Source organism: Nyctibius grandis, chromosome 4, assembly GCF_013368605.1.
Source record: "Nyctibius grandis isolate bNycGra1 chromosome 4, bNycGra1.pri, whole genome shotgun sequence".
Classification (NCBI taxonomy): domain Eukaryota; kingdom Metazoa; phylum Chordata; class Aves; order Nyctibiiformes; family Nyctibiidae; genus Nyctibius; species Nyctibius grandis.
This window is the reverse complement of record NC_090661.1, coordinates 87,915,527-88,059,705: the sequence shown is the minus strand read 5'-3', so window position 1 is coordinate 88,059,705 and position 144,179 is coordinate 87,915,527. Positions and strand designations below refer to the sequence as shown.

The 144,179-nt window shown below is 36.7% G+C and overlaps 1 protein-coding gene across 1 annotated transcript; it reads right to left on the bottom strand.

Annotated features, from left to right (window-relative positions):
- Positions 1-33,830: 33,830 nt before the first annotated feature.
- On the bottom strand, positions 33,831-120,392 carry DNTT (DNA nucleotidylexotransferase). Its single transcript, XM_068399705.1, has 11 exons — positions 120,190-120,392; positions 116,606-116,780; positions 109,534-109,659; positions 99,373-99,543; positions 98,038-98,109; positions 94,943-95,066; positions 93,452-93,584; positions 68,234-68,336; positions 59,201-59,464; positions 58,578-58,661; positions 33,831-33,917 (listed from the first exon to the last, which is right to left on the bottom strand). Exons 1-11 carry the CDS (start codon positions 120,390-120,392, stop codon positions 33,831-33,833), a joined length of 1,542 nt encoding a protein of 513 aa, XP_068255806.1.
- Between the last annotated feature and the right edge of the window lie 23,787 nt (positions 120,393-144,179).

Below are 144,179 nucleotides of genomic sequence, written 5' to 3'. Positions count from 1 at the left end.
ATGTCGTTCTGATAAATGTTTGATCCCTCTGTGTAATTGAAAAACACACAAGATTCTGCCTCTAAAGTTCCTAGGATGTCAAGTTCTTGGGGCTCTAAGGGACTGACAGGCAAGCTATCGTCCCATAAATCCCAATGTTCGCCACATTTCATTGCATTCTCACAGAGGCTCTGTTTCAGCACATTCAACCCTGCCACTATCTCCTTACTTTCAGATCTGTTTAAGGGGACCCCCACTAGAAATGTATGAAAGGGTTGTTCAGGCTGAGCTAAGGGGGCACAAAACTGCGTCTGGTTCAAGCTCCGCATCAGAGTCACCCAAACGTTGTGACTCCCCTTCCATGGTGTAGGTGTAAGGACTATCGGTTGATGACCTTTTGTCAGGTCCAGGATCCAAAGCAGGCTTAACACAGAAAAAACAACCCCTTGCTTCATCATGACTGCGCCTTTTGCTCCCTTTTCTATACCTCCCACGCAAACCTTTTTTCACACTTCCCGCAGTCAGGGCACTGGATCTCTCGAGAGGTCAGTGTTCCGAGGCAGATCCTGAGTTGGCTCCTGTAGTTCAGGTTGTTTTTGTAGCCACGGCTTCACCCACTTAGCTGGTACCCATTTGGCTCCTGTATCTGTAACGACACATGCATACCCTCGACCCAACGTTATTAATTTCATTGGACCTTCCCACACACCAGTCACCCCAATTTTTAACCATCACTTTGGCTTGTTCCTGTTCTTTCTGAAAAGCCTCCATACCTCCCTTTAACCCTGCACCATGTTTTACTGCTGGAGGTACAGAGTAGTCCTGTGGCAAGCGTAAAAAGTTTAGTACATAAAGCGCTTTACACAACCTGTCAGGAGGAGATAGCCCTGGCTCTCCCCCTTTTTGTTTTTGTAAAAGGTGTTTCAGAGTTTGATTCATGCGCTCCACAATAGCTTGTCCCGTTGGTGAATGTGGGACACCTGTTATATGTGTTATACCCCACAGTTGGAAAAAGCCCTGTGTGGCACGTGCCACATAGCCTGGGCCATTGTCCGTTTTAATCGTCTGTGGAATGCCCAGGGCCGCAATAGCAGAACGCATGTGTCGTTGAACGTGTTTGCTGGATTCGCCTGTTTGTGCTGTAGCCCAGGTAGCAAGGGAGAAACAGTCAACACTCACGTGGACATATTTCAGCCGTCCAAATTCGGGGATGTGTGTTACATCCATTTGCCATATCTCCAACGGTCCAGTACCGCGGGGGTTGACACCAGGTGCTAAACCACCCCCAAGATGTTGACAGTCTGGACAGGACTGGACTATCCCACGTGCATCTGCACTGCGTAGCCCAAACTGACGCCGCAGTACCTTAGCAGATTGATGGAAAAAGGCATGAGATCGTTGTGCTTGAGCGAAGCGATCAATTGAAGGCGCAGCCCAGGCAGGTGCGACAAGTTTGTCTGCCCGAGCATTGCCTTCAGCTAAGCCTTCCAGGAGTCCTGTGTGACTACGGATATGTGTGATGAAATATGGATGCAGTCGCTCTGTCAGCAAAAGCCATAATTCATGAAAAAGTTGGTATAGTTGTTCATTAGCTATCTCTTTGAGCAGAGCACGCTCCATCCTCTGGACAATCCCTACGACATATAAAGAGTCACATACCACATTAACAGGTGCTGTGTTCCATCGCCTGAAGACCTCCACCACAGCTCGCAATTCTAATTGTTGTGTAGACCCTTGAATGTCAGATAAAATTACATCATGCCACTTCCCATTGTCTAACCATGTTAGTGCTGCTTTTTGAGCTTTGCCTCCAGCATCTGTAAAAACGGTGACACCACTGACCGGACGTTCTGACCTTTTTGGTAATTCTTCCCATTGACCCAATTGCAGCACGGAGAAGTATTTGTGAGGGGGTAGATGTACCTTCAACTCGCCCCTATAATCCAATAACGCAACTTGTAATGGTATGGAATTTTGTAATGCCCATTGTAGATACTCTGCAACCAGTGGAATAACCAAAAAAGCAGGTTCGACGCCTGCTATCTCTACAACCCTCTGCCTTCCTTTCATTACAAGTTGTGCTATGGCCTCTACTTTCGTAGTGATGGTACGTTTTGGTTGCATAGGCAAAAAGATCCGTTCCAGCACATGTAGAGGATCCTTGTCAGTCACCCACTGCATAATTAATGCCAGGGGGTGGCGATCGTGATTGATAACCAATACTCCAATACTGTAATCTGGGTCCCAACGGTGAGTGTATGCCATAGCTATTTTGGTACTCAGGTGTTTCAATGCCTGCTCAGCTTCCTGTGTCAATGTGCGGGGGGCATCTGCACCGCCTCCTCCCTTTAGCAATTGCATCAAAGGTGCCAGTTCAGCATTGGTGAGACCACACAGGGTTCGCACCCAATTGAGGTCTCCCAACAGTTTTTGTACATCATTTAAAGTACTGATATTCACACGAATTTCTAGTTTTTGGGGTCTAACAGTTGTTTTGGTAATTTCCCACCCAAGGTACTTCCAGTTTTCCTCCTGTTGTACCTTTTCTGGAGCTATTTGCAATCCACCTTTTGCTAGTTCAGTCTGCAGTGTATGAATCAATTGTTTTTTATCCAATTGTTTCCCTGCTATTAGAATGTCATCCATATAATGGTATATAATCAAATTTGGAAAATTCCTTCGCACAGGAGCAAGTGCCCAGGCCACATACATTTGACACATTGTCGGTGAATTTTTCATTCCCTGTGGTAACACAACCCAATGATAGCGTTTCATAGGTGCAGCTTTGTTCACTGATGGCACCGAAAAAGCAAATTTCTGATAGTCATCAGGGTGCAAAGGGATGGTGAAGAAACAATCTTTTAAGTCAATGATTAAAATGTCCCAGTCTTTAGGGATCATATTGGGGGATGGGAGCCCTGGTTGTAGGGTTCCCATATCATCCATGACCTCATTGATTTTTCGAAGGTCATGTAACAAACGCCATTTGCCACTTTTTTTCGGAATAGTAAATATTGGGGTGTTCCACGGGCTTGTTATGGGCTCAATATGACCTTTTTCCAGTTGCTCCTGTACCAAGCTTTCGAGGTGGGCGATTTTTTTCTGCAGACAGCGGCCATTGATCAACCCAAACTGGGGTTTCTGTTTTCCAGGTTAGTTTTAGGATTGGTCGCCCTTCATCAATGGCCGCCTCTAAAAACCCTCACTGTTAGTTACCAAGCGTGCCCCTAATTGACTTAATGCATCTCTCCCCAGTAAACAAATGGGGACAGGCATCACATATGGTCTTACTGTACAGGTACTCCCATCCTGCAATTTGCAACAAATCACATTTGTACTGATTTTAGTGGTCTGTATTCCCCCGACCCCCAAAATGGGCGTAGGGGGGATCTCCAATGGCCACGAATGAGGCCACGCTGCTTGACTGATTATTGTAACGTCTGCTCCAGTATCAATCAGCATAATTACCACGCAAGTTTTCCCACCAGGTTCTTTTAGTGTTACCCGTTCTGTTGGTTTTGCCTTGCTGATATCCATTGCCAGATAAATGTCAGCCTGGCCTGTTGATCCAAAACCCCCAGCCCCTCTTATCTGATTCCCAGCTGTGGGCACAGCTGATTTAAAGGGGACCAGTTGTCCAATTTTTTCTCCTTTGGGTATATGAATTGGTGGCAGGGGGGTCCATACCATAATAGATATGACCCCTGTAAAATCGGCATCGATTATACCGGGTAAAACGAAAAGACCTTTTCGGGTCGTAGAGGATCGCCCGATAAGTAAGGCACTCAACCCGTGACCCAGTGGGCCTTTCATATCGGTGGGTATACATTGTACTTGCGGGTCTATCAGAGTCACCTCTACTGCTGTGGCAATGTCGACCCCAGCACTCCCTCTTGTGGCGGCGGCGACGCCATCCAGGCAGCCCGGGTGGAAGACCTGTTTTGTGTCATCGCGCTGGGTCTCCTCGCGCTCGCCCCCCCGTTTCCCAGCCGAGTTCCCTGCTTAGTGAATCTAGATCGGCATTCATCTGCACGGTGACCGTATTTCCGGCAGCGATTGCAGGTCCCTGCAAACTCGTGACTTTTTACTTGGCATTGAGCCTTAAGGTGTCCCGGTTTGCCACAGTTGTAACATTTTGGTCCCTGATCGCCTCTCCCTGATCGTACTAGAGGTTTCACCGCAGCCGCAAAGGCTGACGCCATGTATCCTGCTGTTTCTTCCGTTGTTCCTACGCGCTCACACGCATCCATCATTTCTGCCAGGCTAGAATTTTTGGGTAATGTCTGTAAAATGCGCTTACAAGTAGGATTAGCATTGTCGACAGCCAACGACATTAGCAACGCCTCTCGAGCTACATCGGTCAGCGATGCCCTTTCCAATGCTTCACGCAATCTTTCTAAAAATGTCATATAAGGCTCAGATGGACCTTGCCTTATTTTTGTATAGGCAGGAATTACTTTCCCATCTTCTGGGAGGGTTTTAAAAGCCTCTCGGGCTAAGGTGGCAGTAAGTGCCAAGGCTTCTGGTCTAAGTCGTGCCTGTCGTTGTGGATCACTAAACTGCCCTTCTCCCACCAGTTGGTCAAATGTTATCCCTAAAAGAGGATCATTATCTCCCCTCCCCAGGTTTTCCACCGCTGCAGCCTGTGCTGCGTCATGCCACCTCGTCCGCCACAAGAGTTCCTGCATCGGGGTTAAAATCATCGCCATCAATTGCTTAAAATCAAAAGGTGTTAAAAGCATAGACATAAAGATACTATTTATAAATGCTTGGGTATAAGGTGCATGCAACCCATTTTGTTGTACCGCTTTCCGTGCCTCCTTAACAATCTCCCACTGTAATCCTACCCAGTGCGGTGGTTCTCTCCGATTTCCCAAAATAACTGGGAAAGCTGTGGGCAGAATCTCCCCCTCCACTAGCGCATTCCGTATAACTCCTCGCCACCGTAATCGTGGATCGTCTCCTCCCCCGTCCCCCATGACAGAGTGCATACCAACATTCCCATCCATATTTCTCATGCGGCTAGTCCCAGCCGCCTCAGCACCCCCCCCGGCCCCCCTGGCCCCCCCGCGTAGGCGTTCCCTTTCTTCTTCTCTCCTCTGCTCCTCCTTATGCTGTCGCTCAGTTAAGGTCGTCTGTCTTTCCAGGTCTTGTAATTTTGCTAACAATTTTTCCGCCCAAGCCACCGGATCCTTAAATTTCCCTGGACCGCCGGCAGGCGATGGGGGAGACGACGGGGGCAGAGGGGGATATTCGTATTCGGCGCGATTTGCGAGATTGGCGGCTCGCGGAGGCTTGAAGGGTGGGGGGGTGGGCTCGGGCTGATGCTCATCAACCTCCATTTCCTCCAGTTTAGGGGGCTCCCCTGTTGGTTTAGGGGGTATTTCAATTTTCTCCTGCTCTTCTGGTGGTGCGGAGGGGTTTGAAAAAACCGGTATTGGCGGCTGACCAAAAACACGAAGACCTCTCGCCCCAGGGTTAACCTCTGTTGGACGCAGAGCCGTAAAAGCCCCTGCTGCAACAGCCCTCTCTGCTTTCATTTCTTGAAGAGCAGTAAGAACAGCCCTCCATGCAGTTGCCAGTTCTATTGCCTCCTTTTCCCCACTGCTTATTGCTTCCCATAAACCCTTTCCAATATCTTCCCAAGTGTCCACCTTAAAAGCGCTCTGGGGGTCCGAAGGGAACCCATGCTCTCGACACCAAACTAACAGTCTCCGGAGCAAATGCTCATCATGTTTCACTCCTCTCTTAGAGAGGATATGTAGGAGAAGCCTTACTATCGCACTTTCTTCTTTAGAAATATTTTGGCCCATCTCCTTTTTCCCCCGGCTGCTCACCTCACTAAGTGTCCCGTTGCAACGTTCTTTTCTTTTCTTGCGAGTCGTCCTCCGTCTCGCCCCGGTCTTCAGACCTGCTGAGCCGTACTCCAGCCGGTGTACCTCCTTCTGGGCTATTCCCCGAACTTGCCGTCGATCAGCGTCTCATCAGGGTCACCATCTGAGGAGAAGGAACACGCCTCCACAAAATCCAATGTGAATCAAAGTGAAGACCTTTATTAAGCATAAGCTGTCCCTTTTATACATTTTGTACTTTCCCTAGCTGTAAGCATGTGCATTGCTATTCGTTAATATTACTAAACATACTCTTCTTTGATGTGTTGATTGGTCACTGCTCTGCCACTGGTCCTTCCTTAATTGGCTCCATCAGTTCTTGTTTCTTCTCCTCCGTGTTCGGCTCCCACCGGCTACTCCCTCAATTCTTGTTTGCTCAGCTGCTGTTTTTCCTCATCTCTCGAAGGTCGGCTTGTTGACACTAGCTACATGAATCTTCTCACGCAGCTAGGCCTTCACTCCATACTCTCATACTTCTGGCTCATTACATGACCATTCTGCTCCAAAAACCCCTCTACACCCATCTGGTTCAGCCAACAGTAGAAGTATTTACAGGTTTGTAATACAAACAACTTACGAAGAATATAGAACTTGTCCTCTCTCGAGAAACACAGTATCCTCCACTGTACCCCAAACCAACCTATTTCTAATCATATATCTAACTGTGAAGAAGATTGGTTAAAACTAATCTTCACATACAATATTTCCAGAGAGGAAAATATCTAGAAAGGAAATAAGTGCAAGTATATTTTAAGTACCTGCTGATACCATTTTGGGGTGCTTTTACATTTAGAACAAAATTTCTGTTTATGAATCAAGCATTAAGTTTGAATATTCAAAGGCAGACATAAATACATTGTCATATGTATCATTGCCCAACCATTTCAGAAGCACGCATACGTAAATCATGTCATACAACTTCCAACAACCAACAAGTCTCTCCTACCTGGTCTTGATAGGCAAAAATGGAGTGTGTATGCCATGCATTGCTATTAAATATTCTCTTTACTACAACAATGGATTTCTCTTTCTCCATAAAATAGTACTTTTTACTAATACCAGGACATTCAAGTGGTAACAATGCACACATTCAATAATTCATCCAGCCTCTGTATAATCCAACTTAATCTCCAAACATGAAAGACAGTTAGGCTTCAACATTTGCAAGAAAATGGTTGAACATTTCTGTCAGAAGTTAACCAACTCTGTCACTAAAGGTACATGTTTTGTTCAAAACTTGCCTATCTCATTGTCTTCAAGCTGATAAACCAACTTTATAATTCTTCCAAATATAGGTAGTGTTCTAATGCCTAATTTTAATTCTGATAGAATGTTAGTTACAGGGTTGAGATGTCACAATCCTAGTTCTTTTTGATAGTAACTTAAAACCTTGTAAAATTCTCCAGCATCCTGAAATGATCAAGGCCTACTTATGTTACTGCCTTTCTATCACTTACTGGATTTCAAAGGCAGGCCTAGTGTATCTTCTACTTGCTTCAGATACAAATAATCCTTTTCATACACTTAAAAGTAATTACCTATGGATAAACATCTATTTTTTTCCCCTCACCTCCTAGTCTTACGAGCAGAAATCTTGCATGGAAAATTAGATTATCTTTTAAAGAAATCTTACTTTTAAAAGAGAGAAATAAAACTGATTTGGTGGAAAAGTAGAACCAGGGCTACTGATTTGCAGTACAAGTGATTTCTGTAACAAAAGAAGAATATCACATTTATAGTTGATTAGAGAAAGCAACTAAAGAAATTTATCCATTAGACCACAAAATTTTGTTGAAATCTGTGATTTTCTATATAAACACCTACAGAACTATTTCCTCAAATATTTTTTAGATTGCTTGAAGATAGCAGAACATTTTAGGCCACTGAATAGGATTGGCTGAGTGAACTGATGAGGGGTTAGTTATTATCCTTACTACACGAAGCAGCACTGAACAAAATTCACAAAGAGCTGTAATTAGAAAGTTCATCTCCTTGTCCAGCTGAAGTGCTCACAGCTCTGTTATGTTTGGAAGCTTCCAATGGAGTTACTCTTTCAGCCAAATAGTTGCAGTTTGTCACTGTTATCACGTCCTTTTCCCTCATCTCTTAGGTCATCCCTTGCTGACATACTTGCAGAGTGTCAGCTCTTTGAAAAGGATTCAGTGGTGTACTGAACCTGTTTATCTCAACACACAGGTACACCTGGATAATGTTCCTTTTCTTTCCCCTTATTCTGTCCTTAGTAGAATTGCTTCAGCCTAACACAGAATACCATAGCATTAATAACAACGACCTCTCAGTCAGGTTGTCCAGATATTTTCAAACATGAATACAAATATCATTGTCATATCAATATAAACCACTTTAAAAATTACTATTGTTTTTAAGCCTTCAAACTCACCAGACTTGCATAATATTTGTGGTCTTCCTTGGTTAAGTAACAATAAGAACATAATGCACTGCTGTGTGGCTCAGCTGCACTCATGATTGTAACAATGAAACATAAGCTGGTTTGTTAAGTGGAAAACCTGAATATCCCACCTTCTGGTTGTTAAGCAAAACACAGATTAAAGAATGAATACTGTTCAGAATAAAGAGAAGTATATTCTAAAATAAACAGAATTTCCAAATTATCTCTGGTAAAGTGACTCATCAATCCCTAAACCAAAAAGATTCTGTAAATATTTCTAGAGTCTTAAACTGAGGAACATATGAAAACAGAGCCTCTGCCGTTCTTAAGCTGCAAAAGCTAATGTGGAATGGATCTTAATGCAAGTATATTTTTACAAAATCCCCTTCTTTATTTCAATAGTCTTAAGAAAATAAAAAAGAAGCAGTGTTCCTAATAACCCAGCATATCTAAAAAAGCAGAATACACCAAAATATAGAATTACTAGATTAAAATAATCTTGCAGTAATACTTACTAAGTCTAAAAGAAAAATTTTGTTAAAAGCAGATAAATCAAATACAATCAAGAATGTTATTATGTCCTCTTTGTTATTCTTTATGACATTTTTATTCTTTTAAAAATAAGGTTTACCACTCTTTTAAAAGGTATTATTTGTCTAATAGGTATATATTGTCATGTTAATAAATAGTTATTACTTCTTTGTTATAGAAGTATTACAATTCATGGCTCATTAGCATTATAATTGTCCTTAAAAAGGGACTATACAATGGAAATTAACATTGGAAAATATGGAAACAGAAAAGCTTCAAGACTACATATTTATAAAGATTTCTCTAAGTTTTTCTTGGAAAAAAGTAACAATGGCAAGATGCAAAAGTTCATGATTCTAAATTCTGAATGCTTATTCCATTCTCAGCATGTTGAAACTTCACTAAGAAAAGACTGACAACATTGGAAAAATATGCTTTAGATATGTAATGAATTTTAAAAAATTATGAAAGATATGACAGAATACAGAGCCCCTTCTAGCAGTTGCAAAGAGGCTTGATATCGTTGTAATAGCTCATTTTTATGTCTGGATGAGAAAAAAGGCTGGAGCTATAGAAGGCCTCCAAAATGTGTTGTAATACGGAGTCAGAACAAGGAAGGTTTTGTGAAATACTGTCACAAAGGAAGGTAGGTGGTATTAAAGAAGGCACTTCATGCATTTTTATTTCTATTCCCCAGTAGCAGCAAAAGAAGGAGCATTTCTAGGGCAGTGGAGTATAACAGTTTATCCTTCTATATAGTAAACAAATACCTGATTGTGACTAGATATAAATTATCAAAATTGTGGGAAGCTTGAAAGTTTCCAGACTTGTTTCTATTAGACCAAATGAATATGTGTTGTACTAGAATTAGATTTAAATAAAATAAAAATAATCAAGAACAAAACAGTATCTAACTAGGTGCAAAAAAATTGCCCTCTCTGAGTATCCTAGCAACCCAAACCAACACATTTTTTAAGAGACAATAGATTTTTGAGCTTCACGTTTCTGGCCTATTTGGAGTTTTGTGAGCTAAATATGAAGCAAAGCACTGAAAGCTTTAATATGTCAGCAATTCATCAACAAGAAAAATAAAAAATCTAAATGAAACAGGTGTTCTTATTGTATTTGTTTAATCCTTTGGAGTAGCAATAGCTGGATACTGTGATTCCTTATCTTCACTTTATTATTCCTTGATTTCTGCTGAAATTATCTTTGCTGTATAAGTTGCCACATATCCAGGTTCGCAGATTTCTATAGGCCTTGTTCCTTTAGAGTGTTTATGTGAATCTTCTTCCTTTTCTTCAATTATAACCACTACCAAACTGTGCATATTTGCATGCCAAAAATCAAAATGCTGTATCATCAAATAGTTTGTATTCTACTCTAAAGCTTAGTATTTTTCACACACCAAATTTCAAACAGCAGTATGTGAACCAATGTAGTGCTTCCTCAGTCAGACCTGTCCACAGAAGACAGGAAAACAACTGTTTGACTGATACCATTTGCCAAAAAGGCCAGGTGTTGTCAGTTTGCCAAATTCATTGTTTTTGTGTAACCTGAATGCTTCAACAGAAGGCTATGCGAAAATCTACAGCACGACTCCACAGACCCCAATTGCAAAAGACTCCAACCTTCACCTCTGGTGAATTGCTAGATATCATTTCCAGTTTCTTCTGTTAGAATTCTAAATATTCAGTGGTGATATTCAGATCATTCCTCATTCCTAAGAAGATTATGCTTTCCCATATGATCAGAAACAAGTTTCAGAACCTCTAGTAATCGAACCTTCATTTACTGAGCTTCATAGAGAAGAAAAAAACATCAGTAAGCTAAAGGTGTAAAACTTCTTTCAGACTAGTGCTTGTACAGGTTACAGCCGGAAAATCAGCCAGCCCATTCTGGATCCTAAAGGCTCTCTCCATTTGATTCTCCCAAATTATCTTAAATCAGTTTTTCAAATGAATCTTTATCCAGAAACTAATACCTTTGTCAGTTCAGACTGGTATGACATGACTCCTTATCAAATTTTCAGTAAAAATCTTTGTTTTTACAGCTGCTCTCTGCTGCCTCTAGTTATCAATAATTCATTTTTCCTTTCCAAACAAGGAAAAACTGTTTAAAAGTTCTGTGTGAAAAAAAACTTTTTAAAAAAATATAATACATTGCTCTATACTTAATTTCCTTTATCTGTACACCAGAAATAATATCTACTGAAACATTACTCACATATTAAAAAGCTTTAGAGGCAACAGAAGTTCTGCTAGTTGTTGATGTTGCTGACTCTACTGCTGCTGGTAAGGGGAGGAACTGCTGGCCTATCCTACAAGGAAATGTCATGTCTGCCAATTTAGAGAATCTGCAGCAGCTGGAAATGGTAATTGTGAAGACAGCAAGAGAAGTTTTCCATTATAAACTGTTTCCTTCTCATGGTTGATCAGCATTAGTGAAGAAGGAAGTATATATAAGCATGAAGTCTGGCCCTTCTTTAAAGCAATGAGAAAACACCCACTGAATTCAATGAAGTTGACATTTCATCCAGGACATGATTATACACTGATGACCAAGAAAGGAAAGTAGTGTTAATTTATACATGATAAAGGCACACTGCACCTTAAATGCCACTCAGGGCCCAGGTTTTAACCTACCCAATCGTTTCAGCTATGCAAAATGAGATCATCAGAAAAACTTCTAGCACCAAAAGCACAGGTTTTTACTTCTACCTTACTGCCACCATCAGGTTTCCCACATGCTAACTTTTTAGCTTTTTGTTTTATTTCCCTACCCGTTTTCCAAAATATTTTTTTTTCTGCTCTTTATTATACTTCACAGCTTTCAGACAGAGGTTTGCAAAATGTTAGCTATTTTTACAAAACAGTATGTGTGAGTACACAGAAGAAACAAAAAACCACAATGTTCTACAATTCTGGATTGCAAAAACCTGCCTTATTGCCCCACATGTGAGTTTTTTGCACACATTAAGACTCATCAAAGCTGACTGATCTCAGCTTTGCTTACACAATCAGCTCTAGAAGACCAAGCAGAGGAGGAAGTATAAGCCAAAATAGTAGCATGAGGGAGAAGGAAACAACTGTTCCCTGAACAGAAGGAAAGCATCTTGGGTGAAGGATGAAGAAATAATTTCCTGACAATGTCACATTATTTCTTTACTTTTAAAAGTTTTTTTACACAATTTTTGAAACAACTTTCATTTTATTTTCAGCATTCTTCAGCCAATATCTCTGTAGATGAGTTTCTTCATAAGGAAGTCAGAAAGAAACAAGAGAGATTATATGTCTTAAAAAAATAAATGAAGATGTTTTTATAAACTCTGCATTATAAATCAGCTCTAAATAAGCTCTAAAAAACTACATCATTGTATGGCATCACATCCAGTTTCTTATGTTATTTGTTGGGTGCAACTAGCAATTCACAACTTTTCTGGTAATGATATGCCACATAAATATTTCATGCCACAAAAATTATGCAATCCTTACTTGTCTGATAGTGGTTGCCATGTACGTAAGTACAATTTTCCTGCACTCTGTAGGCTAATTTGAACAACCCAGCATGCCTTGATCAGCGTAGGAAATACATGTGTTTTATATATATCTATGATATAATTCCTCTCAAAACAGACAAGCTTAGATTATCACATCTGTTGCTAGCCACGTTTCTAAACAAAGCAGAAATCCATGCCATTATTTTATATAAATGTGCACTTTGTTTTTGTCAAACACTGTTCTTGAAAATATATATTTGAATATCATAGAAGTTTCGCAGTCGCTACTGCACACATGAATTAGATTAATTCCCCCAGAAAGACTTCATTATTTTCTTAATTTCTACTGGGAGTCACAGAGGTGCCCTTTTCTTTGTCTTTCACAAACAATTAACCTTTTGCCATGTATGCAATTGGCTGAGAGCAATCCTAAGTGGCTCAGAAAATAATTTACAGCAGAAACTGTACAAAGTTAATTAGTATTACTCTAAGAAGGTGATTCATGTATTATCGAACTGAGAAAATAGTCAGCATGACCCTCATGGAACTTTAAGCCACAGCTGAGTTTTGTTGTCATCAGCTGCAGAGTATAAATGCTAATTGGGCTGAAGTACAGATACAGGTCTTGTAGCCATGGTCATTTTAAGTTTGAATGTTAGAACTTCTGAAAGTATGGGTAAGTACAAGTATGCAAAGTAAATAACATAATTGTATAAGTTGCTGACTAATTAAAGTCAACTCAGAAATCCTAAAATCCAGCTCCAATGACCCACTGCCTTCCTGGGCTCCATCCAGACCACGTCCCCAAGTAGAGGACCTTGTTTAAGGGTAGTCCTGTTTTGGCGTTATGTGGAGCCACTTGGGTCCCATATATGGGCACAATTTTGCTGGAAGGACTGAGACAGCAGCTGGTGTCCCAAGAAGGGCCAGGCCAGGCCAGCCCCTGACAGAAATTCAGACATGGCCGTGGCACCTCCATCCACAGGGCCACACTGCTAAATGCTGTAAAGGCACCAATCCTGCCCCTGCCCTGCAGTGCAGAAAGTCTGATACTAAAATTGTTGTTTTTGAGGGTGGGGAAAAAAAGAAGAAGAAAAGTACCTTCTGCATAGGCTGCTCCCATCCTGGCACACGGGCATGGCGGCAGACTGTGAGGTAGCCACCAGAGCCCAGGGAGCCATTTCTTCACAGTGGAAAACACAGGAGGCCAGGGCAGGCCTCACACCCCTCACCCGCGGCCGGCAAAGCCCACCAGCTGGGCCCCGAAACAGACCACCAAGGGCCAAGCCTCACTACGAGCCTCCCCAGGGGCAGAGCAGGGAGGCAGCCCTGGGGGCAGGCCGTTGAGGGAGAGCAGGAGCCTCTCCAGGCCCCTGACAGCAACGAGCTCAGGTCTTGATTTAGCTGGTATAAAGCTCCAGGTAAGGAAGATATTTGAACAAAGGTAGTTAGGAAACACTGGGTCAATAGTACTAAGGGTTACATCTCATCACCAGAGTTTTTACAACAAAAGTGGATACCTGACTGAAAAGACTTTTGTTCTTGGAATGGGGAATGGCCTCTCAGCAAAGGCCTCTGGCCCGTGCTGCAAAGGAGGTCAGTGTGGATGATCCCAGTAGTGCCTTTGGGCTTTATAATCCCTCAGTCTACAAACTCTAATTAAACTTAAGCATGTGATGAAGTGAATTTGGGCAGCTGGCCAAAACAGCTCTGCTCTGCAAATCGCCACATGAATTACAGTTATCTAGTGAACAATTTCTCATCACTGAGCAGAAAGCCTCTTAGACTCATTCTGCAACTGACTTCACATCTCAAAATCATTTATATTATAGTTTAAATAACGTCTACTGTAAACATTGTGAAGCTGAGTCAGTATCTCTGTGATTGTCCATACTGGAAAGCAAAAAAAGACTGATCCCTGGTTACAGAAAAGCTCAAAAGATCTGCCATATAAAATCCTTGCTTTAGAGAAAGAATTAATCTCTTTTTAAAAATACTGAACCCTTGGACACTTCTTTTCTGGCTCTGCTGAGGTTTTTAACGATTGAGTATAAGGATTTCTTTTTTCCTTTTCCTAGTTTCAAACTTAAGAAGAAAATGTGTTAAACTCTTATTCTAGTATAAGAATTGCATTCCACTAAAGTTTAAAAAACAAATGAACAAAAAGACAATATAAAGGAAGGAAAATCTAACATAAAATAAATCCTTAAAAAAATTGAGAGAAGCATAGTAGAACAACAGAATACAGAATATGTGAAAGGAGAAAGCTGGTTTGGAAAGTAGGAAAAAGAAGATAAAATTAGGTCTTGCATACTCAGACCACATAGCAGTAGATTGGAGGTATTTTTCTGCATCTGGAATGGTATAATTTCTTTTTCTGCTACAAAACTCCTTACTTGCTGTTGACTTCTAGAAGAGTATGACATTTTAGCAACAAAAGTAAATGGTTCATCAACTTGAGCTAGTTTAACAAACCCCCAAAATAACAACCTGCTCTGAACTTGGTATAATTAGGTATTTTTCTGGTTTCAGACAGTAGTTTCTTTTGTGAAGCCAATTTTGACACAATGTGCCAGTATGTCAATGGCAGAGGACTGGCTACTTGCAAAAATTACATTCACAAACAACAGATTGGATGGATTAAGGAATATCTGTTCAGATTTCAGAATAAATAACTCAGGGGTCAATTAACAGTCCGATGTAAGTGAGCATAAGAAGTCTCACTGATTCGAGTGGCTTTGGCTCCAGTCCTAAGGCTCTAATCCTACCATTTACAATCTGTGCTTGGACCTCCCATCCACTTGCATGTGCCCAGACTCAGCCCTATGAAGTAAATGAGACTTTGCATATGTTCATACATTTTAAGATGAAGTATCACTGCCTAATTTATGGGTTTTATTGATTTATATAGGTGCTGCATTTGACAGCTGCCTGTTTTGTCTGCTCTTCTGAGCAATACATCATAGCAGATTATGGCTGTGTTATGTAATCATCTAGGGATTTAGCAGGGGTTTTAAGCTTCCCTACATTTCATGTCTGCTTTTTAACACTCCATCATACATTTATTTTACCTCCAAGCAAACATATGTGAAGCATAAATTTCTTTTTCACATAGTAGCACAAGAAGAAAATATTATTTATTGATGTTTTTAAAAATCTCTTCAGGAAATAACCACCTGTTATTTCCTGGCAAAATTATGGTAGCGCTCTGTCCGGACTGCATAGCTAATAATTAGGAAATCCTTGTGAAGTCAATACAAATAATTTAAAATATTTATTAAAATACTCAAACATGCTACAGATTGTTTTGTTCCACTACATTCCATCTTTCAATCCATTCACATCCAGTGGAATCAGATGCAAGGAAGATATGTGGCAGGCTTTCTAAATTACCTGTCAGAATGAGGGAAGGAGACATTAGAGAAAGAGCAAAAGACATGACAGGACATGACTGGGGTGTGTACTTTAGTCCTTGGAAGAAGACTGAGGCCAAACTACCAAAGTAATGATCTGGATTAAATATACATTAATGCCACAACTTTCTCTCCTTATCTGCTCAAATCAGGGGACAAAAGTAACAATAGAGAAGAGCTTTTGGGAGGAAGTTGACTAAAACCTGTTGAGAATCACAGAAACTACAGCATAAATGGATAGACTGCTAAATGGATAGAATGCTAAAAATTTATATTTTCTTCTGCTTAATTTTAAGCATGTTTCAAAACGGATTTCATAATGAGTATTTTCTTTCATCCATTCAGACAAATGCATTCTTGTGCAATGTGTTTTATGTACACACTTAATACACACCATGTGTAACAAAATGTACATATAGTATATTACTGTAGAAAAGTTACTGCACAAACACTGAAAATTAAACGGAAGTGCAGTTAGTACTAAGTACATCTTCAAGCAGATTAATCTGAAGGGAAGCTACAGTTTTACTAGAGCTTTGCAGAAGACACTTCAAATTTCTACTTCATCTTGCTTAAGCAAGCTCTTATCAAAACAGACCTTGAGCTGTGGTGTCAGTTCCCAGCCAGAGTTTTCTATGGATTCAATAAAATCTGCTGGTTTTAAGGAAATTAAGTATTCTAAAGGCTACACTGTTCTGCAGGTTTTACTATTTGAAATCTGTGAACTCGGTTAATTTCCTATTTGTGGTAACAAATTACAAATATTTTTTTCTTTCCACTTATTGTGGCTCTTCCTTTTTACCTGGCTGTTTTAACCTACAGGCTTTTTTTTGCTCCCTAAGGCCCTAGACAAGTTGAACTTAATCTTAGCATGTAGTAGTAATGGAATTCATTGTAGTATTTTTGAAAGTAATATAAGCACCTGGATGACTTAGCAAAACAAATCTCTAAGATTTCCATTCATAACAATGCACAGATATTGGAATGTCATGCAAAAGGTTATAAGCATACTGTCAGATGCCATTTAAGCAAGCAATTTCTTCCTCGCTCTTTATTTAATAATGTAAGACCGTTGCCAAGTAGGTCCTCATGTTCAGAAGTACTGCAAGAGAGCAGGTTGGTCCAACTCCTTCAAAGAAATGGAGCGTGCATACTTGATGTTTGACAGTATTTGTACCTCTCTGGTATTCTCTTTCCATCTGTCATTATCACCAGTTCATTGCTTCCCCTCAAATGTGAGAGAGTACCTCTCTTGTCTGTTTACCAAGAAAAAGTCACAGTACAATGTATTCAGAGTGATTTATGAGCTAAAAAGCAAAACAGAGGCACTGAATAACCAAACACACATACACGCAGCAATATCATTTAATCAATTACATTATTGACTTTTATGATACAGTTGTGAATTATGTTCTTTTTGCATGTATAATGAGAAGGTAGAACAGATGGTGAAAGCTTAGTTTAAAGGCCTGAGATAAAGTTTTAAAATAACCATTGCTGCCAAGTGATCATTCACTGTAACAGGATATATTTTCCATTAAGCTAGGTTTTTGCCACGGTCTAATAAACTAGATAGTAATGAGACTGCAAAAATATTACTCTCCAGGGTCTTAATCTACCAGAGTTCGTTGTAATGGAATCCCAAAATATATTCTTAAAGCAAAACAATATTCTGTCACTTCTTTATGTGGGCTTTTTTTTCTGCTTTATAACTTTTTTTTGTAAAACAGAAGTATCAAATTGAATCATTTAGTTTATTTCCTCTTATCAGCAGTTCGTCACTAGTTTATAATGCATTCATGCTCCCTGGAAGCTTTAGTTTCACTACTTGTTTTATCAGAAATAATTTGTAAAACAAGTTTGGTGGTAGTTTAAAGTATAACAGCTCTTTCTCACTGGCTTCATTTGAAAGCAAACCTGTGCTTTTGTATGTTTGTCTTTTTGCATTTGAGTGTAATCCACTTCCAAAGCAGGTTAAAGAAAGATACCATCTTTATAGGGAATAAATGGGTCCAACAATGAACCCATGTAAAATAGCTGTATAGGATATTTCTTCACATAAAGAATACCTAGGACAACTCCTGGCTGTTTGGCACAGTCTAGCAGCATTACGGAGGAGGCACAGCCTCTGCACAACTTTTCCATTCCCATAGCCGTGCAACATTGATGGACACACGTCATATCTTGCTGGAGCAGAAAAAACAAGTAAACAGTGATTTAGTCATCGCTGCTAGGTCAGCATGGTGGTATATGTAAGTCAGCATGGCAAAGATGCAACCTCACCCTTGCAAAGTTCAGTCATCATTGCAGATGCTGACTATTGGCAGCTGTTCTGTATTGTATAATCTAAATATTATGCAAAGAAAGCTGTACACTAATGGATGAAAAATAATTCCCTATCTCATTACTAGAAATCTAGCTAGTTAATTTTGCAAAACAAATTATTAAAACCCTTTTGAAATTGCTGAACTAAATTATCTCCAGCAATAGGAATATTTGCTTCAGGAAGCCCAAACAGCAATTGCAGGATGAGATAACGTTCCTTCTGGAGCAAGTATGCAGATGATGAACACATGCTGCAGGAAATTACCGGATTATTCAAGAACTCTTGAAACTTGATAGGATCCTTTCTGTTCCTTTTATCCTTACTGCATTCATCACCTTATTTGTATCCTTTGCATTCCTGATTCAAGTAAGAATTAAAGATCAGTGGATCATCTACATGCCAAGAAATGAACTAAAAATATGATTTTTCAATATTATGTGGGAACCTCCAAATTTGTGGAACTTCAAATTGATAGAATTTGTGATAGAAGTAATAAGCATAACAATATGCCTCTGGAGCAAAAAGTTATACAACTGCAAAATGAGAAACATAAATCTGGAATAATCAAACTTGGGCATTTATTTGAATAAACTGTTCTTAGAACTGTTGCACAAAGTTTTGAAAACTATTTTTTAAACCATTGTTCAAAGGCACATTCCATTTTTTTTTTCCATCCCTTCATCTGCAAAAGCTATGTTCTGTTTGTTCTGTAAGTCTGAACATAGAGGCCTCATAAATAAAAATGCTAAATAATATGTTAAAGATCACAAAATCCTTTAATCTATCTGAGACCATTTTCATGTTTTATTCAAAATCTTGCTGTGGATCAGACAGAGAAACAAAAGCTCATTACCACTCATAATGGGAGATTCCCAGGAGTGTTGCAGTCATCCATTCCTAACTCTGATAGTACACAAGCTTTTAGCCTTCAAAGATGTCTCAGACTTTAAAACTAACTCAGGTCTGAATAGTCACTGTTCCTTCAGTGAACAAGCATGATTTTCTGTAGGAGAAGGAAGTAAGGGAGGAAGGTTGTAATGGAATGTTTTAAAGGACATTGTATCAATCGTTTGAAGCTTCTCAGATTTTGTGTACATCAGTATTCATCCCAGCAGATACAGATTCATGAGCCGAGAACACACAACATGGTTGAAGTTCTCTTCACTGCTTGGGTATCTTCCTTGTCTGGGTGTCGAAAGTATTTCTGAGAGGGAAAACTAGAATATTTGTCTCACACAAAACTTCAGTGTAGGTTTTAATTCGTGGTAATTGAGGTGTCTGAGACATGAGGCTCTGAGACCTCTCAGGATTCTAGAATAATTTGTTAGCATTCTCCATATGCAATGGTCACACGAAATCCCAGGTGGAGTTCCATGCTGCCTTCCATAAGTGGAGGCTAGTTACCTCTCAGGAGGCCTTTCTGCAGGAAGAAAACAGATACTCCAGGACTGAGGCAGGGGGGGTGGGGGGAGCGGGTGGAGGGGAAGCTAGTTCTTGCTCATAACTTTGATCTTTTAACCCAACAAAAATGTTAGAGAACAAATCCCTTAACCTTACAGTAAAAGGAACAGTGAATTCAGAACTTTTTACAAGGGCAATCCTTGGCTTTTTGTTCCTGCAACAGTTGTTATGGAGCACCGATAGAAAATTCCTCTGAAACAGTTCTCCCTGCATTAGACCCACTCTAGGACCATCGGTGTGTATGGAACCAGAAAAGTTTGCAAATTACCAAGATACTTTGGGGCACTATAACCAGCATCTAATCCACGAGCTGGCTGCCACTGAGTTCTAGCAATAAGAAAACAAAACAGATGTTTTGTATTACACATTATATATTCATATTGCATTCATATTTAATTGCTTCTTTGAAAATGACAATGTTTAAAAAAAATTCAATGAGAGTGACCTGAAAACGTCTATAATTGACAGATAAGTAGAAAGAAGCAGAACATAAGCAGAGAGAAAACAAGACCAGACATAGCAGTTATAGGAGGGCTAAAACTGTATCTTGTGGACACCAACTGAACATGATAGTTTACCACACTGCAAGATCTCTCTTTATTACAAATACAATCCACATAACTGTTAAAGCCAGAAACCATGTTATTGCCCATGCCAAACAGAATGCCAAGTAGCACACCATAATAATTTAAATTTAACTACTGGGTGTAATAAATGCACAGTTTGAATATGTATGTAATATTCTGAACACAGTAGCACAGTTTCTCCAAAATATCTTTGTAAACAGGAATTGGTGTTCTGAGGTAATGGCTGTTCTGTTTCTTCACCAGTTGAAAATAACATGGTGTATTATTTATGTTACATTCTTAGCTTTAAAAGTTGTACAAACAAAAACTAATCAACCTGTCATCTTTCACATTTTAAATATCCAACCGTCTATTAGAACCATGATCCTCTGAAAAAAAAATTAATGTAAATTTTAAATATACTCTTGATACAAATCAAGGGAAGTAGCAGCACTCATGACTTCAGTGTTTGCTGTTGGTGGGATATCAAAAAACAGAACATGCTGCCACTTCTTTTTAATAAAAAAGCCCTTCGCAGACCTTAGAGAATCAAGTTTTATGCATACAATAAATAATGCAACAATTTCAAGAGAAGAATATAACTAACATGAAAGCTACAGAAAATCCTCCTCCATAACTAGAAGTAAATTGCATGTTTATTAATTTCTTTGATCCCATTTCAACTGCTGAATCTGGTATTTGCAATAGAGGGTTACCAAGAGCCTTAGATCTACTTTGACTTTACAATGTGTCATTTTTATCTTAAAACAGATTGAGAAAAGATAAGGATTTTTGTGATCACATAGGAGGAGACATGGCAATCTGCGCTATACCTAACTCTCATCCTGTACTGGAAGAGAAGTCCCCCACTGTCCTGTCTCTTGCAGAAAGATGGGCTGACTGCTTGGTGAACTGAGGTCTGGAGAATCACAGCCATTGCTTTGATTCCTTATGAGTTTTAATTTACTTCACACATTTATTTATATTTAGTTTTAAAGCAACCTGGTCTCTTCCGGCCTTATTTACTACAGCATTATTTTTAAAACTTTTGTTCCTCCAACTCTTCTATGTCCATTTTCCACTGTTGTCAGACACGTAAGACAGCCCTTCATCTTGGCCTGTCAACTGTCAGCACCTCCGCTCTCTCCCAGGAGAGAGCAGCTTCTTGTGAATTCTGTTACTGCCTCACTTTCCACATGCCCTTTGCTTCTTGAATTTCACTCCCTTATCTGTTTTCTCAGACTTTCCTCCTTCATTTTAAAGACTGTCAAACAAGATTTCTGACATATTCTACAGATTCACAATGATAGAGTTGTTTTGCGTCTCCACAGCAGTCACCAACACCTGCTACTGAACACACACTTCCATGTTTCATGCCAAGTGTAAACACCTGTTTAAGAAGGTCCTCAGATTCAGAGTGCAACTGACATTAAGTAGTATAAAAAACACTAATCATATAGCTACAGTTCTATTTTTGTTTCCTCAAGATGAAATATTGCAGTAATTTATAAATTTTATTGCTGATAATTTTTTTTTATACCTTCTAAATTTTTGTCAAATGTTTTTGACTGCCATTTTTCTTTGATTTGCTGTTAGGACAATCACTCAGCTAAGAAATCTCCTATACTGTGGAAGCTTTCAATTGGTTGTCTTTTGCATCCAAAGGCCCTATTTCCTTTGAATCTGTTATGAATTATTTCAGAATTATATGACTGAGCAAATATAAAAAATTTAAAATACTTTCATTTTTTTATGCAATTCTTTGGGTTCTTTCAGTCATCATCACACCATAGGACTGTAATGAGGAGATTTAAAGTACTACTTTTTTCCTACATTGCCTATATTAGTCTTGTCCTGCTGCAATTTGCAGACCTGTGGTCAGTTTCTGACCTTGGCTGTTGTGGGAATTTTTAATTTCCTACAGAGCATAAGCTCAGCTCTGATGTCCCTCAGAGCATTCCATTCTTGGCCTAGCACTGTTCCTAATCTATATGCTGGCACTAGAGGCCAAATTCTTTGGCAATATTTGTGTGCCGCTGCATGGATGCTGATACTCAACTATATCTTTCTTCAACACCTTCTGTCCCTCAGGCATCTTTATTGTTCATACATCATTTTTCTGATGTTCACTACTGGAGGTGTTGTAACATTTTCCATCTAAATTCAGAAAAAAAAAAAAAAGTAGGTTATTCTTACTGGCAAAGGTTGTTTAGCTGTTATTTTTCTCTTTAGTACATAGCCATTCCTACATCTAACATTCAGTCCAAATATGAAAAAGAAAAGAGAGCTGCTAGTCTGGTGATTGATATTTAAGGCTTATGTCCATTCTATTAACTTACCTTTATTTCAACTAAGAAAGATAGACTGCTCTTTTATTATCTGGATATTGATATCTTGGGCTGTGCTTTTATTTCTTACAGCAAGATAGCTGTGAACCTGTCCATATTTCCAAATCTATTTTTGAGAAGTTGGAGTTTATCAAAAAGAGTTACCTGTGTCTTCTCTGGAATTTTCTAAATCATTTACATTCAACAGTAGAGTTTATCTCTGTTTGTACAGAGGAGACCTGAAAAACATATATCTACGCCAATTTTTTAAAGGGAGTACAGAATAAACCACAAGTCCCAGGAAAGACTGACAGAAGCAAAACTTGAAGCTAGTCTACTAAGAGATGTGTGGCTCAGTTATGTCACAGATAATGGGTTAAAAGTAGGTACTCTTGCTAGTGCACTGGTAGTACAGCTGGGGAAACAATATGTAGCAAAGTTTAGTCCACACATTGATCCCTTTCAGCACTTTTAATATCAATCTATAGACTATATGCATTACAATGTAGCAATATTTGGAAACAATTTAACATACAGCTTTTAAGATCTGCTACATCTACTCTCTTTTTTAGTGTTCATTTTTGCATAGATTTTACATCATGTGTTTGGTCAGTCAGTTCTGTTGCAGGTGACTAAACATGCTAACACCAATACAAAGATTTGTGAGACTTGCTTCAGCTGACACATTTAAGGATAAAAAACTCTCACAGATAACGGATACATGGAGTCAAGAGTACCACAGATATTAGTACCATGAAGAACAGTAGACTGGTGAGTTTGATCCAAACAAATAGTTTAAAAACATTTTGTCTACAGCATTCTTCCATTGCTGTCTGTGGCCTGAAAATGAATGTGAACATGTTGGGAAACGGAAGAAAAGAAACAGTGACATGCAAGGACAACACTGGAGTAAAAGCTTAAGAGCTGTTCGAAAGCAATGTGGAGACTGACTATGAAAGTGTCATAGGGGTTCTTGTAGAGAAGAATTACAGAAGCCCAAATCTCCTTCTTGAGCAAGGGTTCCCAATCTTTTGGGTTACTCCGCAATGGAGTGTAATGACTTGTTTAACAGCAGATTATGAGAAATTGCTTCTCACAATGTGGAGGGAAAAGAAAAAAAGATGACAATGTCAAAAATACTTGCAGCTGAGCTCTTCCTCTTTTCAACATAAGAAAGTAGTTGAATGCTTCTAACACGATAGATTGTCAATGTCCAATTTATTTATTCCATACAGTATCTGAACATATTGCATATCACATAAGCTCCACAGTTTACATTTACCAACAGATGTTTTTCTTTCTGGAGCAGATGGTATACTGAGTGTACCATGACATAATTCACATTTGCATTATCAGTCATGAATGCTAATGCATTCCATAAACTGAGTTTTGTGTTTGGATAAGGTACTTTTAATAGCATAGCATCTTTGTAAAAATCAATTAGTTGATAATACAATCAGGGAACCAAATTTTTTTTCTCAGTTGCAGAGAAAGGTAAGATTTATCAAAAAACAAGAATGAAAAAAAGGGGCAAGAGAGATAACACTTTGTTATTACCTTTGTTTTTGATCTGTGCATACTTATTCTGTTTGTGATTCTTAAATATTCAACTTCAAGGATGGAATTACTATTGTAAGAATTCCCAGTTTTCTAGACTATGATCTAATTTTGAGTAATACATTCTCAGAAAGAAATCTTGATACGCTTACTTCATGAAATCCTCACAGGCATAAATAAAGTGAAATAATTGAAAGTGGAAGAGTATGTTGCCAGATAAAGTTAGTAACTTCTCTATTCTTGGGCATGGTGATAGTCCTGCTAAATAAAAAAAAAATCCAAATTGTTTTTTATTTTATTCTCAACTTACAATATTTTTCCATTATTTTGGGATCCTGGAATTGAGAATGCTGCTAAGTGTCTGGAATACCCTGCTAACTAAGTTCCTAAAAGGGATAGATCAAATAATATATGCAAGTCCCAACAATATTCTGTTTTTACAGTATCCAAGGTATATTTTCACATAAATTAACTCTCTGCTTACTTTCTGACTATGATTACAGATTTTCCTTGATTCAAACGAACTTCTTATTGTCAGATTGCTTTTTTCTTCCATGAGTTTCATCCTGCACAGACACCGCAAGTGTAATCCAGTTCTTTTGCTGGCATAAATGAGCCCTACCTTCTTTAAAGACAATAGCCTTTCATCAGTTTAAAATCAGCACAATGTAAGCTGAAACAGGGGTCTTGATTCAGAAGCCTAGAGTCGGGTTTGTGCTGGGTGAGAGCAAACATCTCCTCATACATGTAAGTCAATCATTGCCCAAAACTGTGCTGCTGTTAGGCGTCTTAATGCTTGTTTGTTTTTACACAGTTTGCTTAGTTTTGCACAGAAATGACTGGCATGTTTAATTAAGCACTAAGGAGTTAAGGAAGTGTTACACAAATTGTGAAGCAACCCAGATCAAAGAAAGGACACAGCAGCGGAAAGAACACTGGTCTGATGCGGCCCTGCAATTCTTAATATTACTTTCTTGATCAGCTTTGTATGAAGACCAAAAGCTAAAAACATTACTTTTGCATTTTACAATAAGAACTCCATACAACAGCAAGAATATGCATAACAAATATAGAAGGCTAAGAATTTTCAGCTTAAACTTCTGTTCCCTTAGAGAACCAGGTGGCATCCTATGATTGCTATATCAGCGTAATCATTTGAGATTGTTATCTCTTCTCTGTCTGCTTTTAGATAAACTATTTGCAGTGAAATTCAACTAGTACTCAATATTATAGGGCTGTTTGTGTGATCCCTGTGAAGAGATAAAATGCAAAAATGAGCAGTTTTCCCCGTCTACACAAGCAAAAAGTCTGGAGGAAAAAAAGGAGAACAATTTTGGAGAAAAAAAAAAAGATGTCATGGATGCATTACTTAAAATGATGATGCGGTTTTATTCTTCATCAGTCTGAATCATATTTAACATGGCCTTGCATACAAACTATTGAACACATTTCTCTGTTGATAAAGATCCAGTGTCTTCTAAAGTAAACTTACAATTTTCTTGCTCTGTTATTTCAATCAGCATCTCCCTGGACCTAATAGTTTTCAACAATTCCTACCTCTTGCCAATACTGTAATTTAGTTTTTAGTATCAATATACTAGTTAGTCTGGGAGGATTCTAGTGGAGAATAGAATGTCTTGTTACAAGAGTTACCTATGACAGTATCTCTTTTCATATGGAAAAGCTCTGCCTATAGAAAATTATTTTCTCTGCTCATTTCATATAAAATTAATCTGTCTTTTTAACATAGTTTACTTCTTAAAATAAACACTCTTCCATCAAGTTTTACTGTTGCAATAAGAATAACTGTCAATGCTATTTGCTTCTTTTATAAGGAATTGCTGAGATTATAGAATGTGGAAGCTGAATACTTTTGAAGAGATTATTTCCCTTTCCCACCAGTAAAATAAGTTCCCATAATATGGCTTGTCACAACTAGCCCATTGAGATAGACGTTTATCACACTATGAGGTTTTATGTCATTTGTTTTTCTTGAACTCTATTAATTTAATGTAATTTACTTAAACTGTCCAGTGGGCTTCCATTATTGTTTTACAAACATTACAACCTTATCTTAAAATTTGTAACTCATAATAGCTCATCATTACTCATTTTCACTATTCTTGCCTATTTGTCTGTGGCTAATTTGTCCTACCTTATACATCAAAGTTTGGTTTTGCAGGATTTAGTCTGTACCCACATTATTGGGCATGAGAAGTACTTGCTTCTAGAGGGATTTACCACATCTCATTGAGGTTCTTCTTTTGATTTCTCAGGGACTGAAATAATTGTAATATGAAGTTCATCACTGATAGCTCTGATTAGTCTTCATACTTGTCCATCCTTCCCTTACATTAAAAGAATGTTTATTCATGTTCTGCCTTTCTTCTTTTTAACAGCTTGTAATTATTGATTTGCTAGTAATTTTGTACCATCATTAAACTTCAGTTCAAATGTTTCTTGGAGGTATTTTTTGTGTTTATTTGTGGTTTGTAGGCTTTAATGTATAGTCATTTATCATCTAGTGCAGGTTGTCTTAGCAGCCATCTGTCACTAAAACTCACAGTAGAGTGGCTCACTCATCTACAATTTCTTTCTCACTTGGGTGCTTTTGAAAATCTTTCCCTGTATACACACATGTACCAGAGTGGCTTGCAGCATTGTTTTTTAAATATATGTTTCATTAGGCCCCATTTATTTGCATCTGATAGAAATTTGCTTAAGGATGTTCAATATCCTACTTTCTGGTCATATGCAGTCAAAGCGAACCTCTGGGTTCTTCAGCCAAGTAGGTAAAGAAAGGAGTTGCAAGCCCCTTCAACAAGGAGTAGGAGAAGATGAGCACTTGTTCTGTAGTTGACAGTGGAGTTCCTCAGATACATGCTCTCTTCCCCTAATGAAGTCAGATCTAACTAGGGGCAAGGGGCGAGACAGAAAGGGAGATAAATATCCATATTCACTCTGTAATTCTGATGTCTTGTTCAAACAGTTACATACTGATATTTGTGGTATTTGGATACTTTTTTAGTGTTGAAAGATTCAAATTGTATCATCCATCATTTGTCAAATGCCCTGCAACAGCTACAGCAGTGCAACTAGTCTGGAAGGGTTTCCAGAACAACCACTTCCCACTCATGTAACCACCAACACAAAAAATACTTTCTAGCAGCCTTTAACACACTTGAAAGCAGAGTGCAAAAGGCCAAAAGGCACCAAATTCTATCTCTGATACCATAGTTCAGTTTAAAACATAGAAAACCAATTAATGTATCATAATATAGTTTCAACCAGAACACAAGGATTTCAGAATCATTGGAAGCAGTAGATCCTAGCCATCCTGCTCAACATTGTCTCTTAGATCTTTTGTGTTTCAAAGGAGTGCAAAAAAAAAATTTCCAAGCCATTGCTTATTGAAGTGTGGGATTCATAGAATACAGTTATGGAATCCACAGGACCATATGGTCATTCAACCCATCCTTAGGGTACCAAAAATTGAACACTTTCAGACTTGTATCATCAGCAACAGGTTTCCAACTACAGAAACACTCCTACCTAGTCACACAATTACATAACCTTGTCAAGCACCATTTTTGAAGCTATATAAACTCCTCAGCCTCTCTACCCACCTGTGAAGACAATTCCAAATCATCTCTCTCTTAGCAGTTAGAAATAAACAAAGATTACTATTTTATCTTCTAAGTGCTGGGATAAGGTTTTTATTATTTGCTCTTTTTTCCCCAATGTTGCAACCACCAATTTCTGGAATACAATCTACTCTTTCCCTCACAGAGAAATCACCTAGTCTTTAAAAACTGAGACCTTTCTTGCTATTTTCTGTTATATCTTAATGCATAGCTTCCTGAAGAGAAAAAGACACTGCAGCTGACAGAAAACTTAGGATAATTTGGATCTAGTGAGTGTATATATAGCAACAAATACATGAAATAATGCTACTACTGCTAGAAAGGCTTTCTTTATTTAATAGAAATGCTTCTGAGTTGGTTTCATATAAACACTTTTCCCTTATAACTTCAAAAAGAATGGCAAAGGAATCGGGAAGCTTCACCATTTCCATAAATCCCTTTGAATCAACATGTTGATTTTGGAGAGAATGCAACACAAAAGGCAATATACCGTGTAGCAGTATTTTTTGCTGCACAGTCACAAAGGAACTAGAATCAAACGCCTACAACAATAAAAAAAAAAAAGTAGCTTGTTTTTCAAATAAGTGTGTTTACTTACTAAAACACAGCAAACTGGGAGCCTTCATACTTACCCAACACATGATCTCTCTCCCCATAGTCAGTAACCAGCTGTAGGTATGATTGATCCTGATCAACCAAGCGATATAACATTTACCCAAGGCACTTGGGATTCTGGGATATGTAGTTCAGTAGCCCCAAAAATGCAATTCATATGGATTTTCTGTATTTCCAGTAGTATTTCAGAATACTATTTGTTTGGAGGCATTAGGTGAAAAATAGCGTTAGATTTTATGGGTTGCCTATAATACACATTTATTGAGGAAGTCATTAAATCTATTCTTAAATTAAGTATTCTGAAGGGGTTTGAACAGCATTCATGGAGGAAAGCCTTTCCTAGTTAGGATTTGACATTGTATGAGGTGATACCAGAACAGAGAATATTTGGCTTCAGCAAAGCACCTTAGGCCAGGGTGGCACAAAGTACATTTTCGCTGTATTCCACACAACCTTCAAACAAGGAAACGACCATGCAAACTGGAAGAAGCAAAGACCAGGGAGAAGATGGGGGACAAACAGAAGCTGATCAATACTATTTGTGAGTTTTGTGGGTTTAATGTTCAGCACATAAGCTGACGTTTATTTTGGCCACCACAGAATCACATTCTAGCTATAAATCACTGTAACATCGAATACAGGAAAGAGGAACTGAAATGGAAATGTGGAACAAATGATCCATGTAGACAGATTTGGGATTCTAAGAATGAAGAGGAGGTGCTTCTAGAGCACCCCACTTTGTAGACACCTGAGCAAGATGTGAGACCACACATGCAGAACAGAATTATGGCAGAGATGTAGGACACCTGAAGACACTTCATTTCCACATTCAAAGATCCAAATTTTTAGTTAAAAATAAATAGACCCAATCCAGACTTAGAATTTGACAGACCTAATGTATAATACTAAAAATCCTGCAAAAGAAGCTATAAACAGGCACAAGACAATTCATCCTAAGTAAATCAGATCCCAAAGGGGGAATATATAGAGAGATCAGCTATTTAGCTGAATTTAGAAGTGGAAAGCTCTGAGTCTCTGACTCACCTATAGTTATACACATGACATTTTTATGGATATGGCTCCTACTGGGCCCTTAAAGGCAAAGCCAGCAGCATTGTCTCCTAGCTAGATTGACAGCCATGTCAGCAGAAGCTTAACCTCTATGGAAGGTTTTCAGAGCTCCCTGACTCCATTTGTTTATGTGACTTCTTCAATTAACCTTTTAGAACCAGGACTTGATTAATTGAAATGCAGTTCCTGAAGGAAACTGTATCATAGTAAGAAATAGTTGTTCAACAAGTGAAAGAATACATTTCATACTTAGGCATCAGATGACCTCACCTGAGAAATCCAAACAATTCTGGCCATAAGCTATAGAAAACACATTTCATTTGGGGATTATAAGGTATGCAGTTCTTTGGGTTTGTTTTTTTTTGAAGTTCTGGAGTTAGTTATGTAAAATAGCAGCAGTTCTCAGATTTCGAGTGATTTCCAGAAAGTCTGTGTGGCTTCAAGTTTATAATGACAGCTGTATGAATATTTAGGTTGCCTGGATTTGCAATTTTGTAGAGTTGTGTAGATACAATAAGCTCTTCCTTTAGTATATTATACCACCTAGATTCACTGATGATATTAACTACATTATTATCCACCAATCTAAACGTATCTTACTGCTTTTGCCTTAAGAGATTTGTAGCAAAGCATTTGTATGGTTGTGCATTTGGATTTGTTTGTTTGTATGGGTTTTTTTAATGATTACATTATGTTGCCTATACAATGTATGTTAGACCATGCTTGTCACATTATCTGGGGTATTCAACAAATCACAAATTACCACAAGCCATGAAAGAAATACAGTGGTTTTCTTTTTAACTTTTACCTGTTTTTTCCAGAGAGAGTGTCACTGATCAATTTTTAGAGAGTTAGTATGTAGATGCTTACAAAACCAGTGATCCTTCTCCTCTTACTACTTGCCAAATTGCCTTGGAGTAGAAGCAGGGGAGGAGGGACAGACATTTTAAAAATCAGCCTCCAGGGACTTTGCAACTGAATTAGTCTGATGTGATTTGTTTCTGATGAACAAGTTACCAATAACTTATCACTTTATTTTCCTCTAGGTGCTTTAAAAAGAAATTCTATTAATTATTCTAGCAATTTAGGAGATACTAAGTGCACTAATCTGAACTTCTCTCTTCCCTTCCTCCTATTATAAACATCAGTCTGTTTTTTGTACAAGTGTTTTCCCTTTCCCAGGCCCCCAGGCAACACCTGTCTTTCATGAGTTCAGAAGCATCATTACCATTGACTCCAACAGTTCCACCACACTGTAGGAAGTTTTCAGTACTCTCATGGATCCAGACATGCTCAACTGATAAAGGTTTTCTTTCCTTTAACCTATTCCATCCCAGTTCTCCTGCATGTTTTCTATCTTGTCTAATTATAGTCTCAGTTGACTAGCACCATCAAGAACAACTGAAATCATTACAGGGCTGAGACTGTTCAGAACTGTAGGACTAGATTTAGTTGATGCAAGAAGCATCATGTTATGATTCAGAGTTTGTTTACTAAAAAGTCTATGCTTTTCTGTCTCTGCCATTGCATGCACAATGAGTTTGGCTAGTGCCATCAGGGATGATCCTGCATACAGTAGCTATGATAGTGACTGGGGTACCAGCTTCTTCAGTGGAGGTGTTCATAACAGAAGCTGTCTTCTTCATAGTCAAACCATCCTGGTCATCTAATCTGACCTTCTGTTTAATCTAACCCTTCATTTAACAATTCTGTAATTTTTTTGTAATACTTGATCCAGTGAGTAATCTTGTTTTTCATTCTCTCTAAAACATATTCTAAAAAAAGTTCAGAAAATTTGAGGGAAAGAATAAAGTGATAGGCTGTTTTCTTCCAGTCTTGAAGGAGCTGACAGAACTTGTGTTTGGTATATTCTCCCTGACAGGTGGTATAATTATAAGTGATGCATAGGCAGAAAAGATGGGAGCTATGAATATCAAACATTTCTTTATGTGGAAATCAGGATATTTCATATTTTCTTCTGTGGCTTGAAGTACGCAGAAGAAGCACAACTGGAATGTATAATTTCTGATAAATGTTGGCCAAGTAGTAAGTGTATTTAGATAAGGTACTGTAACTTTTGTTCGCTTCCACTAGGACTGAAAAATGTCATTTGTACTCAAGTGTCAGCATCCTGACACAAAACACAGAGAAGGTGCTTCATACATCAGCACAATAGAGCAGGAAGCAATGCCAGTGCTTTCTAGTTAGAGCAATTTGGAAAGTAGCATTATATTTTCAGCTCAGTTAGCAAAACTGCACTTAAAAAGGATGGTTTTATCGGCACAGGCAAGAATAAAACTCTATGCTATTATGACATTTTTCTACATCTCTGACTGAGGTTTCAGAATAGTTTGCGATAAAGTCCTCTTAAATGGAACGAGTAAACAAAATCAGCATACTTTTGCTTAGTATCAAAACTGTAATGTGACTATATCTGTAAAAAAAAAATCTTGCCTACATTTCTACTAATGGCATCGAATTAGGTTTAAATTACAGAATTTAAATTGATGTACCATAAAATTAAGATTATCACAAATTATAGAACGGATTCATAGCATAGCATGCATTTCTTGCAGTAAGTCTGACAAAGCCATTCCTGTTTAGCTTTTGTTTCGTTGTTTGCTAAAGTGTAGGAAATCTCCCTACCACCTGTGAGTAAACACAATGGGTGTGTTTATTGAATGAGGTCCTTGTAGCAAAAGCCTTTGTTCAGAAATAGGCTTCATTTTCCAACAACCACTTTTGGGCCTGATCTTGTAATATTTTACCAAATAAATGCATATAAATGAATGAGAGCATTTTTCATGAATACAGTAGAGGAGATAGAAAGTGGGATGCATAAACTGTACCCTAAAAGATCTGGGCAACAAATAAATATAACTTCATGTGAACTGATATTTTCAAAGCGTTTTTATAGTACTGAGTCTAACCACAGTAACGAATTAATACATTTCACAAAAATACAGTTACTAACTATTTTAACAACCAGAAAGAGGCAGTTGCATATAACACTGTACATTGGAAGTTTTCTTAATACTTGTACTACCCTGTCTACTGTACTAACAAAATCATCCTTTGCGGAAGCAGTTTCTCAGAAGTTCCTATTGAATTTTCTCTTACCAGCAATAGCTTTGGCACTTGCACCTTAAGTCATTCATCCTGTAGTATTTTATGCATGTGTAGAAATTTCAAGTCTATGTTGCCATGAAATATTGCCATTGTTTGAATATGGGAAGCCATTACTGACATTACTGTCAGTAATAATTGTTGCGCACGGCCCTGTCACTGACATTTTCCCCCTGTCATGCCAAGAGGTGAAATCAGCCTTAACAGGGAAAAAATGTTCAGGCTTTTAAGAAAGAAAATTATTTGACCAGTCTTGGTGTTCTTAATCACCTTTGTTCTACAAATGAATGGTCAGTAAGTAACTCCGTGTATTAAAGCACTAAATGCCCTTGTTCTTTAAAGGATAAATGCATTACAAGTTCTTCGTTATCATTACAGGCAGAAGAGCTACCTGAAAATTTTCTGAAACCAAAATATCTCATAGGATTACTTTTATCAGAAAGTCTTTCCTGTCTAAGATTAATTTCTGACCAAAAAGAGGGAATACTGTTCTAGAGCAGCCACTAGCCAAACAGCTCAGGTAAATGTCCATTCCAATGCATATGTATCTACTAATAAATAAATTTCCAGCTATCTTAATTGAACACAGACAATTAAAAGCTCTCATCGCGGAGCAGCCACCATCCTGACAGTTAAAGCTGTTGTTTTCACACAGGTTATAATTTAAATTCCTGATTGAGGACTATCACATCACCACTTGAATCTTCTTTAGTCCAAATCAGTACTCCAAATTTATGGTATTTTTTCCTCACAATTGAAGACTGCTACTGAGTTATTCCACTTTTACATTCCAAAATCCCTTCCCGTGAAATGTTTTTAACTCTCACTGACTTCTCAACTTGTTTATGGTTTTTGTAGAGTGGCACCCCATCTGGAAAAATATTACAGCTGAAGCCTCAACTTAGTGAAACTGGCAGACTAATTACTGCCTAGGTTGTTAAGCCTTATATACAGCAGCAATTTTATATATGGATTTAGCAAAATACTTAAGAAATTCAGTTAAAGATAAGCATGCATTTCAGTAATTTTTGGACTCAGATCCAATATTTTGTATTATTTAGGTATTGTCATAGCTAAGTATTTTAACAAGCAAGTATTATTCAAAGGAACACTAAATTCCTATCATAAGCAAAAATCTCACCAGTTTCAAGTTTTCCCCCAAAAACCAGCTGAATCTTGTCACTTCCATGTAGAAACTTCAAAGATTAAACCAGAAAACACTGGAAAGGATTTGGAAGAACTTAAACTCTTCTTTTTCTAGGAACATCAGCATGTATAATGGCTTCTAACTAATATATTTTTAAAATTTTTTAGTTGTCATAGAGACGCATATTATGTATGTATCTAAATCAGAATGTGAGATAGGCAGAAAGACCATTGCTGTCAACTGATGAACGTACACTGGCAAATTGTTTTAAGCATTCCTTTCCCATGGTTCGACATAATCCAAGCCAAGATGTGCAAAGATTTCTTCCTCACTTCTAGCTTTGAGAAAGATCCTCTGTGAAAGAATTAAAAAAAAAGGAAGTCAATAAGGGTGTTAGAGGAAAATTTCAATAGATGTTTTTTGCTTTTTAAAAGGAGTTAATTTTTGACAGTTCTACACATTGTATCCTTTACAGAATACACTGTCTCAATCAGTGTGCTGACCCTGAAATGTGAAAGCAAGTTTAAAAATAATTCTAATGCTGCTTGATGCTTTCAGTTCTAATGATTTATTTTTTCAAGACTCTGTGCACTAGAACTCAAATAAAACCTACCTTTCCCTTCCATAAGGGTCAATAGCTTGACTTCTTAATAAAATCATCAGTGTTTTTTTTCAATTAATATAGTAATGTTCTCTATAAATGCATTCAAACTGATTCAATGGTTACACTAATTATGTATAGCCAAGCATTAAAACCATCAGTGCTTTCGAAATTTCTAATATTTACAGAAGGCTTATCTGAAAAGACAAAATATTCCATCTGGAAAAGCAAGCTGAAAATGAGGCAACAACAATTGCAATTTTTTTTTTTTTTTTTTTTTTTTTTACACGCACACTCCTAATGAATGTTTTACGGTAAAAACCCATTGTGTTTTTCATATCTGCACTTCTGATAATAAAGGATAGTATTGCACAGGAACCACCCACAAGCCTACCTCCCCTAAGATGACTGATATAGCAAAGTACGTAGCCTTATGCATTCCTTTCATCATTGAAATAGAATATTAATTTAAAAAGCTGCTAAAGTAGATGAATATTAGAACAGTGAAACCTCACTGTTTAGAGGAGTTTGGAAGCAAGAAAGAACTCATTTATAGTGAAAAAGAGTACTTAATATTTCAGCAATTCCTGAATCATTCGAAGTTAAGTCTCAATTGGTGTTCAGGTGTGAATAATCTCAAAATCCAGTGTCATGAAAACTTCAGGGTTAAGGTTTCACAATCTTCTAGCTTTACCTTCTACTGTGAAAGAGGAGATGCTGTCTAAAGAATTACCCACTGATGAATTCCACTTAGTTGGGAAAATCTCTGTCTACTGTAAAGTTTAGGAACATTTGTGCCAGCACCTCTGCTTTCTCAGCAGCCAAGCGCAGCCCCCAAGAGAGCTATGCTGTCCAGCACACCCATGGGAGTGGGCCAGAAAGAGGAGTCCATAACTAGATCAGAGCAGGCCCATGGTATGCTGGAACAACTTCTGGCACCAGAGATTCACAACTTTTCCTTCTTTTTCCTCTATGTTCTCTCCTTCTTGCTCTCCTTCGCTCCCTGATCTGGATGGTGCTTCCCTGTCTCTCAGTCCCATTGAGATCATATAACTCAAGGGACTTAGAAAGCAGCAGGCAGGCAGATTACTGGAACAAGTAGATCCTGCTTTTATTGTTATTCTCCATTAGTCCCATTCCTTCCAGTGCCTGATCCATATCTCAGTCCTGTCAGGAGCCGCAGTTTTGCCAAGGTATAATAAAGAAACCCTGAAGTGAAATGTAACATTAATTGTCAGCTGGACTCAAACTTTATCAGGGATTCAACCAAATCAGAAACCTGTTCCTATTTCATTGTAGGGATATTTGAGATTTGAAGTTCTAAGTCCAACTCTACAGAAAAAGCCCACCTGTCATTGACATTGCTCAGCTCCAACAGCCAGTCAGGCTGGCAGCTTTCCTAACAGCTATTTTTCAATGCCACAAAGTCGAATGAAAGCCAGTTTAACTGTGCTAGAAAGGCTATGAAGACTAAATTGAACGGTAGAGGTTAGATGCTCCTGAGTGAACAGAGCCAGAGGCCATCAGTGTTCCCTTAGGCTTGGGAGGATAGAAAGGACAGAATACGAAGTTCTGATTCTGATCTTCCAGAGTTCCCAACCAACAAAGTAGGTATTTAAGAGCAGTTCTGGCTGATATCCTCTTGAGCCCACCCAAAGTTATGAAGTCATTTATGTTTCTTAGCAAGTTATTGCTATACAGTGAAGTAACATGGAATATTTTCACTATTTTATTTGGAGACGGTTCATCTTTAATTAGACAAACACAGTCTTAATAGACAAATAGTTAGAGTCAATGGTAATTATGGCAACATGAAGTAATGTGTTCTGTGTTATTAATAAAAATATACTACAAAATCAAAAAGTAACTTTTAAAATGGTTTCTGTTTCTGTAATGTCCTGTATCAATATGTACAGCGCAGTCTTCACAAATAGTGCCTTGCCATGCTCAGAAGCTACTTGCTTATCCCATTAACTCTTTGACATTCATATTCCCCAGATTTGCATTTGCAGAACTGTTGTGTATCAATGGCACTTTACCCAAACCAAACCCACTGAAATACTCTTTCGTACTGAGGTCAGTAGACATTGTATCAAGCTCTACTATAAAGGCATTGATTTCAGGCAGTGAATACATTCCATACAGATCAGAGATTTCTTATTAGAGTGCACAGTAAAAGTGCTTAACAAGGTATATGAAGTTATTTTCACTTTTCCATAATGAATTCCACTTACATAAGATAATTTTTGTATTCAAACACACCATATCAAAAATTTGAGAGAATAATTTGGCCCATCACTTCAGGGACTTTTTTTTTTTTTCAATAAAAGCAGGACAAACATGGCATGCCTTTTTGCTTTGACACCTGTAGTGTAAAAACAGTCTCCAGTTTTCTAAGGTATTTTATCCTCCCCCATGAAGTTCTCAGCATATGAATATTTAGACTCTGGGACAGTGACCCAGGCAACTACAGAGTATTGCTGGAGCATGAAAAGCTGAAAACAATCACATATCCATAACGAACTGGCAGTTCAAAGTTGTGTCTGCAATAGCAAAGACTTCTTATAAAGCAGTGACAAATAATGTTGCTTCTTCCTAGGAAGTTCTAATGTCAGATTCTGGAATAAAAGGAAACTACAGAAAACACTGACCAAGGGAAAACTGATCCTTTTTCATATAGACAGGACTAGAAAAAATGGTAGAAAAGAAGATATTGAACAGAATAAAAGAAAAAGAAAGAAGGCATTGATAACTGCCCATCGGGTAACAATACTGGGGATATTTTGTTCCTAGAGTATGTCCTGGGAGGACAGAATTTTAGGGATTTTTTTTTTTTTTTTACTTTTCTATTACTAAGAACAAGAGAGGGCAATCCATACAAGTACATTACTGCAACAAAGTAAAACAAGAAAAACAGATCTTACACTTGTAGACAGATGTTATAGATACTCTTTAACTCTTCATATCTCTGGGTCCCCAAATTGCATCTCATTTCTTCTGTCACTTTATGTTTTTCTGCAAGCAAAACTCATTTCATTTGCTTGATAGGGAAAATTTCTAATACGAAGTATCTGATGTTGAATACCATTCTCAGTAGCTACAAGCCATGTTTCTAAATGAATCTCTAGCTGATATCTGCCAACTGCTTTAGCAATGTGTTATTAATGTTGATCATAATCTATGATTTTGCTTCTTTGTCAATCTATGCAGAGCTTATACAGTGATGCAAATTTGATTATTGCATTCACTGCTGTTCTTTCCTCCTTCTTTCCTTCGTTTTTGCTCAAGAGAATTAATGAACTGCTTGCCCAGTCGTGAATTTTTTTCAGCTTCTTACTGATATTCCGCAGATCCAAGACATGCCCAATCAACATCAGTCAAACTTATGAAAAACAATGCTCTGGAGCAGCTGGCGTCACTTTGCTCTTATCCCATTTAATCAATTCTGTCATTTCAATGGATGTAAATATTACAATTGTGGTTGCAAACATGACCATTAACTACACCTAATATAGAACAGCTGCCATCCAAATGTTTTCTTATGTGACCTGCTACCTCTTATTTTTCATTTTGGCATTAATGATCAATAATACTTTTGATGAAAGAGAAGCAGAGAGTGAAGGCACAGAGCTAGCACTGCTTGATGATATCCTAACTAGCACTGCCGAAGTTCAAAGAGATGTTATACTACTCTTGTCACTTGGTTTCATCTCACATTTTAATATGACAAAGCCAGCAACGCAAAACCATTACTCAAGAAAGTAGAATTCTAGTGTTAGTTACATAAATCAGCATTGGCCAACAGCCCATGTTTCTTTTGGGGAGCAAATACTGATGTTACTGATTTTGTATATACATCACAAGTAATTAGAAAAAATGGAATGCACTGGAAAGTACTTCAGATCCCTTTTTCTCTTCCGTTTTTGGAGTACCTCCATGTGTCTCTAACCTGCTTCTTGAGTAGTTCAACATAAGTAGGTTGATCCTACGCATCAAGATAGTAAACCTTAAAATATGGTTAGCAATTTGTCTGGTAAAGACATAGAAGGAAAGATCCCAAGAAATAAGAGATTACTGGAAATTACCGTGCACAACTTCTTGATTTTCATAACACATTTACTATTATATGAAAATTTAGGCCACTGGATATGCACTGTTCATTTATTAAGCAACCTGTACTTTCAGTGAGCCTAGATAAACTCTTTAGGCTGTTGAAATTAAACTATACTGCTTAGACACCCAGCCCACAGTTGCCTCTACTGTGGCCACCCATATTCCTTTCCACTGTTTGGTCAGGAAGGAAAAATACTGCAGTGATAGCAACATCCTGACACTGCACTGAGCAAAACAATACTTTGCTGAGGTTGCTCGCTCAGGAGACATAGAAGCTGTTGCTCTGCCTGCAACTGCTCTGATAGCTTTGTGTACACAAAGTTCCTGAAACCAAGTCTACTCATGCTCTCCATCAATATTAACTCAGCCTTCTTGAAAGGCACACATTTAATCAAATTCTGAGTAGACTGATATCCTACTGTTTATTACCAAATAGCTTGGTAATAAGAGTGTGTTGGAAAATACCAAATCGAGCAGTCTATTATAATTGAGTAATACTATAAATAACTCAGCTTGGCACCGTGGCATTTCACTACTATTTTACCCATCTGAGGATGAACTTAGGAAGTTAGTTTGAATACAAAACCTCAAAATAAAAGCCAGTAGGGCCACATAGTCAGTATCATTGATGAAATGGGATTTAATGGTTCTGAACCAGCAGAATCTGCTGGAAAGAAAAGTACTCCAGGTTTGTATGTACAACATATGTACAGTACGCATGTGTGCAACCCACTGTTCTGAAGATGAGACACATGGTGGAAATTTGATTCGTTTCTTTATTTAAAGCCTTATCATGCTTGGTATTATCCGAGAAACTAGAACTATGACGTTTCCTAGTTGATTACTGGCCCAACTCTACTTTATACATTATTTGAGAATTATTCTTAAGTAAGTCATAGCAAAATCATGCCCTTTCAAAGACCAAACAATTTCCATTCATATCCCACTTTTCCCACTCTTTTCCTAGTGCTGACTTTTATTTGCTGTACAGCTGTAATTCAGAAAGAATACAGTCGTACTCCAGTGGATTTCATTACCCTTTGCAAAACTATGACATTGTGTAGGAGGCACTCCCCCTCCTTTTGCAAAAGACCCTGAAGGGCCATAATCATTAAGGTCTGTCTGGACTCCTTCTGACATACTGTTTTGTCAAATTAATTGATGGGGAGGGCAGGGGAGAACACAGAATATTGCCAACAGTATCTTGTTAACAAATTGCAGAACTGTTTGATACAACTTTGCTTCTAGACAAGTATCTGGGAATGTCACTAACATACACATTTATTCAAACCTTTTATTTTTGTCCTGATAATGTTGCATGCTTTAAAATGGCAAACTCTTGAATAGGGTAGGTAGGGATATTCTCATTTAATTTTGGTTTCCTCTCACTAATTTTTATATGGTGTTTCACATGTGACATGTATTCACATCAGTTTAATTACCTTAATATTTGCTTTCCTTTTTTTAAATTGTTAAAATGGAGATATAATAGCAATATAATAATATCTAACTTTGCAGTATTTCCAGTATACTGAATGATAAATTCCAAACAGTCTAAATCCCCACCACTTTACATGTCCGGAACTATTACAGTGACAGTAAGTATGACAATGACAAATGAACAACAGCAAAGAAGAGGACAGACTGTCATTTGCAAACTTGGAACTTAACTGTTCATTGTGCTTGGACATAGTCCGTTCTAAAAACAAGTTTTGTGGGTAGAGTCAATTGTAGATGAATGATGGTAGCAACAGGACTTGCTTAATCAACCATAGTAAAAGATTCTATAACGTACCTTAAATTTATCTTACATGTGTATTTGTCACTTTAGTGACATCTTCACATGTCATCACTTATGACAAGTCAATTAAAGATTTTTAATTAAAGATACTTGGGACTAATGCAGAGATGATGCTACTTACATTGCTTGCAATATCTTCCAATATGTGAAAACACTTCTCTAGTCTACTGCATTCAGTGAAGCAGTGCACGGTAACACCGAAGACCTATGATTTACAGATATACTAAGCTTATTAGATTAAAGGTGCAATGCTATTAAACTGCTCATACTCCCTTTTCTCTGATCCCATTTCCTCAAATAATATTTATACTCTGTAAAAAAACATAAATAGCTGTTAATTAAATGAATAAAATGAGCTTACAGAAAGAATCGTGAAGGCACAAACATGAGTAATCCATCAAATAGCAAATACTTTCCACATGCTTAACAGTGGGAATGTTCACATGAGTTTACCTGACCTGAGCGTTACCCTATCTGTTCTCTGCCACTGGGCCATTCTTTCTAGAACAAGTGTTGATGCACCAACACTGGACACAGGTCACACCAGTTCTGCAGAAACTTTTAGGAAGATGCTACTTTTAATAAATCAGCCTTTTATAATGTATACCTTACAATATAGGTATATATTTCATTATTTTATGACTTTTACCTTATATTGACCTAAACTCCTGCATACCGTGCTGAAGGTATTCAGCTAATGAGGGAGTCTGATCATTGCATCAAAAATGTCTGCATAATCATGTGTCCACAAAACAATACATTGAAATCTTTTTGTTGTAACATTTCCTGCAATTCTTAGATCGATTGCAGCTATCCTCTGTACCCAATGTTCATATTTTATTGAGTTCAGAGCAAGACTCTGACAATAAATGGGTATAGCATTAAATTATTTATCATCTGTGAAAATGTTAGAAATAACAATAATTAGAAATAAAACAAAAAGTTAGAATAGGTGCAAACAATGGTCACTTTTACGGCAGAATTTCTATAAATTCTAAAACAACCATTGGTGAAATTTTTCTAAAAAGGTAGCAGTAGTACATAAAATTGTTTCTTGATATATGATTATTAATTGTAATATGTGACAATAGCCTCAAGCAGCTTCATCGAATCCGCAAAAGACTGAGGAGAAAAGAAATAAACGACATTTGAAAGCTTGAACTAGTCATATTTTCATTTATTGTATGATCAGAATTGCAAAGAAAAGAGTTTTGGGGTTTGCACTAAAAAATTCTTTAAAAACAGCAATGAGATCTGCCTGAAAGGTATGAAAAAAAGAATGAAGAGGCCAGAAAGCAAACAACATGTTGTTATCTTAGCTGTTAAAATTTTGCAAAACAATTATTACATTAGAAAAACATGCATCTTTCTACCTCAATTTTGTATGAAGAAGTTCATATGATTCAATAATTGAATTCTGCTGCATGGATTTTGTCAACTGGAAGTTAAAATTTCTTAGGCACACACCTAATGATTTATATGAATATAATTCCAGTTCATTCCTATTTTCGAGAGTCAAATGTTCCTGTGACTGACAGTACACAAATTCAGTAAGAGAAGAAAAGTTCTCAGTGCAAAAATAAAGACAGTCCAATGTTACAGGCTTTTTCATTTGACTGCAGTGAGCTGCACGGATTTCTGGTGAACCTTAGCAAACAAGCCTTATGAAATCATGCAAGCTCACTGCTGCTTTTCACCTGAGAAGGCTGCTCTGCCTCACTAGCCTGAATATCTCCATTAGCTCACAACCAAAAGAAAACCTGAAAACACTGGGATCACTGAAAAGTCAACCTTTGGCAAGGGAAGTGTATTTTTGAAACAAAAAGTCGATTTCCAAGGCCAGCTACTGAATGTGCTGAATACAGATGCCTAGGAATTCTTGGATGTGACAAGTACAAGGACCACTGTCAAATAAACTGAGTCAGAAATGCCCAAGAGAAGACAAGACAGATGTAAGAAGCTACACACTTACATCTTCTCTCAGAAAGGTCACTCGGAAGAGAGGCAATCATATTATATAGACTGATTGATGAAAAATTATCCAAACTCACTCCATGGCACAACTAGTTGGACATTTTACTTATTGACAATTAACTTATTGCAAGTCCCAAAATAAGCACTTTGAGTTGATTATATTCTTGATCTCCATCAACTTTAATTAGGTATATCCTGGAATCATAAGTATGGAGAAGCTAGTAACATTTCCTAAAAAGAAGTAAAAAATAAAAGAGGAGAGAAGGACAAAAGGGAGGATGTCAGTAACAGACTAGCAAAAGACAAAAAAAAACAGAATGGAGGAGAGTGTTACTGAATGATTGACTTGACATGACCTCCTAATGGTGCCTTATGTGCTAACACTTCTTACAATACTGAACATGCTGATGAGCCTCTGCAGTTCGGCACTTTCATAAGGAGAGTGTGTGCAACACATGTAACAAGTCAGGGAGGTAAAACTAAGAAAATAGTGAAAGAAATTTTCAGTGGAATTTTAGTTCTGACATTTCTGAATTGTTTTTGCAGGTAGATGTTAACTCAGACTAAAATCTCTAATAAATGACTCAGAACATTTTACTCCAGAACTTCCATATTTACAGAACACCAGAATAAATTTACTTCAACCACCAGCCAGCCAAAAAGCAAGAACAAGCGGACACCTAGAATAGAAAGTAATGGAAAGAGAAGGTGGGGGAAAGGCAATAGTCTAGATGAACTTCTTAGGGTCTTAATAAAGCCCTGCAGCAGATTGAATAAAAAACTGTTAGCTTGTTTTTGGTTTACCTTAATGGATTTCTGAGAGGAAGGTGCATGTAGCACCTGCAAAGTTACTCAGCAAAAATAGCAGCTGCAAGGGAGGGTGAGGAAGGATGTTGCAAACTTTAAGTGTTTCAAGCACTTCCTGTTCAAAACTTGTTTACTCACAAAAAGATATTCCCACCTTCTCCATTATCAAAAGCAATCACCTTCTGGAGTGATTTCTTGCAGACAGAGCTTGCACACTAACTGGGCCAGCTAACAGGTCTGAAAGGTATAAGCCACAAGGTTTGAAGAAACCTATGAGAAAATGGATGAATACCCTATAGCAGCAGAAAGGAGCAGATTTCAAGTAAAAGAAGCCTTTTGCTGAGGTTATTACCATGTGCTTGTGTCTATATTCGAATTTACTAACCTAAAGACAAGCAACAGTACTTGATTAGTATGATTTATAATAATACAAGAGGTGTGAGCAAAAGCTAGCCTCTCTCAAGCGTATTTCTTTAAAATCTTCCCTGAATGTCTAGCTCCACACTATTTTCTACCCTTACCATGTAGAATTTGAATCATTGAGCATCACCCTAACCAAGACAGTGGGCTATGATTTTATTTTATATGCTATATAACAAAAAGGAATACACTTGGTAGTATATAGAGATTTTTACTAAAATAACTAACAGGAGCCCAGTGCTGCCATCAACACTTAAAAATTATTGACTTCACTAGCAGAATGTAGCGATACCAATGTTTACCCACACGTACTATGATTCTATTTTCTTTCAACAGCTGGATGTGCGCCTCCTCAATCCATGTATTTATGGCCATTGATAAATAGGTGCAGCCCCTGCACCAGGATTTCCATCTGTCATTCAGGTCTGTCATGTTCTGCTATGCAGCCCACCTTCAGCACTGCAACCAGCTCCACTCCCTTTATTGATTGTAATGACCAAGCTGAAAGCATACTTTGCAAACACTGATCAGGAAGCCAACTATTTTCTCTTCCTTCTCTATGCTACTGTTAACTTTACAAGAATGTTGTACATCCTTGGTGGAAAACATAAATCTGCTCAGAGCTTCAGTGTAGCAAATAGCTTTGCAATTTTACACCAGTTATAGACCCAGAATTGTGTAAGGCAAGTGTAGAGAAAGTCTTACAGAAGATCTATAAATTCCTGCAGTACACTGAGTGATACGAGGTTGAATGCCTTCAGTCTACAATGAAAGTATGGGAATACAATGTAACATCAATCCATAAAATAGTGGCTACTTCTCTGAAATCATTAGCTAACTCATTAGGGTAGACAAAGTGCTAAAAAGAATCACTGTAATCAGTAACTTTCACAGCAAGCTAAATGATTTTATGGAGAGGGAAAAGAAGAAGAAAAAAGCAATTCAAGCAATTTCCAGATGAAAATGCATACAATACTGTCATTATATAAGAGGTTTCAAATAATTGTATTCAATTATTATCTTTTGTACTACGAATGCTGTCAGAAAGTAATACAGAAAAAGGAAACTTCTCCATGGTCCTGATATTCATACTGCTAGCCAGCCTCAGACGGACAGCATCTTATTCCGTAACTAGTCACTGAGACAACATTCTCAGAATAAGACACTGCTTGATGAAAAAACATGACAGAATCAAGCCCTAAGGAACTGTGTAGTAACTACCCATTAGCATATCTCATTCTAAGTAGTATTTATCTTCACTTTTTACATTTTGTGGATTGCTATAATATCTGAGCATCTATCTTCTAGTACTTTCTTAAACAATATGACTAACAACTTTCAGGTATTCTTCCTTCCTTGGTTTTCCCCAGTCTTTTCTTGTTCGTCTTTTTTGGAGACTTTTTGTTTTAGGACAGGGTGTTGGTGATTTTTGCTTTGCTTGTAGTTCGACATTTTGCTAAATATTTATGCTATATGTTTATGAATGAAACTATCAACAGTACAAACAATTTCATTATAATTCTAGAACATAAATGAAGTACTAATTGTCCTAGAAATGTGAAATATTTCATCAAGTTCAATAAAAATACTCCACAGCACTGTGTAGACACTGTGCATTTTCCCTTTGATGGTATCATAACGTTTTTCAGTAGGAAACAACCTGAAGTGCCTCTGACATTATATTATCTCCAAATGTAATTTTCATGTTTAGTTGGTATTTTCTGTAGTAATATTCACATCACCCTGCCTGCTTTAAAATAAAAACTAATCTGCTCCTAATCCAGCTACAAATAAGATGATAAATAAATCAGAGAGAAAAAAATGACTCTCTGAAATGACATTATAACAAACCATGATTGAAAAAGCATTACTACAAGCATGACCCATTGACTCAATACCCTCAGGCAAAATCATGTGTAATGGTACTGATGCAAAAACGTGAAGTGGAATTTATTCTAATAATTCTGGGCATTAATAATTTTTGAAGGTAATAGAAGCTGGAATCATAAATTCTCATTTCATTTTACAACTGGACATGTCCTGTGCTTTTAATTGGAAATACCACACTTGAATGTTTCTCTTACAACTATTCTCTAATTCTAATTATAGGTTTATTCGTATTAAACTTCTGAAAAATAAAAAGTAAATTCACTGAGTAAAATAGAACAATCAGGCAGTTAGTATACTAATAATAGGATTATTAACGGTTTCATAACATGGAGTAACAAAATATCTCAGGCTTTCTACATGCAACATACTTAATCCAAGTAGCTTCGATAAAGGAGAAAGAAAAAGACCAGTGCTGAAGAGCTGACACTTTGAAAAATAAAATATAATAATATTATCTGTTGACTTAACTGAACAAGCATTTTTTTATTTGCTAAAACATAGTTTGTAAACAAGACCATGCTGTGCATGAAATGGAATTATTCTTTGTTTAAAATGACAGATGTGTGGTTACTTTCTGGCAAAACACTACATAGTTATGCATCCAATCTTCCATTACAATTTTAATAATTAAAAACATTCCACAATAAATAACAAGTATAATACATTACCATCCAGACTACAAGAATATGTTTTCAGTTTTGGGCACACAAAGTGAAGAGAAACTTGGAACTTCCAATCTGACAACCCAGGCAAAAATTTTAACATGTTAAATAGCACATTGTTTTAAACAGAAAGAGAACAAAAACTGAATGCCCCCTGTAGTTCTCTGACAATCTGTGTCCTATCACAAAGTCCTTAAAAATATTAACAGGGATTACTTCCTTTTCCACTTTAGCTACACTTCTGTTTTGCTTTAAGTCTATGTTATTTACAGCAGCTTTAGCTTCTCAAATACTGTTAAGTTGGCTTATTGTATTTTTCTTTATAAAGCTTCGTAGCAATGAATGAAACAAGAAAAATGTAGAATCCTGGATTTCATGCAACACAGTTGAGTGTAATTCATATGAGATTATTATAAACAAATCACTTCAAAAGAACATTATTGAGATTGCAAAATCGAAGACCTGCAATTTAAGAAATCCCAGACTGTGGTTGATTGTATTTTAACTTTAATTCAGTTTTCCTATGTATATGCATAGAGACATCAGTTTCTTCAAAGAAATACTGCTTCCTTCAATTCCTATAACATACTTAGGCTTCTTTCACTAGGTGGGAAATATACTGTGCCACAGGGCTAACAAATATTTGCTGACAGCACTGACTATAGGGTTGCAGGCCAACGTGGGATAAACCAGTCTTAGCAAGTTGAGCTTTTATAATCTGTTCTAGCTCCCTCTCTTCCCTGCTTCCCCTATATTAAGTTGTAGCCTTGATCTCTCCCCTCAGATTTCTAATGTAACTTCAGGCTCCACTCATGCCATATCCAGAGTAAAATGAGATAAATACAGTTTACTCAGCTATTGGGGGCAATTGAAAGTTTACCCATTTTTTGTTGCCAGCTTAGAGCATTAGCCCGATTAATTTAATTTATTTTTAGTCCATCAAACTTCCACTCATATCTCTCCCCAGTCATTCTCTTTCATGCCCCTTTTCAGCTCAGTCTCTTCAACAAACCCAGACTCTTTTTCCACAATGCAGCTGCTACACTAATACACCCTTTCCATTCCCCATCGCTTTGTCCAGCCACTCTGCACTTCCTTATCAAATCTGTACATCCACCACAGACTTCCCATTCTCACTTCCACTCCATACCCCATTTTCCTCTCTGGCCCTTGGCTCTTTCCTTTCCCAGCTTTCTCTCTACCTAGCTTCTTCTCAATCAATTTCTTTTTTTCTTTTAACAGAAAATCTGAGACTATGTTACCTGTCCCACATGCAATAACTCACCCAAGCATATTGATTGAATAATTGAATTAAAACACTTGAAAATAGTTGGCTCTGTACTGTCCTAGAAATTAAAATGAATAAAAAAGTATAGTCAAAATATTCTGGATCTGCATCCACTTATGCATTTTGAGAGTTCTCTCTTTTCATTAGCAACACAGGTTTCACTGAACTGTTCAGAAAACACACTGAGTAAAGGAAACAACAATTAGGTATATTCATCTTTGTATTCAATGTACAGCTTGCTCTTACAAAGGGACTAAATTTGGCTAAATATATACATGAATTACATGCAGAATTTGTAAAAATGAGCAATCATATGCTATATGTGAAACACTTAAACTGCTAAGAGAACACTGGGGAGAAGCACACTTTGGAACAAAATGTATAATCATTGTTTAATTTACCAAGAGGTAAGAAAAGTAGATTATTTTAATTCTTAATTTTAAAAAATAGACCAGGTGCAAAAAGAACAAATCCCCCAAAACACATATGTAATTTTCACTTTCCTGAGAGAGACTGAGAAGAATTGGAACATAAATGAAAGTAGGTGCATCTGTTTACAATGACTCAGTGTTCAATTGTAGTAATGATTGTGTGAACAACTGATCACATTGGAAATCAATATCATAAACTTTGGATCTTTATGTTTACTTTAGCTTTAATCCAGTCATTATTGTAGACATCTAAAGCCAACTCTGCAGCTGCAGCATCTTTAATTCATCAAGACATTCTCAAGGCTGACTGTCTCGCTGTTATAATTTGATAAGTTCAAAGCAACATCTGCCAAAATAAGGCTATAACATCCAGTTTTTAAAGAATCATTAAAACTATCTCTTTGTGAAAGTCATCTTCTGCAGGCATCTTTTTTCAGTGAAGGGTACTGTGGAGTAAATGTTCTCAGATGACACAAGAAAACTGATTTTGCGACTATAACTATTGAATACACAGTTAACACGTGAATATTACACATCTTTATGTAATAAAATGAGGGTATAGAATCATAGCCAGCTCTTCTTCCCAGTGATACATGTTTTTGAGAAATAACATATTGGGTAGAGACAGAAAAGAATCAATGCTTGGAAAATAAAGCTGGCTTTTTATTAGGAGACTTGTTTACAAAGTTCTGGGAAGTGCAGGTAACAACCCAGCCATTTGCAATCAGTCTGGCTTCCTCCATGCTGTTTCCATCCTCTAAGCCAAGCCACCACATGAATATAACTTTTCCCACCATCGTGGTCAGTTAGGTAAGACTTATTTCAAAATAAAAGTTACTGGCTAAATGGCATGCCAGCAACGTAGGCTTAGACTCAGACAGAGAAAAATTTGAATGTCATGGGGCAGGCTAGAAGTTCAGGTATGTTGCCAGGCATGACTGGATGCTTCAAACGCTGTAGTTGTCTGTGAAGCAACTACTGGAGCAAAAGATGGGCAGTAGCAGAACTCAGCAAAGTTACAGACATACTCGAGGCATCTCATTAGAGCACTATAGTCATATAATAGTCATTTACCTGGGCTGCAATTACAGCTTCATTTGGCTTTACAGATATACACAAACAGGGCAAGCCCTGCCTGAAGAGTCAGTTAAGGTTTTTCCTAAATAAGAATGCATTCTGCAGGCAAGTGATTAAAGACTGTACAATACTGATGATGACTGCTGCATGCATGTGATCTTCATAGTGTGGAAGAAATCCCAGGATAAATTTCCCCTTTCATGCTTTTACTGGTTTCCCAAGGAAGACTAAATATTCTCTTAAAAAAAAGTTGTGAGCATAGGGTTTTCACTATTTTCATTGTAACTGTACAGCACTTAATGTTTTGCAAAGCCTGAATCCATTATGAAGTTTTCAGAGCATCTTGTGAGTTTACTATTCAGAGCAGTTATATAAACCGCCTCTGTTGCTATTCAACAACTAAATAACATTCAATGCCATTCAAATTCACACAATGGTTTTTAAATACAAAATTGCCATCAATCATATGCAGTCTTCTGCATAAAGTGTCATATTTTTTTCCAATATTTCTTTAACAATAGAAAACATTAAGGCAGCTATTTCCCGTCTTAAATTTTCATAGGACATGAAACTAATAACTGCTTTCTGCTCCAATGACTCTTCAAAATAACATTGAGCTTCTGACCCTCCTCTTACAAAACCCCAACAACTTACAACGCTAGTGCAAGAACATTCATATGCTAATAATTTAATCCTAGGAACCTCAGATACTTTTTACAAAAAAAGCAATCCTAATTATTTACATCACTTCATTTTGCTGCCACAAACTGCATATAGTAATAATTGGACTTAAAAGAGATTTTCTGAATATTACTGTGAAAACATATGGGTTTACAGAAGATAAAAATCTAAATCTGCAAGACAAACCCAACCCTTGGATCCCACAACTAGCTTGAGGATCTTCGCTGGGTAGTGGTGTGATAAAGGTGCAGGAAAGAGACACTTTCTACATGGCCATGATCCGGCCATGATCCAGCCATGAAGCTGTTCCACATGCCATCCCTAGAAATCTCCTGCCATGAAAACAGGAATAGAGAAAAGTACCTGCAGCAGCTTAATGCATCTAGCCCATCCCACCTCTCATTCAGCCTAAATCCCACACGCTTGCTTATGTACTCAAAAGACAACAACTTGAGTTGTTGTCTCATTCAGAACTTCTGGCATGGAGCAGCTGAAACTAGTTCCTGTTTTATTCAGAGTCTTCTTCTATGAAATGGGAAATGGTTACAGCTCAGACGCTGAATACAGCAGACTTCTGCCAGGCTTTCTGGCTCTGAATAGCTGCTGAACGGGAAACGGCATCGAGAACAGTGAATATACCTTGAATGAAAGGAAAGAGCAATAGGGAATCCCACCACAGCTGAAACTGTGTGAAGTACAGTGGGGGAGTTTTAAACATCCTTCTTTACTGCAGCTACAAGGATTAGTTTCCAAATAGTTACCAAAATGTAAAAACAACAAAGTAGCAGTTTATTTTCTGACAATATGGGTTCTGAAGTATTTGGTAATGGTACTAGTTTTCAATTAATTCAGATAAAGGAGTTTAGTTAGGAAGTCATAGTAGAAAAGGTTGATAAATCCTGCATTTTAAAAACTCAGTTTTATCCATGGTATAAGTGGTAGGGCTGGGCTTTGCATAGCACAGTAGATCTTTTAGAAGCCTCTTAAATTTGGGGCATCCTCACAGCAAGCTCTACAGAGAAACACAATATATGGATGCTGCTGGCTGAGAATTCAACTTCCTAGGATTCCCAGAGAAAAGAAAGTTCTAGGGAGCAATATTTCTACTTAACACATGTATAGTCACACAAACATAATATCCCACTGCCTTGTGAACAGATCTCTTCAGCAAAACACTAATGAATTTTGTTTTGTTGGAATTTTCCTACTCACTTAAACCTGTGTGTTCCATAAAAATGACATAATTATCAAAATATTGCTCAGAAAAAAAAAATAATCCAGTAGAATCTAGTTTACCAGGCACTTTTAAAAATCTAAGCCTATTTGAGCTCCTGCCAGCTTGCCCATCTTCTCAACAACTTGCTTGACAGGCTACCGGGAGCCTGAGTTCGAATAAGTCATTTTAATTACATCAGAGCCCGGGTCCCCAGAGCTTATTGGTTCCACAAGCCTGAAGCAGCCACCCAAGCCAAGTGCCTCAGAGCTTGCAGCCCCAAGAGCTTTCGAGGTTTGGAACAGTCTGATCTGTGGATTGTTTCCAAAGCTGAGATTCAAAAAGCATTTCCCTTTGCAGAAAGTGTCAACATTTTGACTTTCCCTTTGATTAAGAGAAAGAGCAAATTTTGAATGATCAAAATTCTTCATTAAACATTTGTTCTTTCTCTCAGTTACAGGGAAAGGCAAAACGCTGAGTGATCAAAATCCTTCATTAAACTGAACTAGTTTTTGCCACAGTGGCTAACTACTTATCCTTACTGTACGTTTGCATTGCAGGAATTAGGTTTTACTGTTGGGAAGTGAGATCAAGGAAGGTTAAACGACTTGCTTAAAACTACAGAGGAAATTTGGCTACAGTGGGACCCAAGTTGCAAGCTAATAGTCAAACCACTGGACCATTCTCCTTCCTCAGGCCATATTACAACAATGTATGTGATCTCTTCAGCTCACACAGTCATCACTTCATTCCAAATGTCGAAATGCTTTCTTCCTTCTCATCATGTTGCCTTTTCACAAGCCAAATCAAGATTAAAAGAGGGATGAGAAAACATTCAGAGAACTTAAAAATCTAAAAGTTGTTTGAATATGCCCTCCGATGTCACATGTCTGAATAGGTACATTACTTTGGCTGACTGTAATCACATCAGTCTACCAGCCTGACATGATGCCCTGTTATAAAGTGATACAAGAAAATACATATGTACTAGGCAAGAACGGATCTACTGCAGAGTAAGAAAAGGCACAAATAGAGTAGGTCATCTCCAGACATTATTTCCAGTCTGCATATGAATGCCTTCCACACATGTTAGCAGCTGTTCTTGTTTTCTCTTGAGCCAGAATACCAGAATTATGTGCAAAATTTCACACATAAATTTCAAAGTGATTTGACTGCACACTTAAGATGTTTCCAAGTTCAGAGCTAGGACAGTGCACAACCCTGAAAAGTCAAACTGATAAAACATCAGATTATTTTCAGCCTGCTCATTCAACGTTTCCTTTAAACGCTAATGGTTATCTAGGCTGTATTTCCTTAAAGGGAATGGAAATTTCTGGGACAGCTCTCTTCACAATCATCAATGTAAACACTTCAGATACCAGTGACAGGCATAGTGTCTTAACAACCATGTATGTCAGGTTTTTTGGAAGCTGAAGAAGGACCTTCTATATGCAGTGACTATACACAGAGAACCAGAGAGAGCAGAGAGAACTTCAACCAGCCAGACTGCAGCAAATCTACAGCTGTTTATAACAAAGATTGTATATCTGAACTGGATCTTCAAATGGATGAGCCATGAGGAAGAACAGGATCACAACAGCCTGGTATTTAAGAACTGCAAGCTGCAACCTCAGATAACATCCAGAGTCAGGAAAAACAAAAGGAATCCAACATATTTATGTTCCTGTGGAATTTTAAGAGTAACAAGCAACAAAAAGGTTTTGCAGCAATGCCAAAGAGCAGCTAACAGCAAATGTCAGAATAACAGAAGCTCAAACAAAATCAGCTAAAATTAAAACCACAGCTTTTCTTGATGATGAAATTTTTGGAACTTGAATTTCATTTTACTGCTTACAGTCTGGAATCTAAGCTATATTTAAAATTGGTTAATTTTAATTTCAGCAGAAAGACATAGCTTATGTCTTCCAGAGCTACAGCAGCTCTCCTAGGTAACTCACAAGGGCTTATGGGATCCTTTTGATACTGGGGTAAGGAAAGTAATTTCTCAAACTGACATTTTACACCACTAAGTTGTAGCCACCCTTTTTATAGTCATTCCCTGGATTTTGAAGTGGTATTAATAGTACCCAAGAGAAAGTAGGCATCAACACTGGAGTCTACAGAACTATTGGAGTCTACAACACTGAATGAAAGTATGTCTAATTAAGAAGAAATGGAGACTGGTATGAGATCAATCATGGAGACAAAGGCATGAAGAGTACAGACATAATAAGACATTATATTTATGGTGGAGCAAACTTCAAAGTTAAGGATGATGCTGAGTTTATAAGCTGACTGGACCATAGCATTTCATATTGTGGAGAACAAGGAAGTTTTTCCTTAAATAATATCTTACTGAAGAAAAGCACATGCTTAAGTCTGAAAGCCATTTCATGGGAAAGCAGTCATTCCACATTAAGTCTTACCCACCCTCCTGGTGAAGAGTGCAAAAATCCAGTATCATAGAGTCCAGCTTCAGACACTCTCTGCAGTGCCCTTCCGCATGGCAAGGATACTCTACTCTACCTAACAGCACCAGAGTTTGGTGAAGAAGCAACCAACAACCTTTGTGATTCCTGAATCTTATTCCAGGTTGCTGACACTGTAAAAGGGGAGAAGAACTCATACTTCAAGCACAGCTACTCCTTTAAGAATAGAAAGCCTGTGGTTTGCCAGCCACTTTAAAAAAAACTTTAAAAATAATAAAACATTAAAGTGAAAGTAAATCACACATTTATTGCATTCTCATGCAAGCAGATGGTAGTTATTCAGTTTAAAGACAGATGTTTAAAAATAAAACAGGTTTTAGAGCTGTATCTTCTTTAGTTAGATCCACTAGATCTCTTTCTGTTTCACCCAGTTAAAAAGCTGCCATGATGTTGTCAAAACTTGCTAATGACTGCCCTAGTACATCAAAAACTTTAAATCATTGCAAAGAAAGTGCCCTTCAAATCTCACTATGTGGCCAACTGTATACATAGATGCAGACTAAAAACTGCAGTTCAGACAGTGAACTGATGACCACGTTATACAAACACATAGCAGAGGCCAGTGCTTAGACTCTTATTAGCTCCTGATTAAGTCTAGACACAATGCATGTTGCAACCAAAAATTCTTCATATTGGGTTAAGGGATAAATGACTCCCAATCCAACTTGGAGAGGTATAAAAACAACCAGGGATGCCACAGTTTCCAGCTTAAAGACCTTAATTTTTCTGAGGAACAGACTCTTGTTCAGCTGACCTGACTTATGGTTCACACAGAAAAATGATATTCTTTTTTTGCAAAAGCACTTCTACTTAGAGAGCATATTATTCGTTCATGAATCAGTAAAGTTTCACAGTGAGAATTTTATTGGCCTGGTTCATAAATGTACTGTGCCACGTGTAATCAGTGCAACAAGCAATAATAATATTATAAGACACGGGGAATATATAATTTCTCTTTCTTCCTGATGGCTGATCAACGAACTCCTTCATTCATAAGTGTGGGAATCATTGTAAGGTTTGATATCTAGCTAATGTAAATCACAGAAACTTCATACTTCAAGTTGGTGTAAACAAGTGCTGATTTCCATAGCTTTAGGACAGTTCTAATTAGGCACAGATTTGGACATCCACTCACCTTTTTATGAAAAACCGTCTAACAGATAATTGGTAGTAAATTTTCAATTTTTTTTGTCACAATTTTCCTACCAAAGGAAGATCTACAAAATGGCCTTTTTATTGCAGAACTGAAAAAATCATTAGTTTGATAGTTGCACACTGTCTTCCAAAACCTACAAATATACGAAAAAGATTCACACTAGGTAAAAAAAAATCAAGGCTGAGGAATAATTTCACAGTGTGATTGTGTAACGAGTCCCTGGAGGAAATATTTGTTCCTTTTGTTCTCCTCTGCAAAGCTATGTAATTGATTCCTAACTACGCTGTTAATGCTCCCTATTCCTGTTAGAATCCCTTTGGAAATACGTTAAAGTAATCAGGACTCTCTCCTGATGCAAGCCCTTGAATGCTGGAATCTGGGATTCTCTGACACACATCACATTTCAGGCAGTGGGCCACAGTGGAAGCTTCAGTGCCAAAGGGCTGATAAATATTATTATAGAAGAATAAAGCATACCAAATTATATATTGCAATGTAGAGCAAACCAGGAAACTGTTGTCTTTTATAATGAAAGACACTCTTACAGACACTGTTACGTTCCATCAAAAAAAAAAAGTATATTTGCTATAGCATGGCTTATTAACTTCTTATACCAGCTTGCAAAATTTTAAATGATGACAGAAAAGTGTTTTCAAAGAAAGGATTTGGTCTTCATCAAGATAGAGAATTAGTTTGACTATCCCTGACCTTTCTATCCCTTTTGCTGTACACACAGAGTAATAAAAGAAGAAGAATAAAGCAGAAAAGATTTGTCCCGGCTCCTGAATTATACCCCAGTGACTGTTAGAGAGTTATGTATGAAAGTTTGTCTGCCTGGACAGAGCCAGTGATGTCAGGTAACCTCTCTTCAGCAAACAAGGAGAGAAATATGGAAAAGATATGATTCAGTTTTTACCTATAGTGCCTAATTAACCTTAATTAAGGTTGTGTTGAGGGCAGAGGAGGGCCACGAAGAATATCAGAGGGCTGGAGCACCTCTCCTATGAAGACAGGCTGAGAGAGTTGGGGCTCTTCAGCCTGGAAAAGAGAAGGCTCCAGGAAGACCTCATAGCAGCCTTCCAGTATCTGAAGGGGGCCTACAGGAAAGCGGGAGAGGGGCTTTTTACAAGGGCAAGTAGTGACAGGACAAAGGGGAATGGTTTTAAACTGAAAGAGGGTAGATTTAGATTAGATATTAGGAAGAAATTCTTTACTGTGAGGGTGGTGAGACACTGGAACAGGTTGCCCAGAGAAGTTGTGGCTGCCCCCTCCCTGGCAGTGTTTATGGCCAGGTTGGATGAGGCTTTGAGCAACCTGGTCTAGAGGAAAGGTGTCCCTGCCTGTGGCAGGGGGGTTGGAACTAGATGATCTTTAAGGTCCCTTCCAACCCAAACTATTCTATGATTCTATCTTGAGCAGCTTCCACCAGGATAACTGCTTCCTGATTGTTTTTAGCTTTGAGAAAGCTTTCCTTTGAGAAAGGAAGAGTTCCAACCACAAAGAAAAATGTCCTTATGAAATAGATGTTCATGTTCCAATCTAAATTTAAGAAACGGTACAGATAAAACATCCATGTTTTCAGTGTTCCTCCCTAGTCAAATGTTTTTTAAATAAAAGCACTAGAATTACAGTAAAGAAGATTCTCTAGTCTTCATAATTAAATTAAGAAGAAAAAACCTAAACATTTCACAATTTGAGTACATGTTCCCCAAAACAGCATAAAGCTACTAATTATTTTCATTACCAATTTTAAACTTACTAACCTGATGACCCTAAAAATTAATCAACCTTGGCAGCCACACAACTTACTGTAAACTTCTTCTCTTCCACTATTGGTCATCATCTCAAGTTTCAGTTATAGACACCATTGCTGTATTATGCACATTCTTGACTTTATTACACAATGGGTGGCAGTGTGGAAAGCTTTTTGTTCAAAATATCCTTTATGGGAATAACTTAATACAAAATTGCAAACTTAAAAATAAGAAAAAATTATTTTAATTTAACACATTAGATTATAAATAGTAGAATACTTAGAAGTGAGTGTGGGGTGGGGGTGTCTCCCTGCTTCTTCTTAGAAGGGCACTACTTGATAAAAGACCCTGTTTTAAGTAGATTATAACTTCAGTGCTGCCTGGGCTGAAATCTTTCATATTGCATATCTGCCTTAGAATTTTCTTTCTTTGTGGAAAATTTCAGCTAATGTAATTTAGCTATTTCTGAGAATGCAGCAGAGACAAGAGCAGTATTCTGTTGTGCCAACAGACTGTCATGACTTCTTGTTTTGAAATCTGTAGTATGTCTGTGTTTTGCAGCAGAAAATAAAATCTGGAAGTAAACTGGCTGTGTCTGGAATTAAATGCAGGGGGGACATTTGAAAGCAAACAGAGCCCCCAGAGGAAAGGGACATTTGATCCATTCATGTCATTCATTTGATATATGGAAGTCCTAGATTAAGGACTTCATGGTCAAGACAGTTGAAATTTGCCCTGAAGGCTTGGATTTTTTTTTCCTTGCCTTTGTCATAAAACTCCTGCATCATAATAAGTAATAAGGAAAAAATTTTAAATCTTGCTTCCTCAGTCCTCCCACTAATTCTTTTGCTTTATTATTGGGCAGTGCAGTCACAAAACGTAAGTTGACATGTAGAAGAACTGGAAATGCAGTTACAGCTGATGACTTTAGGAAACATGTCATGGATATACACAATTCTATGTATTTTTCGAAGTCCTGAGGCAGATACTCAACAGGAAAAAATTCAGTCCAAACTGTAACGGATTTTTAGGGTCTTAAATCTTGCTCTGCCTCAGTTCTTTACTCGAAAATTTGGGAAGACAAGAGCATTCTTCTTCCCAGAGGACACTGTGAAGATAAACTCATCATTTATCTGTGAAACATCCTGGCTAGTCCAGTGAAATGGATTCACACGGAAACTCACATTTTCTTTCCCAGACGTAATTGAATAGTACTTCAGATATAAAGCCTAAACACAATAAAGAAAAAATAATACTGATTGATGCTGTTCATGAATGAACAGTGTCCATTTTGCATCACGGAATGCATCAGCGTTCTGGGTAAAAGAATCAGATTTAATGATATATACTGGTACACCAGGCAGGCAAATTTTGCTGCACACAAAAAATAACACTGGCATTTCTTAAATTCTTTTTATTTCCCTAGTGCAGTTACCTCTTACACCCAAAAAGCTATTTAACAGAGCACATATTAACTTGCAGATAATAACATTTGCTATCTTATATTGAGGCAAAGAGTTTATATTTTGAATGCTTTCAAAATATAAAAGACAGCCAGAAAGACACTGACATCATCCCTGAGTTTGTGAAGAAACATCCCTCCCTTAGACATTTGATAACATATTTGTCTACTATCTGATTTTATATTTTCTTCCGAAGCATCTAGTATTGACAATTGTTGGAGACAGAATATTTGACTAAATGGATCATTAGTCTGATCATTTTCCCAGGTTTCTATGTGAACTGAGGATGCTATAGCATCTGAGCCTAACAAGCACGTATGGAGACAGCTGAAATGGAGTGAGGGCTTAGATCACTGCTGCGTCTCACAAACAATGAGACAATGCTGCATGTAAGCAGAGACGCTAAAAGCAGTCTCCATTCTATGAGGATAAATAGGAAAGATTAATGTAAAATCTTGACATGGTACTTTTGCCTTCCCCTATAATGACATCAATAAACATCTTCAATATTGATTTTTGCTTATTATTAAAATGGCCTAATACAAATACAGACATTAAGCCAGATAAATGCAGAGATCAGTATAACTGCAGCCAAGAGCATTTAGACCAGAAATACTACCAGTTACTACAAAGACTAGCAAGCCTGACTAAACAGAATGCCATATCGACTTCGGAATGCAGGTCTTTAAGAGTAGGATGATCCCTGATCTCCACTTGGTATCACACCCTGCAAAAACTTCCTCAGGCCTTCTAGTTGAGCCTGTACCACTCAATATCCCTTCTTCCTTTGAAATGTCAGCACAATCCCTGTTGAAATTGTGCCTGTGACACAGAAATGACCTTTCATTCTGAAATAGGACAGTAAAATATTTTTTTCAAATACTTACAGATGAGTTATTCTCAGTTTTGTGAAGGCTGCACAATTCCTTCCAAACACCATTGTCTAACGTATGTTTCTTGTTAAATTTCAGAAATTACCTCAGCAATGACAAAAAAGATTTCTGGATTTAGTTGTTCAGATTTAATCAGGCTCTGTCAGTGAAACTAAATCTTGTGAAGGTGGGTATTATTTTACCACATAATAGATAGAGAATCAAGCTAAAATATTCTATATACTTGAATATAAAAAATAAACTGAAAAGGCATATTCAGAAATAAAAACACAATAGTTTCATTTCTAAGAATAAACAGTACCTTTCTCCTGTCATATAAGGCATGGTTATCCAACATCATCTTCCTTTCATGAGTAGCATACCTCCGCAAATCACGTCCAAATTGCTGTAAAGGGGATAGTAAATATGAGCAATTCTGACAAATTAAAATTGTTATCATTTGTGTAAGAGCTCCAACACCAAACCAAATAATAAATGAACATGTAAAAATTGCATCTATTAAAAGACAATAGGCTGAAAGAACTGTTCATCTGAAAGGACAATGTTTCGATAGGCAATAGTCCATCATTTCAAGTTGGTTAGTCTGAGAGTAGTTGGGTACTGCACAAGAAAGCAAGCATATGTACAGCCTATGATGGGCTCCCACAGTCTGTAGGTGAATCATCTCAACAGGGAGTAGAAGCTGAGTGAGGCAGAGAAAGACGGACTCATTGCCTACTCAACCAAAGGGCCTCACAAAGTGCATTTTTAGTGTAGACACCCACCTACAGAGTTAAGAAAAGGGCTTTTAAGTAGCCAAACACATAAAATGTGATGTGTGGAGAGAAGGAACATTTTTTAAAAGTCCATGAACTCTGAATGGTCCTGCAACAGTGAAAATAGGTTAGCAATGCTAAGAAAACATAGACTGTTGTGGTTACTTACCCTGGAGCCTGTCCAGCCCAAGAGAGCGTATGCATATTGTTCAAAGGGGGTTATGACCAAATCTACACGGATTGCCTTCCAGTCTTTGACTTCTGCCATATCTAAGTTTTTTGATGCGTTGTAACTGCTGTTGTCTACTCTTGGCTGATATAATTTTAAAATTGCAAAACACTTCTGAAAATTATCCATGGCATCAACTTTTCTGCTTGGTAGCTGCTCTTTTACAAATGTTGATTCAATGATATCACAATATAGGAGTAAGCCCTAAAGAGAAGACATTGCTCACATTAAATTGCTGGACTGGTTTTACTGCAATTCCAGAGTTTCTAGACAGTTATTTTAAGAAATTCATGTAAAATGCAGTTTCAGTAAACACAGAACTGTGCAGGGCCAGATCTGGGCTAAGCAGAGAGAAGAAACAGCTGCAACTTTTCAAAAAATATTAGCAGATCCTTTGAGGGAAATCTTCAGTGGTACTCATCTAATAGTGACGATGTCCTGCCCTGTACTGAGACAATATTTGCAATTCTTCTCCACCCTTTCCTCCTAAGCCTTTTATAGTCGATGTCAACAGAAATTTCTGAGTGGGGGTTGATGCTTTCCCACGTGGAAGACATCTAGAAAAACAGAGTAGTTCGGAGCTGACAGATTCCAAGCAGAGCATTTGGACTGTGTCTGTTGTATGAGATTTCTTTGTGACAAGGTCTGGAGTCTCCAGGGATGTGGAACAGCCCTGCCAATGCTTTTTGTTTGAAGGGAGTGCACCAAAAAACTATTGATCCTCAAGAGCCAGATTTTATTAAAGCATAAACAAGATTTTCTTTTTATAATAAAGAACATTCAGAGTGAGAAAAATGGAAGTAATAGAGTGTTGTAAATTAATTCCTTCTAATCCAGCACTGTAGGAAGGGCTGGGTGGAAAGAGGTAGTGCTTTCTTCCAGCTTTGCTCTGTAGCCAGCAACCTTTCAATGGCTCCTGGGATTGCAGTAAACTCTGCACTATCCCCTCTAGGTCCTTAAGAAAAGCATCTTTCTGTCATTGCTCAGGCTTGTCTTTGTGCGTGTTCTTTGTATTTCTAGGCAGCTTCCAAGGCTACTGATTTTCTGGACATCTCTGGCTTACCCTGCACTCCCAAAGCTTCTTAGAGCTCTGCATTTTCAGCTGCCTTCAGGTAAAGTGCAATCTCCCCTCACTAGCCAGAAAACCTCTCGTCACCCAAAGCACAGGACCTGGGACAAGACAAGGAGCACCATCCCTCTCTGCTGCCCAGCACATCCTTTTTAAAGAATACATAATGTCAAATACACAGTAACAAAGAAATAAAGCCGATACGGTCCATCACACCACTTCCTTCAGTCATCCTTGAGTCGACAGAATAGAAATGGAGGTTGATACATAATAATATAACAATGCTCAGTGTCACTGAAGCCGTCTCTAGTAAGAGGGCTCAAGTAGCAAAAAGATTCTGCTTTCTGAGAGTGGTTCCACATGATGAAAACACTTATATGTGTGCCTAAGTCCTGGTACACTCACCCTTAATTTAGGTTTTATAGATTCATAAAATACAGGAGACCACTATGACTGACTCCTCTGAGCTCCTGATTTCACAGAAAGTGGAGACTTCTGAGATTTGCCTTTGCAAAAGAAATCTAACTTGGTTATAAAAGTTAGCAACAATAGTGCATAAACTGCTTTCTTCATAGTCTATCAGGTGTTTAATTGTTATTACTAGAAGGAAAACTACTAAGCTGGACTTCCTAACTTCAGATTCTGACTAGATAAGGTCATTAGTTTTCGTCTTCAAGATCAACAAGACTACAACTGTCACATGTTTTTCATATCTCCTATTACATTTCTTTAAACCTATATATTGATTAAACCCACCTCTCAGATTTCTCACTGATGAGATGAATAGACTCTTAAAATTTCCATCATCAGGATTTCTTAAGGTCCTTGGATCAATTTTTTGTTTCTCCTTTGAAGTTCCTCAAATGTTTACACATTCTCCTTCCTCTGGACTAGGAATTCTTATACTAGTCTCACCATAAAAAAGCATGGTCAGGAATGCCTCCTGACTTTTAATTAACATATGCCTTAATATATGGTAAAGAATCATATTACTTTTGTGTTGGTGTTTTTTTTAAATTGCAATATTGAACTGAGAGTGTATAGAAGTGGTTTTATTTGATGGCTGTCAATGGTTAACTACAATGGTCTTCAGGTCAGACCTCTTATGAACACAGGTAATAATTACTGATTTTTGGAAGAATATCTCCATATTAAACACCAGGTTTTGATTATTTCTTTTATATAGTGCAAGTGTGGTAACTTTACATGATAATATGTTAAATGCCTCAGAGAATACTTTACAGCAATAAAATTACTTTTATCACTCAGAGTTTCGATTCTGACAAAAAAGGCATAACAAAGATATTATTTCCATGAAGAGACACTGATAGGTATTATTATATTTTCATCCTCCAGGTTTTTGTTGATGATAGTTTCAAATTAACGATCTCATTTTTTACCGGGAATCAGTCACAGGCTGTTTTATGGGTCACTGGGCCAACCTTTTCAATGGTAACTATTTGACTTGCATTGACATTCTTTCACTATTTTGGAATTTTTCCTGATTTTGAAGATTTATTACAAACTAATATGAGAAAACTCCTTATGTAGCTCATTCTCTTGGATTACTATTTGCCAAGTCCGCTGATTTGAAAATGCTTAATTTTAGAAGGTGCTCTCTCACATCCATCTTTAAAACAGATAGTAATTTTTTCTTAACTTTACCCCAACATCACAAGGCACTGATGCTTGCTATTTCCAAATATAGTGTCAAAACAGCTGTTGAATGTTAATGCATAACTGCTTATTATCTCACTCTTCTTGATGAAACTATGCCGTCAAGTTAATTTTGTTGTTTTTAATGCTAAAAAATGCTTTTAATCTCATCAATCATTGACCATTAATTGATGACTTCAAGCCTTTATTAAGCACTGACATTCTTCCCATTCTCTATAAAAATCTTCTAGCTACTACTTCAGTGTTTTCTCATCTTTTGCTTCATTTTCCTTTTTGCTTTTTGAGATTTGGGGCATTAAATAGCATATCACAGAAGGAATCTAAATTATTTTCCTAGGCACAATCCTAACTAGATTAAGTTTTGGTAAAGTCTTATTTTATAGTTCCAAATACCTACATTTCCATTACCACTGTTTGTAGACAGTGTGCTCAGGTCACCAGTTTTGCACATTTGCCACAGTCTATTATCAGTCTTTGTGTCCTTTTTGTTCAAATGAAGTTGAAATCTCCCCAGTTTTAGTGCAAAAAATTAGGAATTAAAGCCCATCTTTAGATGGATAACAAAAGGAATGGAATTCCTACTGTAGGTGGGAAGTATTAGTAGGATTTTTGTTTCTGACTGCTTGAGAAATACAGCAAGATATCACAGCCTGCAGTGGTTTCTCTCTTCATGGGCAAGCAGATGAGCACCTAGCGAACGTTTTGTCTCAGTGAAATCTGGGGACAGCCACACATGGCCACCAGTATCCCATACTTGGATTTTTAGCCTGTAAGCTCTTGAGGAGATATGATTATGTATTATCTGTGTGTCTGTAATAGATAAAATGGCCTTGACATAAAATGCTCAGGCCTTTTAGGCCATTCATTTTAAACTTTTATTCATACACTGTATCCTCTGCTTCATCAATATTTTCATTCTAACACTGAGCTGTGTTATCATCTTATAAATGATCTGCATCAGCTTTGCTTAGTTTTCAGAGTAATTTTTTTCAGCTTGCTACTCATTTCCAGCTTGCTATTCATTTCATAGGTGCAAATGAAAACATGGTAAACTTGACAGGTCAGTCTTTGCTGTGTTTCCCACACTGAAAATAAAGAAATTCCCTTTACCTAAAGTCATCCTGGATACCTACTAAAGGTCCTCCCTTCGAGATCTCTCAGCTGCTTGAAGAGTACAAATTCTGCCTGTTAAACCACAGTGTTTAAAGATGGGTCTCTTCTCTCTTTTTTTTTTTTTTCCCTCTTTCTATTTTCATATTTAGGAACTTCAAGGGAACACTCCCTGGGGTCCCTGAGATGTAACATCAAGCAATCATGAAGTTACAACAAATTATAATTGGAGCCTTCCTACTGCTGTTTTCCCTTGCTGACTAGTCCGTGTCTTCTACTTGAATACACTTTAAGTATTGAAGTTGCTCATGGTTAGCAAGTGTGACTAGAGAGATATTTTAGGACTACCTCTCTCTGGGTCATTCTGCAGTGTTTTTTCATAGTTTGTTGGCTGGGCAATTTCTAAAGCTAATAGGAAGAGCCTGAGATGATGTAGACCACTGTAAATATCTACTTCCCTTAAAAAAAAAATGCAATTAGGCAACAATTACACAAGTGCTGAGTTCAACAAGCAGGTGAAACCTGATTCAAAGCCAGGATATCACCTTTAAATAGGAGCCAAAGCCTAGGTCATATCCATTGGGATAATGTTTCTAATTAACCTAATCTGAGTAGGCACTGGACATCACCATCACCCCATAAAGCAAAGCTGACATGGCACTTCTGTATATTTTGAAAAAGTATTGCCTGAAGGGGCAGTCAGCTATGAAGATTGTGTGAAGTTTTGGCTACCACTAGCTGCAAAAGAGCAGCAAAACAGCAGCCATCTCATTACTCTATGTCAGGGAACCTGCAGTTCTTAGCAAATTTCAGCTTGCTCTATATATCATGAAGTGCTGTAGACCTTGTTTACACAATCAAGTTTTAAAATGTGGGCATTTTCATTTCTCAAATTTACACCACCATCAAAACCAAATGCACTTTTTAAGGCAGTTATGTTAATGCCCACAACAATTTTCCCTTTTTAGAATGATTATGCACTTTTACTTAAATAGACTGAGTGCTGGCACATCCATAGCATTGATATTGGAGTAAATCCATTATCAAACTGAGGAAAAGTGTGAATTTTAAAAAAAATATGTAATCAATTGCTGAAAAATCAATCCAAATATGGTCAATAGCATTCTTTGACATTTTTAATTAAATGAAATCCTATCCTATTTTTAATGTTACAAGCTGTCATTATTCATAATTGTTGGTAGCTGGATTAATTCTGTTAAACCTAAGTAGGACTATTTTACACCACCTGAAAATGTAACCCAGTATGTTCTTCTGAAATGTATATACGTTGTTGCTCTTAATTTCCTTCTAAGGTGGTTTAATAAAGTGAAACTGGATTTTTTTCAGTGAAATACCTACAGCTAATCCAAAATTGGATGTAGGCATGTTAGTTCAGAAAAATCTTTACCTAGGTGAGACAGATGGAAAAGTGGAACAGCTCAAAGAACTGATGCCTGGGAGCAGTCAGGCCTGTTAGGGTGAGGAATCATTAGGCAAATGGCATCAAAGGCTTGATCAGCAATACAAAACTTAGCAGCTGCTGCATAAACGTACAGCTGCCTTGGTCCCTTTTTCATCTTGAAGTTCCCTGTAGATTGGAATGGTCTAATTCTGGGCATGTCCTGAACAGCCTGGTTTTGACAGCAATAAACAGACCAGCACCAGAGTCCAGGAATGAAGATGTTTCGCTCTATCTATGCCATGAGCATTTCCACTGGTGAGCAAGATAAATTGATAGAGAGATAGATAGGGACATATACATACACAGTTACCCACATACAGATATACAATACACACCAGAAAGATCAGATGTCATAAGAAATGCCACTGCTGCCTGGAGCTTCACTTAAAACATAGCAGGAAATGGAACACTTCTGCCTACTTTATCCAATAACCTCACAAGCAGAACAATCAGATTCAGCCCCATCCTCTGCCTAACGCAATTTAAGCTAAGCTCTCTCATGTCCAGTGCTCTAACCACCATGCAATAGTCTATTTTAGGTAAGAATGTCCTCAGCTCCTGCTGAAGCTGAGGCAGAACGCAACAAAAAATTCATAATGCATTGAGTCAAAAGGTGAGACAATATGTGTTCACAAAGGAGCTCTGCATCCTTATGGGCAGAGCATTCATCAGAAAAAAATAAGCTCTTTGTTCCAGCCTCTTAACCATGTCTGTATCTTGTCTTAGAAACAGGTTTTGTTGCTGCTAAAATCCAGCTGTCACTCAATAATGAATACACTGATGTTCTGTGAACCCTGTTTACAAAAAAACTGTTTCCAGCAATGAAAAACTGAGACCAGTTACTTGCCCCTCACTATACACCTTAATGGGACGCCAAGCCTTTCCCTTCCTGTCCTGTTCACCTCAGCAAGGGTGAATAATAGAGTCTAAACCAGACCACTAATATACTAAAATAAGTAAGCACAAGCAGGCATCTACATTCCTCATTTTCCTAAAAGCCAAAAGAAAAATGCAACACTATACTTAAATGAATACAAGTGGAAAAAATGAAGAGTGCAGGAATGCCTGCAGTAATCTCTTCCTTTGTTGAAAGTACATACGTGACAACAGGAACAGCGCTTAATATCGCTATATAGGTTTTTAGCAAAAAATGAAAATGTCTTTACACAGTACGTGAATGAAGCTGCATTGACACAGATGGCTCAGCCTGTTTGCCCACAGACTTCCAAGCTCTAACTCACAGAAGTAATGTCTGTCTTTCTTTATGAAGCTTTTTGGAACCATTAAAACCATAACCTGTGTACTGCATTGCAGCTTTTCTGTTTTGCCACTCTGAAGCTCAATGGAGACTTTGTGTTCTCTGTTCCTCGGCCCATTTATCCTTGGTGATGCTGCATCAAAGAGCACGATGGTGTTGATTTAACCACTTAGTTTTCAACAGCTTTCAATGGAAGGATCTTGTTACATTAAACTTTTCAGCTAAGAAAAAGGCCCTTTTAAACTATTTAAATAAGGCTAGGGTCCATGGTTTAGAAGTTAAACATTGCAGAATCCTTCGCTAAGAGCTGTCGAAAGGAAGTCAACATCGTGACCTCAGTGATGTTCTTTGATGAATTTAGGCTTTGAAGCAGTAGCACAAAAGTGGAAAGCTGTGAAGCAGACGACAGGTGTACTGTCAAAATGTATAAAAGTGCTTCAGGTATAGGAGTTTTTTGTGTCCCCCTCTCCCCCTTAGAAATCAAAGGTAATAAAAAGGCAAGATGAGTATAATTCCTCTCTTTCTTTTTTGCATTTTGATTTTGCTGGCAGCGTCTTTTTCAGTAGTCCCAGTAAAAGCCTGTATAGTAACAACAGCCACAGTAGAGAGGCAGTGTAGCTAGTAGTATAAGCCATAAAAATTCTGGAGGACAAACAGAACACAGAAAATATTTGTCCATAGTTTTAAACAATCCCCAGCTTGTTCGAGTTTGGTTTCTACGGCCATTGCGCATCTCCCCTTCTGACATTTTCTCCATGTTGAGATTCCTAGAGGAATCCTAATCTTTTCATCAAACCCTTGGCCACCCTTGACCTCCCATACTCTCTCTGCACTCCCTTCTGCCAAATTTTACCCTTAAAAAAAAATCAGCAAGAACAATTTATTTTCTATTTCTTTCCTTTCAATTCCATTTAATGAAAGCAGCTCACAGTGACCTGAAAAGCTTCAGCAGTTGCCAGACTTCTCAGATCACAGCCATTGTTCTCATTAATGTAAGTGGAGTGTGATGGAATGGGAGAAGGAATGAAAGGCTGCACTTGGGGCAGGATCTAGCCTCAGCCTGTCGTCACTTTTCCTTTCTGCTATGTGATAACAAACAGGATTTTCGAGGACCACACACGGGTTCCTAGAGGTTCAAGTCTGCTTAACCTTGAGGATCTAGCCTCAGCCTGTCGTCACTTTTCCTTTCTGCTATGTGATAACAAACAGGATTTTCGAGGACCACACACGGGTTCCTAGAGGTTCAAGTCTGCTTAACCTTAAAAGGACAGCTTCCAGGGAGAAATGCAATTTTTCTCAGAGTAAAGGGAGCAGAATGACTGAGAAAGAAACTTTACATAAATAATAAAAAGATAAAAATAGATTAGCTCTTCAGCACTCATTAATTGCCACAGCTTCATTGCTTTTCATCAGAGTATGATAAATTATACCTGCTAGCAATCTACTTCAATATAGACACTTTCCATACAGAATTATGATGGAAGTCACAGAAATCTAAGAAATTAATAATAATCTGTTAACATTTCAAAGACCAAAAGTCAACCAAAGGAAAAGGAATTCAGCTAAGTTGTATTTTACCAGGAAAAAACAACTTTGAAGCCCTTCCATTGAAGCCAATTGAAAGATTTTCACCAGGTAGAAAAAGAAACAAAAGCTTATTATTCCCAACATACTACATTTCTGACCCAGGAATATCTTGAAGTACCTGCACCTGTTATAATTCAGAATCTTCCAACTTTAAAGCTGCTTGAAACTGAAGAAATCTGAACAGGAAAAAAACAAAAACCCTTAGATGAACAATTCCTCTGTGAAATGTGTGCATTCTTCCAAAGCCAGACATCATGGAAGACTATGTCAATTTTGACAATATTGCAATGGAAGCCAGGAAAAAAGCTAATCTGTGGGCTGAAAGGAAGCCAGAGTTCCAGGGCTTTGGTACCTAAGCTTTCAGACTTGCTCACCTCACACCACAAGGTCACTCAAATCCACTACACTTAAAGCTGGAGCTCCCTGGGGTAGAACCCTGGGAGAACCTACTCCCATCTCAAGGAGATATTAAACAAATACAGTTTTGTTTCAAAGTTTAAGAACAGTCTTGCTCTGTCACTCAAAACTCCACCTAGCTTAATTTCTTACCTCTGACTAGCTGCATATTCTTAGGGTAAGATACAACAGAATGTGTGTAGAGCACTTCTGATATAACCTTCAACTTTAGCATTCAGATCTGGAAGATGCACCTAGACCATCATGATTAATAACCAAATAGGGCAATATTCAATTTCAAAATATTGCGGTCACCTGTAAAAAGGAGTCAACAACATTCTTTAAGCACTACGTAGGCTTAATTCAGCGCTATTAGAATATGTCTTTTTTGGCCAAATGTTATTTAGTCCATACCTGCTTTTTCCACAAGTCAACAACTTTATGCAGAAGTTCATCATCTTCTCTTGGTCCTGGATTGGTGATCAAAAAATCTATATCATGTCCAATCTTCTTACCCCTAGAAGCAATAAATAACAAGACAACTAAAAGAGTTAAGTTCCTGTTGAATTTCACCCTACTTTCAAAGAGAATATTTTTGCTCCATTATAAAAAGAGTTTGCAGCATAAAGTGATAACATTGTTTCTTGAAACCTAATCAAAATAGAATCTTCTTTTTATTTTATTGGGTCTGTCATTGTTCTTTGTTATGCAATATTTTAAGCTTTTTGATGTATTTTTTCTGTTATTCAAGTAGATACTGCAGATCCATTTGGTGATGTTAAATCTCTCTCCTTCTTCCCTTTAAGTCCCTGAAAAGAAGGTTTCAGTCTTCTTTAGTTAAAAAAACATAATCAAAATACTGTAGTACATATTATGAATCCAGTGCAGTAACAACCAATAAACTTGCCAATCTGACTACCACAGGCTTAAATATTCTTCTTTAGCTTTTAATGTCCACTTTAATGAACAAAACTGTGATTATGAATAACTCTATTGTTTCTTTTTACGGCAGACATAAAATGTCTGAGTATTTTACATTTCTTTTAAAATATAACAATGCTTTTTTGCAGAGACTGAGCTTGACTTTTTTTTGAGAACAGTTCAGCTTTAATGTGACTAAAGTTTGTTTATTACACCCATTAAGGATTTCACAATTAAATCCATATGCACAAAGTTTAATTGTACATGTTCCTAATGAAAAATGATGTCATAACCTCTTGGTTTTCTTCATTTGAGTTTAAGCATTCTGCTTGCCTTTCATCCACTTACTAAACATGTTAAACCTAAATCAGATTAAGATGTATCTATCATTGAAAAACAGGCAAAAGCATGCTATCGGAATGTTTTCTTTCAGAATTATAAAACATGTAAGAACATCTGAAAATTTTTCTCAGAGTGCAATTCATCTGAAGATTGCAGAACCAATACAAGGGTTTTATTTTGGTCTAAATACTGGCACAGGGACTGCATACACAGAATCACAGAATCAATCACAGAATTAACCAGGTTGGAAGAGACCTCAGGGATCATCGAGTCCAACCGTTGCCCTGGCACCACCCTGTCAACTAGACCATGGCACTAAGTGCCATGTCCAGTCTTTTCTTAAACACATCCAGAGATGTTGACTCTGCCACCTCCCTGGGCAGCCCATTCCAATATCTAATAACCCTTTCTGAGAAGAAATTCTTCCTAATGTCCAACCTGAACCTCCCCTGGCGAAGCTGCTTATTTATTGGCTGTAATCAGGCCAGCCTGAGGAGAAAGGAGCAGAAGGCATATTTCTGCAACTAGGTGCAGTATGGAGAAGGTGGAGTAAGCACTCAGAATCTGGAGTCATGACACATAATTGTAGCACACCTCCAGGAAAGTCTACTCTTGCTTACGTTCACAAGGGTACATGATGTTATAGCTCAGGTGTGTTTCAGTTCAACACTGTGTCCAGTGTTCAGAGAACTTGTGAATTGTTATACAAGCAGTGAAAATTGGAACTGTACAAACCAAAAGGTTTGGTTTTTTTGTATTTATTGAAATAGATCATTCTCTTAAAATAGTGCCTAAAACTGAATCTGATTTCTTAAACTTGAAAATTTGTGGAACAGAACTGATTGGCAGACATGTCAACAGCCATTTGTGTGACAGGAAATCATCTCACTGATGGATGGTTGAACCCTGCTAGCAGCAAAATGTAAGGAAATGAAAATCTAGGTTTTACATTTGACAAGCAGCCTAACTCACTATAATGCAACTATTGTGCTGTGTCTGCAGCAAAGTCAAAACTGCTTAAACAGGTGGAAATGATTTCAAAAGAAGTTTCAAACAAAGCATCAGTCTAGGCTTAGAAACTGAACAGCAAATCAAACTCAAGAAGTTAAAAAACATTTCATATTCTGTGTAACACTTTCCAAGTTATTTTGTAGGATGACATTCATTATCTCTTAAATTACCATAATAATCCAAAGCTCTTACATAGCACTTTTTACTTACATGTCTCAAAATGTTTTTTCATAGCACTTTTTACTTACATGTCTCAAAATGTTTTTTCAAAGGGAAGGAATTTACTATTCCTATCTTAGAGATGCAGAAAGTGGCATAAAAAAACTTGCTTTAAATTATTAAAAAAAAAAAAAAAGTCAAAGGAAGAAATTGGAAGCTGATGGAATCAGGCACGGATTCCCAATTCTTCCTCTGGTACTCAACACATGCCTCTTTTAGGTTAGCCACATCTACAAAATCCTGCATCAATCCAGACATAAAATCCCAAGAAATACAAGGTTTTTCACTGGCCATCTATTTCCCAAGACAAAGAGCATTTATTGAAATGCTTTTTATTTGTGAAGTTAGAGTATTTAAATCTGATATAAAAGCACACAATACAAAAATCACTGTTATTATCAGAGTTATATTTCAGCTGCTTTTTGAACTAATACACATTGGATTAATTTCTGACTGAATTTGTCAGGCTGTTACTGGAACATTTAGTCTAATTTCCACTAGTACTCTTTAACAAATAATGTATTTCATCCTAGAAAAAATTATTACCTTCCTTAAAATAGAAAAACAATCTAGTAGATTAAAAAGCTGTATAATAGATTCTCATGGCTTGTAAATCATGCAAAAAGATGCAGTAAGTGCACATAGATTCAGACTGTCATTCTATTGAAGCTGAAGGGAACACAGCCATTGATTTCATCAGAATAAGGCTTTTCGCATATATATTTTTTTATATATTTACATATTTGTGTGTGTGTACATACAAACATGCAATCACAGGTATTCATAAAATTACATAAAGGTCACATAAGATGGGATAGAGCCAAAAATGACTTCTGACTTTAAAACCTTGAACACTGTACTAGATTGGTCTTTGGTTTATTTAGGTTTTTGGTAATGGGTCGCTGTGATGTTTTGCTTTACAGACTGCATTTTCATGTTTTCAGACATTCACACTTCATTTGAAGTGGGATTATAATAGTTTTTACAAATCTTTCTCAAGCAAAACTCTGACTTCACTTCTGTATGAGAACAGTTCTCAGGCTGAATGATTTACCTCAGGTATGTCCTTGTCAGCTAAATAACAAATGATTTGCTTGACTTCTGATTAGAAATGCAAAGTGAACTTTGCTTTGTTGGCTAGAAATTTTGGACCAGGAATCAAATTTGGTATCAAGCTTTCCAGGGCAGTCTAAAATACTTTCTTCACAGCTGCTATATTCTGTAATTCCATTGACTCTCAAAATCATATTAGGAAGGGCACTTGAACACTCTTTTTGGGGAAGAAGGCACTTAATATTTGGAAGAAGAAGAAGGTTTACAATAGCTGCTCAGAAAGATCAGCGATGACTGTGGCCAACTGGCTCTGCACTGTCAGAGCCCGAACTGGACACAAGCTGGCCAACTTGTGTTTCTGTTTCTCAAAAAAGGGATGGAACATTTCCAAATAATGTGTTTTTTTAAATTTTGTAGCAGTCACAGCATAGCCAAGTCTCCATTTCTTAAGCAAATCCTATCTATTCCTTATTCAGACAAAATTCTCGTTGGCATAATGATAGCATTATAAGTGTTGAATGAGGTTGCATGTGTGCTAAATCCTTCAGTGTTTACACATGCATACTGAACTTTACACATGAGAATACTGCCACTGATACCAGAGGCATTAATCACTTGCATGAAGTCATCAAGCATATATATTTAAGAACCTGGAGGACTAACAACTAACAGGTGCTCCTTTCCAACATCTGATCAATTATATTAAATAATAAAGAAGCACAAATTTATGTGGGGTTCCTGGAATGAAGCAAATTAATTGCATATAATTAGTTACATAGTAAATCTTCAAATCATACACTCATTTGATTGCCACAAAATATAACATAATGGAAGGGGGACAAATAACAGAGAAGAGAAACAGATTCAGCACAGACATATCAGGCTTCTTTCTATTTGACCGAACCTTTTATTTATCTTAAAACTGTGGGAAAATATTTATTGCAGATGAAGGCATATGAACTCTTAAACATTGGACATTGGCTAATGTTCTGACTTAGTCTGTTTGATGAAACTGGATTGTATTTACTAAGACATACATTTAAGATAATATTAATATTCAGATATGGCAGATTGCAATAGTTTTAAGAAATGTTAATGGATGTTTTACCCATATAATTTGCAGCCTTTACATTGAATAAGAAAACAACCCATAGCTGTGAAATAACTTCCTGAGAATGATCGTTATCAGGAAAGACAGTGAAAAAAATCAGGCCATCAGGAATTGCTATGCAACCAATATTCACCGTAAAACTAGTAAGATTTTATAACTCTCACTTTCCTGACCATTTTATTGTGTAGACGCAATTTGATACAGAAAGCTAGGAAAATCAGTAAAAGTAATCTCAGACCAAAACTACAGGGAGCGGGCCTTAGATAGCATGTGGAGAGTGTGCACAAAATATCAGAGGATATAACTCTCCCTTCCTTCCAAAGAGCTCAGATTAAAAGCAATCCAGCTGAAATTCATTTGTATAGCAAGCTAGATACTAGCTAAAATGCTGAAAGTTGATATAAAAAAATGACAAGTTCTTTATTTGTGGAAAGAAATATGGGAATTCATTACATGTTAAATTAAGTGTCACCTTCTCTGCCTTCTTCTTTTGGGAAATGCAGGAAGGACAGCTTCTCGACAGACATCCCCAAGTGATTTGAAAATATGTGAGGCCATTTGAATATTTCCTTGAATATAGATGAGCAATATGCATAAACACCTAGGAAGACCAAATGCAATTGCTGAAGTGATGATTGTGTGGCAATGGAAAAGGCATCAAATGTTGCAGGAGATTACACATAGTTGAAAGAGTGGACAAATTGTGATATAGCACAATGAACTTTTGTTTAAGCAGCAAAGAGAAAGCTTGGATAAGTAGCAGAGTCACTCCTTTTAGATATAGCAAACAAATAATTTATAAGTACCATAAAATGCGTGTTCCTGAGGGAAAACTCTAGTAACCTCAGTGTGCATGCATAGTCAAATATACAATTACCGCTATAATCAAACATACCCACACGTGCATGCATAGTTCAAAGATTTCTTTCTGACTATTCTGATATTGATGCCATATTTTTACTCTAGGGAGGTATCCTCTATGCTGGGTCTGATTTAACTCCCACTGTACTGGCAATGTAGAACTATTATTTGACAACCATTGAGTTTGACCAAATAGAAGTGGCACAGTAATTCTGTCTCTAATAACCACAGTCCTGATTAAGGTACCTCTATTACCTGTCTCCCACCAGCATGTGCCTTCTCAGAAGAGGAACATAAATTTTTATTCCAAATCTCAGGTACTCTGCATGCTTGTGGATTTGCTTATTAAGCAGTCTTTGCTGAGACCTTGAATAAGAGATGGACAATTTCTTACAGCCAGATATTAAAATAATTCTGAGTTAGTGTCACTCAAACTATGAAGAACTACACCATTTCCTTGTATAAACCCCATTATAAAGAGAAAACAAATTTTAAGCTGGAAGTACTGGAGTGTGACAGTGCTACAACTATTACACAGTAAGTAAAATCCTGGATTGTTTAATGGCCAGAGGAGAAAAATTCCATTGATTGCAAAGTAGTCACAGATTTCATTCAGTTCTTGGCTGTAACACTACAGATTTTCAAAACCTTGTTCCATAATATTCCATATTCAGGTATAAGTTACTAGCAGTTTAATAAAATATAAACGCAAAGTAGACCGATAAGTAAAATTCTCAGAATATTTTGCCTGAGCAAATTTACTGAATTCAGAATTTAATCAGAAATTAATTATTTCAGCAGACTTTCTTCTGGCCTTTTTTTCAGGTCTGAAATCTGGACCTAAAGTGGCTTTATTGACTCAAAAGGACATTGACCTTCTCTAGTTATATAATTAGTACACTGACAGGAAAGAACAAGGTACTTTCCAAGGAAACGAACAAAAACTATATCTGTGCAAGGGTTTTTGCAACAGTGATTTCATGCTGAAGGATTTTGTTGAATGGAAGAAATGATAATGTTTGCAACATTCTCATTTCATTTGCAACAAGAAGTGGGTAGTAGCTAAAAAAGAAGTTCGAAAATTATCTTGTTTGTGACAGAAAGGGTCTTCCAAATTACAATAAAATGCTGTAACATTTGAAGTTATTTCCTCAGAAGCTCTCAACTACATATTCTGATCAATACTGTAAACACTACTAACAGCCTAAGTAGCAGCATACTACTATACCAGTCCATTGCTGTCATAAATGACCAGCTAAACTCTCTACACCACACAAGCTGTTCTTCAAATCACTGTCAGCTTTAGCTCAGCAGTTTTCCGTAATATTCAAGTCAGCTCCACATTTCCAAAACAACATTTAGATTCAACAATGTCAATGCAATGGTGGTTCACATACATATTGAGTAGGTAGCAAGAAAATAAACGCTCACTGAACTGCAGAAGTAGCTCAACCAAAGTTAACAATCCAAAAATACTGACACAGAGAAACAGATACAGCGGAACGCAAAAAGTACCTGTTCACAAGCCTGACTCCCACCGTGCAATGATGACAGTGTCAGCGGAGGGAGAGTGGAAGAGGGAACACATTCAGCCAGAATAAGCTAGGGGCACTCAAACATGCCAAACTCTACCACCAGCTTCATTTGTTCTCAAGGTGCATGATCTTTGTACCTCCACCTTAAACATGACAAAGATATACGATTGATGAGGATGCCAGAGGCAAGATACCATTTCATAGTTCATCAAATTAGACAGTTGGACGGCTCATCTATACCATTTGTCACATGAAGACATACTAAGCTTCCCAAAGATTGTCGGTTTTGGCCTTCCATTGCAGGACTAGGGTAGTAAATAGGAAGAGAGCGCTGTATATTTTATGCAACAGATAATTACAAATCCTAGATCATAATTTTGCCCATGGTTATTAAAAAATTACTAACTGAGAAGGATCCTCCCCACCTTACATTGCAAGTATCTATGGCAGGTGTCATTTGTTATTTCACCCCTAGTGAATGAATCCCAATACGGTCCACATAGGCAGTCAGTCCCTGCTTTTCAAAAAAAAAGTAACGTCTGAAGTAATAAGGAAAACAATAAAGTAAGATCTGATCAGGACTCTGTGGAAGATAGATATAGGTATGGGAATATCTTCTCCTGGTTTGTTATTTGAATTAGATTCTAGCTGCCTTTGAAGGCAGTTTGACACTAGCGGTTCCCAGCCAGTGTCAAAATTCATTCTCTTTTCTTTCTAATGCCATATAAGTAGTAATGTACTATAAAATACCTGTTGAGATGAGAAGAATCAGTGTGGGAAAATACTTGCAGAAACATTTTGTAGGCGGACTCTGATTTTAGTGCCCAGCATTTCAGTCACCCTACTGGACTTGGTTTGCACAAGCTGATAAAAATTGAGAGTTGAATATTTCTAGAAATCTAAACCCAAACTGACTGAAATGTTGTATTCCATATCAAAGGAAATTCTGAAATTCCTGTCCCTTGAGGATTAATTCTTCCCTGACTGTACATCACAGGGCTATTTTGGGGCATAATTAGTATCTGTGAGATGGTTTAATAGGATGCTGATTAATGTCTGAAATAGCAATAATCAAATTAACTGAAATAAATTCTGCCACCAGCAAAGACAATTAAAATTAAAACTGAATTAATGATATATTTAAATGAAAAGATACTATACAGTTACGAGAGACTACTCTGACTAATTTTGAGGCAATTTGTGGGTAAAAAGAAACTGCTGTTGTAGCTTTGTCTGTAGAATTCTTTTTCCCAGTGATTTAAGAATAAAATAATTTTAGATTAGTCTCCAAAATGAAAACATAGTGAAAACTGAGCCAATGTTCTCCTGGGCAGCTATAAATCAGGGTTCTACAAAGACTTGAACTGCCAAAGATAGCATATAGCAGCTTCTTCACCCAGCCAAGTAATTCAACATAAACTCAGCTGAACTACATAAGTATTTGGTAAAGATTCACTGGTGCCTTCTTTGGAAGAGTTGCTTGAGGGTGGACACTTCATTAAAATGCTACTTTTCTTGCCCAGTGTAACATTAATTCTAATTCACCAGGAGCAGAACTCATTTTCCATAGTTGTGGAAGCTATTTATTTTATTTTTGAAGTTAATCCAACTCTGCAATGAAGTAGCAATGCAAAAATCCCTTTCCCTTTAGGAGCAGAAACTTTACTTACACGGCATAAGGGAATATAGCTTCAATACTGGATACACAAAACAAGCAGTTTTGCTTTCTTAATTATTCAGTAGGATATCACTGCTGCAGAGCATCAGTAGCTGCTGTTCAAGGAGAATTTTAGGAAAACACCTAACAATGCAGAGAATGCATTACTTAAAAGATCTTTCTTGTATCAAATCAGGGTAAAGAAGTGTCACCTGATGCAGCAGAAGGGATCACTTCTTAGGATATTTCTGCAAGTTATGCTCTGAGGGTGAAAATCACTGAAGTGAAGAGAAACAGTGCAAAACTTGAGCAATACCACTTAAATATTACTTAAAACCTAATTTCACCCTCAGTAACTACACTGCCTCAAAAAATTACAGTACTGTGTGCCATTCACCGAGTCTCTCATTAAATGCATTTTCAAAGACCAAGCGTATGTGATGCTATGCTTGACTGTGTGTCTTCTGTGACCCAAAAGAAACGTAGACACTTTCTCAGAGTACAAGACACCTGAGTACTCCTCTTCATGTCATGCCAATGTCTTTTTTCAAACTTTGCTTTAACAGATATTTGATGTTACTTTAATGCAATACGAAGAAAAGATAAATCAGAAAATGGTTATTCAACTGAAGAACTTAAATGACCAGCAGTACTGCTACATTTCAAGTTAGTTATCCACTGATCTTATAAAGCTCTATCAGATAATCTGCATTAAAATTATTTAATGGGTTAAAAAAGTTATATTGCAAAACCTTGAAAAGATTTATTTCCTTACCTTATGAAAGGAATGAATGGTGAATGGCAAGTTTATGTATCAGCTTCTGTGGACTTTTAGCCAAATGGTTATTTCAAAGCATATTCAGTTTAAAATAAACCTGCATAATTCTTTTATACATGGATATCTAATAAAAACAGTCTGTTCTGGAACATTATGAAAAATTTAATGAAAGTCAAAATTTGAAGATTTAACCAAAAAAATTGACTAGAGGCAATTTTGGTATTCAACAAACAAAAGCATCACAGCCAATCTGATTGACTTATTTTTGTGTAAATTATCTTGAGGTGGACTACCTGTTACTCACATGCCAAAATTAATTCCCTTCAACTTTAACTCAACTCCAGAGCTGTTAAAAAACAACAAAAAAAATTATGTGGAAAACAGTTACAAAAATAAATTTCAACTAAATTTACTACACTCTCTTAAAATTGTTTATGCAACTAGTCCTCTACCAGCCTGGTTTCTACTGAGACAGCAAAATAGGATAATGGCCATGTAAGAATTTTGTCACTTATTTCTTAATTAGAAAGTATGGTTATCTTTATGTATTATAATAGTTGTACTGCCTAGACAGCATTATTGTCTTCCAGCTTTCCGTGACATAAATGCCTGAATGTGCCTGTCACCGATTATACCTTGATGTTGAATATTTATCCCTTTTGGCTTGCACACAAGAAGACTTTTTGCTACTAACAGCGCTAGGCTCTCTGAATTCTATAGTTGAAGTAAATTCACTATTCCACCAACCAAAACAAAACTATGCTCAAGCTTTGAATCACTGAGAGTGCTGTCTCAATTTCATGTAAATAATGCAACTGTATCTGGAAGCTGTCTGTATAATTTCAAGCTTTTAAAGCTTATGAAATGTACTATACCAATCTGTCACAGTTTTATTTAAAGTCATGAAATACACTGCTGAAGTTTTGCTTTTGCTGCCTTGGCAAATCCTTTAAATTACACTCCATTCCAATCAAGCATTTCAAATGACATCATAGAAACTTCCTGTATACATAAATTTTGCTGAGTGCCAATCAATGGCAAAGCAAAACCTCTTCAACACTGTTTGAAAAAGATATACACTTCAATAAGTATTGATGTGGATTTGGGGTCTCATATTCAGATGAAATGTAAGAGTATGCAGATGATATTTTAGTCTTAAAACATCTACCTACCTAGTTTCACATGTGTAAACTCTACTGTCAGCATATTTCACAATAACATGGAACAAACTTTCTCACTCTTAAGAAACAGTCTGTATGACAGTAGTACAGTATCTGTGGTTAGCAGAAACTAAATTTTAATTATTATGAAATCTGCAGGAAATAAAGAACATATTCCAATATGTAGTAAGTACTGAAGAATCAGGCTTGACTGGAGAGAAGGTACATTTTTATTTTGAGTGGATATCTCAGACTAGACCTGCTCAGACATCTTGAAATATCTAGTCTCTTTTGGCCTAATTCAAAGGCTTAACAAAGACTTTAGAATTATGCAAACAGAGACAAGGAAATTCAACTACCTTTACTTATGAAGAATACAACAAAGATATCAGTGCACTCAAAAATGCCAGACATTTCAGTGAACTCTCAGAGAGTACGATGAACTTTGGAAAAAAAAACCCAACACAAATAAAAAAAAAAGGTAAAGAAAATTACCTCTCTCTCTATCCAACAATAAATCAATATGAGATGATGCAAGGAGAAGGCTAAGGTTTTTAGGACTTCTGTCTCACTTTGGAGGTAGCTGGTGACCAGCACTTTTCAGGACAGGCTACCACAAACTGGGAGAGTGCTAGACCCTTCGAGATCTGGATTAATCATTATATATAGACATTGCTCTAATTCAAGACAAATTCAGGTGCTCTGTCCACTTTCTGCTGGTGTTCTGCCAGAGAATGAAGTTTGCTACCCTGAGGTATTTAGATGGAGTAATCAAGAACTGGCCGTAGATCATACATGTTCTCCTAATGTCTAAAGGTGGAATTGAACAGTGGAAATGAATTGACATTCTAGATTTGTAAGTCAGAAAGCTTTACAGTTTTTTGTTTCCATCTCAGCTAGTTCACAATCTACTCAGATGCCACATTTCAAACAGCATTAGTTGCAAACCAAAACCTCAGCTAAGCAAGTTACATCTTGCTAGAACAATAACCTAGTGATCTCTTCAACGTCATTAATAATTCAGCAGCGAAAACAGAAAGGTCAGCTGCATTCAAATTATTTACTGAAATAAGTAGACAACAGTCTGCATTATTAATTATGAAAGCTGTATATTTAAAAAATTGCTTTTATGAAGCTATTTGGCACACTTACGTTTTTTCTAAACTAAAAAAATGATTTTGCAACTAAGGCAGTTTCCATTTACTAGGTTAGATTTTTATTGTCCAAGAGAGAATTGTTTGGTTCAGATTTATATTTCTATTCTACTTACTCAGAATCTCATTAATATCTATAAGCTAATATTTAAGATACGGTATTTTATTTTGAAAGGAGAAAGGAAAAGGTATTTTTCTATACTGACACTATAACAAAATTAACAAATAGTTTTATAGAAACAATTTTTGCTGTATTGAAGTTTTCTGGTGGTAGATTGAAAACATGCTTTCAATCCCAGTCCACTTTAATTCTCTCTAGCTAATTCTCTTGAGAGTTTCAAATGGATTATTCCTTTGTCATACCCCTGTGTCCATCAAAATGTTCTTTTTCATGCATGCCTACTTTGGCATTTCCAAAAATCAAAATATTCACTTTAAACAATATAAAAGACAATATTAATGCTCATGCAAGGAAGGAAACGTGCATTTTCAGGGTGTCTGAATATTAGATGTTCAGCCTGGGTTCACTTACTTAGCAGTGATGGGACTATCTGTAGAATCAACCTACCATACAAATAAAAGTTTCTATTTGCATCCTGCTCAGCTGTACTGGAAGTTACATAAACATGACAGTTTTTCTATTAAAATTCCCTGAACTGAGAAATAGATTTCTTGCATATACTGGGAAAGGGGAAGACATCCCCCCCAAATTCTAACATAAAATAGGATTAAGACTTCTGTTTGAGCTCATAGTGTGATGGCTGAGGAGTGCAAGTAATTATTCATGCATTTGGGTTAGTTACAAAGACATGAGAAAGCTGATTTACGAACTTCCTGGCATTTAGTGGCTATATGTATAATTCTACTTTAGTCGTGTTTACTTTAAGATATTTTATTAACCTATTCCATCTAATGGAATATAATATCTGCTAATTTCAAATTAAACAGTTGTGTGGTTGCTAGCATACACCTGCAGGATGGCGAGTTTGAGTTGAGCCTTTCTACCAAGATGCTAAAGTTTTACTCAAGTACTTCTGAAAAAATTATGCTCAGTTTAAACTTCAAGCATGTGTACAATCTGTTTAGTTTTAATGACATTGCTCAGTCACTTCAATTTTTAGAGTGAACTGTTAAGTCTTTCCAGGATTGGTCTGACATATGAGGTTTCCATAACTACACTTGCATATCCCTACTGCAAGCAAGGTAGTTGGGAATTTTACAGAACCATAATATAGAGAAAATGAGATTGCTCTCTTCTGAGACCTTATTTGGATTGTGTAATCTACTAATTTTGTGTAAGGGAAGAGGACTTTACTCTTAATCTATGGGATACATTTAGAAAACTAGACTTTCGTAGAGGAAAATAATATTTACTATTTAAATGAACATATTTTACAACAGAATTATGGGATACAACAACTATGCCTGTTTTGTGATCAGTTTTCAAACATAAATTGAAATTCAAAACTTGTCTACTGGGTCTACATCAGTGTTTTGTCAAGATAGCTCTGTTGTGTGAAGTCACACTGTTCGCCAGCAGTTCCCTGGGGCTGAAACAGTTATACCCTTTGGGCCAATATAGGTTATTCCATTTGAGAAAATCATTCAAACTATGCTGGCAAAGGAACACTGTATCTCCACAGAGAAAGGCTGCCAATATATTCTACAAGTATAAGCATACCAGAAAAGCCTTTCAAAGTGTAGACAGTCTGTCATTAAACCTATCTTCTACCTTAAGTAAATCTCTCCATAGTGAAATCTTGTTACCCTCCTTTACAAAATTCCCTTGCTGCTTCAAGACATGATCCTCCATCAGTCTAAGGAGCCCATGAAGTTGGCTTAGTTGATTTAATCCTAAATTGAAAACCTCTCTGATTATTATTAACCAACTTCCTTAATTTCCAAACCACGGCAAGGAGATACTCTGTTTGAGAATGTATATCTGAGTGTTCTCTCTGTGTCCTTTTTCCTGATTCAGATATTGTAAAGCTCTAGCCATATATTTTCAGAGAGTCTCTGAAAGAACCAGTCATGCCGTATTTCTCTAAACACTTGTTCTGACTCCTTTCTGAACATAATCTTGACTTTTTCAACCTGCATTGTTGTGTGATCTCAGGTAATGGGGCATTTTAAGGGCATCTTCATTGTAGCTACATATTTTAATTTCTTTAGTTGAAATGTGAAGATGCATTTCTTGTGTCACCATTTCTTGCCATTTCAAGTTCTCAAACAATCAGATGAAAAGTATCCTTCTATTTTGTCATGATTCAGCTGAAATCAATGTCAAGGCTCCCAGTGACCTTTTAGTTAGAATGTACCAGTAGGTTGTTCACATTTCATTTATGATATTTGAATGGTGGAGATACGATCTACATTTACTAAGTCTGGATGTAGTACTATTTATGTAGTGATACAAACGCATGCTATATCGAGACATTTCATAAGCAACAATGTTCAATGAGGATATTATTACTAACGCAGACAAACTAGGTGCAACTGGACAGAGTAACCTCTGCAACAAGAACAAATAACCAGGAATGTTTGCTGTGTTTACCCACCAGGAATTGTGTCTAGGTGTAAGATATGCCAAGATAAAAGGCAAATTTTCCACAGTCTTTGATCATTAATATAAAATACAGAGTGTAAGATTATTACTTTATGAATTAATCTGAGTTTATAAACTTGCATGTGAGAAGAGGTAAACCATAATGTTTCATTGGTTTTTTGTTATTGTTGTTCTCCAAGATAGCCCCTAGTACTACCATAGAACAGCTATCATAGCTGATGATTATAATTGAGTCCATCTGATCAGGTTTTGTTGCTCTCTATTTAACGTTGATTTTCCATTCTTCAAAAAGATTGCCTGAAACATTTCCTTCCAACTTTCCCACAGCATAGCAACAATCCATAATAAATTCCACCATTCCCAAACTGAAAGCAAATAAAGGGACTATTTCTGGCTATATCTTGTAATCCAGGCATTTCCTACATGATTGATTTTTAACCTTTCTAGTCTTTTCCTTTTAATCTGACGTGTAGAAAATGTTCTGTCTGACTCATATTGTAACAAAAAAAAAATTTAGCCAGCAGTTACCTCCTCATTATCATGTCCCCACACCACTAGCATGATCATGTCACACTTAATTAAAATGTTATGGCTACTCCTGCTCACAGGGATCTGCAAAACGTACCCTCTGGTTTCTCTAAGCATAATACAAGGCCACCAATGCTTGCAGCTTTTCTCATGATTATCTGCCAGGAAAACATCATTCTTTGCTTGTGCTATCAACCATCTTTACAGCAACTAACTAGGCTGTAATAAACTTCGACTTCTGCTAAAGAGTAAATCAGCAATGAGTAAACTCTGCTATAAATATCCTGTTTTCAAGCCAACTTTCTAGGAATAAAACCATGGTAAAAGTGATGCAGTACATTAGATATTATAATTAGAACTGGTTTTTAATCTCTTGACTCTAAACAACAGGAATTTGATCCTGCAAACCTTGAACTGTCTGCAAAGTCGCTTTTGTAAACAGTGAACCAAAGAATAATATTGTTCATCTTAGTAACTCCTCACTAATAGAGAGCAAAATCTTCAGAACAACTTCATCTCTGGCATAGATACCCTGAAACACTCATGAGTAAAACATACTAACAAACAAACAAAATTTTGCTATATAAATAGTAAGAAATAGACTTGAAAACATTTGAGGCATCAGAAAGCTCTCAGAGGAAGTAACACACATTAAAGGAGGACTGCAAACAAGACAAAATGTAATGAATTATTTCTCCTTCTGTCCTGAATCACTTAGGGACAGGCATTGGAGTTCACAGGTAAAGAGATGCTTAAGTACAATTGCCTGAAACAAAATAAGAAATAGACACTTGTTTTCTGGTGCACCTATATATGTCTGATGGAAAGCTGGCTAAGCATCATTAGCACTTTTCTTTCTTAACACATTAATTAAATCTCTTCATCATAATCAGGCCCTATCCTTGGCTCATTAATGCTGCCTTACAGCTGACTTTACTGCTGCAAACTTAGTCTAGGACTGCTGGCAGAGTTTTGTTTCAGTTTCCCTTTATGCAGAGTTTTCTCTATTTTCCTTTAAACAAGAGTACCAACCACTTTCTTCGGCAGGTGTCTCAGTGTTACAAAGGCAGTGTTACTATCTCTCTTCATTCCATTCCCACCTTGAGTTGCTTGGATTTTGTAAGGCATCCTCTTTTTAGCAGGTGAGCCCCAATTAAACTATTCTATAGATAAAATCTAAGGAACAGAACTATCTAACGAACTGTGCATCCCTATCTCATCAAGGCCATGTACGTCTTTGATTTGACCCCTTGTTCTTTATGTTTTTCTTTTATCTTACCACCTTATCTGAAATGTCCTTTCTCTTTTTCTTTTTATCGTTCTACTTCATCTTCCCTGAGTATATTCCACTATCTTAATAGTCCTCTTTGTACCTAATGCTCTATAACTTTTAGAAGATTTTTACTTGCCAGTTTTATGTATTGTCATGAATATATTTTACTCTCTCGCTATTTATTTGTGAGACAGACTGTAAAACCCTTAGTGCTCATCCATTTACAGCAAATACTTTTCAAATAGTATTATTTTAAATGTTCTAGTTCAACATACTTCCTGGCCTACATATTAAAATCAGTCTGTTTAAATTCATGGGCTGAGCATTTCAGAAATGAATGCATATTAGCTGTCTTCATGCCAAATGTTTATAAGAGACACCCTGATTACTGAGACTTTTCAGAGCACTACTTGAGAAGCTGATACCTCCCAGGAATATCCATGTAGAAGGCCAAAAAACTCAACCATAAAAAAAAAAATCACTAATGACCAGAAAATATTTGCTGGTGCTCGATTTTGCCACAAATTCTGAGTGATAGTTATAGTCGATAGTTTATTCTCTCTCTCTCTAATCACTCAATCTATTATCTACAATGAGGTTTTAGCAGAGTTGGTCAAGAAGATGAGCGAAAGCAGAAGGATTTGTGTGGAGAGTTAAATATAAATGAGAAAGAAATGTTTTAATCCAAGTTGTCGTTTCAATTTCTTGGACAAAACCTGAATCAAAATATTTCTGTGATCTCGAAAAGGCATTGCAACCCTTCACAGAGGTTTCTCTGCCTCTGACTACATCTTCCGTGATGCACACACACTTGTTTTTAGTTGAAATGACACAATACAGTAAGAAACTTCTATAGCTGAGGTTCGTCATATAAGAGAAATTCTGACTAAAGAACTCAATTCACAAAAGAAATAAAAATCACTTGAATTATAGCCCCTGCCAGGCCACAGAATGACATTTCTGTCCAGTTTTTCAACGAAGAATTGAAAATTTTCACAGAAAACAAACAATACTTATAAACACTTTAACAGATATTTTCCAACCAACCCTAAATATAAATGTAAGATCTACTTCATTCACTATCTTAGTTTCTGGGTATAGAGCTGTTCTATAACACCACTGATATGTTTAGGCTTGCAATATTCACATTGTCAGCATCCTCTTTCATCAAACCTCTTCCCAAATAGTAATATACAAATTCTCCTGTCCCTCAGTATTTAAAAAAACCCCAACCAAACATCAGTGAAAAGCCACTAAAATAAAATTCCAAAACCAGTTAATCAAATCTTCACTGAATTTAGACTTTCTTACACATAATGAAACATGTGATAAAATCAAAAAACATTGAAAATTAGATATTCATATTCTCTCTTTATCATATTCCTATTTTAATACATCTAATATCAGTAGCATGAATGAGTCTGCAAACTGCATAAGCCCTATTTTATGCACTTCAAATTAACTGCAGCACATATATATATGTATGCATGCATATAACATGACTCTGCTACAAAATAGGTCTAAGGTTATCATCATTGATCTTGCCTGAGATTTTCTTGTAAAGAATTACCTGTCATTCTCTCTACAGATTTTGAAAATGAAGCTCACTCAATCTCTGAATACATCCCTATACATGTTAATGTTAGATACCAATTATTTGTACAGCTTCCTTTTAATCAGAACAGCTTTTATTCCCCATGACATATCATACTAATCTATGCTCAAATTACCAAAACATTCAAAGAGCAATAGTTCACCCTTAGTGCAGGAAGAAGATTTTCCAGCTTATAAAATTACACCGATAAATCAATTTTAGTACATGCTCTGTATCATGCAACCTGCCCCCCAGCCCCAAGATTGTATGTTATAATAATGCCTGAGGCCATTGGACTTGATGTGATTTTTTTGGATTAAATAGTATCCTATTCAAACTGTATGAGCACCAATACCTGCGTCCTGTGCAAAAGACCTTTTGGGAGCTTATTTAACATGTTTTATGCTCACTGAAAAATGACATATTTGTATATTGGAAGAATTGTGTGTTTGGGAGAATCATGTTCAAGGAATGGCAGAGCATTTCCACTTCCAAAAAAGGAAAGAAGTGTTTTCAATAGAAATCATACAAGAACTTAGTAATTTACGTGTTTCGTTTTCATAATGTTAATAGTAACCAGTACTGCATATGTTAATTGTTCACTGCATATGTTAATTGTTCTAAAATGCTGAATGAATAATTTTCAATTAATCTCACATAATAAAAATCACAACAATTTTTATTGCTAACCGTTTTAAAATTAGAATGGTCAGTACAATACAGGTTATTAAGTATATTTCATTAATATATTGGGACTATAAATAGTTGCATTATAACTCCCTTTTATAACTTGTCAAAACATTCACTTTTGCAAGGTTGTTTAGAAAATTGTGTAAATAATGCAAAATCTGTTTTAACACTTTGGAATTCTAATGGTATATTATCTTAAAGAGTGTCACTGCACAAGCTGCTGGAGTTTGGAGCTGGGAGTACTGTCATTCATACTGACAGCTGTCACTGCTTCTTTCCTCTTAGGTGAGTCTAATGAGCCAGCCATCATGATAGACTGGTATTTGTTTCAGAGGTAGGACTTTACATCAGGAGAAAGCAAGTTACTTGTCGGCAAGCTTATAATCTGACACTCATACAAGCAACTAAAATGCCAAAACTGAAGTCAGTGATGAAATCTTCTCTAGCTAATGACAATACCATCCTCTTGCACTTCAATAACCAAAGCAACTGGAAATTATACATCTACGGCCCAAATCATCCTCAACCTAGCTCTTCTATGTAACAGACACTCCAGATTGTTTTTGTTGTATCCCATGCTGAGCAGTAAACCCAGAAGCCTCTTCCCCCATGCCTGCCCCCATACACAGTGAAGGTTTTATCACAGTAGGCCATCTCTGTTAATAGTGAAGGTTTTGAGAAATAGTCATCCAAAAATGAGAACAAACATCAAACAGAATTATGGAAACAAAGATGCTTTTGAATGAACTATAGTAGATTTCTAACTATTTCTATTACTTTTTGTATAAATAATAGGCATATCACATTGTAAACACTAAAATAATCCATGAAAAGATTAAATAAAAACGCATTACATTAATACAGAATGAACAGATGCAAAAAAGATGGGACAACCATCTACTGTTTAGAGATTAGATTATTTGCAAAATGTCAGAACAAATTTATGAGGGAACATTTTTGCTCACTATTTTTCTCACCATTTCCTAAAATGTTTTCAGTGTGTAACTTCTTGGAAAAGAATTTTCTTCATTTCTCAGCCATGTATCTTTCTTAAAATATTAAACGGATCTTTTTGAGTTCCTCTTTCTTAAATTCCATTGACCTACAAAATAAAGGTGCTGTGATATTTTTTTGTCTCATCTCTACACATCATGCACCAACATTGCACAAAGAAACTGTTGTTCTTTTGACATTGCATCTCAATAAATGAATTAAATGAGCTGTGAATATCAGCATTTAACCAATAAAAAGAGATCTTTATTTATTTAAAATGTATCAGATCTGCTTCATCTAAAAGGCTAATTGAAAAGGCTATTCAGGTCAGCTGTGGTATTAGAAGACAACTGAATCACATTTAATGCTACTTAAAGGATGTGAACAGCTAGAAGAAAAATTAAACCATGGCCATTAAAATTTAATTTGACTTAGTGAAGCCATTAACATTTTGGTTTTATGCAGTGGCAAGCATTCTAAAAATATTTCCATATAGTTCAGAAACCCAGAATTGTCAAATGGCTGACCCGTATGTACCAAAAATTATTGAAAGTTACCTGAAAGGGCAAATCAGAAAAAAAGCAAAAGGAGAAAAATTCTTTGAATACCTTGATGAGCTGTCATTCTGTTCCTTCTTCACATATATTGAGAGTCTATGTATTTATGTGTGTATTATTACTGTACACACACATAAATCATCTGCTTACAGCAAGTTTCTCTCTTACTCTGACTCACTTTCATTTTATTGTTGCTGCTTTTAAAGTTTTGCATCTTACCACATCTATTAGGGCGATCCTCTGTGACACGACGTTTCTGCCTCTGATAATGGCCAAATTGATCCATGTAGCCTTAACTCAACTGTAAATTTTCATACACTACTTTAGAATAACTTCTTATAGGAAAAGGCAATCTATTTACAATTTACAGTCAAAACCAGTTAGAGTCCTGTGAATTTTAGTGTAGTTATTGCACTAGAAATAGTTTCATCTTTACTATAAATTCTTGCATTTTCTATTAATTGCACACTTTGGTTTTTATTTTAACATCGAATATCAGATTTGGATATCAGATGAATAAAACACTACTTTTATATGAAATTTAAAGAAATAATCTAGTTTTAAGACAATATCTTAACTTTCTCCTAGTAGTGTACTTGTGATATGTTGCTTTACCTCTACAAGTTTGCCTTTGTGATTTGAAAATGCCGATATTACTTAGACTCTGTATAACAACAAATACTGTAAATAGCACAAAGCAGTCATCAATGTAATAATTTTAAAGATTTTGGCCAGTTTCATATAGAAACTTTGTCTAGAATTAAAATGGCAACAAATTTGATCATTTATTGGTACATAAGTAAAATTCCAGATTGACTACCTGACAAGGAGATACATTACCCCTAGTTTTGGCTTTCATTCTCATTTTTTCCAATTCAGTTTTGAAAAAAAATTAAATGGTAATACAGAAGGCTTTTTTTTAAAATATTCCTAGAATAATATAATCTGGTGTTTCATATCATGCTGTATGCACATTGCTTGCATTGCTCTGGCTTACTTAGTAGTAGTAGTTATCAGTGACAATAGGAAACAGAAAATGCTAAACCTCATATTACCGTTTACAAAAGCCACTGAGGGTGAAGCTTCCCTTCCAGCACTGAGTTAGAGAGGTCCTGGTATGTGGAGAAAAGAAACTTTTTTTTAGCATGCAACATCCCTGACTAGTACTGTGTTTGTCCCAATTATCTCCAAGGCAGGAGTACAGTTTAGGCTAGTAAGTGTTATCACTTTTAAATGAGAGTTAAACTGAGGACCTGATAATTTTTTCCTGGTTATTTAAAATGTAATTTTATTCTGTGAAGAGAATTAAGGGGTTTTCAGTAGTAATAGCATTATCTCATCTTGTAACATTAGTGTATGTTACAGAAAATTTTATTCCTTTTAGCAATGTGTTAATTTATTAATGTGTTATTTATTAATATATTTATTAATAGTATTAGCATCATTGCAGCATTCTTGGTAGTGACAAGCAGAGAGAGAACTTCACACTAGGTTTCATGGCAGTGAATACTCCAGTTTTGCCCCTTCCTCCCATAGCTCCATGTTAGGACATGGCTTCACAGTGACTTCAGTAAAAGGTTGTCATGGGCGAATCATTATCACCACATCCTGCAAGATCCTGAGTTTTCACTGACTTGATTTAGCTGCTGATATTTGGCTTTGCCACAAGAGGTGATCTAGCTTGAGATCTTCCTAAGAGCAAAAATGCTTGGAGAAAGCATTATATAGTATATGTATTTTATGGCTTCAATCTCTGTACTGGTTATTCGTATCTCAATACACACTCGCAAACACCAGATTTGACTGGAGGAGTTCAGAAAAGGATCTGGAATAAGAATTAAATAAAATAAGAATAAATCATGCTAATTAACTGCAGTTCCAGTATGGCTTTCTCTTAGCCTGTGTACTTTGCCCATATAATTCACAAACTATTTACAAACTAGGTTTCAGTTTTCTTGTGTTCCATGTAGCACATCGTGGTTAGCTCTGTAGCAGCAGGATTGCATGGCTATGATATGAGCGCACAGTGCCTATTGATGACATAGTAACTTATATTTTAGAAATTACCTAGGCATCCTATTGGTATCACAATTTCAGTTCTCACTTTCTTAAATGAGATTTACTTGGGCACGCTTTCGTTAGCTCCTGTCTTTGCCTTAAGATAGAGTGAAGTAGACTAAGGACTGACTTTGTTTTAGAGAAGTTTTCATATTGCAGTTCTTAATAAGGTGTCCACATGTCTTGGGCAATGCATCAAGCAGAATAACTATCATGTAGTATTTGTCTGTGTGGGAGGCTAATTCCTCCATCCTGCATCAGTCTTCAGAGTTTTGTCTCAGACTCTCTTATTATTGAACTCTGTTCTAACATAGGCCTAATTGTAGATCACAATCTCCTTGCTTGAATTTTATCTTATCTTTAGAAATCAGAATTTGAGGCTCTGTAACATTTGAAGATAAGGACTGCTAATAGAAAAGCAATGAAGAGAGCAAAGGACAGGGTCCGTGTGTTTGTCAGGCAGCACCGCTATGCTTTTGTATATTACAATGCAAAAGTTTCTTTCCTGCGTGCAGTGACATTTCCTACAAGGGAAAAGAATGCATAAAGGAATGACATGGCACAGGACTCTGGTCTTTCCTGTTGTCTATCAAGAAAATAGTTTAAAGAGATCCCTCTTTCCAACCTCAGAAATAAAGTAAAATTAAATAGCTGTGACAAAGAAACACTTCCAGAGATTATTTTACAGGCTCACACACTGATGAATAACTGATGTTGTTGTGGCACCTTCATTTCAGAAATGAGATTTCTATAAGGCATCTGGAATCACAATTATCTGACTGTATTGATACATGCTCATAAATGAGAGAAAGTGAGGTAACAATGTATGAAGAATATTAAACTTCCCAAGCTCTTGGTATATACTCAAGACTTCGTGGTTTATTTAACTGAGCTAGTCATGTGGCCTGTGAGTGAATTCCTTGATAAATGCTTATAAAAAGCTCTATTTGACATTTTTGTATTGGATACTTCTAATAAAAGTCCTCTTTAGCAGGCTGTAGAGGTTCTACAATGAGGCTAGACCACCTGATATGACTCCAAATCTTTGTTAAGTTCTGATAAACAAACATATTTGAAGTCCTATTATGCAAATTGTTTTCTTTTTGCTCAGATCTAGGACTAAAATAGTGCCAGACTTCAAAGGAATATAATTATTTTAGCAAAAGTTGCTTTCATTCAGTTTTCAGAAAAACTCATAAGCAGAGGTTCCTTATTCTACTCACACCTTGTCATTACAGTGTATCTTTGCATTTACACTATTCTTAGATAGTTATTTCTATGCTTTTTTTACTCCAAAACACAAACTACAATAAGGGAAGATATAAGCTGTACCCAGCTGCTCAAGTCCAAATACTGTAATTTCTGCTCACTTTCTTCCACTGCTGTTATAAGAAGTAAAATTTTTATCTGCTCTTCTTTCATTTTATCAGGGAGAAATCTGCTATAAAGGAGCTGTGAGGCAAGCTGCTCACTGAACATTTGAGTTGATATGGAAGTTTGCACACACTCTAATTTAAGCAGATCTTTGAAGAATCTAGCAATCCTTCCAGCAACAGACTGAAGAGACTGTTTGGATATCATTCATGAGCACAGCTTTGCCTCTGATACACTATAGTCCACTTTGGATGAGGTTTTTAACACAGAGTTGTTCTAATCTGATCTAGTTGTTAAAGTTTAGAAAAACAGCTTCACATTACCAAACTCCCTAAGTTTAGAAGTGTTTGACCTTGAGGTATTGGGATGCTCTGAATAAAAATATTCTGTGGCAGGAGTTAGAGGCACTGGGGAAGAACAAGAGGTCCTCACTAGTTTCTGCTTCTAATTTTCTGTAACCCATTAAAAAATGAGTTGGGAAAGGAGAAAATAATTTTTATCCAAATTAATGGCTAGCCAAGTCAATTTAGAAGGTAATCTATTGCAGTAATATTCAGACACTTCCTTTTGTCGTTAGAGCTTTGATTATTTTTCCACTTATTTCATCTATTATTAGCCATGATGAATCACAAAGTAGAAGCTGATGAATAAGGTATCTGGGTGTCATGGACAAGAACGACTTCGTAAGAATCCATGAGATTAATTTATTCATTTCTGCTCCTGAATGATTTTAAAGTAGGGAGATACTGAAGGGTTGCCATCATGACCCTTTATTTCAGTTACTTTTAAGTCTTTATATTCCTTTATGGATTCAGATAGCTGAAAAGAGAGTTGCCTTCAACCGAACATGGTATTATTGACACTTTCAACCAAAGACACAAGGAAAGCACTTCTGATTAAAGATGTTTTATGAGCTATTGTTTCATGAAGACAAGCAGAAAGATGAAAGAATCTGAAAGAAAAAGCATCAAGGAAGTAGCAGACACTGAAGCCTGCTTCAGTAATATGACCCTTGAGAAGAGGTAAAAGAGAGAATTTGGGGGCTAAGCTGAAACTACAGAATGTTAGAGCAAAAGAGGAAGTAAATTGAACACACTGTTTTACAGAAATTATGTAGCTGATGGCTGCAAACATTCTTACAATAAACGTGGGACATAGAAGGAATAATTATAAATATCATGAGGTGGCACAAAGGTGATAAAATACATTCATCACAATCACTGTGCACGTATATAGCAATTACAAATCATATAAGGTCTTAATTTAGCACCAGAGTGAGTCTATGCAGGCCTGTCTAGGCTCACAACAATAAATCACACAAGCGATATATTAATTAGTAACATTCTTCTGTCTTTTGCTTTCATACCAGTTTTAGTTGCATGAGACTGATAGAACTGTGTATTTTGAGTTCTAAGAGAATATTTTAAGTATTTTTGAAATATTTTTATATTAAAAACATATATTCAAAGTTTCACAAAGTAACAAATTAAGCAGCAAGAGACTTAAGGTGCTAAGGTTTTTTTTGTTTATGAGCATGACATGTACTACAAGTAGTGACATAACAGGGGACTGAGTAAAGAGCAAGGAACCCAATACTCCTGAAGACTAGTCCCAGTCTCAGTACTTTGCTGTGTGGGTTTAGGAAAGCTCTCAGGTAAGTGCTGAAAGAATGAATTGTGTATGTCCTGAGCAACAGTTTCATGTTTGGTTTTACAAAGCACAACCAAAAGATTTAGGAACAAAAATAACCCAGGAAAGAAATTCTGTGATCACCCTATCTATACAGAGGTTAGTGCACATTCAGATTGCCTTAAAGTTATTGTATCTTTTTTTCAAGCATGGCCTTACAATAGTTTCAGCCTTGGGAATTCAGATCCATTAAAAGAGAAAAAAAAATATGCTCAAGTACGGTATGCAATCTAAACATAATTTTTCCAGCAAGCTATTCTTAGATCAATTTTGTTCTGACAAACTAACTATCTATAACAATAAAACACAGGAACCTGGGAATGTCATAGGATTGTTCTCCTGTTTGGAGAAAAAAAACTACTAAAACAAAACCAAAACAAAACCAACCATTGAAAACAAACTCTGATACTTTCCCATTAAGTTTCTTTGATTTGATTTTTCCAAGACACAAACAACATTTTTTGTGTACCTGAATAAAACAGCCAAGTGACCTCATTTTTTTACTTACCTCCTGAAACCACCAGTTATGGTAACTAAAGCATCGGGCAGAAACGTACACACAGTATTCTTGACAATCAAGCTTACTGCATCCGCTTCTGCCTCAGATACACAGCTAACAAGGTCCTCATAGTAGAGAAACCCTGGAAAGAAAAGGCAAAACAAGTGCTGATCACTCTGTGGAATTATCAAAAATCTACATAGCGTTTTGTAAGCCCCATGTGAAATAGCCACCTCTCACCAAGAGGTTAAGCCACACAATTCATACCATGGGCAAGGAAATCCTATCTAATGTCAAGAATTAAGAAATGCTCGATCTTGAACTTGAACCTACAGTTTTGTTTCAGGACATGCCACAGGAAGAAATATATTTTGATCCAGCCTCTTCAGGAGTCTTTTCCTTCCTCCCTACCATTCCTGGAGTCAGTCTCCTGCCTTGGGTGTGGGGGATCGCAGGCGAGAGACAACCTCTTCCATCCATCATCTTTGTCCTTACAGTTTATATATATTTTTGTCATTACAATTGGTTATAAATTGTAATGGCAGTTACAATTTATAAGAACATAACAGTCAGGATAATTGCTCCACTTGCTGAGAACCTGAATATTTATAAACTACTCTGACTTCCCTACCAGCTGCCACCAATGACATTTCTGGATGTACTGCTTTAAAAGGTGCTCTTCCCAAAATGATGGGGTTATACCCAAGTAAAGGGCTCAGAGGGATGTGAAATAACCCTGCTATCTTTATGTCTGATCAGAGAGCTTGTATCAAAAAAGCCCAGTCCTGCAGCTTGATTCACATTTGGATATGATATGTAAAACAAAAAAAGACAAAGGAGCATGAATGTAGGCAAGCTGATCCAAGGGATTCTGAGGTGATGTAAAACACATGGGTTTAATACAAAAATAAAGTTTCATTATTTTAATGTCATGTTATATAATCTCCTTTTCTTAATGTAACTGACTCCTTTGCTTAAATGAGTTCCTTTATTTAGGGAAGTGGCACAAACACACACAAAAAAATCTATGGGGAAGCAACATTATTCATTTGACCACATTTAACACTTTAAAGTTAAGACATGCTAGGATTATGGAAGTAATTTTACAAGTACTTTATTACAAATCTTGATTTATCACTAAATTAGGGCTGCCTTGAAGGAGACAGGTCTCGTCATAAAAGTAGTTCTGCGCTTTCCTAATGTAATTTTTTCATGACCTGTGCAATAATGACCCATTAATAGTTTTGTGTACAAGAACAGATTTCATTGGGTATGTGTGTAAGCAATTAAAAAAAACATGCATAATCATATGTTTTGAATGACACCATTTTTAATTAGGCACTCTGTTAGTCCAAATATTACTTTAACCTAATGATTTAATATTCACATGACACTGCAGGAAGAAAATGGATGTATAAATGAACTTTGCCTCCTCCTCTGATTCTGTTATCAAGTTCTTAGAACACTGAGATACAAGTTCTTATGAGACTTTCACCTTACCTGCTTTCTGCATTTTTGACAGCTTCAGGGTCTTGTCAGCTTTTACCTCTTCCAGAGTTCGTAAACCCATTCTGTACCATTTCTCAGATGTCTTCACTCCCACTCCAAAGACTGAAGTAAATTGCTAAGGTCAGTAGAAGAACACACATTTCAGTGTTGTGAATTAACAATAAGTAGGTAACAACAAGCTTTCACAGGGAAAATACTGGGCAGAGTTTATCCTACATTGAAGATAAATAATAGTGTAATACAAACATGCAGATTCAGCTTCCTTTCTATGCATAGTTACATTGAACAGACAATTGTTTTTATACATGGACAGTTCTCTTTAAAGTGAAATCTAAATAATAATACAGTAGTAGCCCCAGCATCTTTATGTGATTTACCTAAGTGTATACTTTCAACTAAAGTCTGAAATAAGAAGATTAGTCTTTATTTTTACTGCATTTCTTAAGAGAAATGCAAATGATAACGTTAAGTAGCTGGACTCCCTTACACTGACTTCATAGGATAAGAGACGTCTCAAGATTATCTTCCTAATTTGACTAACATTACGATTTTGTATTATATGCACTACCAGGTCTCAGTTGTAGACCTGATGTTGGTGTCGCAGCACTCCCAAGAGATGGGGTCAGTGGGAACCCTGTGGCTCTTGAAATTGTGCAGAGGGCCATGGGTCTCAATGGTGCATGGAAACAGATGATAAGTACATAAAGACAACTAATCTATTCTTGTACTGCATTCTATAAAACACATACATTTGGAGGTCATGCCAAATATTGTTTTCCAAAATGGGATTCAATTTCAAGTACAAATGGTAATTTTTGTTTGTTTGCATATTGCAAACAGTCTTACAATTCTTCAGTCCTCATGTGAGCCAAGCTAAATTCCTATACATCTTATTTGGAGTACAGATTTCATTATTTTGCCCACTGGAAAAAAAAATGCCCAAATCTACCAGTCTCTGAAGTTTTAGCATGGTTATATTCCATTTATTCCAAAGTAATTTTGTATACTAACTTATTCCCCATGAAAGGTTGTAAAGCAAAAATGTCACAGTTGTAAGCATTATTCAGTGGATCAATATCTCAGATGAACAGTGATATGAAAGCAAGAGGGAAAACTTTCATGCCTGCCCAAAAGCACGTTATTTATGTTCAGTTTGTCAATACTGAAGCTCTCAATAATTTCTTTGTACTTTTATAGAATTCAATGAGTAGCTGTGTAAGATACGAGTAACTGCTACTTTCCATTGAACATACAACCTCTGAATTCCAGCCATGCTAGCTTTATTTTGTGTTTTTCTAATGAGATTAATTCATTGGAAATAATTAAGATAAAGAAAAGAAAATAATTAAAATCTTAGATAATATAAAATACACATTTTGCATATAATGGATGAAATTACCTATTCTTTGTCTGAATCATGGGTGTTTATGAAAGAATGATTTTTTAAATACTTGGATTGTTATCTTTTAATGTTTTTGCTAGTGCTAAAAGTTTTTCAAAAGGGTCTGTTACTGGGTTTAGAATGATTCCAAGAGACTTAATTAATATTGGGATAGAGAACTAAAGAAAATGGATTCTATGGCACTATCCAAATTTTTAGGGAAAAAAACCTCCACATTTTTTCTTTCCATACTAAGGTCCATTATTACTCAGTAGATTTATAGATGTCAATTTAGAGACACTGTGAGTGCAGTGTGGGTAGCAGGTAGCCCATTTCTTAAATTGTGTATGCAAGCATTACTCTTTTTCAGCTGGTGAAAGTGAATTATATGAACTTATTCTTTGCAGCATCCACTTCCATAAGGAGGCAAACTGACCATGTCATTCATGTATCCTATATCTAAAACATAGACTATAATTTATTTCAGTCTTTTGATAACTGTGGTCCTGTGACCAGCAGTGATCTTTTAAGTCATGATGAGCGATTTGCAGCAGTTACCAGAACCATGCTAAACAGTGAAATTCAGGAATTCACTAATATTATGGGATTCTTCTTGGCTTTCTTAGAAACACATAAAAAATTGTTGGGAAAAACTGGCTACAGCCAATTTAGCCAAAATGCTGAGACTGTGCTCAGCTAACAAGAGAACCACATAAGTTTGTTGTAATTTGGCATGAGAAATGAGGCACAAAGTGTATTTGAGGTAATCTGTCCCCTGATAGGTTTTATTCTAATCTCCATGAAATTTTCTTAAACTCTGAAATATAAGATTTAATGGCTCATCTTCAACCTTTATTACCATTAATAGGCAAGTCTGTTTCCTGAATCCTGCTATACATGTGAATCTACACCTCTTCTCTGAGTATTGCTACAGAAGGCATCAAAAACTGTCACTGAGCATCCTTTCATATTTGTATTATAGGTCAGAGTGAATGAAAGAGCCTTTCAATAGCTGAAGTAAAAGTGAGTAATGCAGGGGAGAATTAAACAGTCCCATTCCTTTTACACTCTGCTTTAAATTTTTCTGAAGACATAAACAGGATATTTTTAGAGATTAAAACTGCAGATAAAATTGAAAAAATATTTTTCCAGTGGAGAATTCACTGAATATTTAAGAAATAGGAACTGCAGTATTTATGTGTTTTAGATACCCTGTAACTATGAAGTGTGACTATTACTCTGAACCTACAATCTGCCTAACAAAGAAATATCTCCAGTCCTCTTCCTTCTGCCTCACACAAAAGATAATTAAAATAGAACTGAGTCATCCTCTTCACCTGATATTTTCTTAATGCCAGAATGAGATGGTGTAGTGTTATAATGATAATCAGCTGAGGAAAAAATAAACCAAACATTGGTTAAAGTTACAGCGAAGAGTATACATTACATTAGTTTTTAGGAAAAAGACTTTAGTTTAAGCTTCAGAGCAACTGTGCTTACATCACATTAATTAGAAAAGTAACTAAATTCACCATTATTCCTTACCTATCACAATTTCTCTCCCTTTCTCTTTGATAAAGACCTTTCTTTATACTTGATATTGGATGTTCCTTTATCCTAAAATTTATGGTTATGTCTAAGGGCTACTTAACAGAGGAAAATATATGGAATTTTAAACAACAGCAACAAACCTCGAAAGATTTACCTTAAATGATTTGTATCGTTCATCACTTAACACTTCTTTAGCTCTAGAACTCTCTCCTTCCTCAATAATCTCCTAAACAAAGGAAAATGTTACTTTTAAAAAAAAACCAAACAAGATTACGGTAAGATTTAGTAAAATAATCTAAAAGAAAGTCTTATCAACCTGTAAAAACATGAAGAGCATCCTTAGCAAGAGCATATTGTTTTATTCCATTAGGGTCAAATTCTGCAATCCCTTTTGAGACAGAAAATTACTGAAGGATGAAGGAGAAACTGGAACCAGAGAATAAATTTCACAGTGCTTCTAAATTTACTCAAGGATGGAGCAGAAACTGGAACCATGGAATATATTTCACAGTATTTATTTACTCATTAATTCACAGCCAGAAAGCAGTTATTTATCATAAGCTATCAATGAGTTGTCCTGAAAATTAGATTTCATTATTTGTCTGAGTTTACCTCACTTAGAAGAAAGAGCATTGTAAGAACAGATATATTTTTTTCTTGAGTTTACAGTTCCTTCAGTCTTTCTGATAACAACTAACAAACAAAAAAAACCCCCACCAATAAAACTCCCAAAACGATCCTATTTTCTGTGGAATCGTAATTGAATTCCCAGTCCCTAGGTAGCAGGTACAAAGAGCAGTTCAGAGGCTACTTTCTTAACTGGTGGAGTGAGGCAAACAAGGAGCCAGAGTGAATCACACCACTCAGCAATGACCTCTCCCAACAGCTGAGACCCCCTCATCAGTTGCCTGCTGCAGTAACAGCACCTGAGATGTGGCGTCCTGAAAAGGCTAAGAATTAAAGAAAAATGCAGTGAACACTCAAAGCTCCAGTAAGAATGTAAAGTTCATCCATCACCTAGATAAAAGGCTCTGCTATGACTCATAGCAAGGTAGGATTTAACATTAAAGTACTAAAATATTTACCAGTTTTGCAAAAATAGTATTTCTAATAAAGCATTCAGGTGAGCAAAGTGATGTTGCCAAGGGCAGAGTCACATGAACAAAACAATTAACAGTTAACCTGTCACATCCAAATCAGAGTTAGCCTTTTAAAATTACATACAAAGACAATACTGCATTATTTATTAACTTGTATTTATTCATTAGTTACCTTTATTCCTAAGGGCGTGTGTTCCATCACAGAACCTTATGTTACTACAAAAGGTTTCCAGAAATCATTGCATTCTTAGTAATAAGGATAATATAATGTTATTACAGGAAATATAGAAGGTTGTGTAAATACACACAGATAGCAATGCTGCACTCTGTGACCTCTAAAAGTAGATTTGTAAAAGAATCAATTGGCAGATAATTCAGAGGTATCTTACCTCAATGACATCTCTGACTTGGTCTCCCATGCAGGGCAACCCTTGTATATCTTTCATTCTGGTTACTGGAAATGGAAGAAATTTCAGCACAGAAGCTGCTCTCAGAAATTCCAGGCAGAATATTTCATTTTCTTTGAACTCATAATTTTCAGCCATTATCTCAAAGGCATCCTGGGGAGGAGGAGGTGTAGGAAAGAGTCAGAGGTCAATAAAAGCATAAGCTACTCAGTATACTCCTTAGAAAGGTTACTTTGCATGCTAACTCAAGGATAATTTCTTTATACCTGGGTGAAAAGATAGAGTTCACTAAAAAAAAAGTCAGCATAATTTTCTAACCACTTGAAATTTTGCAAGTATCATAAAAATTGTATTTTAGAGGCAAATGTGGGAAAAGATTCTGATCTTTAACAAAGCCAAACTTTAAAATCTTTTGTGAGATAGACTTTCCATATTCTGTGCAGATCTAAATCAATGTAAAATAGCACCATAATTTTTAGAGTTGTGCCCAAACATAAGTAACCCAGCAGGTCAGTACGTGACACCTTCATTTTCAGACACAACCAAATAGGAGTCTGTGGCAATACTGGAAACCAACTTCTTTTTGCACTTGTAGCCATGCTTCTGTTCAGTAATTTAGGGAACAAACTCGCTTTTTCCTCAATTTTTCAGATGTATGACCTATGCAAAGAGAATCACATTTTCTTTATGGTTCTTCAGCTCTCCATGGCTTGGTTTATTTGACATTGTGCTCGAAACTACCTGGAGATTGCCAGTACAATTCTTTTTTTTTAACTATCCATATGTCAATGTATGCAGCTTTGGAGTCTACTTCCCTCTCAGAATATATACGTATCTTAATAAGCAGCAATTTTTAGAAATGAAATGCAGGGAACAGATTGCACAGTGGTGGTGAACAGAAGCAGTTTTTTGGTTTCCCACTGTAGAACACTATGTTTTGGCAGAGAACAAATGCTGCAAAAAAGTTTGTGAATAACCTAAGAATTTCTGAAGGCTTGCAGCTGATTAGCAGCTGGAAATCAGAGTTCTTAACGAAACCTTGCACAAAACCTCAACAATTTTCAAGACTGCAAAATTAAGTGGTTTCTTTAGAGATTTTTAAGAGTGTACCATTTCCAGAAGAGACTTTCACTGTTCAAAACGTTTATCTGAAATGCATCCCACACCTCGCTGTTTGGGATGCTTTTGTGGACCATTCAAATCGCACAGGGCAGGCTAGGTACAGACCAGAAACAAGCCTCCCGCACTGCACTGTGTCCTGCACTCCTGCCAGAGATCCAACAACAACAAAAACATTTCACTTGAGCTACAGTCATTTAGATCATTAAAACAGAACAACTTCTTAAACTTAAATGTACCTTTCACAATTAATGTAGATTATTTACAGATTACATTTCATTGCTTGGTCAGTTCTAGAAAAACAGACCATCTGATATGTTGCATTGTTCAAGTTACAAACATTATAGTCGCATTGAAGCAAAATGAAGATCAAAATCTTCAAGAAAATGTTGTCTCTACTGACCCTAGGATTTGCAAAACTTTCCTCTTAACAAATAAAAAGTACAAATCTTAATTGGTTTGACAGTATCTCTTTAGAAGAAATAGGCACCTTAGCTGAACAAAACCACTTTCTTTTTTTTTTTTCCCTGTGTTACCATGTTAAAATGTATAAAAATAATTAATTAGGGCTTGCTACAGAGAATTTGCTTTGTTCTATATCGCCAGTGTAACTTCACTCCTTGATCTCTGTAAGGATCAGTCACCTGTTGTCCATCTCGCTGGAAAAATCCTCCCCTTAGCTGCATATTAATTTATCAGCTATTCTGATTATCCTGATTAGCAAGTTCTGTGCGATTCTATTTTCATAACATTTCATGACAGACTTCTTGAGATAGAGAGCTGTTTAGCAAGATGCTTGATCTGGAAGTTTCTACCAGTATTTACATTCAACTAGCCCTTGAGTATAAGGAATCAAAGGGAGCACGGAGAACGTTCCTTTGAGAAAAAAATAAAAACCAACATTCCATTACAAAAACAGCGCACAAAACCTTAGCTTCCTTACAGCTGTCTTCAAAGCTCTTGCAGTGGCTAATTGTTGGATTTATTCAACTGCTGTTCTTTTTTCTTTTTTTCCATATTTAAGATCTTTATTTGCTTGACAGATTATGTTGTATTTAATTACATACTTCTTGGCTAAAGACAGGTGCACATTATAGTTCCCATTTAGAAAGAAAACTAATGCAGAAAAAAGTGAAACTACCAATTTGAGGTCACAAGCAGCATGGATTCATCCCAGTTTACATATGGAAGAACAAATACAGCATACACAGTACTGCAAAGCAAATGGGGAATATATATTTTACAAGTGGGGTGATAGAAGTCAGATTTTTCCTCTACTGTAGGATTTTTGTGGGTTGAGGGTTTTTTTTGGATGTTTTCCCAAGTTCTTATTCTTTTTGTTGTTTGTCAGATACAAAGATTCTTTCCTACTATGCAATAAAATATGCTACTTCTTGCTTTAAGTGAGGTTTATATTTCCACTCAAAAAATTGTGATTACTTTTGCTTACTTTTTCCTCTCTTTACAATCTGTGCACATGAATACTCAAGAAAGCAGTGTTTGGCAAGAAATTTCTTACTCCAATTAACACTAGCAGAATTAATGGGGGACAGAAACAAAAACATGTAGTTGCTACCTTCTTGTTAAAATAGTCTATACAGACAAATACATAGACAGAAAACAGTTCTCATAAGTACCTGCTCAGCAGTGTGTAGTAATGACAGAGACTGGCAAAGTCATCTTCTTGATGAGGAAGCTCAGAAAGTCTAGAGATGTTTTTTCTCACTCCCAACAAGCAGCCTCTCTATGCACGTTTAAATTGATGTATTCTATACTGAATAATCAGCCCTCATGATAAATGTGCCTGCATGTACCAGCACCACTGCTGTTTCAGAGAGGTATTAGCCCCATTCTGCTAGCAGGAGGGCAGTTTTCAGAAAAGCTGTGTCACCATCATTATTGAAAAAGACAATCACATGTAGCATTTTACTCAGAGACTGTTGACAGTCAATGAGAAAATATAATCAAAGCATTTTTATCATTCTATTTTGCATTTTTCATTGTTTTCCTGCCTTTGCAAAGCTCGTTTAGCTGTTTTAAATAACCAATTAAATAGTATTGAATATTCATTATTCCCTTTACAAAAACATTGCCTGCAAATGCTGCAATTAATTACAGATCTGTCTTTTTACATAAAACTGCTTTTGATATTCTTTTTGATAAAAATCTTTCTGCTTTAAAAAAAAAGCAACTGATCTCCAAGTGGGGTTGCTATCTATTGAACATTATAGTCCATATTGAATAATATAGTCCATATTGAATAATATTCCAGAGGGGAAAAACACATGAAACTCCTATATTAGCTGAGAAAACTTAGAATCCATTGGATCTCTGGTGAAATCTATTAAAGGTGATATAAAAGGAAAGTTACTGACCCCTCATTTATTCTAAACCTCTGTATTTCTTACATTAACCACCTTACCATCTTTTTATCAATCAGATCAATACTCAGATTGTCTGATTAAAAGGTACTAGTTTAACAGGAAACGAAATTTCTAGAGATTTCCGACACGTGGGATTTTCATAATCTCCAGGGTATTCTGCTAGGGCTGCTCTAATTAAATGTGAAAGATAGCTGGGCTACATTTCAGCTCTTCAGTTATTGCAAATTTTCCATCTGTTTCTAAAATTGCGGAATGTATGTTGGTGACACTTGGGCTATGGAAAAATCTGGGGATGGAATGGACTTCCAGATCCCAGCGGGCCAGATACAATAGTACACAAACATTTTGTTGGATTATGTTAAAAATAAGGAAGAGGGTGAATGTACTGACAGGAATTTTGAAGCTCATTTAGTATCTGGTATTTAAGACCTAATAAGATAAAATATCAATAACAAAGCAAAGTTACCAATAAGCATCTTGCACATGTAAAAATGCGCACTAAAATATTATATTATAAACACTAAAAATCACAACACTGAAATCAACACAAAGAGCAAGATTCTCAACTAATATATGAGAATGATTTGAGGAAAAAAAATAATAATCAATAATGTTATGCTGGTTTATGCCTGCTGAACGGCTAACCCAATTACCTTCCAACATGAATACCAGAGTACATGAGTCCACTCATATTCAAAAAACCAAACGAAGCTAATGGTCCCATGCTTTCCTTCATACTACTCTGCTTGTTTCAACAAGATTGTCAGAGCAGTTCCATTGCTACTTGCAAAATAGTCTTTTATAATCTCATTTTAAGACTCTGTGAGAACAGAAATCACCAATATTATACTACCAAGAACATATTTTAAATCTAATCTGCTTTGTAAAGAAAGTACAACAGATTCATGGGCAGGGTACTTGCCTGATTCCCATGCCTAGACCCACCGCTCCTCTGCTGTGCAACCTTGGAAAGCTGCTTCAGACCTCCTTGCCATTGTTTCCCTTGATATCTCTCATTTGCTGTCTATTAGGTCTATGAACTCTCCAAGGCTTGAATTGTCTTTTACAATGTGTTTGTACAGCATCTCTCAAAAAAAGGCCTCTTACTTGAGCCTGCAAATGATACTGCAGCACAAACAAAAAATAATAACATACCATTGTACAGGTGAACTTAATCCACCAAAGAGCTAAATAGCAAAGTGGGATAAACAAATAAAAAAAAATCCTACATGATATCTGGTTGAAGGACTATTATACTCAGAACAGCAATTTGAGTTAAATTGCTTTTCCTCTTAATCACTGTTTTCTACTTGAAGTTTATTTAGTTAGTCGTAAATCCAAAGGGTGGGTCCTAGTTTTCATCACATTGCTGTTGCCAGTGTTTGGTTTCCATTCAAAACAGACCAAAGTGATTTTAAAGAGATTTAGAATGAATCATCCATTCCAATAATTTTCTTCTCACTTTCCCCAGTGTAAATCCTAACTTCATGTGTCAATAGGAAGAGACATAGGGCACGTGAATACCTTTTGTATACACAGAGGGAGAAAATAAATACTTTCAGGTGCTTATTTCAAGGAGAATTAAGCAATTTGAGCCAACTTGTAGTGTTGACTAAAGTGATTTCCAAATAAATAAAATGATCCATTTTTGTTCAATCTGATTTTTTTTTATTTTTGTTATCTGAGCTAAAAGGCCCAATACTTGCCCAGGTCCAAAGATTTTATGATGTCATCTGACATCAGCTGGAGAAACAAAGGATCTGGGAGAATAATGTGCACGATCTCAGGGGCCTTGTATACACACTGTTATTGGAAATAAATATCTGTTAGCTCCAGCTGCTCCTCATATTAACTAATAACAACAGGCTCATTTCTTACAACATAAAAGAGTGGTATTCTTGAGAAGTTTCCATATTTTTCCACATAATGTGAAAGAAAACAAGACAATTGTGAGAAAAGATTTGCTGACAGAGCACAAAAATGCAGTTAGTGTCAATCATGTAACACTGTCCTAGGTAAAAAACACACTGTGTAATAAGAAGCATAAAATGTATATTACATATATAAATAAGGTCAAAGAAAGCAGCATAGACTTGATGTATACATACAAATTTAATTTGCCAAAAAGTGCAGGTGTATTTATATTCTGTTTGTATTTTAGGGAGCACCCTCCCACTTACCTTACAAATGAGAAGAGATATTTCCTCCTTAAACCAAACCACTAGTTCATTTTGGATAGGTATACACCTCACATACATTTACAAAATTTGTAATTTTGATATACTGTCTAGAGAATTTTTACTGTAAGCTATGTCAGTAAGACAGTACCCGTTATTAAGGGCATGCATTCAGTTAGCCGTTTTCTACCTATAGAGCTCCCAAGTCCATTATAAAATTAAAGCTGAGGTTCTCCTGAGGTCTGTTTTGAAATGGAATAACAATAAATGCTTGAGCCACTGGCATAACTGATACATGTTTCTGTAGGTAAAAAAGAAGAGAAAATTAAAAAGGGATTTTTTTTTTCTTCTAACAGAGTGGAAAGAAAACCAGGCACCTTTCCCATTCTAAACATCCACATTCTCATTACCATGAGTAACAACCAAAGCAGAGTAACATTCAGTAGCATTAGCAATAAGCCTCAGAATCACAGAACCATTTGCCTCTGACTTAATTAGTTTCTTCTGTAAGAATTAAATTGTATTTTCCTCACAGAAGAACGTCTTTCTGAATTTTATTGCAGTCTGGTATTAATATTCAAATCCAACAACCCCTCTCAGGCACAGCAGAATGACTCCATTTATTTTACCACATGAAAACACAATGCAGCCCCCAAGTGTATCTTTTCAGCAGGAGAGGGGGAGGATGGAAAGCTATTTACAAATGAGCCAGAGAACAATATTGTAATATTATATTCCATAATAACATTAATGTTTAGAGCGTTTCCTGTATGTTTGTCTTAAGGTACAGCCTCTGATGAAATGATTTGCCCTTTTGTTTTGCATCTTTACCCATCTGAACAGCTACAGTTCACCTGTGGAGTCAGGGCTATGTGTTCAGATGCGTTCCTGAATCACCCAAACCAGTAAAGCCTGTGGCAGTGGTTCCCAACCTACATACCATGAGGCTACAGTATGTGATGCACAGTGACCCAAAGACTGCACAAGGCCCCACAGGTCTGAAGTGGTTGCATTTCTCCTCCATGAACTGCCACACAATGTCACTATCTCCTCCTTGGCATTCAATTTGACAACTTAGTCTATTCTTCACACAACAGGCCTTGCTACTACTCAACAGTTCATAAAAAAAACAATTTGGGCAGGATTTACCCCATATTGAACATAGTCGCGAAACCTTCACATCTGCACACCCTTCTGTAGCTTCTTCCATGATGTAAAATTGTTTTGTTGCACTTTTCTGTAAGTTATTTTCTGGCTATTACAATAGAAAGGAAACATGGGACAGTTGAACATAGAAATTGCATCTAGTGTGTCAAACTACCACATTGTCCTCATGAGATCTCATCAAATATCTCTGCTATTTGGTTTTAATAAATGCTCTTTCATGGCAAAACAGATACAGAACAGGACTCAAGATTAAAACTGATCGCTAATTACCAATTTCTTCAGAAATCAAGTCTCCAAAAGCGACTCTCCCAAGAAATCAGCATATTCAAAGCCTCGTTGTATGCACATCACTGCCTATTAGTGACTGTTTTCCTGCTCTTCTGAAGAGACCAAAAGATGTCAAATGTAACTACTACTCATTTGAAAGAGGAAGTCAATACAAGCTATCAGGGCAAAGTCCAGTAAAAGGAAGAATCCATGAGTCCATCCAAGAATGCATAAGCAAATAATAGCTTTGTGCCCCTGTTATGGACAAGATTGAAAAACATTATTTTCAAGCTAACCAAAGAAAACAGAAAATCTGTAAGAAAAAGGAACAGCCCTGGCTCACAGAATAAAGTTGTTATAACAAAATACTATCATCAAAACATAATTCAAGATGGTTTGGATGTACTTTTCAGGATGTACGGATTGAGCCAGGGAAAGTCTGTCATTTAATGGTTGGCTGCCCACAGCAGACACAAGTGAATTATACCAATGCTTCAGTGCATTTGCTAAGTGCTCGCACTGAAAAATCTCTTGGAATACTTTTATTTGAGAACGTGAATTACAGGTTTAATACAAGACTGACAAAACAATAGCAAAACTGAAAATCAGGCTCCTGTGACATTAGGCAGACTAGCTGGCAGGACTCCAGGGAATGGGCCAGCTCTTGCAGTCTGTAAACACCCAAGCCTTCAGCTTTCATTGCAAGCTTTGGTTGTGAGGAAAAAGAGCAACGGCCCTAAGGAGTTACATTACAACTATGAAGATGCAGATGCTAGACAGACTCATACGCATTATCAACTTGTCCAGTACCACCTCCAGAAATAAAATACAGCATGAACTCCGAACATTTACTCTTAAAGTATGAGGATGAAAAACTGTCACCGTTTCACTATGAAACCTGATTTCTACCCAGACTCAGAAATGTTTGATATACAGGATAACAGAAGGGAGTCTCAGTGCCTCAGTCACTGAACTGCCCTGCTTCTAATGTGTTCAGCTAAATTCACTTATCAAATGAATTTGTACTCTGACATTAAGACTGCTGCAACGATAAACCCGTTAGTAATTTAGGGACTGCCTCCCTGTGAAACATAGGTATAACAGAAACCACTCAATGAATACGTTGCTGCTATCATAGTTTTTATTTGAACTGAATCTTGGACTAAATTCAGGAATTTAACAGCTAGAAGATGAACTATATATTCACTAGAGTTATAGTACTCATTCTTTGAAAGTGGAAAAATACTGTGTGACTTTACAAAGATATTAGATGCTTCAAAAAGTAAAAATAATTTTTAAAGGTACCATTAAAAAGGGAACTGCCTTATTCTAGATCTTTTTTGTGCTCAAAATGTTCATGATAATTAAAAATCAACAACAACTTTGTGCCTTCTAGAAGTAGCCATTGCACTTTGCCATTATCCATCACAATTACTTTTAATTTTTTACCTTCAGAATGACTGACAAAATGTCCTACTACAGAAAACTCAACAAAAAGCCAGACTCCCACATTCCACAGTGTTCAGGAAGCGTAGAACTAAGACACTTACTTCCTATTTCTCCAAGAAGTTTGGTATTTTACAGACTCTTGGGTCATACTACATTTGGTCTGACATCTTCCCCTACAGCAGTGTGTATTTGATATTTGTACACAGTGAAAAAGACAGACTACTTTCAAGAGGTTAAATAATAACATTCACAGCCTTGTTTTTCTAGCAGGAGCCATTTCAAAAGAAGTTGTTTTGGCAACGTTGGAATCATCGGGGCTGGAAGGGACCTCAGGATGGCTCTAGTCTATCCTCAGGCTCAAAGCAGGGTCAAAACTCAATTCCCATCAGGTTGCTCAAAAAGGGAATTTTTTTAAAATAAGCAGTTCAAACTACTTGAGTACCATAAACACTATTATATAATTGGTATAACTGATGATTATTACAAGGCATCACTATAAGGCAAAATTTAGGTTGTTTATTTTTTAACTGTGCATTCCCAGATCAAGACATTCTGGAGTTGCTCTTAGGTTTATCTTTCATTCTGAATTCCCAGAGGTATTTACATTATTTACATTACCTTGTAAATGTTTTTTATTCTCAAATTACTGGTATCTGTTGTGATTCTTTTTATATGGATCTTACAAATAATATTTACTTGAAAGATTTGGGTATATTTGCAGGGACACACAAAAAGTAAAAGCATAAAACCTATAAATAACAAAATAAATAATAAAATTTTAGGAAGATGAGGAGGTGTTTCATGTTATAGTTGAAACATGAATGTAACCATGCCAGATTTATTCAGACTACACTACATTAGAGTCTCTGTGTCAAATATTTCCTATTGAATAGTTGTCACTGAGTAGAGCCAGCCAAGAGGAGCCATTAGGCACAATAACTTAAGATGAATTTAGACTAGATTACTTAGGCTCTTCATACCCACTGAACTATGTAATGTTACGAGCATTAAATAGGATGTATGACAATCTCTAAGATTTCTATTTAGCTAGACAATTTAAGGGTTTCTTTTCATCATGTTAAAGTAATTACATTGATCATGCAATCTGTTTTCATAACTAAGCAATTGTGAAAATCTGAAGCTCACAACCACACTTTGAAGAACCGAACAGCTTGGCAAATGAGAAGGCAGCACAGCAATTGCAAAGTACCTTGGACTGATCTAAACCAAACTTTTGTTTATCATTACTTCCAACTTGTCAAATGACTGTGATGAAAGGCTAAAAGACATTTTCAGAATGTTATTCTATCATTTGTTTTAAAAATTCATGTGTTTACAAGCTATTAGTGTATTTAAAGATCCACTGTGTTAAGCTTTCAGCAATATTAAAGGATGAAATTAAGCTTGCACTCAATTTTAATTTAAATATGGCAGATTTATAACTTTTTAAAATTGTTATCATTGTGCTGCCTGTTTAACTTATGAATTTGCTGAGGATGCCATAGAAAATATTGATGCAAGTACTGTATTAATTATTTTACTTATGCTAGTTTTTATTTCATGGATAGAATAAGTATTACCGTGAATTTCTTATTGTAGTTATTTAAAGTTGTCTTCCTTTGACACGAATACTGAGATACTTTGCTTGCAATAAATGATGGCATTTCTGATTCAGGTGCATTCAAAGGAGGAGACTGATCTCGTTCCTAACAACAGAAAAAAAAGGGGGGGAGAAGGTTGCTGACATACCTGTCAAATAGCTTAAAATGCCAAAAATACATTTCATGAGCCCAAAATACATACCTTTAAATGTGGTAAGAGTCTTTCTGCGTGGCAAGTCTCTGTACTACTACTCTTGTTACTGCAGTAAGATTGAAAAACTACAAAGCTTTAAGAGTGGACAAGCTTGAAAGAACAGAGAGTTTTCCCAGAAAACACTACATGATTCAATATAAGATCAGGGACGTTAGACCAAGAAGAAAAAAAATTTTAAAATAGAGATGCTCAAATAACTGACTTTTTTGATCTGTAGCTCAATTCAGTGGTGGAGAAAAAAATGTTTGTATGAATTTAAAATAAACTTTCCACCCCCTCTCCCAGGTAAAATGAAAGAAAGCTTTTTTGGTTTGGAATCAATTCATTAAGCTAAATGTTCTACTTTGGGGTCATTATAAAGCAAAGGAAACATTTACAAACAGCCATAGAAGAGTCATCTCTAGCCTTTCATCCACCAGCCGCTGTTCACCTTATGATGTGGTTTCTTACTCAGCCCCTTCCACAGATGCTGATCCAATTCAGACATCATTTTTAGGTGTTCACTGGAGAAAGGACGAGGAGCCAGGTGCCAAATCTTACATGCGAGTTTCCCAAGCACGAGGTCACCCTACACACTCATTTGCTTTTCGCCTAATTTTGTTCCATGCAAAATCAACGAGGATCAACAAAAAGTCTGTGGGCAGTCCCTGTAGCAGGGTGGGAAGGGAATTCTCCTGAAAGGCAGGATATGCAGAGTGGTGTCCCCATTAGCAAAACAAAGTCCTGAACGTGAGTCCTCAACAGGAGAGTGTCCTGACCAGGGAGCAACTGGAAAAAGACAACCTGGCACCAGATTTTCTGCTGGTTTATATGCCCAGCCCTTTAATTCCTTTGCTTTCATTGAAAGTGCCCAATCAGAGATACTTTGGAAACACCCGAAATGTTCTCAGTATTTCTGTGTATTTTTTTTGCTATTTGTCATTTTGTCTGAAAACATTTGGCAGTTCTGTTAAAAATGTATTGCATTGCACTATCTAAAAGCCACAGGGAAATGGGTCAACAACAACAAAAAATACCACAAAGATACACAGAGGAAATTTTCACCCCACTAATGGAATGATGGGCCCTTTCTCCCCTGTATCCAAAGACATGCAGACACCAAGCCAGCATCTGTGCTAGGCAAACCTATAAATATGTGTATGTGCCTTCACACACACACCCCTCACATATAATTTCATGCTAAATTGCCTTTGTATTTGATACAGAGTAGTTAAATAATGGTATTCACACACACACAAAAAAGACATTTACTTACACAGCTGAAGGAGCAGTGAATTATACGGCAGTTTTCATAGTATAGACTGAAAGGAAGGAAGCTATTTTATGTATAAGACCACTCCTGGGAATAACTGAAATGGGTTTCAGCCAGGATCAACTGCACTACTCATCCACTTTTGCACACATTCATGAATTATACTTTAAAATTGATTTTAAATCATATAAACTATGATTGATTACAGCTAATATACTGCTTGAAATGATAGTGCCAGCTGCAAAGACTGCGAACAAACAGAACATTACTGAATAGAATGTATAATAAGCTATTACCTGCATTAGGACACAGACAAAGACCAAGAGCCCTACACATAGCATTACCTGGCATTGTGGAGGAGAGCAAAATTAACACAGAAACTCTATGCGTTTAAGAGGCTGACAGACTGGCACATAAACATCCTGTTCCGGCCTTAGCAAAGATATTTGAGCATTTTTCTTAATTAGCAAAGTTATGCTTTTAATTAACAGGACTTGAATATATATAACAACAGAAGAAACTTCAGCTAGAAATTAACAGCAAAAACATCTAGCAAACAGTAATTACTATAGTCTGATTTTTAGGGAATATTATGATGCCTGCATAAGAACTACAGAGATGATCTCCTATCACCATCAGAACATAAGAACAGGACTGATATTGTTTTTTGGTGGGAAGACCAGCTAAGATAAAATAATTTGTACAGATTATGGGACAAACCTAATGTTTCATCCAGTAGCAACTGCAGTGTAGAACATGCAATCCCAGAAACTCACACTACCTCAAAATAATTTGTAGTACTGGGAAGAAACAACTATGAATATGAGAAAAATTTAAACATTAAAACCCCTTTTTTTTTCCAGATAACTCCACTACATTAAAATTAAATTATGGTACAGTGCACAGGGGCAACCACTGAAAAATATCCAAATGTGTAGGCTACTTAATTCCTAGAGATAGTCAGCATTTGTACCCCACATACAGGCTGCAGTAACAGTGAACGTCACTGCCACTCCTTCACAGTGACATTTTCCACATGGCATAAGCAGGAAAATCAGCCTGTACTATTAGCATCAGTTTGTAGAGCAGAGAGGCTTAGTTGCAGAATTAATCTTGTAGGGGACTACTTTGCTCTTTGTCAAACTATTTTTTTTAATACATAAAGAAGTATAATGACATAGGGAAATAACAAAGTGAGAGAGAAAACAGGGCAGAAGTGAATAAGGTGCACAGATACTAGAGACTGCATCAGGCCACATTATTCAACAGCCAGCAGCTTTGTAAAGTCCAGACAGCATTGATAAAATAATAAAGTCTGCTGATATCCAGAATTTTATGAAGAGAAGGCAGACAGTTTATAAGTTTCATTTTATTTTCTGGGAAACTCTGACTGTCAGTATGAAGGATTACCTCCATTAGTTAGAGCCTCTCTCTTTCATGAGGCAACAGTGTGAGACACTCTGGAAAATGTTAAATATTAGTTGCCTGTCACATGATATGGCAAGGGATCAAAAGATGCAGCACTTCGTTTTCCTAATGTGGAAGGAAATCCTTTGTTCAAGGAAATAAATCTCTTTTCCTTTCCAAAAAATAACTAACAACTTTTGGGTTCTGACTGAAGAAAAGGCAGAAGAGACGCAGTCACAGTACAGTTCCTAAGGCTGCTGAGGGTGCCAACCCACTTATGGTTCTCTTCCTTTCTTTTTATCCCTCTGAAAGCTTCTCCTCTGCCTCTTTCTTTTCCATTACCCAGGAAACAGCACTACTTTCTAGCATGTGGGGATGCCCTTGCATACGTATTAAAGTCCATATCCTGCTATTGTCCAGAATACCCATCTGCTTGTGGTGAGAAAGGTGTCTCTGGACAAAGGCATTCCTTTGCCAGAGAAATATTTTCATTTCCCTTTAAAGCTGATGTTTGGCTACCACACTTCCATAGCCTATTAAATTAAGCAATGACTATTATCCATAAAAGTCAACGGTTACAGAATGAATCAATAAGAATTCAGGTCATTTTAGATCTGGTCACCCAACCTTTTTTACTCTGTAAATCACTAATGTCAGAGTGATACCAGACGGTTCAAGTTAGCAACAGTTTAGCAAGAGTAGGCCTCAGAGTAGGCTCTAAAGGCTTGCTCTGTGTTACCTTTATACAGAACAAACTTTCCTGTCAATAATCTTCCTTTTAGCTAAGAATAATATAGAATAATAATAATAGGTTCTGAAGTATCTACATGTTTTGTAGATAAAGTTTGTTTATGGGATTGATAACAAGGATATAGTAAACAAAGATTCATGCTGTTTACACTTACTCTTAGATAAACAAAGGTCTCTGCTAATTATATAAGGCCAAAAGACAAAACAAAACTATAAAGAATAACTTTGTGATGTCTAAATTAATTTGATTCATAAACTCTTGTGTCAGAGGAGAGAGAAGTCCAAAATGATATCTTCTTCTCGGGAACACATGTACTTGTAAACAAGAAGGCCTCAACCACACTTGCACACAAGCACGATTTAAGGGGGATTGGGACCACCAGCGACCCCCAGAGACCACCAAAGACCCCTTCCCCAATTTAGTACGCATGTATAAAGACATTACGTAATGCATTACATAATGTGTTATGTATAAGTTTTTTTTTAATTGGGTGGGTTTTTCCCTTGGAATTGTATATAAGGGGCAAGATTTTGTTCTTAGGTGTGCATGCTAGGAGGAGAGATCCCCTGTGCACCCAGCGCTGCAATAAACCAATGTCGGCTTTCTAAACTATCATTTGGTTTGGAGAGTTTTCTTGGTTACTATTTTCTGGTAACAAGAGTATCTCTCGGATCATTCGCAGCCACAGAAAGATGTACTTTAGTGACAACTGTAATTAATATGTTAGCTAATGGTCTGTAATTCTGATTTTATTCCCCTTGTTTTGCATGGAGAAGGACACTTCTTTTTAGTGATACATTAAAACAGATGTCCGGAATAAAGAACAACCTTCCAAATAGGCTACTGTAAGATCTGAAAGATGAAATCTTACTGCATTGATATTTACTGGAATTTTACCACTAACCTACATGTAGACGAGATTTCACCCAAAACATTCCACCACTGCAATCCATTCCTTTTACCTCAAAGCCTTGATGATTTAGCCTGAGTTCAAGGTTTGTTAATTCACTTTCATTTCACAGTTTAGAAGACTGACATAATAGACCAAATTTGTCTTCAGTGAAACTTCAATTAAACTACATTATGTACAAGTTCAGTCTAGTACTTCAAAAGAAAATTAACCTTTACTTCAATCCTTTCTCATTTCTCAAGGCAGAAAAAAACTTATCATGGTGACACTGCAACAATAAAATTATTTTAAAATTTGCTGAACTTCTAGAATCCTTTCTCTTCCTTCGTTGTTTGCTTTACAAAAATGTTTATTTTTGGCTTTAGAGCCACTATGTAATTAAGACTGGTCTTAATTATAAGCTTTAAAGTTAACAGTACAGCTGTCACTGGCTTGCTTATTGCACTCTACATTTATTAGCATGAAATCTTTATGTTTCAATAAAAACAGAAGCTTTTACTTGCAGAGCCAGTGTCAAAGTATAATAATGATCTCCTCACAGTGCTGCTACCTTTTCAGAAGTTTCTGCTCTGGCAGTATTCCAAAAGGACTTTTACATATAAAAGAAAACTAAGGCAGTTCAACTTGCAGTAGCCTTCTTACTGATTTTTTTAAAAAAAAAAAGTAAGCTTCAGCATCATTGAACACATTTTGGAGAAAGAGAAAGGCATTTCTTGCTTTGAAAAGAAAAAAAAAAATCTATGAAATTATATTTTCTGAGATATCTGAATCTATAGGTCTTCACGTACTGGTGAAATTAGAATGTACATAAAGGGTAATCTGGTTTACTTTTAACCCTGATGTGAAACCCTCAGCAAAGTTCATAGGATTTTGCTCACATTTTGGATTTATTTCTTGTTTAGAGAACTTCTGCACATTCCCAGTATTTATATTTTTATGACCTGTTTGCCTGTGAGATTACGTAATGCAGTAGTTACAAGGTTTTCAGTTTCTTCTGTTTTGCATTAATTTGTTCAGTCTATTCTCCCTCCAGCAGATTCACTGAAAATATTATAAATATACTGCAAAAATACTGCATTGGAGGGATTGCAATTATAAACACATATTGTGTCATGAATTATGCTGAGCCTGAGAGCAACAGCTCCATCTGGTGTATTCGCTCCTACCCCCCAATGAAGTGTTATTAAACAGTAATTCTTACATGTAAAATCCTGGAAAATAGTTTCTGGCAGTGAAAGATGACTGAAAAAAATGAACCAGGAGCTACAGTTTTTCTTGGAGAAGGGCGATATTTATGAATCATCCTTCATAATCTAAACATCAGTAGGAAGAAGCAGCACAGTGCAATATTGCTGTTAAATACGCAGGCATCCTCTGCCTCACAGGAAGACACACGCTGCAGATCCTGCCACGGTCCCAGTGCTTACAGGTTTCCCAGTTACTGTTTTGCAGTGGGGTCACAGTTCACATGGAGCTTAATCCAGACCCTCAGAAATCAGCAGGAATCCCTCACTTTACTTCAGAGAGCTTTAGGTCAGACTTGTAATTCTCTTGATGTATGAATTAATTTCTTCACCAGCGCAGGCTAAATCCATCACCGTGAGGCTTGAGTGCGTGCTGAACAAGGGAATAGGTTCACCCTGCCGCAGTACAGGCTCTATTTCACGGCCCAGCAGCATGTGCTGTTGTCACACTGTGGGCATCCCTACCCACACGCTCATCATTTACAGTCTGTGATGAGGGTATTGAATACCACCATTTCACCCTACACTCCAATTTGAGAAATTAGCAGATAATTTTGTCAGGTATAGATCAGAGGAAAATATGTCATCATCCATTGCTTCACGGTCAAACACTATTCACCAAATAATCAGCCTGTCATTCACAATATCCTCTGACTTACAGCTGCCATTGAGAGATAATACAATATAACAAGATCTTTTTTCTTAGCACTTTTTTACTTGATGGTGCCAAGTTTGTAAATGCATGTCCACAGACTGCAGCAGCCTTCATTTCACAGGTCCTTCCAGGGCCCAGCAGTTGGCTGATCACTTCCAAACAGCAAAGGTTTTAATATTTTTTTATTGTTTTGAAGAGGCAAAGCATTCCTTCAGGAGCCCATTAAAACACACTGCTTTCAGTGGGACATTTACCATGATGTTGAAGTATTTGTGGAAATACCACAAGTACCACAACAACAGCAAGTGCTTCACTGATGGATATTTCCCCTTTAACAGCACCCTTTTTTTACAAGAATGATGTATATTACCAGTTTGTGGCATGTGATGGAATAGTAACTTAGCATTACCAGACACTGATATAGAAGGTACGGAAGGTCTTTTTAATCTACTAAAACTGTGTGAATTACTCATGTAAACCTTAGGGAAAAAAAGTTTTTAAATTCAAAAATTATATCACAGCACAAGTAGATATGCTTTTAGGTTAGAAAAAATAGAAAAGTAATCACAGTCATTCATTTTGAAGGTCACTGTATTTGTGCTGAAGGATCTGTCTTACCATGAGACGATACTTCATTTCTGAATCAACTGGTCTTCCCGCTTCCATGCAAGCTGTGAACCAGGAGATATCCAGTAGTTCAAACCTGGAGCTGTCACCCACAGCTTGTCCTCTCAGCCAGTCCAGCACCTCCGGGTAAGAGTTGTTCTCAGCCACAATATGAGTGACAGAGTCACTGTCAAGAAGTAGACAAAAAGAAGTTTTCTCTTTTTTCCTGAACCCAACTGTACACAGTTACAGAGCTGCTATTTCCATATTTACTTACCATGCACTTCCTGAAAATTGTAGTATATATTGTACATTAGGATGTGGGAAGCACTTGTGTTTTCATATCACAATATATCTATTCCAGTCACTGAATCTGCTTTGAGAAAAGACTTTAGCCTGACAGCTCCTCTAAGTCCAGCATTTTCTTTCTTTCAGCTTCATTTGCCTTCCATAAGACACTATCCTATTAAACTTTTTTTGGCAATTCTGAAAATATTTGGCTTGCACAAGCAGTACCATAATGAAAAGCCTGCTTTACAATACCTGACAGTCCCTTCTCAATATTTCTCATCAACGAATGAAAGCTTTACAGTATTAAAAACTCTGTTAACAATAATTCTTTAAAGCTTTACAGCAAGTAATATCTTTTTGTAAATTTAACTTTTCCGTACTCACATTAAGCTCTTTACATATGGCACTGTCAAATGTTCATGACAAATCTTATGAATTATGCACTCCATCTAAAGACCACTTTCTTGCTACTAAGAGGCCAGTCTCTTACAAAACTGATATCTTAAGTTTAGCAAATATAAAATCTACAGAATGAGTTATTGTTCAATAGATTATATGGTGTACATTGCTTAAAAATATGGTAGCACAAAGGTTATTACACCAAATATGAGTTGATGTACTAGAATAACACTGGAAAGAATCTCATGATAGTTCATGATTAAAAAGACACAGTTCTGCACCTTCCACAGGAAACTAACGGACAGGGACAAAGTTATGTATCAAGAAAAAATTACATACATACATACATAGGATGATCTGTAAATTTCTACCTGGCCTGCTGATGTTCCTCGGCAAGTTTAGAAAACTACTAACTTGGTAGGAAATTTTGAGTGATTCCTAGTGTTTCCCCTCCACACACACCCCAGAAGGGTGCTGTCACACACAAAGACAACAACAGATAAAGGAGAAAACTCTCCATTTCCACGAAACTTGTAGGACCTCAGTATCTCTGAAATATACGCCAAAATTAACTGCTATCAGTCAACAGATCCCTGAACTTCTTGGAGGAAAGGCACAGACAGTGTCATTATTTGACTTTGTTTTTATAGAAATAAGCCTAGAATTGGAACATAAATTGTCGTGATGGTAGCCACCTCCATTTGCAAGCCTCCGTAACCTCCTGCCAGCCCATGCTGGTGACAGTCTTGTGCATATACAGTAAAGTTCAAACTGACCTGACAGATGGCTTTGCAGCCCTTCTGTAAAACCTGGAGAAGCTAAGCTGTCAACCTGTCCAAGCAGACAGGGCACCCACTGGTAGAGACAGCTGGTTAGTGTGGACGTTAAAATTGATGTGTGCTGTTAAAGGCAGACTTCACAACCTCTCAAAGCAAACTACTTTCTAGGAGACCAACAAAACCCCTTGGTCTATCTCTGTGACCCTGATTTATACCAATAATCACCAATTTCATCAGATCGCAATGACAAATACTGGAGTCACCCCATAGAAAACTTACCACATAACTCTCCAATGCATTAAGTGTACTATATTTTTGAAATAAATGTATTGAATGTACTATACTTCAGAAATATGAAAATTGTCATGGTATAGCACAATTTTTTTCTCTTCATATTGTGCAAGCTGTAGAGCAGAGTCCATTGAAAAAAAATAAATCCCAATTTATTTTAGTCTAAAAAATTACAAATCTAGGTTAGGTGAATCTCCATGAAATACGATTGGTTTCATTATTATTTAACCCTGCTAGGTTATACTTTAATTAAACTGTCACATCTTTACTTGAGTAAAAAAAAAAAAAAAAATTCAGTTAGAAACATAGAACTTCTGCTTCCTGTGGTTTATTTCACTTTATATAAAATATTCATTGGTAATGTATTTGTACCAAGCTGCAGATCTGGGAACTTTGCCATCAGTATGCTCGCAGCAGCAGTTTAGCTGCTGTGTTCCAGTTTCCTCTGGTACCTGTACAGCTGTGCTTTTTTTCTTGGCACAGAATTTAACAAATTTAGCATTTCCTCTGGCATTTTCAAAAACAAAAATCAACAGGTAAATAATTCTGTTTTATCCAGTAGCAGCTAAGCTGAAATGAAACATAACACCTGCCTTACATACAACTTACAGAAAGTCTGAAATATTGGCAATAAATACCTGTGTGTCAAAGCAGCCCAGGTAAAGCCCCTACTCAGTCCTCAATGGATTGTTAATGTAAGATTCAGAACAGCCCAGTTCATTTTTTTCCCTGAGAATTCAATTAGTTTTGTATCAGATGCTAATTGCCTACTTCTGTTCAATATCTGCTTGAATCTTGCTTTACAAATTATTTCATCCTCCCTTCTTCCTCAGGCTTTCAAAGTTGATGGGATTGAAAAAGCTGTGGAAATGAGCTTTTATAGGGAGGGCCCAGTTGTATACTACCTGCATACAGATACAGAGAAATGATCAATACTTGATTTTCTTCCAGCTCTTCAGAGAACCTGCATAATGATGTAGCTTTCAGAAAACTGCATAATGATATAACTAGCACTCATGAAAAGCGCTCTTTGGAGGAAGGCTTCCTTCAAAAAGAGTTGGCTTATTGAAACACCACCAGACAGATCTGCAGCTGGAGTATATTTTCGGCCTGAAATGACACATCTGTGGTATTTTATTCCTAGGTTTTTTTTCTCCAGTGCTCTTCCAGATTGTACCAAAGTGTAAGCCAGTAACTTTGAGACTCACATCAGTGTATTACTCACAGGCAGATTAAATATTAGAATACCAGATACGTTCTAGAGAAATGCCCCCCTCAACCCATCACATTTTCCATTCCTGTATATTTAACTTTTTTCTTTTCAGAAATTGGCCATGAAGCTTAGATTAATCTTAACCTAACTTCAAGGGGGAAGTAAACAACAGCTGATTTAGATCAGCTAAAGACATGATACATTGATTCCAGTGAGACTATACGAACGCATAGAAACATATCCCATGAAAAACATTTGCAAGTTCACATCTTACTTTTTTTATTTTCCATATCAGAAGCAGCATGCTGAAAAATACAGACACATTAAAATTGACAGACTTTAGATCAATCAGAGCCACAGATTCTAGAGGTAAAAACCTAGAAATTTTGCTAATGTTTGTGTTCTGCCTGCTCTCTGCCCAGAAGACAACAGAAACGAACCATGCTATGGGAACACCCACTGAAATCCTGAAGCATCTTTATAGTGAGAAGAGAGAAGTATATCCACCAAATACATAGGCAAAAACTTCAACCACAGTCACTCACATGACTGCATTTATTGAATTAGAATGCTTCAAGCAGCATTACTACACGTTATCTCTACACATATAAACATTTTCCTACCTTAGCTCACTTTCTACTCTGAAACCTTTTCTTCTTGCCAGCTCCATCAAAAACATCCTTCTGGTCATCCCCATCTTCCTCTGCATAATAAAAATGACAAACTTATTGAACTTTATTTCATAACTGCAGGAAAGGTTTGGGGAATGCATCCCTTTCTGTCTCTTCCTCTGGGAGAATACATCTGGAGCTCTGATCCTATCCATGATGCAAGGTAGAAGTGTTTTCACTTGGGTAAGAGGGAGATAACATGCTTTCTGCCAGGCAGCAGCTGTATTTAATGTCACCACCCATTGAAGTAATTTTCTTCTGTTTCCCCTCTGAAATCAAAAACAGGTGCTACACAAGCAGAAATATCACTTGCTTTCTACCAGCTGGGACTTCTTGCACAGAACTACTCCAGACAGGTGCAAATATGCTTTCATTCCTTAAAACAGCCATTACCTATAAAGACTTTATCCAAATAATATTGATCATAACAAAATTACCTCAAAATATCAACCAGGTCTTCAGCTGGTTTAATGGCACAGTTCTATCAATTTCTGCTTTTAAATCTTTTCCAAATCTCACTTTTCCAAATTGCAGGACACATTAATTTTCAATTTATTAAAAAAAATAATAATTTTTCCTATTGTTAGTTAGGAACTGTCTTAGAATACAACTAAATAACAGTATACAAATATTTTGTAGAATAGCCTGTACACTTGCTATTTCTGTGTAATTAATTTTATTAAAAAGGGATAGGCTTTTTTAAGAGACCAAACAAAAAATAAGTTTTTGAAATTAAATTTACAATAAAAGAAACCCTTTGCTGTTTTAATACTAAGGCAATGAAAGACAAAGAGAAAGCATTAGAGATGTGTTTAAATATACCTTTGGTGTGCATTGCCAACATTGCTTTCTACTATTTGCCCTGGCATGTACTGCTATCTGTGGCAGATACAGGGGGGAAAGGGTAACTACCTTTCTGCTTTTAAGCACCCAGTGACCTCCAAACAACTACAGAAGAGATTATGGAGGCTACATACCCATCCTCTCTTAGAGGATGGGGTATTGGTTATCAGAGAACTATGCTAAAATTTGTGGCAGACATTGTGTTGTATCCAGTTAGGTATCACCCTGAATTTCCATCAGAGCAGAGTGCAAACAACCATGTCTACAGCATGTGCATCTGTTTCAGCACAAATCTACTTCAGTGGTAAATCTCCCCTTTTTCATGTCAAGTTTGATTTTTATTTTTAGTGTAGCAGAGAATTTTGATTTTACCAGTCCTGCAGAATGTGTCAGAAATGTTATAACTTGCAATTCTCATTGCTCATGTTCAGGGGAGGAAGGAAGGCAGAAAAATCTTGCCTAAGTCAGATCTATCCATTTTATTTTCAGTCATTTAATCACAGATGGATATACAACCTGAGTTACGGAAAAAATGAGTCAAAATATTTTTCCTGCAATTATGGCCATGAGTTTAAAATTAAATTATAAAAGTATTACTGACATTTTCCCAGCCCAATAGCTCTTGCTGCTTCAACCGTATTATCACAGATATAAAGAAACAGTTTTCATCAGGATAGAAACTAACTATCAAAAATTAATATAGAGCTTTCAGCTGTGGGGTCTTCCTGCAGCCATAAAGAAAATATAGACATAGTTCAGTACATAGACTAGACTCCATTCATTTCTTCCCTTGCCTAAGGATAACCCAGAAGCCAAAATATCTATTCCTCTTTCTGATTCGTAACATTAAAATTGTCAAAATAAATCATTTCAAGGTTATTTCAATATTATACAAGATATTTTCATAGGAACTCAAAAATGAACAAGCAGACTTTAAGAGGCTTAAGCAAAAGAATAGCAGCAAAGAAGAAAAAAACATTAATAGTGATGGGTCTGGCATTAAGGCTGAGCAATCTGCTTTGGTTGCTCCGTGACTGTTTTCCAGACTACTAATCAACAACTGAACACTGGCCATCTCCCTGTTTACAGCCTTCACTGACTTGGTAAAATGCTTTACTTTATCTCAAGCCCTACATGGAATAATGTATTTGAGAACAGATTCTTTACATATGTTAAACAAAGTCTTATTTCATGTTATAATTAATTCAGTGCTCTCAAACATGTAAATATAATTTCCCCGAGTGTAACATCAAGATGCTCAGTGCCAGTAAAATCCTTCTGGCATGAAAAGCATAAGTTATTATTCCTTCGTGTTACTGTAATAACTCTTGAGCCAGATTTTTCAAGGGTATTTAGGTGCCAAAAAGCTGCAAACAGAGGCCTAGTGGGATTTTCAAAATATCTAAGCAACCTGGGCACCCGGCTCCTTTGGAAATCAATTTCTGTCTTTGAACTTAATCCAAAGAGATTTTCTCTGTCTAATAAACACAGTATAATATCATGAAAAGGTCTCTGCCAATGATGCAATTTTATTAAACATACCTTCTAAAATTAACAGGATTTCCATATCCCAATGAATGAATAACTTACTCTCCTACAACATTACATTATGTTTTTGACAGTAACACAGAAAGTAGAATATGCATTAGGGAGAGAGAAAATACAGTGGAGAAAAAGCATGTCTCTTATTTATGACAAAGGAAAAATATCCTGTTATCTGGGTCATGACACCACATACACCTTACTCTCCATCACATATGATTAGTGACCTAAAACCACAGAAACCTGCAGAGATTTTTTCATCAGCACAGTCTCTTGGAGTTCAGAGTAGTTCACATCCCTGGAGGGAAATCTAGAACTAATTTCCATGTTTTGATGTTCTTGCTGTGGATCATGTTTTGTGCACTATCAAAGACACAGATTAAGAACGAGATGTACACAAAAGTTGACGGGCATTTAAGTAAAAGCCTTTCATCGCTTGTGATGCCTGTGCCAACAACAGCATCCCAGGCCGTCCTCAAGCAGTGTCTAGTACGGACCTCAGCCTGAAGCCCAGAGTACTGATCTGGCTTCAAAGGGGGTTTCCTCAGGAGGAAAAGTGCCTGAACACACGATTTCTGGAAAGCACAGTTCAGCTCCTCTGAAATTCAGTATTCACATATGCTTTCCCTGCATTCTTGATTATTGTCAGATAGTCTTTTCATGCACTGCTTTCATGTGAACTGCATTGTAAATAATTTATAAAATGTTACTTGCCCATTTTATATAGCTTTCCTGTGAAGAGTGAAGAGTGGTGAAAGGTGCTTTTAATACACAGCTGCAGTATGCCAGTCTTCAGAGAAAGCACCTCTGAAGCATCACAAATAAAAACTAAAGAAGTGATTGTTTGGATACCTTTCTTGGATTTCACATAGGCTTAACAGTGTTTCACAGTTTTGTTTCACAAGGATTAATTTTTCTTAGCTTTTTCATTTTAAAGTCTTTGGTAATTCAGCATTTTCCAATTAACAATTTCATAGAAATTTTAAAATCCATCTGATACTTGTTTTTGTCAGATATTGCCGTGGCTTTGCTTATGTTTAAATTCTGGCCTTCTTGGATGCTAAGCATTCCCTTCACTGTTGACACCTGTTCTACCAATCTCTCAATACCTAAAAATAATATGGCAGGTGTTTTTCCTGGTTTTAGTAAAAATTTTGTGGAATCCAATTATATTTTTAAATGGCATTATTATCATATAGAACTTTTCTATGTTTGTACCACTTACACTTAGTCAATGCACAAACTTGAAGGATGTACATATACCAAAATATAAAATATTTAACAAATTTTCTGTGAAGTTTCTCTCTTATAAACAAGTAGAGGCTTTGTTTTCATCTTTTTATTTATTTGTTTTACTTCAGTCTTCTGCTTTACTTATCACCAGGAAGCTATATGGACTCATGAAGGCCTCGAGTTTCTGTCCTTAATTCCACTTTATGTGGGAAGTATTCATTATTGTTTAGTAGGTAATCAACAAGCTTAACAATATCTTACCATTCAATCAGACGAAAGGAGTCAGTTCCTGGAATTCCTGGACACTGCCACCTGCACTAGCAAATCTTGTTTGAACATAGGTTGCATGAATCTATTTCTTTAGTCCCTATTTTTTTTCCCCATATACTAATATATAAATTTTTACAAAATGAGCATGGTAAACCATCTGGCTAGCCTACAAAATAAAGAAACAGAACATCATGCTGTTACGTTTGATTCCAGTGTTTTGAATAAATGTACTATTCTTAAAGATAAGGAAATGTTGAAAAGTATATTCTGGAAATGTTCAGATACATTTAAAAATCAATTCTCCCTCATCCCCTTTGGTTTTTATATTTTTTGAACTACCAGAACATTTTCAGGGGGCAACTTTGGAGTATATATGCTTGAGTTGTTCACATCAAAGATTATAAACTCCTTAAAAGAGCGGGATGACCAAGAATTTTGAAAAACTGATGAATTGATAGTATATGCTTGGAATGTGCTTACTTAGCTGTATCATGGTATTTGGCACCAAGATAAAGTAGGCTTAGAGAGGACACGAAATCTTGTAGTTGCTGCCATCAAATGTACAACATTTCTGATATATGTGGTCAGAATAGCTGCTTATTATCTTTTCCTTCGCCCTCCCCCCGCAAAAAAAAACTGGAGATGCAAACCTGAATAAGAAGAATGTATAGTAACATCTCTCAAAAACTGCCCATGTAGAAACCATACCAAGACCTGACAGCTTCTTTAAATTATTTTATACACAGCTATTATAGAAAGGGTTTGTTCTTCTAAGCCCTTTCTGAGGAAACTAGGGAAGAGCAATATCACAGTGCTGAAAAATAAAACAGAGCAATAGGATTCCTCCTTAAGGCATAGGAAAAAGTAATTGGGGACAAATCCTGTCAGGAGCTACTTCCTACCCACATCAATAAGCCTGTATTCCCTGGAAACTATTATTTTCACTCTTCCTTCACTCTCTCTGTTCAGTAACAAGGCTTACAATTGCTCTCTTTGGTTACTCTGCTAATGGTAGCTGCTGCTCCTTGTTGTAATTGTTATTGGACTATTCTTTGATTTTTTTGTGCTGGTGCATCAATGGTTTTCTTTTTATTGTAGTCTCATGAGAGCCTCATGAATCTCTAAGCAACAAGCAGAGACATATCTGCATAATCCCATCAATATACATGGTCAGGTGGGTCCTTTGACAGTTATGCATCTCTCCCAAAGACAGTTTACAAAGGTAAAGGTCTCTGGATATTGAGTACCATTTATTTAGACCCTCACATTCATCTCATTGCCAGTATTGAGGACATTTCCATTAATTAACAAATACCAAACAACCTTTCAGAGATGAGGAGCTACACAAATGGTGTTCCATGGCCTATATTTAGGCAGTTGAAAGATTATTTCTCTCAATGATGACCAAACAACATTCCTGTGGACAGTTCAGAAACTTCTTATATAAAAAGATAATACCAGAAATGAATACATTGTTATATAAAAATTCTTATCCTGCCACCTTCATCCTCTCATAAAGAATCCTTATTTCCTCCCCCATTCCTCTAGTAGGACACTGCTAATATACCGGCTAAATTGATCATGTATCTTCTTTTAATTAGTTGTTATGATATTTACTAGATGGTAGAATTGATGCATCTTGCAGTAACACTGCAAATGCAGTTCTAGACCTATTTACACTACAGAATATACAAACAGCGGTATGTGTGAGATTTATGCCTTCTACACTTACAGATAGTAAAGCATGATCTATTTAATAAAGATAGATACACTTAAGCTAAAATAATGAAAAATGGGAAAAGGCTATTGCCATGTTTCACATAAAGCTTTCAACTATACACTGAATTTTCAGTAGTACAGGAAAGCTTCTTTGGCTTGCAGTTCCCACATCATCAAGCTGAGGAGATAATCAGACCAGGTAATATAAAAGAGAGGAGTAAATAAGAATAAGCACCCTAGATAATGTTGTTGCAGAGGGAAGAAAATCTTAGTAATAATATTATGCAGTATGTCCCCTTGTCCTCTCAAAAGTTTATGTGAATCACACCAAGAAAGTCTGAGCAAATGCAACAGGTAAAGGCTAACAGTACGGTGAGTGCTGACAGAGCTCTTCTGCACACTCCGCTGAAATAAGCTGTACAAAAAAGTCAGAGCCAGCATCAGAGAAGCTGAAAGAATTGCTGATGAGGATTATACATATCTTTGTGCTATCTCCAGAGAGAAAAAAAAACAGACGTCCACCTGAGTGACGTGTTGTGAATTTTGCAGGTGAAGGAAAAATCACTCAGAAGCCTTTTTTATTCTAGAAATTTGAGCTGAAGGAAGCTGGAAAGCAGAGTGAAATGGGCAGAATTCTCATCTTTTTGATTTATTGAGGTTCTGAGTTCCACTAATGCAGAACTAATTACAGCAGAAGTAATCTAGCTGAGCGATTAATTCACAGCAAGAAAGAGTTTGCTTTATCTAGCTGGATTTTTTTAATCCAAAACCACTCTTGACAGTTTCCACAAAAGCATTCTTTCCATTTCTTACCGACTTCACCTATAATTTGGCAGCTGCCTAGAGTATCACAAAATACTTAAACATTTTTTATTTCACAGTGTGGATTTCATGGCTCTACCTTTCACTACAATGAAAGCTAATTTTCTATAACCGCATAAAAATTTACTTCTCAAAGCCACTGGCAATTCCTTTTTCAGGCTATCTCAAAACTTGCTCCCTCATCTAGCAGAAAATTCAATATTACTAAATCAGTTCAAAGTTGCAATAGCCCCTACAAGCCCTGTCCCAGTGTAGCATTCCATACTTACTTAGCTGTGAATATATGTTGATTGATCTTTATAAGAAAACCACACTGTCCCTAGATATTTTTGAGAAGACAGCCTTTAGAGTCATCTTTCTGAGTCCTTAAATCACAGATGTAAATCTCATGCCATTATTTTATGATGCACACCTGCATATTAGTAAATTCCATCACAAGTTTTGACACATTGTTATACTATTCAAAGAGACATTATAATTCCACCTAATTGAAGCACTTGTTTTATGAGCTTTACTCCTCTTTCCCATGTTTATTGCTGCAGAGATGATTCAGTTTTAAGAAATGAAAGCTAATTTTCTGCTATGTAAAAAGTCAGACTCAACGTACTATCACATAACTATGATTGGAGCTGGTAATTCAATAGTTAAGTGACAAAGCAGAAGATCCCACTGTACTGAAGAACTTTCTGTCAGAAAACTTCAACGTCTTTCTTCCACTAAGGTTTCCTATATTGTTCTGGTTTTCTATTCCTATGCTAAACTAATTATTATCATATATTATGAAGCATGACAGCAGGAAGAATATAAAGCAGGTAAATCTATTTGTGAATGATTGCTGTTCTGTTACAACAATTTACTCAAACTAAAAATACATGCTGTTTATAATTTAAAGACATTTTAGTTTAGTCACTTTGCACTCCATTATGGTATAAAGGATACAATTCAATATCATAGTTTTCTTTTGCTGTTGGCAGATCATTATGAGGTTTACAATGCACTAGAATTTAAAATGTCATGAATACAAGCATGATACACAGACAATTTTAGGCTCTATTTTGTTCAACTGTGTTGAAATATGAAGAATTACAAAGATGTAAAATCAGGCCAAATTAGAGGAGAGGCCTAAATCCTGAGACTGTGCTAATGGTTATGGAGAGCAGGTACCAGTAGATGCCAAAGTTATCATATAGCCAAGAACAACTATTTTGACAATATTACTACATACGTGTTTTCAAAATCCAACCGGCTCATTTCCAGCTACTCTAGGCTGCTCTTCTACAAGCTTGCTTCAAGCACCGTAGAGGTGATACCAATCTATCACCCAGCTTTCACTGTCCAAAGCAAATGAGTCAAGTAGGAGGATTTGGAGAAAATCTCCTGTAGATTTTGGTACTTAGGCCAGATGCTGATTTACTTACATGAGGCACCGAGGAAAATACTGTTTTTTCTCTCTTACAGTCTTACCTACTGGTCTGCGCTGTGCAGACTCATCACACAAAACACCTGAATATCTCAATATAACATGCACAGCAATTGCATGATAACTTTCAAAGAACAAGGAAGCCATGGGTATAACACACACACAGACTACAGCTTTGACAGCTGTAAGTAAATGCGTATCAAAACCATGACAAGAAGAAAAGGTCTGTGGAGGAAGATATCTCAATAGTAGTGAACTACTAAGATTAAAATAATGATGTAAGATGTAGTCATGCTTTTAAACGTACGGGAAAGTAGTCCAAGATGTCTCTCATGTTATAAGTAAGAAAAAGCTTATGTAAGCAAAATGGGACATGATATAGAAACTATATACATAGATTTGACTAAAGAAATGTAAGTTGTGTATACAAATGTCATAATCACTGAACCATGCAGTTAACATTGATAAAATCATATTTTGCTAACAGTATGGTTTTGTATCTTCAGAAAATTTCATCAGTCAGTCCATTATCTTATGTAAGCATCTAATGAGGTACAAAATGTGTCATATTGCACAACCTGCAGAGGGAAAATCCATGTATATTTTTGTACGTCGGTAAATCCAGAAACTTCTCTGTCACAAGTAACTATATTTAGTGTATATCTTTCTCTTTATGCAGACTCAATGGCTTCCTGGTTACTTCTTTCACTGGTATATAAGGTTATGTGAGTTAAAATGTCTTCTTGATCATTTCCTGCATGTTGTACAGGTGTTGAAAACTCAAGGTGGGGGGCGGGGAGGGACAACTGTGGGTGATTATGCTCAGCTTGGAGGGCTGGAAGAAAAAGTTCAGATCAACTTTGCAACAGCCCTTACTGTTATGGTTACATACAGCATAGTGAAAGGAAACCAAACATAAATATTTCCTGATGAATACTGATAGAGGGAAGTTAAAGGAACTACCTAAATCAGACTGTAAGACTGGAATTCTGAGAGGGAATAAAAAATTTCACATTTGAGGGAGAGAATATTAGAGGAAACCATACTCTTCACTTTGCTGCAGTGAGTGGAAAAAGACGGCTCTGTCCAGAACAGTTTCTGAGTAGAAAGGATTTGATGACGGCAAGGATGTAAGTAAGCCCTGTATCAAGGGCATATGATACAGGCCATTAACAAATACCCTGAATAGCTATTCTCTGGTAGACATTGTCAAATAAAAGTTGAAAGGTATCAAATATACCTTTAGAGCATTTGCATTTAATTGTAAATTATGTATGTATACATATGCACGATATATATACACATAATTTCTTATATCTTTAGTGCCATATAAAGTCATTTTACCAAAGTATTAAAGTTACACTTTGAACAGTTAGATGCAGTAATTGTTGGGGCAAACACTCTTTTAACTTTAGCAACCATTTATACATATTCTTTTCACTACTCATTGGTCAAAACCAACAGACAACAAAACATAAACCCCACCAGCCTTTGTGGTGAGATACAAAGTCGTGGCACGCGCTCCCTGCCGCTCCACAGCAAACCACTGCAGGATCACCTCATGCTACCTCCACAGCTGTGCTACCCACAAGCATGCTACAGCACAAACACCAGGGTAAACAAATGGCAGTACAATGCAGAAGGGTGAACATGAGGGCCAGAAATTGAGGATAACTATTTGTTTTAAAGGACTAAGCGGGAAAGAAAAAGTAACTGACAGTACTTCTTCAGTCATGCTCAGCCCTACTATATGTGTTTGGATTCAGAAGATGTTCTCAAGGCTATTTTACATTGCTTGGCATAGCAATTTAGCAGATTAATTCAGTAAAAATTATTAGGAACATAATGGAGCATTAAACTCATAAAATTAAACTACTTTAAATATGTAGTACATATAACAGACGGATTTACAATTTGTTACCACTTTGTCCCTCACAACCCAATACGGTACATTTGACATGAAAACTTACAACTCAGCCTCTCTGTAAAATGTCTGAGCCAAAAGAAGTTAACTGCTGCACCTGACTCTGTAAACCACCAAGGAAAACTTGAAAAACCTTGCTCTTGCAAAGCCTGAGCAATCTGAGGTTAGAAGAATCAGCTGAGAAGGTACTTAATTAATATGATGGTAGAGCCAGTTGCTTTATGACTTACTTTTTAGAAAAGGCTATACAGCCTCCTCAATCATCTCCAGAGCAAGCAAGAAAGATTTTAGCAATACATTAAAACAGTGATTGCTCAGATTTTATTTTCTTGTTAAACTTGAGAATATTTTCTCATTACAGCAATAATTGAAGGTCTGTCCTGTTGCTTTCTTTCTGGAGAAGCCACATTTTACAGGTATCAGTTTAAATGGATACATTAAAAACACTCTAACCTTGTTAAGATAGCTTCAGTACTATAAATAAACTGGATACACCTGAACAGTTATATATCTCTTTTCACACTAATTTATGCTGAATATGCCTGAAAAGTAGTCGATACTCTTCCCATTCCTCACATTTCAAAACAGGCACATGTGTAAATTTAAGTGACATACTCAGCACTCTTCAGGTTTTTTATTTTCACAAGTGACTAGAAGCTCCAAACTCATTCACCTTCCATTTAGATCACTGCTTTTCAATATTTTTCAGCTGTGAAAAGACATAACAGTTTTCCAGTGGAGTCCTAGGACTTAAATACAGCAAGTTTAAGCCCTATGCATTTAAGAAAGCCTATGCTGCAATTTATTAAGCAGCAATCCTGTTACCCCCAGAAATAAGTATCTGGCCCCACAGTCTTTTGAAATACTGTCTTAACTCTGTGCCTGAAATGTAAACCTCAGTCCATCTGCATACAAACCTTGGACTGAGGAACCACTTTTATTCCCACTGTAAATATAGGGGAACGATCAAAGCAGTGTCAACCTGAAATCAAGGGCAATTGCTTCTGCAGAATCTGATAAGGTAAGGTTAGGACTGTACTTAGGCCAAATTTAGTGCTCTTAATATGATTTTACCTCCTGGGCCATGATATTTTGTATAATAAATATTGCTTTTGCACGTTAATAGAATAGGATGATAGTTTGGATAAAGGTTATGGCTATAGTTGAAAGACACAAGGGGGAATAAAAAGGGGTTGAGGCAGGTTCAGAAATATAAATCAGGGTTTAAGTTTGGTTTGTACTTACCCAGAAGAGGTGTTCAATATGGCTACAAACAAGGATAGTAAGAATAACCTTGGATTTAGGTTAGCTAAGACACAAGAGCCTAAATTTGGGATAAAGGCTAGGGTCCAGATGAAAAAGGTCAGATAATCTATACTTAGATGTCAGTATCAAAAGGGCCACCAGACTAGATTTAGTCTGGGCTAGCAGCCTCCATTTGTTATGGGTGATGCAATATATCCATATCAACAATCAGGTTAGGATAATTATTAGGTTTTGGGAAAACAGAGCTCATTTGCCTGTGTTTTAGACTAAGTCTAGAAATAAGAAAATTGATTGAGCACTGACACAAGCAAAGGTCTGAAACCTGTGCTTGGATTTTGGCTAAAAGGAATAATTTTTCAACATTAATGAACAGTTTAAATCTTTAGAGTTCAGAGTTCAGTAAAGTGTTGGATTCAACAGGATCCCATGGCCTATGCCTAAAACAAGTATTGGGCTAGCAATTCTGGCCATGCGGACAGTATTAGGGTAGCAGGAGTCAGAATTGCTGGGATCATTTATCCACATTGCCAAATAGGTTAATGGCTAATTAATTCCTGTGCAAATAAAGAAACTTTCCCGTTTGTATAACTGTGTTAGGTGTGGGGAGGTAACAGCTGTGTTTGGGCTAACAGTGTCTGACGGCCTGGAGTCAGACCTGACTCAGAAGAAGACACCTGGCTTGGTTTTGTGGTCATACAAGCAATAACTTCCCCTGCAAAACTCTCAGCTGAGCTTTTGCACCTCTTCTCTGTTTAATCTAACTCTAACCCTTTTCTTCATCCTGTAAAGTGACCCTATTAGGCCCCAAATTAAATATAATCCTTGGGCAAATTAGTGCATTCATGTTGGCAAGTGCTTTATACCGAATGCAGAGGAACACACATGGTTTAGGAATGCAAGCAGGTAAAGAAAGTGTTTTCAGTTCATTTGCTGAACAATTGTTGAAAGACATATTTGTTTGATTGGAAAAGGTGCAACGTTTTCCATTAAATGAAACCAAAATGTTTCTCTGTGATTGAAAGTGTTCATTCAACCAAAATGAAACTCCTTGTATCAATTATCCAAAAATATCTACATTCAGTTTAGGTTGAACAACGTGTTTCATTTCATGTGAAGCCAGGCACCATAAAGCAATTTCAGAATACTTGTTTTCCTAATTCCATATTTTATTTTTAAATTTAGGGCTATTCTTATTTTAAAATATTTTTAAATGAGAAGTAAAAAAATCACAAATCTTAAAACAAAGTATTTAATCTCTTTCCATTTTTTTCCTCTCCCAGAACTTTTTTCCAGATTTTTCTGTAACACAGCACTGGTTGCTCTGCTCTGCAGAAGCTGGTGTTATTATGTAGTTAGTATTCACTAAAAAGAAGTGCCTCCATTCTCCAAAAGATGATTAAAAGACAAGTCAACACAGAAGTCCCTGTCTTAAACATCTCAGAGGTAACGCTGCTGAATTTAGCAGAACAGTAGCACTGTTGGAAAAACGTTAGTTAGATGCAATGTCAATAGGGACATAACCCCACGGCTTTATTTCACCTCATTCTGCTAGTGACATTAACTGGTTTATCTAAGTTTTGTAAACACTGAGTCCTAAAGGGGCATAAGCAACATGAATTTCAGAACAACCGGTCCCATATATTATATGTTGGATCTCTGGCTTTTGTTAGATTTTCATAACAGCCCTGAAAAGTGTTTGTTTTTTTTTAAACATGTGTTATTTAAAGAAGTTGCAATCATATCCTTAACTGTGATCTTGACTTTTAATAGTCGTATTTTGGTGTATCAAGACTAGCAATAATGGGATATACTTAGACTTAGGTGTATTTAGACCTATACGGTGTAATATGTAGCTATCTTTATAAATTCAAGCTCTCATCAGAAATACATGGCAGATGTGATCCATTCACCTTCATCAATTTCTCTGCAGCTGGATTGTGGCAAATTTTCAAACACTTATCAAAGCTGTATATTTTTATGAACTATATGCTTTAGTTCAATCACAATCATAGGATATAAAGCAAGAATTTATTTACATAAATCATAATTTCTGTTATGCAAAAGGTCACACTCTATAATAACTGTTAGTCACTTGCAACGTCAACACCTATGAAGTTATGAATCTTTATTTGAAGCCTTCATGGAAAAGACTGAGTACTTTGATTTCTACACCAAGTAGTTTTCATTTTCACTCCTCGTTTAAGGCCAGCTTCTGGATTATTTCTGCTTCAGCTAGTATAACTGTAACTCGAATAGATGGCAAAAAACCCCTTGTGTTTCAATAGGGATTCATTTAAGATTTTCAGAAGTCTAAGTAAATAAGAGTTCAGTAAGAGCTAGAAGTGGTGCCGTTTACTCTGCAACTGAGGCAGAGAAAATGTGCTTTGTACCTGCATACTGGTGTGTACACATGTGTATGCACATTTCACTTCTATGAATGTTAAAAACATTTTGTCTGTATTGGGTAGGTCAAATGCTTGAAGTTGAAAACATTTATGATTCTGTTGGTATTGCTTTATTGGAGACAGCAGGCCTATATTGTCAAAGATTCAGGACAGCAACTTTTTCCTGATGAATTCAGAGACTGAGAGTGATACCAGACGGTTTAGTAAAAGTAAGCCTCAAAATAGGCCCTAAAAGGCCTACTCTGTGTAACCTTTAGACAGAACATACCTTTCTTTCAGCAATTTTCCTTTCAACTAAAACAACAGTACGTTCTGAATGTTTTGAAGACAGGGTCCTCTTCTAGGGCTGATAACAGAGTTATAGTCATCACTGATTCTTGCTTGCGCTTAGTCTTAGAGAATCCAAGGTCTCTGTTAAATTCCTCACTAATAACAAAAAAGGGCCAGAGATAAGCAAGACTGTGAACAACATCTTTGTAGTGTCTTAAATGACTTGATTCATAGCTCTGGCACCAGGAGTAGAGATAAATCCTGTAAGAATCAGAACTGTATCTTCTCCTTGGAGTTACCTGCATGCGTCAACAAAAAGGCCTCAACCACACTTGCGCAGAAGCGGGGTTATACAGCGGACAGCATAACTATGGGGGGATTACAACCACTAGAGACCACCAGAGCCCACCCAAGACCCCTTCCCCAATTTAGTAAGCATGCGCAAAGACAATTACTTAATATATTAGCATACGCATAAGGTTTCTTGGAATAGGTGGGCTTTACTCGGAATTGTATGAATATTCATTTTTCTATAATGTATATGATGAGTGTGCTTTTGTCCCTCGGTGTGCATGCTAGGAGGAGAGATCCCCCATGTACCCAGCGCTGCAATAAACCAATGTCGGCTTTCTAAACTATCATTTGGTTTAGAGAGTTTTCTTGGTTACTATTTACCGGTAACAAGAAGGTACAAGGTACGTTAATCCAGGGCATATTTTCTTTATATCCAACTCTTTATTACTATACTCTCCAGGAAAGAATATTATACCATAATATCTTGCATAATGGCTGAACATGTTCCATGCTTTTTTAAGACATCACATGACAATTAAATTACAGTCTGATTACTCGTATGACCCTTATGTGCATAACAGAAATGTTGGTACTATCCATATATATTTAATTAATTTCTTCATGGGATTTGTTCTAGATGTAAATTCTGGAACTAATCTCATACTTTTTAATTGAAGCTTGTAAATCCAGTCACTCCGTCCATTAGATGGAAATAAACCAAGGAAAAGACTTTTTTTTTTTTTAAAGGCAGATTCCAGTGTTAGATCTAGCAATATTGAATCCAGCAAATGTTTGAACAGTAAACTGAAATGGAGGAAGTATTGTTCAGTGAATGATTTGGATCAATTACTTCAACACAAAGGGATGATGTTCCTACACCAGGACAATTCTGCACTAAGAACATCTCAGCTAAGTTTCCACATTTTTGTGATCACTTGTTTTGGTGGGAAAGGGAAGGAATGTCAAATACTCGATTAGTTCACCTGACAAAGGAGTATGAACTACTGTCCCTGACTGAGAACACCCTCCCTGTTTCCCCTAAACACAAACTCACTGGCAAGAAAAAGCAATCCTTTCAAAAAATGCAACCATTTTCTTTGGCTCATTGTTAAGACAGAAATTCCTTTCAAGGTTTTGGCCATTTTCAGAGGTGGTTTGATGGAGATTAAGGTATCATTTCCAATATACTGTTGATACACTTCTTTGAACTTGACTTACCGAACCATGTAAATGTACATGGAATGTCTGTGTTCGATATCCCTTATTCCCAATCCTCTAACTCAGAAATCACTGTTTAATCAATTCAAAAGCAGAGAGAGAATCCATTAGGCTTACAATCAATGGCTGTATATCATCTTCAAATAAAGCCTTCATTTAAGACCTCATTTCAAACTCAACAAACGTTAAGTTCTGAAATGATATCATCAGCAAACATCTATTCACCAGAAAGTGTATTAAATCCAGAATTTGGCATATCATAATATAGTTTCTATCTACAAAGTGATGTACGCACATTGGGAGCATCAGCCCTGGCAGACAAATGAGAAGGTGAAACTGAGCACTTTAATACTTCTCTCCCTTTCATATGCTGGTTACAACAAAGAGCGGATTTTGAAAATATCTTCTAGAGTTACCACAATATTTTACTTATGAAGGTAGAGTGAGAGGCTGTGGCACACCTGTACATAGCAAAGTTCTGACATTGTATTTGTTGTATTTTCACTGCTGACAAATAGGGGAACACTAAGAATTTCATCTAACTTCATTAATTATGACTTGTTTAAATTGTATGAATGGCATTTAAGAAGAACATGAAGATTCACAAATAAAAGGCAAAGTATAACATTTTCTTTCAAAAGTGTGGCATTACTCTACTATTGTCTTCCACACAGAATTTGCCAGGGTAAACTAACTACCAAATATCATGTCAAGCTCCCTTGATGCCAAGTGTCAGTTAGCAAAAAAAAAGTACAATCCTATATCTTCTCATTAATCTGCACTGTTTTTTATCCACAGATCTCAGAACAAGCCAATGAGCTGCCAACTATCTCACAGCTGCAAATGTCTCCTGCATGAATGTATACTGTGGGCTAGATTCCTATCTCAGTTACAGCAGTAACAATAACAGGTCTCTTAGTAAACAACATCAACGTAAAAGAAGTGCATCAACTATCTATGGTAAAATTACAGCTAGAACCTGTGTTTAATGCATAAATATGTGAAAGAAAATGAAACAGTAATTATGTATGTGTAAATATTCCCAATTTTACACTTAATAAATTAACCATCCAGTCAAATAACTGAAGAAACTATCACACTCCTTTCCAAGTGACCAAAACACACCACTTCATTTCTGAAAACTACTTATAATGGTTCTGGTTCAGTAACACATTTATTATTTGATTTTATATATATATTGGGTGACAATTATTTTGAGTGTACAGATCTGACAAAGTCTTCTTTTATGAAATTGATTTTTGTTGCAGCTGAACATAGGTAACTGCTTTCAGTCTCTGTTCCTGAGTTCTAACAATCCAAAGTAGTTGTTAAGTACTCCCCCTTACGGTCTGTTACAACATGGCATTATAACACTTCGTATTTCCCTTGATTAAATGCTAGCATCTCATATATGCACTGTATATATCATCAGAGTTAAGCTAGGGCTATAGCATTGCTACACATCTTAGAAACTCTTTTGTTGAATAAATCTGTCATAACAGATATTTGCAACTGCAGATTGTCTGCAATGATCGTTCATTGCTTTGCTTTGAAATGTGGTTTTGATCACCATTATTAAATTTCAGAATAAATATATAAGACAAATACCTAGAAAAATAATTGATTAAATCAGGGTTGGCTGACTAGTGTCTTGCTCTTATTGGGATTTACTCTGCACTAAAAACACATCTATGCATTGTTGATAGGAGATTTGCTACTGAAGTGAATTGTTTGAAATTGCATTTGTTAATCCTGTAAGAAACAAATGTAGCACAGTGAAATGAAATATCATTACAATGGTATCATTAAATTTTCCTGAAGAATTGGAAAAAACTGTCCAGTATGTGTACTTGGCCACTGCCACCTTCACTCTGCTGTGTGAAAGAGTATATCTGGTGAGAATAATTTCCACCTCTGAGTTCACTACTCTTTCTTCGAATCAAGCAGTCTGTTTCAAAATACTCATTTCATAACATACAGAATGGATTTGCAACTTCATTGTGCTACTAGTTCGACATTATATAAGATCAGCTGCACTAGATTAAAAGCTGTTCAACATAAATGCCTTTCACCGTTCAAAAAGTCTTCTGCTGTTTCTATTTTCACCCTAGTGCTGACTGAAAACACACAAGGTATGTCACTTGCTATAACCAGCTGTAACATCTTATTCCTCAGTGCAGTTTGTGCTACTATATGTTCCCTGTTTTACCATGTCCTCATCAAGTCTCAGGAGGCAGGGGAGTATGTTATCTGAAACATCATTCAATGAAATGCATAGTAACAATCAATCCCCTTCACTTCTTTTTAGCTCCAACTCATCTTCTCAAAATGTACTGAAAAACATTCATTAACAGTGATGTGATTTCACCACCTTTGTGCTGTGTCAGTCCAGCAAAGTGCTCTGCTCTCTTACAAAGTCTTCAGAATTCAATTGGTAACTTCAAAGAAAGGCAACCTCTAACTTCTCCCAGAAGTTCCTGTACTGTTAAGCAAAGAACATTAAGGATTAAGATCCTCTCTGGAAATAAACGGCACTTCATTTGATTCAAGTTCTTCTCCCTGAACTTTAACTGAGTAGTTCTGGGGTCATTTTGATAAAAGAGTTTGCTAAAAGGCATCCTTTCTGATAGTGCTTTTATCTTTGCTTACTCAGTTTATAAAAATGAGTAGTTTTATCTGTGACGGATTTGCAATTTAGACCTCTAAACAAAATAATCAGATTAACAATTTTCTGCAGTATATTTTGTGAGAGTGAATGAAAAAAAAAAGATTTAGAACATTTATTAGAACATTCAAAGTGTGTGAACAGCCTGATGGATACAATCCACTGGAGAATTAGGCAAAAACCTACTAAAATTCCCTCACCAAAAATGAAGCCTCAATACTGACATTCCCATACAGCATTTGATAAATAGTTCCCAGTACTACTGTAATATCCTCTGGGAAAGTAAGAGAGAATCTACAGATCCATTCTCTACAAACGCATTGAAGGATACACAAGAATCGAACAGTGGGGGGATCAGCTCCATTCAAGAAGCTCACTTGATTTTGCTTTCCAAGTTCCCAAAGTCATACACACAAAACAAATTCTTCTATTTGGTAAAAATTTTACAATTAGGTCTTAAAGGTGTCTACCTTCTGAAGCAGGGAGGGTTGATTCCTGTCAACTTTTCTCCTAAATTCTTCTACTGTCATGAAGCTATCAAATATCACTAAGAAATTTTATATGAAATGCTACATTTCAGCTTTGCTCTTTCTGAGATTGATCATATTTGGACAGAGTCTACTTTTCTAGGATGGATGCTCCAGAATTCTCCTATATGCAGTTGCACAGAAATAATTTTAAGAGTTTCTAAAACTACAATTAATAGTAGAAAATAATTGTAAAAGTATTTTCTTATTAGTTATAGGTAGTACAGGCAAGGATGTTTGTGTTAGAGGATTAAATTCCATAAATACAAAGGCTCTGTCTTTCAGACAGGGTCAGCAAACACGGAAAGCAGCCTTTCCACAATAGAATCACCTTATTGTTGAGATATTCTAATCTTTCAAGAGAGGCACAACCCCCCCGCTCCCACAGGCAGTTTACAATCTGAAGGCAGACAAATTGACAGAAACTCAGAAAAAAAGGGAAGCAGAAAGACAATTCTTATGAATATATTGCCTCACATCAAATAGAGAGGTCTCTCTTTTTTTTTAAGCCAATTTTCTATAAGTAGCAAGGTGGAAGCCAGTCTTTCAGAGAGCCAGCCAAATTTGGCCACCACATGCCTCCTAGGATGCTCCTCACCTTCTCAGATATTCATAACCACACATGCAGTAGTGATGTGTTTCAGCCTACATTTGTTTCAGAGAGCCTCTTGACAAGCAAGTATCTGTGCTTTCAAGTTTCTTGGGATACAGATAAGAAATCTGGTGGAGGTTAATCTAAGAAACCCCCCCCAAAAATAATGCGTTCTTTCTGTCCTTACTCTCCTGGTCTTACAGAGTGTGTTGACTTAGAGGGTTTTGCATGCTGTGAGAGAGACAGCAAGAGGTAAGAGAGCTGAGTGCATTTAATCTATTGTGAGAATGAGAAGGAAAATGAAAAAAATTATTTACAGTACTATGAACTTCCCGAGTTTGGTCCACCCAAAGCCGAACCTCTATTGATTCCTTTTCTAAGCAAAGTAGTTTTCAGCACTTAGGTCTTCCAATACCTCAATTTAAGCATTGCTTGGACCTGCATTAATTTATCAAGTCTTGCTAGATAAAGTTATCAGGGAAAAAGTAAGATCCTCAGTAAGGAAAGAAACTATTTAATGAGTGATTGTGTGGCTTTCCAGATGTAATCTCAAAACTGTTTGGTAGTTATTGTCCTTTAAACATTATTGAGCTTTCTTTAAAACCAGAAACAAAAACATGACTCTAGAAGCCGATGTAAGCATTTTGCAAAATGGCAGTAGAAGTCCAAAAGCTGGGCTGGCAGACTAAGCCCAGTGATGTGATAGGAACACTGGATCAGAATGCCTCCAGTGCACGCTATGATAGAGTGTTAACTCTAAATGATAAAATCACTTCTGTGCCTGTAAATCAAACTAAACTAAGGTCAGCCAATAGGAAAGAAGAGAGATGAACTACAGTTAAGAGCAATTTTACAATGACATTAAATAATCTGTGATCAGTCATAAGCTATGGGCCATTCCATTTTGCTGATACCGGTATATCAGGGCCACTGTATGCTCCCATAGCATTTGCACACATATGCACATTGAGGCACAGCTGACCAAGAGGTGAGAATTACCAGGGAATTCAATTGTCTGCTGTAGTCCACCAGTAATGGAGAAATGCAAAGTTGCAAACAGAAATAATAGATCATGCTCTGGACAGTGGAAAAGACGTGGTAAATGAGGCATGCGATGTTATGCAGAATGTGTAGGTTGCAGAAGAGTAAAGTCATCACTGCTTCATCTGACTTGTAACTTCTGACCTCAGAGGATAATCACATCATAGTCAAATCTCACTGTTCTGAAGGTCAGTGGTGAGGTTTTTATCAGCCTGACACTTATTGTCGACAATTATTTTTTTTTATGTTTAAGTTCTCATTTCATTTCTTTTTAATAACAAAGGAATGAGGACATGAAGGTTATGCATAAACAACTCCCACCGACTTTTCATAAAATACTTGAATAAAAATCGACTTCAATTTATCAGGAATGCAGGTAACATTACCAATGTCTCATTCATATCATACATCCCATCGGCTTTTGAAAACAGGCATGGAATTCTAAGGTAGGGCTGCTTGTGAGGTGTGTTCAAAAACATAAAACAAGCATATGAAAAAAATTATTTTTATGTGTTCATTCACTCTTTCTCACCTCATATGGTTTATGATCCACTTCTCTAGAAGCGAAGTTAACTTTCACCAGTTCTAGAGACAAAAACATTTCTAGGTAAGTGAAGCATTCACCACTGAAGGAAAATAGGAAGCTTCTATTTCCACTACAGTTCAGTTTATTGTCTTGCAAAGCCCAGTAAAGGCAGTGCATGGGAAATCAAAAGCAACGGCAAATCTGACTAAAATCATAATTGAGATACTCAGTATCCGCCTGAATAGTAGCTCATCCTCCTTTACATTATCTGATAAAACAACAGTGTTCTTACATACATCAACATTACATAAATCAATTATACACTGAAGAAGGCATTTTGTAGCAAAAAGACCTGCTGTAAATGAACTTTAGCCAGTGTGTTTATTTCCCATGTTGCATCAAAGTATATTCATGTCCTGGTTTCGCTGGGATAGAATCATAGAATCAATCTTCTGTTCAGAAAAGCTGCACTTTTGGGAAGACTGCAGCACCCAATACAGTGGGAACAAAGTTGATAAGACACTTCATTTTAGTTCATGGCCAGCCATGATATGCGGGTTCCCATAGCGATCAAGGCCGTTAGCAGTTTCAAATTAGGTGCTAAAGCCAGGAGGAGCAAAAGCCAGGGCAGCTGGCCCAGGCTGGCCAACAGAAGTATTCCATACCATAAACGACACACTCACTGTAAATTGGAAGGTTTGCTGGGAATGGCCTCTCTTCTCAATGGTCACCATCACTGGAGGGTCTCGCTCATCATTCTGCTCCCCAGGCCTGCTCTCCTGTTCGCTACGACCATGACGCTCTCACTGGAGCTGTGGTGCTCGCAGGGTTTGACATCAGGCATTCACTGCTGGGAGTGCGCAGCTCGCGACCACTGTATGGGCTGAGCATGACTCTGTATTTTAAGTCAGGATTAGTATTGATATTAGCTTTCTTATTTTATTAAATTTGTTTTCTTTTCAGCAAGTCTCCTTTCCTTTTCCCAATTACCTTTCTCGGCTCGGGAGGGGACATTGGGTGATAGGCTGCCCAGGGAGGTTGTGGAGTCTCCTTCTCTGGAGATATTCAAAACCCGCCTGGACGCGACCCTGTGCAACCTGCTCTAGGTGAACCTGTTTCAGCAGGGGGTTGGACTAGATGATCTCCAGAGGTCCTTTCCAGCCTAACCATTCTGTGATTCTATGAACAGCTGGTTATTGTTTAGCCTCGGATGCAGGCTAAACGGAGACAATTCATCATTTGAGATATATCATTCCCATGACAATAGGATCACTAGGAATGATGGTATAACAATGTTAGACCAGGCAGACAGAATGTCAGTAGTGTCAAACTGGCAAATATATCCTTTAACCAGAGATAAAAAGAAAAAATCTGAAGGTGAGAAATACAATATTTATAATACTGTCAAGTATATGGATGCATACTGAACACCTCTTATGTACAGCCTTAAAAAGCTTATCAGAGGAATGTTTACAACACACAAGAGCAGCTGTTACTGGAGTTTTCTCTATTAGGTTTCAATATGCATGGATATTAAAGCCCAGCATTCCCTAGTATATTCCCTAGAAACAGCAAAAATCTTGAAATATACTTTAATGGTACTGTTTGTTATGCAAGACACACACAAGCATCAGTCAGCTACTACCCTCATTCCCACTTACTCCAATTGGTACCACAAAACTGCCCTTTGGTATATCCCATGTCGTTATTCACCCTCTAATTATATTTAGAAGCCCCAGCATCTTTCTGGTAGGCAACATGTATTTCCTCAGAAATATACTAATGTGGTTAGCATGGCTTCTGCCTTTGGAAGAGAGGAGAGAAGAATAAACTGAAACAACTCTGTATTGTCATCAACTCATACTGCAAAAGGCGACTTTGGCACAGTGCATAGAAAATACTGTGAGAATATTCACAGCTTTCCTTGAGTATCTCTATGACAATTGAACTGGAGATGCTAAAGCTATGGAAGAAACATTTACAAAAGCAAAAGCTAGTTCACAAGAAAAAATGAGAGAATGGACAGAATCATACTAAATTCTGACTGTATTCAGCATATAACAATAGAAGACTCCTCCAGATTTCGTGTGGGGAAGAATCTGTCACTGAATGTTTGTTCCTTCCATGCCTTTCTTGTTAACATAAAATCATTTTACCTAGATCTAATTTCACTTAATACCATGCTGATAAGAGAGGTTTGATGACATTACCGCTATCTAAATGATAAACAAAACCAAACTAATAAAAAGCAGCTAGAGTAAAAGGTTATGAAATTGTCATTACCATTACCTAAATGATAAATAAAACCAAACTAATAAAAAGGAGCTGGAATAAAAGGTTATGCAATTATTGAGTTTAAGTTGTGTGACTCAAATGAGAAAAAATTAGAAAGTACTTTTTGTCATTTTTTTCTTGATAGTTCTTTCATTTAAAATCTATTATCATAAGCATAATATCTCTTGAAATATCTTTTTGAGATCTCCCCAAATACTGCAGTCAGAATCAAAAAAAAACCCCAAACCTATAGAACTCTCAGCTCTTAAGGTCTCTCTTATTTATTGAGATTTTATCATATTCTGTCTCTGTTGACTGTCAAATATACTCTGCTTGTAAAATTTTATCTGTCAGCAGGCTAAGGACACAAGACATGGAAAAGCTCTATTTATGAGTCCAAAAAACTTGAGAAACATTCTGTATTTATACAGCTTGTCTCCCCATCACCTTTTTTCTCATTTTCTTTTCTTTTTGTACCCTTTACTTCTACACCCTCTCCATTTGTCAATCTCTTCAATTTCTCTATCCATCTTCTAAGCTCCCCTTCCGCTTTTGAATTCCTCCTTTCTTCTGTCTTTATTTAACAGGCTCAGAAGTTCCTTTTTCCACCTTCATTTTCAGGGCTCTGTTGACTGGAAGTAGGGAGGCGGGTCTGCTTATTTTTGGTCCAAACAACATCTGGATGCTGGCCAGCCAACAAATATGCTCCACCCAATTCCTCTTATCCATAAAAGTGAATAACTTGCTTCCCTGAACTCTTTGTGCTCCCCAAAATCATCACTCTCTACTTCCTTCCTTCCACACGCTCTTTATGACAATAAGCAATAAAGACCTTGTCCAAACAACTCTATATCTCAGATTCTGTTCACAGATCTTACCTCCTTCATATGACAATTGACAAGTTTCCCTCAGACCTTCTGCTGTCCTACAGAAAGGTCCTAGATTTTGCAGTGTCCTGTTCCCCCATCCAGTTATTTTCCCTGTCCAGTTTTATCTCAATCATTCTAAGTAAATAGAACTAAAGCTATGACCTTTGTGAATGTACCTGGTACACGTTTTTGAATGAAACCTGCATGTCAGTAGCACAGAAA

What these genes read in the sequence shown, in the direction of transcription:
- DNTT (XM_068399705.1), bottom strand. Translation starts at nt 120,392, where the DNA reads ATGGATAGGATCAGAGCTCCAGATGTATTCTCCCAGAGGAAGAGACAG. An exon ending in AGAGTAGAAAGTGAGCTAAG is followed by an intron (nt 116,781 to 120,189) that starts GTAGGAAAATGT and finishes ACTTCTTGACAG; the next exon opens with TGACTCTGTCACTCATATTG. An exon ending in TTGACTTGTGGAAAAAGCAG is followed by an intron (nt 59,465 to 68,233) that starts GTATGGACTAAA and finishes TCTTCTCTTTAG; the next exon opens with GGCTTACTCCTATATTGTGA.